We start from the raw sequence: 130,865 nt of genomic DNA on the forward strand, positions 1-130,865 counted from the left end.
TATTGCCTAATCAGACTCTTGTATGGTCAGAAATGGAGTGATGGAGAAGCTTCAACAGCCCTTCGTTATTATTGTCTCTATATCATTGTTTTGGCTATGAACGGTTAGTAAATTTGGGCTATTATGCTTGTTAATTATGAATAGTCTTGCCTAAACATTATCCTGAAGCCTCATACTGGACATGATTGATTTTGTCTCATTCGTTTTCTTATTTCCTCAAAACCTGGCATATTTATGAAGATGCTATAATATCAATGCTGATGTGACTGAATTTTGGATGTACTTCTTGCTGTTAATTTAGTTGCTAGTGTGGGATATTTGTCCTTATATTTGGTTTTGCATCAGGGACTTCTGAAGCATTTCTTCATGCAGTTGCAACAGAGAACCAACTTAAACGCTCAAACGACTCTTTGCTTGTATTTTCATTGATATATGTAGTGATGAATGTCCTACTGATACGATCTGCTGGTGCTGTTGGTTTGATTCTTGCTAATTCTTTGAGTATCCTTATCACATTGAAGCAATTTTCCCCAGCTATAAGCATTATTTTCAGTGATTTCAATCAATCAGGTGCTGCAGGAACATTTTAAAATTGAGAAGTACTGATGTTGAGCTTTATAGAGAGAGATGAATATACTGTGTTTATGCTTTTGCACATTCTTATTACTTTTTTTATCGAACACGAGTAGTTAAGTATGCTTAGTGCGCTAACTGTAATCTCCAATCTGTGACAGAACTCTGAAATCTGTCAAAAACATATCTTTGTTGTGATATCTTGTGATCTGGAATCTCCGTTTCCATGTATGTAACACACGTCTGGATGAGATTATCACTTAAAAGATTATAGTGATTCAGTGACATTACTGTCAAGTAAGAAAATGTCTCGAGGAATTATCTTTTCAGCAATTTCTGATATAAGCTTTTACATTCTTGATTTCCGTCCTTTGAGTTGGATGTTATACCGGCTGGCCTTTTAACGAACATCCTTACAAAGATCTTCGATTTTCAAATGTGTCCATTCTGCTTACTTAACAATTAAACAGATATGGTTTTTAGGATTATCTACTCAGCAGTTTTCATCAAACAATTTTTCCAGGTATGCTTAAGCTTGTATATGTTCACATTTTGGTACTAATTTCAACTTTTCACTGAATCACAGTTCCTTGTTTTCTGCAGGAGTCTTCATTTTCTTTTTACGGCTGTTTACCTTCAGGTTGGACAATTCTGTTGCTGTCTGGTGTAGCTACTTTATTTCGGAAAAAGTATTTCTGGACCGTGAAAATTTTTGGTCATCTTTTTTGGTTCATTTTTGCTTTGGGTTCACTTTCTTCTGCATCTCAGCCTTTGTCATGTAAGTATCATCCTGCCTTGTGCTTCGATTTTCGTAATTTCATATATCTTACCAACTTATCATTGGTTCTTTACCTTATCAGCACATGCATGCTTATCGTTTATTTATTTATTAAATTATTGTTTTGTATCTCATGAGTAGCTATCGGCGTGAGAGGTCTTTTATCAACAAAATTATCCGTTTCCGCGACCACTCGGACTGAAATCAAGAAGTGCCATAACTGCATCTTGAAATTGAAGGTGGGATTATTTCCCTTGAGCTTACTTCTAATATTCCCCCTAATTTATCATCTATCGAATGAGTTGTGATGGGGTTTATGAATTTCGGTTGGTAATTATGAATTTCATTCAATTGATAAAATGCAAAGGAAACTCTTCCTAGCAAATATATAATAGTGTAACAGACGTGCCAGAAACAGAAATTGTACCTTATAAGTATACTCAATGAGAACTTCGAGAATTTTTATTCTTCTGAATGTTCAACAAGGAGAAAGCCGATGATATGTACAGCATTTACAGTGTTTTCCTCTTCAAAAGGTTCAATCTCTTTTGGAGTTATTGTTTTTTACTGACATTTCTTGTTGATGTCACTGCATGTCCCCAACGTCATCCGACAATATTCGATTAGCCATGAACAAAAGAAGTGATAAATTAGAAATTTCTTTGGATAAACTATGTTTTTAGTGGTCCACTTATTCCTGTAGTTCTATTTTGGTCACCTAATTATTCTTTTTCAAAATCATACCTAACTTTATGTTTTGGTCACCCCCATTAAAAATTTAACAGTTATTGGCATGTCAATATAATATAATTAAATGTCATCATTGAAAAAATTACCATGTCAGTATTTTTGTTTACTTTTTAATGCCGGGTGATCAAGACGGAACCAAAACGTAACGTTATGTATTTTTTATATAAAAAAATTAGTCGGATGACTAAAATGGAATCGCATGAATAGGTGGGTGGGCTTAATTTTAAAATAAGTGCATAAATTATACTTAAAATTGACTTTTGTGTATAAAGATTTTTTTATTAAAAGTAAGTGTTTAATGTTTTCATCATATACTTTTAAGTACCTACCGTTAAAAAATATAGTTAAGTAACACGTGATACGTTTAGATTATTTTAATATATATATATATATATATATATATATTTAAATAATATTTTATTTAAAAAATATAAATGTGACATTTAACGTTTTTTTAACGGTAATACTAAAAAGCATAACAAAGAAAACATTAGAGTGGAACGGAAAATATATCATGCACCAATTTTTAACAAAGAAATCCATTAGCCACCAAAAGTCAAATTTGATAGACACCTGTTTTTGTTTTTGTATTAAGCTTAGGTGAGCGATTAAATACGAAGTTTATCCATATTCTTTTAGGATTTAAAAAATAGATAGTTTCACTTTGTTTGGTCTTTACATACACCTCTCAATCAGTCCTAGAAAAAAAAAGAAAGGGTATAACGGAACTGATTGTTTTCGTGCTTTGGTTTTTCCTTGAAAATTTTCCTTATAAGAATCATTGTTAAGATTTTTTCCTGTTGAATTTTGTGGTTTGTAATTACCATTTGTCTTCCAATGCAAATAGGGAAAAGGTTATAACGTTTAAGAAAAACCATTATAACCCATCATCATGGATGGGCCAAATTGGCCCCATTCTTTTAACCAAAAGAAAACTTGATATGATTATATTCGAATGCACTTTGTTTATGTTTTCAAGTATTCTACAATTGCATGATACATAACTAAAAAGATAATTTTTTAGGCTTATAACACAAAGTGGCCCCTGTACTTGTTTTTTCAAATTGGCCCTCTAACTTGGCAAGGTTGGTCAAGTTAGCCCCTCAGTTTTCAGTGAGACAAATTGGCTGCTGATCTTACAAACTGCTAACAGAGAACAGGGGTAACCAAATTTATAAAGTTCAAGAGTCATTTTGTGTTTTAAGCCCTTTTGTTCATATTACTAAAATAATGTATGTAAAGGAAAATAAGGCATATGGGGGGCACAAAGAAGGAAGTTACTATTCATATAGGAAACCCATGGGGGATGCATTGACTGTCATCCTCCAATGTCATTGTTTTAGAGACTAAAAATAGGAGCTACCTCGTTCATCCACCACCTTGTTATTTGTAATTATAGGGTTTGAAAAGCTGTGGCCAAACCAAACAAAAGGTAGGGGGAAAAGTGAGGGAAACAAATGGAAAATTGATGATGAAGAAGTAGACTGATATGAGTGCTGGTATCCAATTTCAACAACCCCAAAATAAAATCAGCCTTAAGTAGTCTAGTTGGCTTTTCATTCGCATATCTTCCAAAACAAAATGATGATGCTTCTTGATTTTTTTTCATTTTTTGTTTTGTTTTTATAGGAATATGAGGTGATTGGATTCCCCCTTCTCTCCCTAGTGTATTTCATTTCACATGCTAAAAGAAATCCCTTTTACTTCGGCATGCAGTGATGCATGAGTGCCTCAGCCACAACACTAATAATTCAAAAAAAAAAATACATTCATTGCTTATACAAATACATATATATACACATATGAAAGAGCTCATGAGAGAGTGCAAGCAACTTCACAATAACAGTGATAAATCCAGAAATATTTCTGAGAGTAGACACGTATATATTCAGTGGCGGATCCAAAAATATTTTTCAAGATAACACACATATTAACAACATAAATTTTTCTCCTATGTTATGAATCGAAGTTGACAATCGATATTTATGCATGTTTGTATTTCATTCAAGAAATGACTTTCTTTTTATATAGTTTTGATTCAAATGATATTATTATTATGTAATAACTTGTAGGGATGTGAATCCAAAAGCGTTTAAACGCATAGTTTCTTCTTTAATTTAGAGAACACCGATAATTTAAACATGTTAATATTGTAACATATTAAGATAGGTGCTAATTAGTCCTAGCTAATAGTAATGACAATAATTTACCTTCATGAGCCAATTTGACTTGCAGAGCTTTGGCATTTATATATTTGAAAAAGAAGGCTCTTGCATGTGGTTTCTAATTTGGTCAAAAAGCTTTCTGCCATTGATGATTTTAGTTGTGGAACAATGGGAAAGAAGGTGTCTAATTAGTCAAATGGATTTTCAGTGTTTTCAAGTATGGTCTGGTTTGGTATCTCCAATGAACCTGCATATAGGGAGCCACACCCACTTCAGAATTCAGCAGCTTATGTCCCTAAAATCAAGTCTTTAAAACTAAAAAGAAATCTAACCTTACCTAATCAACACACCATGAATCATGAATGGAACTATATCCCTTTCTGCAGCTTTTGATTTTGTTTGAAAGTGATGGTATGGTATTAGAAGAATTTTATTTACTCTTCTCATTGTTTCCTCGATAATATACTTAAAAGGGTCAACTATGCTTTTCATCCATCAATTTCGATAGTGTTTATGTTTTGATCATTCAACTTTAAAAGATTTTAGTTTCATCATAAAATTTCCGAATCACTCCTATTTTGATGGCTCCACCTTTAATTATCTAATGGTGTTATGATATGATTTTTTTTTTTAATTTATGAAAAGGACCCAAAACTTTGTTTTTCAATTTTTGTGAAAATACCCCTGAAATCTTACTCCCAATGTTTTAAGATTATTTATTGGATTTCCTGTGATTTTTTTAACCTGGAGCATCTTCTTCCATATCTCAACAATGGAAAGGATGAGACAAACAATATATTATGGTTTCATGTTGATCAAACGTGGTGATTGTATATTAAAGTTATTTTCTTAAGGGTTTGGTTGAATTTAGCGAGTTTTAAATATATTTTGAGAAAATCTACACCGATAAAATGATAGTACTTGACGAGACAAATTCATTGGTGTCTAGAGTATTTAGAGAAGATAACAGAGAACAACTATTTTAATGGTGGCATCACACGAGATAAAACTGTTAATAATTTTATATTAAAAAGATGATATAATGAGAAAAAAAAAGTTATGGATAATAAGTGACTTTCAGGTCAACAAAAAAAAGTGCACACCAACATAAAACAATCCTCACCACCCATGTTATTTTTTATTCAACACTTGAGTAATTAAAACAAAAATAATTCAAAAGTTGTGTAATGAAATAGAAAATTTTTAAAGTTGACCAAAATAGAAACAAAATCAAAGTTAAGTGATGAAAATGTAATTAAGCTACTTAAAATTTTCTTTAATTTAAAGGTAAACTACATAAATAGTCATTTAACTGTGGTGGGAGTTTTAATTTGACCATTGGTCTATTAATTTTTCAATCATGTCAATTAACTATTTAAATAATATCAATCAAGTCATTTTCGTTAATAATTAATAAAAATATTGACATGACAATTAAGTAAATCTGTATAATTATATATTTGGTCATCGTCATTACACCAATAAAAATAAATGAAACAATAAATATAGAAAGAAAGGGGGAATTGAACCCAGGACAATGGATTGTTAGTGAAATACGTAAATAATAAAGATCAAATTTATAATCATATAAATTTATTTAATTATCACGTTAACATTTACGGTACCATTTAGTGACTTAATTGATACTATGTAAATAATTGAAATAGTTGACAAAATTTTTAATTCAACAATCATATCTTATAATTAAGTGATTATTCAAATAATTTGCCCTGAGTTTAAACTTTAAATTAAAAGTGTACTCAAACAAACTCGGAATCATTATGAAACTATTAAGTTGTCTAGTCTTAACTAGTCTTAACTCGTCACTCATATACTATCAAAATAAGTGGCGGTGCCCTCTCAAACATATCTTCATACTAAAGACCTTTTTTTTGTCTATTTACTTATTTATTTTTATTTTTGAAGGAAAAAGGGTAAATTATGTGTTTAGTTCCTAAACTAAAAGTTGTCATTTTAGTACTTAAACTTTCATTTTTTTCAAAATCATTCTTAGCGTTTAGTTTTTGTTTCATTTTAGTACCTCGCCGTTAAAAACTAAACATGTTTAGTACCTAAACTATCAATTTTGGTCTGTTTTGTTAACTAAACTTTCAAAAAAATAAAAATTTAGTGTTAAGTTTTTAACGGTGGCACTAAAATGAAACAAAAACTATACATTAGGTATAATTTTGAAAAATTAAAAGTTCAGATACTAAAACATACAAAAACTAATAGTTTAGATACTTAACACATAGTTTACCCAAAAAAAACAAATGAGAGAGAACATGAGATGTAATGATATCCATGGGACACTTGCACCAGTACCGTTTCAAATTCCTCTTTGATGCATCTCTTAGGTCTTAAAGATACATCCCCACCACTCCATTGTGTTTCATCTTTTCATTATAATTTTTTAGGATCACATGCCTTGTTTTAACTCCCTAATTAACACCCATTTCTTTAGTTACGTTCTTCCATTAATTACATGTGGCCCATTTTCCTTTCTCAAAATTTTGTTTCACAAATCAATTTATTTAAGTGGTTAAAAGAATTGTTATTGTCCTATAGGTCACGAGTTCGAACACCAGCGACTGTAGCAAGTTGATTGATCGTTCATTATCAAATAGTTGATAATATTAATTGATAGTATTTAAAATATATATTATTTGTAATCACCTTCAGTTTAATAAAAAAAAATCTCTCTGATTCTGTCTAATTTGATACAAAGTTCACAACAACCACCACTAAGGAAGTAAACTAAACAAGGAATGGAGGGTATGCCCTCCAATTTGTTTTAGTTTAATGGAGATTTAAATCCTTATAAATTTAAATGACAGATAAATTAAGTTTTATTCTTTTAATTTAAATTTAAATATTTAATAAATTTTTATACTTTTTAAGTTCAATAATTTGATTAATAAAATTAAAATTTAAAGTTATTAGTCTACCGAATTTTAACTTGATTGACATGATTATTATTGTAACAATTAGAATGATGTGAATTCTAGCATACTTAAATGGGTATCATCTTTTTTATTTATGAGTAGGACAACATTTGTATAGTTCGTATATGTTGTATTTTAAAATTAGGGATGAACATGGGATCCGAATCCAATGTATTCTAATCTGATCGGGTCGGGTTTTTAAAAAAATGGGTAAGGGTCGAGTTTTTTTAAAGGTGATGTTATGGTTGGGTCGGATTTAGGTTTAGGGTAAAAAATATCCGACACGGTCCCCAAAAAAATATAATTTTACCTTATATATTTAGGGATAATTACAATAATATCCCTCTATATATTATTTTTTTCCAATTAAATCCCTATTTTTATTGAATAAAAATAATATTTTATATTATTTCGGGTCGGATCGAGTCAAGTGTCGGGTGTAAAATTTTCGGGTAAGATCATGTGTGTTGACCGAAATCCGACCCAAACTCAACCCTTGCCCGTCCCTATACAAAACACCTCGAAACCACAAGTGAAGCAAATTTGTATGAATACATCATTTTACAAATTATATATGTAAAAAAATTATATCAACCCTATATTTAATATTTAATGAACTAATGGTACATATAAATCTTAAAAAAAAATAGTAAAATCACTGTATTTGATAAAAAAAAAATCAATCACTTGTGTTAATGGAGACGTTTGAGCTAAATTAAGGGAGTGATTAAGTCTAATTATTAGGAAAGTGTAGAGGGGGGGAGGTCTCACTCTCACATGCTAATGTTTTTCACTTAGCTTCAAACACTCATAATTTTGTTGTCCACTTAGGGATACGTGAAATATATTGTAATTATGTTGGATTTGGAAAATAAAAAAGGAACCTAATCCATCCAATCCTACCAGCGGATTGCTGTGAATTTCAAGTCAATTGCTAAAGATAGGTGCTAAAGCCACTGTGTTTTTCGGTATTATTATTATTATTATTATTAAAAGAAAAAGGAGGAATAGGGGGCAGGGGGTCCTTACTTTTTGGTCACACACTCTTATTTTGTAGAGGAATTTCAATTCTTTCATCATTCTCTTGTGGAACCCTCTTGCCTTGTACAGTATGCACCCACTTAGAAGAGAACAAAAATCGACTTAAAATTTAAAAAAATGATTTTTTAAAATAAAATACATGTTAGATAATAAAAGGGTATGATTATTATTTTTATTTAAAATTTACTTAGTGAATAGATCTCAATGGGGTATGTGACTTTTTTTCAGTAGATAAATGGATATTTTTGAAACTATAAAGAATTGAATGTATTTTACACCAAACCTTGAGGATGCCTTTTAACCTTATATTATTTATTTTAAGAATTATTTAATTTTTTAAATCGTAATAATGTGCACAAATCAATCAACCTTAATAATTAAAGGGATAATTCTTATCGTTAGAGATCTCAGATTTGAATACCAATCTATGTAAACATAGTATTTGAACGCATTTATTATCAAAAGGTCTAGAATCTAGAACAAATATTATCTTTTATTCATCTTAATTTAATAAAAAAATTGATGTAATTTAGGTATTATTTTTTGACCCATTATTTTAGGCATTAATATATAAATAAATGTATGACATTAATATTATGTATTTTTAATATAATTCATTTTAAAGTAAATTTTATGGCTGCCAATAGAAGAAATACTTTTAAATATCAAAGTGAGAATAAAGATATAGTTTACAATGACGTATATCTTATAATACAGCTGACCGTAAAACATATTTTGAAGATTCAAATGCTAAATTCCTTCAGAAAAGCTCTCGGAGCTTGGGCTGTACAAGTTGCAGGAAGAGGGGGAATGAGTAAAGTAAATTGCTGGAATTAAATTTAAAACTTCCAAATATTCGTACATATATTTGTGATTACGTAGTGAGTTGAGTATATAAAATAATTTCTATTAAGAGTGAGTAAAATTTAACTCGACTTGATTTTTAATTTTGATTTATTTAAGTCAACATGAATTATCAATTCGGTTTTTGAGTTCGAGTCAATTTAAAATTTTAAAATTTCAAATTACCCGAAAAACTAAAAATTTGATTAAGTATTTTGTTAAAAAATAAAAAATTTGACTAAGTGTTTTGTTAATTTTACGATTTAGTTTCTATTTTCATTATTTTTTTCAATTTCTCATTTATTTTAAGTTCATTTTTTACCAAATTTTAACCATATGCTCTTAAATCATCCCATAATACATATGTGCTTTCAATTTCTCTTTTTTGATAATAATTTTTTTAATTTAATCTCTCTTTTTTTATAATTTTCTTATTTCTTCAATTCATTCTCTATTTTAATTCATTTTTTTACCAAATTTGAACTACATGTTCTTAAACCTTCGTAGAATACATTTGTACTTTCAATTCCTCTTTGTGATAACAATATTTTATTTTAAAATTTAGTCCCTCAATTTTTTATAATTTTCTTATTTCTTCAATTCATCCATTATTTTAAGTCCGTTTTTTCACAAAACTTGTACCATATGCTCATATACCACAATAATATACCTATGTAAATTCAATTCTTACTTTTTCTTACTAAAAACATTCTTTTTTATTTAGTCCTTTAACTTTGTATTTTACTCAATTTGATATTTTGGCTACAATTGTTTGCAAATATTTTCTTCTCATCAATTCCTTGACTCCTTTGTACTCTCATCAATATTTTTACCTCAAAATAATTTCTTTAAAATATAATATTATGAATATATTTTATAATTTTAGATTACATTTGATATATTAAATAATACTATATGGTTATAGCACTATAATGTGAAAAGATTATAATATATATATGGTTATGGAAAATAAAAAAATTGAAACAAATCTTTTCCAAAATACTATAAATAATTATAATGATATTAGTATAGAAACTCGAATAACTCGAATCGAATTTCTTAAACTCGAATCAACTCGAAAAAATTTCAAGTTAAGTTCAAGTTACAAAATACGACTCACTCAAATAATTCAAAAAAATTTAACTCGACTCAATTGAATGCTCACCCCTAATAGAAATATGGTAGAGTATTATTTCTTTAACGTTTTGACATATGCATTTATTTTCATTTAAAAATTTTATTGTATTGACTAATTGAATGATATTAATGTACAACGTGAGTAATTATATATAATACATACCCCTAAAAAATAAAATTTATTGTAATACGTAGTATTAGTTAAAACTTATGCAAGTTCATATATGGTAAGAAAATCAACCACTAGATAAATAACATCAAACATTTGAAATTTAGAGATGAAATTCATCTAGATTTTAATTTTAGTAAGAAACAAATGACAATAGAATCATATTTTACTAAGTTGTTATGGTTATATTTGTAATTTTATAGAATTATTAAGTTATAATATTGAAGGGATCATAAATTTGTATAAGGGTCTTCTAGAATATTATCATCTTATTAATTTATCAAAATTATTAATTTAGACCTTGAGCCCAAGTTAGAATCGATAAAATTTATTATTTTAGAGATATTATTAATTTATAGATGTTCTACTATAATTATATTGTTTCATGATAATTTATAAATAAATTTTAATTTTATAACTTTTACTTTTTTTAGAAGACTTTATTATATTTATTTAATTTTATAAAAAATTAGTAGAATTAGAATTTTGAAGTTTAAGATAATAAAAGGAAATGTATAAAATAAAATTTATGTAGAATGTACGAGTTCATGTTTATATAAATAAAAGTTAGGTTAAATTTGAGGTGAAATAATAGTAATATATAGATTAATTTTTTTACAATATAATTTTTATTTTTGGTATTTTATTTTTTTATATTTTTATATTTAAAATTTATTTTTTATTTATAATCTCTTGAAATTTAAAAATGTCAGTTTGGTCATTGAATTCAACAAAAAATTCACTTGTTATGTTATCTGTCATGTCACTAATTATGATGAACTATCACATTAATATCGTGAAGTATCGCATCATTATCATAATGATCAACTATTAATTAAATGATCACATTAATATTTTTTCCTAAATTCAAAGATCGCATTAAATGCAAAAATAATTCAAGAACAATATTTATTTTTTTAATTACATGACCTCATGTACCTTTTTGTAAAGTATAAATTATGAAATCTCATAACTAGAGTTATATGTATATAGGTGCTTGCCAATTTATAGGGTGATGAGTGAACAGCAAGTCAGCAACAATTAATGGAAACGAAAAGAAGATAATAGATATTAATGGGCAGACGAAATTATAAAATAAATGTCCAAATTATAGTGTTTTTCACGAATAAGTATCTAAACTATTTTTTGAATGATTTCAGTATCTAACGTTACAAATATTAGCACTTTAGTTGTCAAGACATTCAACGGTATTAATTTTCTCCGTTAAGTGACACGTGTTATAATTTGATAATTTTTTAAAAAATATATTCAAAATTAAAATTATATTAAAGAAACACATAAATTTCAAAATAATCTCAAAACTTTGAAAATCTTAATTTCAACCTCTAAATCTACGTCGGTCGCCACCTTTTGCTATCACAATCAAAACCCTAATAAAATCGTGACCGATCAAAGGCAAATCAACATTTTATATCCTGCGAGATCCCACGCGATTCCGGTGGTCAATCGCCGGTAACTACAACGGCTTATGACTAGGAGGATCGCATAGACTACGCTGGCGATGATGCTCGTGGCCGGAAAGGGCGACGATGGCGAGCTAGGGTTAGGATATAGGTGTGTGGTGCTTTTTTATAATTTAAGAGAACTGATTTTTTTTTTATAAATTTAATAATATTTAAAAAATAAATTTCAAAATTACCAGATTGTGACATGTTCACTTAACGGAGGAAAATTAACGTCTTTGACGGCCCGTCACATAAAGTGGTAATGTAATACCCCAAATATCGGGTCAATGATCAAAATGTATGAACTTTAAAATTTAGTAGTTTAATTGGAATAAGTGATAAGTTTATGATTAATGTTTGGAAATTTTGTATTAGGATTTATTTGTAAAGAAGGAAGAGAGGAAGGGCAAGATGGTCTTTTTCAGCAAATGGATTTTATATCCATATTATATTAGGATATTTTAAGAGGATAAGGGAGAGAAAATAATTATCTGGATACTTACCCCATTTTCCTTCTTCTTCTTGGTTCATGACTTCCTGGATTAAGGTGACTTATTTCAAGCTAATGATTTTCTTAATTTTATGGGTTGTATTAAAGCTTTAGGTGGTAGGATTAAGGAAACTTGAAAAATGAAGAAAAACTAAGTTACTAAGGAGATAATAGGGAATTAATAAGATGGGTTTTGAAGTGGAAGTTTGTAAATTGGTTGATAAATAGATTCTAAAGGTAGAATTGACTTGTCAAAGTCCTAGTTAAGAGATTTGAAGTGTCTGGAATGAAGTAGAACATGTTTAATAAAATGACATGAATTTTAGTTTTAAGAATTATATTGGGAAATTGGATATTATAAGGGGAGTAGTGGATATAAGTTGTCTAGTATGAGTATTAATGGGTTTGAGAAGTTTATTAGAGCAAAGAGAAAGGAAAATAGGTAATTATGGGTTAAAATTTGTAATGGACGAGATGAAATCTGGGCAAGGGTATCGGTACTATAAGAACAGTATCGATACTTAAAGGCTAAATCAAGTATAAATCGAGGATCAGTATCGGTACTAATTAAAGGGGTATCGATACTGAAAGGGGAGTGTCGATACCAAGAGTAAGGTATCGATACCATTTTTAAGCTGAGATTCCAGTATGTTGAAATGGTATCATTACCAAAGGGAGGTATCAATACCCTAGAAGGGAAGTATCGGTACTGTAGTGGGAGTACCGATACTACTAAGCATGAAATGAGAAATTAAGGGTTTCTTTCAGCATAAGTTATTATGATTTGATATAAGTGATTTGAATTCCGATATTTATTTTCGATTTTTTTGTGTAGACGTTGAACAAAATCAACTCTCAGTCAGCTCGACATTATAAGTTTGATCAAAAGTGTTAAAGACTTCGTTTAGGACTTCAGTGGGGCAAATGTGGGTGCAACTAAATTATTTTATATTGGATTTGAGGACGGCTTGCGACAAGCCAACTTTAAAGTTTTCTATCGAAAATTATTTTCAATTCTTTTATGCAATATTTTATGATGTTTTATTCAAGTATATTTTAAAAGTAAGTTCTATTGTTAATTGTGTTTGAATGTAAACATGTGACATGTGAATACTAAATGCCCTACGTCTAAGTGATATACGAGAATGTGCTATATGCAAATAAGGTACACTTTAAATGGTGAAACTTAAAATAATAATAAGTTAAAACCCAAGGTGTATATGTGAGAAATAGGGGTATAGTTGGCATACCAATAGTCGAGGGTTCTACGCGGTCATTCGGGACAATCTATGTGGTCCTTCAGGACATATTTCTACGCAGTCCTTCGGGACAAATTCTACGTGGCACTTCGGTGCAAATTATATGAGTTGTGGTGACAGCATTTGTGCACAACCTTAGTGTACTCAGATATCTTGAATTCTCAGTGTTATACATTGGGCTAGAAGAATAAAAGGGTGTAAGCTGATTAATGAATGATTTGATGTAAGTTATTAGAATTTGTATTTTACTTCAAGTATGATAAGATTTATATGGATCAATGAAAAAGGTTTTTGAAATGTTTTATTTTACATGCCTTATTGCCTCACTAAGTCAATAACTTAGCGTGTGAATGTTCCACACATATGTTCAAAGTGATAGGAAAAGTGAAGATTAGGAGAGGGCATCATAAGTTAATAAGATCATATCATAACCATTTAAAATAGTAGGTTTTTATGAGTTTTATACTTTTTGTTGGGATGTATCACTATATTTAAAAGGGAATGCTTTGATTATTTTTTTTGTAAATGTACATTTAATGTGTTTATGTAAATGATGAATTATATATTTCCAGTTGAGTTTGAAGTTTATACACTTTATTTTGTATTAAAATGTTTTATTATCAAAAAGGAAATTTAAATTTTGACTATTTGTTAAAGGTAAATGATTTGAAAAGTCAATGTGGTACCTCAGATTCGTATTCAGATTGGATACAAGTTGTGTAACATCCTCAATACCGAGTTAGTGACTAAATTAAAATATTTTAGAATTTGTTGATCAAAGTAGATAAATTGAATAGTTCGGGGACTTATATTGTAAATTTTGTATATGATTAAATATCAAAGAAGGAAAAAATGGAAGGGCAAAATGGTCATTTGATAGTAAGATAATCAATTTGAGAAGGGTTATAACTTTATACGTAGGAGATGAGGGGGAAGGAAAAGCTTTCTAGAGTTCTCTTCTTCTTCTTTTTCCTTCTTACTTGAAGCCATTGAAAAAGGTGAGTTGTTTGTTAGTTGATTATTTCTTGAATTTAAGTTTGATTTATGTTCTTTGGGTAATACTTAAGCTTAAAGAAAGCTTAAGTTATATTAAAATCAAAAGATAAGGGAGTTATAAAGGATTAAATTAAAGAGTGGAATAAGTGAAATTTTTGTAGATAGAGAGTAATTAGATTTCAAGACCAAATTTGACTTGTCATCAACCTAATTAATAAGTATGAAGTGTTAGAATTAGAATTAGAACATGTTGAAAATTGAGTATGATTCTTAAATTTCATGTAGAGGTAGAACTTTGAAGGAAAAGATGTGATAAATGAGCACAAATGAGTTTAAGTGAGTGTATTTGAGTTAAGAATATGAAAAGGTATGAAACATGAAGTGTTTGAGCTAAAATGAGTGGATTTTTGGGCTTAAAAAGGAAAATATGGGCTATGGGTATCAATACCTATTCATCAGGTACCGATACTTCAAGAGTAAAAATAACAAATGCATTCAAATGATATCGATACTTGGGAAGAACAGTATCGATACCCAGGGTACCGATACCTTAAGGAATATATCGATACTATCTTTGAACGAGAATTACAAAATGCAATATGGGTATCGATATCTAGGCATGATATCGATACCAAAGTTAGGGAATGTATCGATACCCTATAGGGGATACTGATACTACTTTAAATAGAAAATAAAATTTAGCATTTCCTTCAGTTTAAGAAATGAGAAATTAGATTATGCTATTTAGAATACTGGTATGTATAAATGTATGATTATGTAGACATTGAATGTAAGCAAGATCGAGAACAATCACCGAATTAGGATTCGATCCAAAGAAGGAAATCATAGAGGTGGATTTGGGAACTAAGTAAGGCCAAGTTAATTGCATACTATAGATATAGTTCAAAGGAATTAAGACTTGTGATAAGTCTATTTCTATGTTAGTATTCATAACATAGTAGTATGAACCTGCATACATGATAATCATTATAAATACATGCATACTTTATATATATATATGCATATGATTTGATGAATGAGATATAATCTTTATGCACATATTCAAATAACATATGTTATGAGATATGAGATTGACAATGATATGTGCATGTGATATGTGATAGAGAAAAGACATATGTAATTATAAAAGATGACATTAATGTATGAATATATGAAGTATAACAATAATGCCCATGTTATATGATGCGAGAGCTATAGGTATAGTTGGTATGCCAAGAGTCGATGGTTTCATAGGTCTTTTGGAACATATTTCACATGTCACTCAGTTGACCCTTATACGAGCTGTGGTGACAGCATATGTGCATAACCTCAATGTATACATTAAGTTCTCAGTAATGTACATGGGCTAATAAGAGATATCAAATGTATTTACATTAGTATATGTTACCATATCGTTAATGTTTATATTGTATCATATGTGTAACATGATTAAATTATGCTATGATTGTAATTGAGTAATTAGTTTGCATGTTCATATTTATAGGAAATACATTATTATATTTTATGCCTCACTAAGTCTATGACTTAACGTGTAAGCGTTTTTACACGTAGGTTCAGAGGAGCAAGAGGATCAAGATTAAGAATTGCAGAGCAGCATATCTCCACTTAAAGAACAGATCAGAAGTAAATTCATAGTATGTATTTTGTTGGGTCAAAAGTGTTGGCATGTAGAAAAGTGTAATTTACGCATGCTCTGATCAATTTTGTAATGTTTTGAACTTAATTATGTTAATATATTTTTTATGTTAATAAAAGCTTTAAATTTCATATAGTTTTTATAAATGTACATGCTTTGAAAAGTCAATGTGACACTTCAGATTCGTATTCGAGTCGGTACGGGTTGGGTGTGTTACATTTAATGGTATCAGATCTAAGGTTTAGCCGATTCTCGGTATAAACTAGAGTCTAGAGTGCCTTAAATTGTGTACATGCTAACATGATAGTAAAAACTTCTGATATGATAAGAGTAATAAGTATGTTGTTATGCTAATAGAGATATTTTGGTTATATCTTATTAGATGTCCGGACAAGATAGCTCCCGAAGTGAAGCGGGAGATGATAGATTAGCTGAGAGTAGTAATTCACCTGCCCTGGCTAGGCAAGGTGAAGAACAGGAACCTTCTAAAGTGCTTGTGCAAGACCAAGACGTCTTTTTCAGGATGTTGGACGCAATCTTGACGCGTTTTCAACCTCATGCCTCCTCAACTGAGAGGATGAATGTAGCAAAGGAGTTGAAATGGTTAGGAGCTCCTGAGTTTAAGGGGGAAACGAAGAAGGTCATGTTGCTGCGGACCTTTGTCTTAACGACGTAAAGATCATGCTAGATGGAATTCATTGTTCTCATGTGGAAAAGTTAGATGGAGTAGTCTCCTTGCTTCGTGGGCAAGCAAGAATCTGGTGGATGAATGTCACTATGAGGATGACAAGTGACCAATTAACATGATATTTGTTTTTAGAAGAGTTTAACCACAAATATATAGGAGATAAGTTCATCAAGAAAATGAAGCAAAAATTCTTGAGCCTGAAGCAGATGAACCGCACTGTGTATGAATACGAGTGCGAGTTTAACAAGTTAAGTTATTTTTCAGCTGAGTTGATTCCAATAGAGAAAGATCCGTGTGAATGGTTTGTAGAGGGCTTGCGCCCGAATTGAAAGTGATATTAATTATATTGAACTTGTCCTCGTTCCAAGAGGTAGTTTGGGGAGCAGAAAGCTCAATCTTCTAAAAGAACTGGGGCTTTGTCGAGTTCTGCATCACTAAAGAGAGACAAAGAGTCTGGTTTCTGATCTCAAGCACAGTCAGAGCCGATGTCATCCTCCGCTAGAGAACCAAATTAGATAAGAGCTAGACAGACTCAATCTGTAGGGTCTGGTGTTGGGCGAGCACAGCAAGGTCAAATTAGACAATGTCAGCTTTGTGGAAGAAGACATAATGGAATGTGTAGAGTGGTCATTGGAGCTTGTTTTCGATGTGGAGAAACATGGCATTATATGAAGGATTGTCCGTTGAGGGCCAAAGAGCCTATACAGTTGGAGCGATCTGCTTCGATGTCTCAGAGAGGACGGGGAAGAGGTAGAGGAAGAAATCAGACCAAATCTTCTACTCAACAGGAAATACGTTCTATTGTCGAGTATATAATCTCAAGACCAATGAAGACTGTGAGGATCCAAAGATAATAGTAGATATCTTTCTATTGTATAATAAATGTGTTATGATATTAATTGATCTGGGCTTGCATATTCATATATGAGTAGTAAATTGGTGAGAGAATTGAGAATTCAATTAGAAGTTATTTGTAGTGATATTGTAGTGACAAATCGATTAAGGCACAGTGCTCGGGTAAATAAGATATGTTGAGGGTGTCCCATTCTGATTCATGGAATTGAATTCCCTGTTAATATGATAGAATTACTCTTCGAGGGATTTGAAGTAATATTGGAAATAAACCAGTTATATAGCTATTATACAAATGTCGATTGTAGATTGAAAAGGGTAAAGCTCATCAGTTCAGACGAATTGGAAATTATAGTGTTAGAGGATCACTATCGTTCTGAAGTAGAGTAGTTTTTTTGTTTCATTAACAAAATAAAGTAGAGGAAATGGATGTTATTAGGAGAATATTAAAAGATCAAGTGATGGGATATTGTTTTGGAAGAGTTTAAGAATATGTACATCCGTGATCAGTTTATAAGATAAAGGTAAATGAAATGTTTGAATTTGAACCAAGGAAATTGTATTATGGATGAGTAAGAATGAAAGTTTGATAAGTTAAGGAAATGGAGGATGAGTTATTTTAACTGGAAATAATATATATGGATGGTTTGACGAAGGTTTACGTTTTTGATTGAAAGAACTGAGTTGAATAACAAAGTAATGTGATAGTGAATGTATTAAATTTAAAGGATTTGTATGTTTAACGGAAGTTAAGGATTGACAGAAAAGTTTAAGATGATAAAAAGGGATAAGTATGGTGTGATTTGAATACGGTTTTTTTTAAAGAATAAGGTTTTTGCAAATAATATTAACTATCAAAGTTATGAAAATGTGATGAAGAGTGTTGGTTAAGGATAAGTTTAAGTGATATGATAGGAATATAAGAGTATAAGGGAAAAGATATGATCTATGATATAGAGAGATATTGATTTGTGAAGGAATAAATATATAAGGGAATTTAAAAGAACAAATATGACAAGGGTCATATGGAAGTGTAGATTATAAGTTTGATATAGAAGTAAGGAAAATGGTGTAAAGTGTTGTGGAAAGATTGTTTGATTTCAAAAAGTGTATGTTTTAATCATCCATATTGGAAGAAATATAGTAATGAAAGTCAAGTGCATGATAACACGAGAGATTAATTGAAGAGGTAATATGTGAAATTGAAGAGGTAATCATCTATTAGTGTAGTAAAAATTCGAGGACGGATTTTCTTAAAGGAGGGGAGATTTGTAACATCCTCAATACCGGGTTAGTGACTAAATTGAAATATTTCAGAATTTGTTGATCAAAGTAGATAAATTAAATAGTTCGGGGACTTATATTGTAAATTTTGTATAAGATTAAATATCAAAGAAGGGAAAAAAGAAGAAGGGTAAAATGGTCATTTGATAGTAAGATAATTAATTTGAGAGGGGTTATAAAAATACACGTGGGAGATGAGTGAGGAATGAAAAAATTTCTAGAGTTCTCTTCTTACGTGAAGCCATTGGAAAATGTGAGTTGTTTGTTAGTTGATTATTTTTTGAATTTAAGCTTGATTTATGTTCTTTGGGTAATACTTAAGCTTAAGGAAAGCTTAAGTTATATTAAAAATCAAAAGATAAGGGAGTTATGAAGGATTAAAGAAAAGAGGGGAATAAGTGAAATCTTTGTAGAGATGGAGTAATTAGATTTCAAGACCAAATTTGACTTGTCATCAACCTAATTAAGAAGTATGAAGTGTTAGAATTGAAATTAGAACATGTTGAAAATTGAGTATGATTCTTAAATTCCATGTAGAGGATAGAACTTTGAAGGAAAAAATGTGTTAAATGAGTACAAATGGGTTTAAGTTAGTGTATTTGAGTTAAGAATATGAAAGGATATGAAACATGAAGTGTTTGAGCTAAAATGAGTGGATTTTCGGGCTTAAAAAGGAAAATCTTGGCTATGGGTATCGGTACGTATTCATCAGGTACCGATACTTCAAGAGTAAAAATAACAAAGGCATTCAAAGAGTATCGATACCTGGGAAGAACAGTATCGATATCCAGGGTACTGATACCTTAAGGAATGAATCGATGCCATCTTTGAACGGGAATTACAGAATGCAATATGGGTATCGATACCTAGGCATGGTATAGATACCACAGTTAGGGAATGTATCGATACCCTATAGGGGTACCGATACCACTTTAAATAGAAAATGAAATTTAGCCTTTCCTTTAGTTTAAGAAATGAGAAATTAGAGTATGTTATTTGGAATACTGATATGTATAAATATATGATTATGTAGACATCGAATGTAAGCAAGATCCGGAACGATCACCGAATTAGGATTCGATTCAAAGAAGGAAATCATAGAGGTAGATTTGGGAACTAAGTAAGGCCAAGGTAAGTGCATACTATAGATATAGTTCAAAGGAATTAAGACTTGTGATAAGTTTATTCCTCTGTTAGTATTCATAACATAGTAGTATGAACCTGCATACATGATAATCATTATAAATATATATATACTTTATATATATGTGCATATTATTTGATGAATGAGATATAATCTTTATGAACATATTCAAATAACATATGTTATGGGATAAGAGATTGACAATGATATGTACATGTGATATGTGATAGAGAAAAGACATATGTGATTATAAAAGATGACATGAATATATGAATATATGAAGTATAACAATAATACCCATATTATATGATGCGAGAGCTATAGGTATAGTTGGCATGCCAAGAGTCGAGGGTCATAGGTCCTTCAGGACATATTCATAGGTCCTTCGAAATATTTCACATGCTACTCAGTGGACCCTTATATGAGCTGTGGTGACAGCATATGTGCACAACCTCAATGTACTCGCATACCTTAAGTTCTCAGTAATGTACATGGGCCAATAAGAGATATCAAATGTATTTACATGAGTATATGTTACCATATCGTTATTGTTTATATTGTATCATATGTGTGACATGATTAAATTTTTCTGTGATTGTAATTGAGTAATTAGTTTGCATGTTCATATTTATAGGAAATACATTATTATATTTTATGCCTCACTAAGTCTATGACTTAGCGTATAAGAGTTTTTACACGTAAGTTCAGAGGAGCAAGAGGATCAAGTTTAAGAATTGCAGAGTAGCATATCTCCACTCAAAGAACAGATCAGAAGTAAATTCACAGTATGTATTTTGTTGTGTCAAAAGTGTTGGCATGTAGAACAGTATAATTTACGCATGCTCTGATCAATTTTGTAATGTTTTGAACTTAATTATGTAAATATAATTTTTTGTTAAAAAAAACTTTAAATTTCATATAGTTTTCATAAATGTACATGCTTTGAAAAGTCAATGTGATACTTCGGATTCGTATCCGGGTCGGTTACGGGTTGGGGGTGTTACAGGTAACGTTTGTAACTCTAGACACCATGATAATTCAAAAAATAGTTTAGACACCTATTCATGAAAAACGTTATAGTTTGACCACTTATCTTATATTTAAGCCTAATGGGTGCGTAGTCTAAATGTTAAATTGTTATCAAGGTAGTGCGTCGCTCTATAAATGAGATGATTTGAGTTTGAATATTATTAAGTTTGATTCGATATAAGATTATTGAAATTGAGTTTGACTTGATTCAAAAACTCGCGAACTTAAAATTGATAAGTTAAATTTGAAGTAGAAATACAAAAACTAAAATTCAACTCAAGCTAAAAAAAAGCTTAAACTCAAAATATTATCAAACCTAGCTTAATTCAAGCTCAAACTCGAATCTGAACTTTAAGTATATAAAAATATAGGATGATCATAAGAGATAGTATCTGTTCAAAAAATCCTTTAGACAATGAATGCTCATATACTCATACAAATATCATGCTTGAACCCAAAATTTATAATAACCATCATTTCAATCATTAAGATTATTTGATTCATTTAACTATTCCGTTAAAATTGGTTAAATATAAGGGGTATGTTTTTCAAATTTTCTGTATTATAATCGAGACCTCTCCCCTAGTTTCGCTCCTGGAATTGTTAGGGCGTAATTGAGACGACAACCGTGGCGCATTGGCAGGCAAAAAAGCAAGGCATTCCATGCCATGCCGAAGACCTCTTCATCATGCCATTGCCATCATGCCCTTCACGCCGAACCTCTGCGCATGACAAGCACGTAATACAGCCCGTCCCAATGGCACAAATGTCATTTGCCATCCATCCACAGCCTTTACCTTTCTACGAATGATGAAGGGTATGAGGGGGACAAAGTGGAAAAGAGTTTTGGACCCCCACCATTCCCTGGCGTGCCCTGCCCAGCAATTTTTTTAAAAATTTTATATAGAAGTATTAAAAATAAATTTGATTATAAATTTAAATTATAAAAATAAGTTCTAATGACTATTTTGTAACCATTTAAAAATGTTAATAATTATTTTATATTTTAATAACTTCAATACTAAAAAAAATACTTTTAACATAACATAGTGATCATTTATTTATTCTACTCTAGTGGTATTTTTGTACTTTAGACTTACCATTTGACCATTTCTTTGCGTCGGGATTCCAAGCAATATTCATTATTATTAGTTGTTTATATTGGTTTAAATCGTCATCAAATCTTTTTTTGAAGAGCAACGAAGTTTTATTAACGAGACGAGACACTTGATCTTATACTACACCTTTACAAAACATTACTCAAATTATATAATGATAATAAATTATACAAGGCGTGGAGCAATAAAAGACGAAGCATTTGGGTGGAGATAGAAAAGCTACGTAAGTGACGGATCGAAAAATAATTTTTAGGGTGAATACATATAATAATAATGAAAAAAATTTCGTATATGGTAGACACAAATAAAATTTTCGTATGTGATTTGTGCAAAGAAGGAAATATGATATAGACGGCGACTTCTCCTATGTACACATTCGTATTCATTTATTTAGTTTAATTTTATTTTGTTGTGTATTGGGTGGATTTTTTTATAATTTAATTTTAAAATTTTGGGTTATGTTGTATACGAAACATTCTGTTGGGAAAGAAGGTGAGATGCTGGCTTTGTTTTTGGGATGACGAAAGCTTTGCTTTTTTGCTTTCGCTTTTGCTTTTGCTTGCCTTGTAGTTCTCGATACTGTGGGTCTGTCGTTCTCGTTTTCCCTCTGTGTGTGTTGCTAAATCTAATGTAATATAATGTTTTCTTTCGGTTTTGTTTTCACCTGCTTCGTATTAAATTGTTTCATCTTTTTAATTTTGATTTTTCAGTTTCGCTACATAAAATTTACACACATTCCGTTACAGTTAAAATTAATGTGTTTCATGGAAGAGACAAATTTCCACTTTTACAAATTCTAAACCGTATACACGTACATGTTGGTGTTATTCCTATGATGTTTTGTTTTATTAATGTAATGGCGATTAATCGTGATAGTAAATTTTTTTTTTAGAGATTCTCAATCATTTTATAATGAACGTTTAAATATTCTACAGTTATTATGGAAAACCTAGCCCAAGATGATCGCTCCACAAAGAAAGCACGCCGACTTGATGAAGAACCACCAGATACAGGTGGCGATGCTCCACACAGTATGGATGTCGAAGTGGCCAGCAATACGAATCCAATTATCTCACCCGCTCCAATCTCTTACCGCGACACTCTCATTAAAGACAACCCTAAAGAACCATTGATCGATGATGAAATTTTAGACGAGGAAGATGTCGAAGTCTTTGAGGATGATGTAGTCTGTGGTGTCGTCGATGGTTTAATCTCCATCGATTTCTCTGATCGGGTCCAAGCCATTGCCAATAAAAGTTTTGATTAGACCGTTGTGGTGAAGCTACTTGGGAGGCGTATTGGCTACATAACTCTTCGAAATAAACTTTATGATCTATGGAAGCTGTCTCAACCCTTTTGTCTCATGGACATAGAAAACGACTATTTCCTCGTTTCACTACGAATACGCTTAGATTTCTTGACTGCCCTCTCCGATGGTCCATGGACAATCTTTGGACATTACCTAACCGTTGAACCATGGTCGCCGGATTTTACCTCCTCACAATTGTTCTCTAGCAGAATTGTGGCGTGGATTCGCCTTCCGGGATTACCAGTAACCCTCTATAAATATAGCCTTATTACTAAAATTGGTGAATGCATTGGAAAGGTTGTTAAAATTGACTATCAAACGGAAACTGGTCGTCGAGGATGATTTGCAAGAATGGCGATGAGTGTGGACTTGAAAAAACCGCTAACCTCAAAGCTCTTTATCAATGGGCACGTTCAGATAGTTGAATACGAATCACTGCCTACAATCTGCTTCTCGTGTGGTCGATATAAACATGTGAAAGATATATGCCTAGATAAAATTATTATCGACCAACAAGATTCAAATGACCCAAAGGAACAAATAAGCGAACCATAATTGCCGACTACCAAGTAAAGCTCTGAACCATATGGACCATGGATGGTTGTTGAACGAAGGCAACAAAAAAACACTAAAAACCTCCAGCGGATAAAGAACAAAATCTGGAGAACAATGGTTCGTGATTTAACCCTCTATGAATCAACCGATGATGTTACTACTGCTGCGTTTGAAAATCAAGCTACATATACCAACTAAGCTACTTATGCTCCAAATAATGATCATACTCCTCATGGCCCGAATACCTCTCATGCTACTCATGCTCTTTCTTCAGCTAATCACGTACAATCAAGCAAAAGCAACTCCAGCGGTCAACATGCTGCTAAAAACAAGATGACCACTCTTGCCCGTAAACCACTAATGATCCCCAAGATCACTGCTAGATCCTCGAAAGGAAGCCAGGGTCAGTCTAGCCACCAATCCCGCCAAAGTAATGTTGAACCACGTGTTTCCATATTAAACAGGTCGAAACATTCGACCATCGTACTAGCAGAGAATACTAATCCAAACATTATCGATGGCGTGAATTTGCAAGCCATGCACAGAACCACCCAACACAAATCCATACCACGAGAACCACCTGATACAAACCAAGCTCAATCGAGTGAAGCATTTTCTAAAAGAACAGAAGCCGATCCTACTAGTCCTGCTCAACGAGACTGTGCCATGCAGAATACTTGCACTGACAGGTAAACGGTTCCCATGCTAGAATGATTTGGTTTTCTATACTCATCTTTCTTTATGAATGTTAAAATAATATGTTGGAATGTCCAGGGATGTGGTCACCCACATTTTCTCACGGCTTTTCGACACTATTTGCGTGAATTTAAACCAGATTTAGTAGCAATTCTTGAACCCCGGATAAGTGGGTGCAGAACCGATGCTTTTATCGCCGCTATTGGTTTCGATCGCTCTCACCGCATTGAAGCTTCAGGTTTTTCAGGAGGCATATGGTTATGCTGGCACGAAAAAATCCATATAGACATACTCCCAACTACTTCCAGTTTATCCACTGTCGTATATCTACCTCCCATGGCAAGTTCTCGACTTTGGAAACCATTATATATACCAGCTCGAATATAACAAAGAGAAAACAACTATGGCCTCACCTTCGATCCTTCGTTGTAAATATTACCTCCCCTTAGGTCATGTTGGGAGATTTTAATTCCACGCTCATTGCTTTTGATCGGATAAATGGTGCAACTTCTACTCGACCTTGCAAAAATTTCTAGGATTTTGTTTATGATTTTGGCAACCGTGACATGGGATTCCAAGGTCCTGAATTCACGTGGAATAGGGGTCTCTCTTATGCTCGTCTTAACAGGGCTTTATGTAATAGCAAATGGGACGAATTGTATCCTGAAACAGTCGTACATCATCTTCATCGCATGCGGTCTGATCACGGACCAATTCTCCTTTGTGTTGGCAGCTCTACAACTAACATTCACCCAACTCAATTCAGATATTTCTCTGGCTGGTTGCAGTATGACGATTTCAACTGAATGGTGGAGGATAACTGGGTAAACTCTGAATCTCTTTCAGACACTATCACCCATTTTACTAATGCAGCTGATACATGGAATAAAATGATGTTTGGTTATATTGGCACAAAAAAGAAGATAGTTATGGCAAGACTTCGAGGAATACACAAAAGCCTTAATAGACATCATTCGACTTTCCTTATCAATCTTGAAGCCAAACTCCTCACCGAGTTAGAGTAGCTCCTAGACCAAGAGGAAATTCTATGGAAACAACGCTCGATATTAAATTGGGCTACCCAAGGTGACCGAAATACAAAATACTTCCATAGAAGTGATTTGCAGCGAAAGTAGAAAAACTAAATCTTGGCCCTAAAACTTCCTCCAAGTGATTAGTGCTTTGACACGAATAAACTTAAGGAAGAAGCGATTCATTTTTTCAGAAATATTTATGCATACGCTGAGGAAGTGGTAGGGAATTTTCCCATTTCAAGTTACTTCCCGGATATTCCGACTCAGTTAAAGGATTTCATGTCTATTGAGCCCGAAGATAAGGAAATCTATGAAGTTCTGAATGATATATCTCCCTTAAAAGCACAGGCCATGATGGCCTCCATGCAGAATTTTTCCAACAACAGTGGAATTTATAAAGTAACGACGGCTTGAATGTTGGATAACAAGCTTAAATCCATGCATTTAACTTGAACCTGGCTTTTCCTCTCCACTAATTTAATTAAAACACCTAATTAGGATAACGTGAGTTATATACAAAAAGATATATTATAACGTTTTGTGAAGTTTGAGTTTAAAAGATACATACAAATCATTCAATATTATGCTTAGATATGATATATAAATACTGAAGAGAGTGAAGTTTGAGTTTAAAATATTACATACAAATCGTACAATATTATGCTTAGATATATTATATAAATATTGAAGAGAGTGAAGTTGGATGGGGTGTTGTAAAAAAAATCCAGATTAAAGTGAAAATAAATAATATAATAGTAAAATAAATGGAAGGTGGGGATATTGCCCGAATCATGACTGTGCTCCTAATTTTAATAAATGCTTTATCGACATTAATGATACAAAGTAAATATCGTTATCATGGAAACAAGCTTTATCAAAGTCAAACTCAGTTCAAACAAATAAAAAATGTATATTCAGTAATATACTTCGTATGAACGTATTTACATTAGTAAATACAAAATTATAAGCAACCATGATAATAATTAGTAGTGTTTGTTACTACCTACTACTAGTAAAAGAGCCACGGGTATACCTTTGCCGATCATATTTGATGAGGTACGTAAATACTCTTTTAATTTAATTAATTAATTTTATGAATAGAAATGAATTTAAATAGTTTAATTAAATAATACACTAAAGAATATTGTGCAGAAATATTTCTTTTTAAATATAACAATGTATATATATATGGAACACATCGCGTAAGCATCAACTATATGTAATATCAAGTGGACTTACAAATATTAAGGGTATGCTTGTTTGGGGATAACCAATTACGGAATTAGTTTTTTTCTGAAATCCATTGTTTGTTTCACATAATTCGTTTTTTGAAAAATATTTTCTGTGTTTGTTTCACGTAATTTATTTTCTGAAAAATATTTTTCAGTGTTTGGTTGGAGGAAAATTGGTTGGTCAACGTAAAATATTTTTCTGATCAACATATTATATTTTTAATATTATAATAAAGTAATCTAATATTATAATAATATAAGATATATTTTATTTATAATATATAATAAATTATTAATAAAATTTATATTCATTAATTCATAGAAAATATATTAAATTATTAATAATATAATATTATTTATATATTTAATATATAATAATCTAATAATATTTTAATAATATATTTAAAATATACTAATTAATATTTTTAAAATATAATAACACTATTACTTTAATAAATAATTAATATAATTTTTAATATTTTATTTCAATAAATATACCAATAATAATATTTTTATTAATAAAATTATAAAAATAATATTTAATAATAAATAAAGTATTTTAATATTTTAAAAAATAATAATATTAAGTTTTATGATAAATAATATTATTTATAGTATTTAATATTTATAATAAATAATTTTTAAAAAAAATCATCAACTAGTGGAAAAAAGGTTTAAACAACATCTTTAAAACATCGTAAAACGTTTTACAGATGTTTTTCAGAAAAATATAATTCATTTTACGAAAAATATTTTCCGAAAAACATTTTCCAAAAATATAATTCATTTTTCGGAATTCAATTTTCAATAATTTATTTTTCAAAATTCAATTTCCTAAAAGCCAATACCTTCAAAATTGGGACTTTGGGTTTTGTTTGTTTTTGTTATAGTATTATTCATTTATGGATAGAAGGAATATTTGAATATAATATCAAGAGGTACGAGAGAGAGAATAAAAAACAGGGTTTTGTTTTGAAATACTAACAAACTAAGGATATGGTGGGAAAATGAAAGGAGTGTCTTTTCTTGGATCCTGTGGGAGACATTGCTTACTGTAACAGAAAAATATAGAATTGTATGGCCAAAGGTAAAGGCAACAAGGGAATGATGAAAAAGTGGTAGCAAAAGAAAAAGATTATTGTATATTACAAGGAAGTCTCGATTTGTATTCTGTATATATTTTCTTTGCTGTTACCAACCGAGCAAAAGAGAACGAAACCATAATGATGAAACCTCCCATGCAAACAGCAGCCTGAGAAACCATGAATCTCTCTCCATCTAACCCTCTTCCCCCCTTAAATCTACCTTCTGTAAACACCGAGCTTCTCTAAACCGGCCAGTTTTGTTGACATAAACCATGAAGAGACCTCCATTTCTTCTATCCCTGATCACATTTTTCTGGGGTTCGTCTCTGTTGGTGTTCTCTGCTTCTTCGCCGCCTCTCCCGTTGATTTCGCTTTTGTCGTTGAAATCATCCCTCAAAGACCCTCTGTCAAGTTTCAGGGACTGGGACCCTACGCCTGCGTTTTCCAAGCCTGGTTTTGAAGACCCAGTTTGGTGTTCATGGTCTGGTGTCAAGTGCAATCCCAAAACAGCTAAAGTCACGTCTCTGGATCTCTCACATCGGAATCTTTCTGGTTTTGTTCCACCGGAAATCAGATATTTGAGGAGTTTGGTAAACTTGAATCTGAGTGGAAATTACTTTGATGGTCCTCTCCAACGAGCCATTTTTGAACTCGAACAACTTAGAACTCTTGATATCAGCCATAACTACTTCAACTCAACGTTCCCGCCTGGGGTTTCCAAACTTAGGTTCTTGAGGATCTTCAATGGATATAGCAACAATTTCGAGGGTCCATTACCGATAGAGTTCGTACGGTTACGGTTCTTGGAACAGCTCAATCTCGGTGGAAGCTACTTTGAAGGTGAAATACCAGCTATTTATGGAAGGTTTACCAGGTTGAAGTTGCTTGACCTGGCTGGAAATGCACTGGAAGGGACTTTACCACGTCAACTCGGATTCTTGACTCAGCTTGAACGGATAGAGATTGGCTACAATGCTTTTACAGGCACCATACCAGTAGAGTTTGCACTGTTATCGAATCTCAAGTACTTGGATATCTCAAATTGTACACTTTCAGGTCCGCTCCCGAAAGACCTTGGCAATTTAATTAAGCTGGAAGTTTTGTACCTTTTCAAGAACAGCTTCACGGGTGAAATCCCGGTAAGTTACACAAACTTGAAAGCTCTCAGGGTTCTTGATTTATCCGACAATCAACTCAGTGGCGCGATTCCGGAAGGTATATCTACCTTATCGGAGCTAACGTGGTTGAACTTGTTGAGCAACAACTTTTCTGGTACAATTCCGGAAGGAATCGGCGAGTTACCGAATCTCAGCACTTTATTTCTCTGGAACAACAACCTTAGCGGCATTCTCCCTCAGAAGCTGGGTTCAAATGGGAACTTGCTGTCACTTGATGTCTCGTCGAACTCTCTCACTGGTCCAATCCCTCCAAATCTTTGTTATGGAAACAAGCTTTTCAAACTCATCCTGTTTAACAACATGTTCACGCGTGAGCTACCTGGAAGCCTTGTAAACTGCACGTCGCTGTCAAGATTCCGAATCCAAAACAATCTTCTCAACGGTACCATCCCTTACGGTTTCGGACTCTTGAAGAACCTCACGTTCGTGGACGTGAGTAAGAACAACTTTACCGGCGAGGTTCCCAAGGATCTTGGCTATGCACCGACGTTACAGTTCCTTAACATCTCCGAGAACTCTTTCAGTGCAGCGTTGCCGAGCAACATTTGGGGTGCACCAAGCTTGCAGATATTCTCAGCTAGTTCGGCCAAGCTGACAGGCGAAATCCCGGATTTTATCGGCTGTAGAAACGTGTACAAAATCGAGCTCCAAGGTAATTATCTAAACGGAAGCATCCCCTGGGACATTGATCATTGTGAAAAGCTTTTGTCTTTGAATTTAAGCAGAAATTTTTTTACGGGAATAATTCCATGGGAAATATCGACGCTTCCTTCAATAACTGCTGTTGATCTTTCGCATAATTTGCTCACTGGAACTATCCCTTCAAACTTTGAAAACTGTAGCACTTTGGAAAATTTCGATGTATCCTATAACTTGCTAACCGGTCCAATCCCATCGTCCGGTCCGGTTTTCACCAACTTACACCCTTCCTCGTTTTCCGGCAACAACGGCCTTTGCGGCAGAATTTTAGGGAGACCGTGCCCGGCAGAGGCGATGGATACAGGTGACACGGAAGTTCGTAACAAGCAGCAGCAGCAGCCAAAGAAAACGGCAGGAGCTATCATTTGGATTATGGCGGCCGCTTTTGGGATTGGTTTGTTTGTTCTCGTAGCCGGTACTCGGTGTTTCCACGCGAATTACAGTCGCCGGTTCAAGGACGATCGTGAGATCGGACCGTGGAAATTGACCGCCTTCCAGCGGTTGAATTTCACCGCCGATGATGTACTGGAGTGCCTGTCGATGACGGATAAGATCATAGGGATGGGGGCCACGGGAACGGTATACAAAGCGGAGATGCCAGGGGGCGAGATCATAGCGGTGAAGAAGTTGTGGGGTAAGAATAAAGAGACCATCCGACGGCGGAAAGGTGTGTTGGCGGAGGTTGACGTGCTGGGGAACGTCAGGCACCGTAACATAGTGAGATTGTTAGGGTGCTGCAGCAACAGGGAGTGCACGATGCTGCTCTACGAGTACATGCCCAACGGCAACTTGGACGACTTACTGCATGCCAAGAACAAAGGGGAGAACTTGGTGGCTGATTGGGTGACTAGGTACAAAATTGCCCTCGGCGTTGCTCAAGGCATTTGTTATCTTCACCACGACTGTGATCCGGTGATCGTCCACCGCGATCTCAAGCCAAGTAATATTTTATTGGACGGTGAGATGGAGGCCAGAGTGGCGGATTTCGGGGTTGCCAAGTTGATCCAGAGCGATGAGTCCATGTCTGTCATTGCCGGCTCCTATGGCTACATTGCTCCAGGTGCGTTCTTTAGTTCAGTTCATTTTAGTCCAGGATAATTCATTATTGCTATCCTGCGCTTAATATTTGGCGCACGCTAATCATTAAAAGGTTCCCCGTATATGAAATTTGTTTGTTAGTTTGGCAGACTTCTTTTATACTTGCATGTCCACTAAAAACGTGGAATAAGGTCGATTTGTTTAGCTTAAAATGTGTATAATTGGTCTACTTTGATAAAATATTATATCTTTTTAAATAAGATTAGATATTTAAATTTTAATATTTTAAATGAAATAAATTAAATTAAAAAAAATATATTGATAATAGATTTTATGACATTTGATCCGTATTAATTAATAAATTAGATGTAGAGGATTAAAAAAGCTAAGAATTTATCATTGACCTCCTAATGATTTGACAACTTAATGTAGTTTAGTGATCTCATTAGTTACAACACTGGAATTAAAGTTGACATTGACACACTTGTCATGTTCTTCAGTGGGGGTAGTACACTTATTACTCTTATTCCTTTTTTCGGGTCCAAAAGTGAAGCATTAATCTCACTTTTCCTTTGCTGATATCTTCATTGTATCTTCATTGTGTCTTCCCATGATTTGCTTTCTCTTTGTTGTTCACTGTACACTTGCTTTTACAAATTCAAGAACAAAAAAACAAGTGTTTTTAGATTTGTTCTGGAAAAACCCTTACATCGTCAGCTTTCGGTTTGAGGATGGCGCACTATCGCGCGTGAATACTCTGTGCTTTTTCTTCTTTGCATTTCTTAGCATTACTTTTTTGACTTTTAGCATTGGTTTGGATTTTTGTGGCTTACGATGATCATGTTCGTTTCTCGAGAAAAGCATTAACCCTTGTATTTTTTTACAGAATATGCTTATACTCTTCAGGTCGATGAAAAGAGTGATATCTACAGCTTCGGGGTGGTGTTAAATGGAGATTTTAAGTGGAAAAAGATCGGTGGATTCGGAATTCGGCGATGGGAACAGCATTGTGGATTGGGTGAGGGCTAAAATCAAGAGCACAATCGGGATTACCGACATTTTGGATAAAAATGCAGGAGCCTCATGTGCGTCGGTGAGGGAAGAAATGATGCAGATGCTTAGAATCGCATTGCTGTGCACCAGCCGGAACCCGGCGGACCGGCCGTCAATGAGGGATGTTGTGATGATGCTGCAAGAAGCCAAGCCCAAGAGAAAACTACCGGAGAGTGCGGTAGTTAATGGAGGCAATGTGGTTCGCGTTGGTGCTGCCGATGGGGCTGACGATTCTTTAGCGCAAAAGGCTACAGTTGAATGTTAATATTGATTACTTTTACGGGTCTTTTTTCCCCCTCTTATTTTTAAAATGGTGGGCAATTGGTATAGGAGAAGTGATTTTTCTTTTTCTTTTTGTAATGGAATTTTCAGGTGTTCTTGGTTTAGTTTCTCTGGTGTCGTATTTGGGTTAGTATTATTATGACATTTCTATTGCAGCTTAAGTATATATTTGAAGTGTGCTAATGATGTTCACCACTAACAAGGACCCATATCATAGTTCAAAGGATAAGTTACCGGACAACAATGTGAATTGGCATCAACTTTCAAGAAAATAATTTATTAGAAAGCTAATCATAATAAATTTTGGATAAACTACATGTTTAATACCTAAACTATTGTTTTTATTCTGTTTTTGTACCTAAGAGAGGGGATGGAGAGTTTACTCCTAATAGACATTAAATTCACAACCCAAAGGAGAGAATATGTCAAACGATAACTTTTAACCAATTACTGTGAAGATTATTGAATGGATTACAAACTTAATAATTTTTGTATGAATTGTAATTATGGTGACAAAAATTGATTAGGAAACCTAGTAAATCCCCAAAGAAAAATGGTAGACAGGAGGACAATGGACAGCAAACTTAACACGCACGAAAAATGGAACACTAGCACACAAATCATTTTCACATTGCTAAGGGAAGCCAAGCTATAGTGACGGATCTAGAGATTAAAAAAACAAGGATCTAAAATTTTAATACATTTGTTTTTGGAAAAATGAGTATGCAGATTTCTTTATTTTTTTTTCTTTTCCCTCCTCAAATTAAACTAAATTTAGTAGTTTTTCTAAAATAATAGGTATGCAGTTGATCCCTATAAGGACTGAAAATATCCACCCCTCCCGAGTGGAGATGGGCATGGGTTGAGTTTGGGTTAAACCGATCCAACCTGAAAATTTTATATCATTCATCCGATCCGACCAGACTTGAAAAGTACATACCTTCCACCCGACCCAAAACCGACTAGACTTTTTGAGATAAAATCCAACCCGATTCGAAATAATAAATAATATTATTTTTATTCAATAAAAACAATTATTTAATTAAAAATATATAGAAGAGTATTATTGTAATTATTTCTAAATATATAAGATAAAATTATATTTTGTGGGGTCTGATCTAATCGAATATTTTTCATCCTAATTCCAAATCCATCCGACACGAACATTACCTTTAAAAAGAAAAAACCTCCCAAGCATGCATGCGGAAACCGATCAAAGAGAAATGAAAACTAAAGAAACCAAAGACTACTCTGACTAAACTAAACTACGAACAAACTGAAACCAAACTAAACTAAAATGACCACCACATTTTAAAGAATATTGAGTGAAATATCATTTATTTATTTTCTTTCAAGCGGTGGTACTTAATGGAATTTTTCCACCGTAAGAATTACCGTTAAAATAGTAAGAAACACGAGAGAAAATAGGCAAGCAAAGAATAGCAATAGAAATGTGTCATGGTATTGATATATTATTTAAGTCTTCGTTAATATAAGTCTCCAATTTAAATCAGATAACTTTTTTTTATATAGGATGACTACATAATAGTATCTATTTATAATTTTTTAGTCATTGACAATATACATACACATTGTAAACACAATTGTTCATACCTAAGATCTTTAAGAAAAATAATATTCCGTTTAACCACTAAAATCTTTAGATAAATTCTTAAATTTGACTAAGAATTACCGTTAAAATAGTAAGAAACACGAGAGAAAATAGGCAAGCAAAGAATAGCAATAGAAATGTGTCATGGTATTGATATATTTTAAGTCTTCGTTAATAAGTCTCCAATTTAATCAGATAACTTTTTTTATATAGGATACTACATAATAGTATCTATTTAAATTTTTTAGTCATTGACAATATACATCACATTGTAAACACAATTGTTCATACCTAAGATCTTTAATTTGACAATTTATTTCTTTATTTTATACATATTTAAAACAATGACAGATCTATAAGTTTAAGAATGAGGTTCAAAATTTTAACTTTTTTTAAATAATAAGTATGAATTTTCCCTCTTTTTCTTAACACATTAGACTAATTTTAATATTTTTTTAAATAGTAGGATGCACTTGACTGCTATAGGACTTAGTGTATATGTCCTTCATGATTTAGAGAGAGAGAAAGAGAGCGAGTAATTATGCATATTTTTCTTTATAAGCTGATTCAAGCCCATTATTGTTAAAAAAGTTAGGGCTCAATTGCTAGCCCACCTTCAACTAAACCGACATAAAAGATGAAGTACCCAACAATTCTACATTGAGGTTTTTTTGGCCCATTAGGGCATGCATCAACTTTTTTGGCCCAATAAGGTACTTTAAAAATTATTTTGGGATCTACGATATTTCTACAGTGTATGGAGAACTTATTACTTTGAGATGACGAGTTTTAAGATATATTATTTTTATATTACAAGCAGGAGATGAAGAAAAAGCTTCAATATTTTAGATCGAAGCTAGATAATAAGAAGGTAAAAATAATGTGCTAAAATTTGGGTGCAGGCATTTTCTACTTTTTGATATTTATTTACTTCCTTTATTTGTTTAAGTGGTGTTATCCCACATTCATTAAGTTTTCAGTTTTCTTTGGTTTTATATTCACGTTGGTCTATTCACTTATCATCAATTGGTTTTAGGGTTGGATGCTTAACATGGTATTAGAGCTTAGACGTGTTCTGTTATTCTTGCTTAGTCTTATACAAGGTCAATTACATGTATGCCCTTGTTGAACTTAGTTACATGTAGTAGGGAGTGTTAATAGGCGTGTCTCACACCTATTAAGTATTTAGTTTTTTTTTTGGTCTTATATTCAAGTTCGGCTCCACCATCTATTATCAAGTTCGGCTCCACCATCTATTAAGTATTTTCATTGAATGTTTTTATGTTTGAGTAAATTAAATTATTTATTTATTGTTGTGTCCTGTCATATCAGTGTCCTTAGTTTTTAGAAAATATTATATTCAAATTATGTTTGTATTGCTGCTACTTTTTATGACCTTTTTATAGTTATGTAGAAGATATATCTATAGCTTAAAATAAATTAAATCTCAGTTTTTATAGTTTCCCAACTTTTGTACATAATGTCCATCTCTAAAAGTAAAATTGTACAATTTTCACTGACTCTGTGTGCCTTAATTCCTAGCATATTCTCTTGGGTGTAATACTTACTGATGGCAAGAATTCCCTTCATCTTCCCAAATCATATCTTTTAATCTTTCTCTTTGTTGTCTGTATCTATTTTCGTGTTCATATATGCTACCATGCCCTATGTTTCATGCTTCATTTCTGTGTTATGCAGAAAAGGCGCCTGGATGTGGAGCGTGATTTCATGGTTAAGAGAATGAAGTTGGAGGATGCACAGAAGTTGCGTGCTGTTGATGCTAGTGAAGAAATTTCGGTTAATTCCATCATTGACTTGGCTTACAAAACCTTGCTTTTATACTTATTCTAGTCAGTTATTAACCTTTTCTAATGATATCTTCATCATTGAATCATCTTTAGGATGCTAAATTGTTGATCAAGAAGAAGGAGGTGTTAGTTTTTGGCAAAAATTGGCCAAATCCCACATTGGAAATGAACAAAGGATGGAAAAATTCTTAGCCTATAAATAGAACATTTCCCTTTAATTAAACGTATGTCAATCACCAAAATACAAGTGGTGTACTAGAAAGCTATTAGCTATACTAGTAGAGAATTTAAAGGGAAATTCTCTTAGGGTGTACTTTAGTTTTTGGGCATGTGTGAGAGTTAAATATTTTGTAGTGTGGTTGTAATAATTTTCCACATAGTAAATATTTTTTCTCTTGGTTGTCTTTTGACAACGCTTGTGGTTTTTCTCCATTTGGGAGTTTTCCACGTTAAATTATTGTGTTTTTCTCTCTTTAATTTTTCAAATATTTTTGTTAATGTTGTGATCTAAAGGGATTGTTGGATTACAAGGGGTCTATTTTCTCAACAATTGGTATCGGAGTCAATGGTTTGGTAAAAGATAAACTTCAAGGCGGGGTAAGAATTTCTTTAAAATTCTTAGTATGCTGCTCTGTGGTTGCGGCTTTGTCCGATCTTCTACATCAGAAAAGATTTTTTAGAAATTGTTGTGGTCCAGCTGGAGGTCCTTTAAATACGTTATTGTTTTATTGAGTGTGGTATTGTGTAAGTAAGTGCAGCCAAAGAAAGTTTTGTCACAAAGGCTATAATCGCATAAGGAGGTTGGGACTTAAGCGGTACCATTTGTGTCCCCCTAATCTTTCCTGGAAACTTTCTTAGTGCATTTTGTAGACACAATTGTTCACTCATTATTCACGTGTGAGATCACTGGAGCATTGTTGAGCAAAAATGAGTTTCAGATTTGATATTGAGAAATTTGATGGGAGAATTAATTTTGGGTTGTGGCAAGTACAAGTCAAGGATATACTAATCCAGTCTGGATTGTATAAGGCCTTAAAGGGAAAGCCAACTTCTTTGTCTGAAGGAAAGGAACCAGATAAACCTAGTGACAGCAGTGGAGACAAGGGAAAATCCAAGATGAGTGAAGAAGAATGGGAGGAGTTAGACATGAGAGCAGCAAGTCAGATTCGTCTCTGTCTAGCAAAAAATGTTCTTGCTAATGTTGCTAGATGGTCATCAACAAATGAGCTTTGGGAAAAGCTTGAGGAAATGTACCAAGCTAAAAGTCTTTCAAATAGGTTATATTTGAAGGAGAAATTTCACAAATTGCAAATGGAAGAAGGTACAAATTATGACCACCTAGTGCACTCAATGGGATTGTTTCTGAACTGGAATCTATTGGAGTGGAGATTGATGATGAAGATAAAGCATTGAGACTTATTGGTCTCTTCCATCTTCCTATGAGCACATGCAAACCGTTTTAATGTACGGGAAAGAGAATGTGAATTTTTCAGAAGTGACAAGTAAGCTGATTTCGGAAGAAAGAAGGCTGAAAAATGGAGAGAACAAATCTTCTGAAAGTGGAGCATTATCGGTTTGTGGAAATAGGAAGAAGTATAAAGGCTCCAAAAAGAAAATTATCTGCTGGGGATGTGGGCAACCTGGACATCTAAAGAAGGATTGCAAAAACGGTGGAGCTAATTCGGCTAATGGCTCCAAAAGTGATGCTACTAATGTAGTCGTCTTTGAAAATGAAGACGATGAATTTGTTTTTTAAAGTAAGATATATATCCTCATGGCATGATAGCTACCAATTGAGTTGCCATGGAAAATGATGTATGAAAAGCTAGCATGTCCACATTTACACATGGGCATTGGTTGACAGTTGATGCAAGGTGTGTGGTGGAATTGATGTCGATGGCTAATGAACTTCCTAGAAAGTCAACATTGGAAGTTGCACCATAACTTATTAGCAGTTTTTCGACATGAACTGGTCGAGGTAAAAATTCTTGGAGTTAGTGAATTCCAAGTGTGTATACTCTTATGGTAGAGTATGACAATTCTTGTTTTTAGAATTGTGACTATCATAGATGATGGTGTTATTGAGGTAGTTGTTGTTTTTATGGTGAAGAATTGTATGGAATTTTTGCCAAGGTGGAGATTTGTTAGTTTTTGGCAAAAATTGGCCAAATCCCACATTGGAAATGAACAAAGGATGAAAAAATTCTTAGCCTATAAATAGAACATTTCCCTTTGGTTAAACGTATGTCAATCACCAAAATACAAGTGGTGTACTAGAAAGTTATTAGCTATACTAGTAGAGAATTTAAAGGGAAATTCTCTTGGGGTGTACTTTAGTTTTTGGGCATGTGTGAGAGTTAAATATTTTGTAGTGTGGTTGTAATAATTTTCCACATAGTAAATATTTTTTCTCTTGGTTGTCTTTTGACAACGCTTGTGGTTTTTCTCCATTTGGGAGTTTTCCACGTTAAATTATTGTGTTTTTCTCTCTTTAATTTTTCAAGTATTTTTGTTAATGTTGTGATCTAAAGGGATTGTTGGATTACAAGGGTCTATTTTCTCAATAGGAGGCATTGCTAGAAACACTTAAAGAGAGGATTAATGCAGCAGAAGAAAAGGCCAGAACTCTTTAAGTTATCATTCGAAGATTTTGGGCGTATTTTTTTTAGTAAACTATATTTAATGTTTAGTTCAATTCTGCATGTGGCTTTACTTTAATTTGATTTACCCCCTATGCGTATCATAGAATCAACAAAAGGGGAGGTTGAAGCTTTTCAGAAAGCAGAGGAGGAACTAAATGAGATAGAGAAAGAGAGAAATAATGCAGAAGCGGTTCACTTCTTGCTCCATTAACTTTTTATTCATATACTTCTGCAACTATGGTGTGGAAACATGAATTCAGAAATTGAAGTTTCTGTTTCAGAATAGGGTCCACTACGAAAATGTTATGAAAGAAAAGGTTCTTCCTCAAATCAAGGAGGCAGAGACTGAATATATGGAACTAGAAAAGAATCGTAAGGTTGATATTTATGCCTTTCTAGATATAGTAACCAATAATTTGAATTGCCTTTATCATTTGTAGCCCATGTTATAATTTTGCAACATTGCAGGAGAGCTATAGAAAGGCTTCTGTCATTTGTCCTGAGAGTGAAATTGAAGCTTTAGAAGACTTGGATGGATGCTCAACCGAGCAACTAGATGCCAAACTGAAGAGACTGAGTCAGAGACTTATGCATGAGAGCAATCGGTATGCGGTGGTTAATTTTCGATGTTTCACTTCAAAAATATCCCAATATCTGCTTGTAGTTGGATTCCATGTTAACTTTTGATTTTTTGTAGATATTCAGAATCGATTGATGATCTTAGGATGTTGTATCTGGAGAAAGAGCGTAGAATTTTAAGAAAATTGCATACTTATAAAGCCTTTTGAGAAATATTAGATGTAAGTTGCACTGTTGTTCAATTTGTCTTGAATTGGACATTTGGTTTCTATTATATGAGGTAGCTAACCATGTTCCAACTGGATTTTGAGAAAGTGCATTGAAAGAGATTAAGGTCAAGAATAACCTTAATAGAGTTCTTTATTTTGTAATCTCAACTAATATTTTCTAATATATGGAATTCTGGATTGTCATTTCTCCTTATTGTGATTTCTGAAAGAAATGATCGGTGCCTTACTACAAGGCTTTTTTTAAGGTTGCCAGAAGTTTCTTAGCTTTTTCCTTTTTCTGCTTAGGTTGTTGTATTGCAGGCTTGCCAAAATACTCTTGATTTGCGTAGGAAAAAATTTCAACGTAATGCGGCGCTTCTAAGACGCGTGTTGACATGGCAGTATGAATCATGCTTGTGGCTATTATTAATTTTCTTTCATTATGATTATTAATTTTATTATTTCTTGTTGGATACAATTAGATTTAATGGCCATTTGGGGAAGAAAGGTATCAGCGGACACATTAATGTTAATTATGACGAAAAGACACTTTCAGTAGAGGTAAGCTATCTGAATTCTAGTTGTTCTTTTGCGAGTACTTTCATTAGGCTACTTATATATTTCGCCTGGTCACTATGCCCATTTAAAGTCCTAAGCTGTCTACTCAGCATTTTACAATGGGTTTCCTGGTTCCATTTGGTTTGACAGGTTAAAATGCCTCAAGACGCATCAAGAAACACTGTTCCTGATACAAGGGGACTTTTAAGGTTTTTAAATTTTCCCGTCCTATATACTCTTTAGAATTTGGTTTTGTGGCTTTCAGTGTCATCGCTACAGAAATTATCTACATGTGGCTTCATGGCTATTGTTTAATCCAAATAAATGCTCTCTTTTTTAAAACTTTTTACTCCAAATCATCTATAATTTAAGAGGTTATAGAAGAGTCCGAAATTTTTATAATTGGTTAATGTTGAACTCCAATACTATTCTGATGATTTGTTAACTAGGAGGGGAGCGCTCCTTCTCAACATTATGCTTTGCGTTGGCTCTTCATGATATGACTGAAGCCCCATTTCGAGGTATGGATGAGTTTGACGTGTTCATGGTAAGTGCTTTTTTCCCATTGGGACTAAGGTAAATACTATTGTCCGTCGAGAAACAGTAACTCGTAGACTGAGCAGTTCTGTTTGTAATATTTTCCTCCATGATGCAGTTAGCCGAAAAATCAGCCTGGACACCTGAGTTGACTTTGCATTGGCTCAAGGATCCCAATGGATATTTATCACACCGCATGATATCAGGTTATTGTTTATACTTATATATGCTTGTCCATTTTTTCCTCTCTCCATGCCCCAACCCCCCTTTATTTTTCCAATCCGTCTTTCTGTATAATTCGTAGAACATAACTATGTTGAGTTATTAGGCCAGACTCAGTCGGCCATAATATGAAGAGGTTCATATGGGGGTCTTAACTCTTTTAATTTATGAGAAAAAACAATGAATGTAGATAATGTGAAAAAAATGTAAAATATGGAGGGGATAGGGAGGTGATCATGTGCAATTATGTTGATATTGAAGATAGAAAAATGGTGAGTAACAAATAGGAATTATTTTATTGTTGGTACAGCATGGAGAGAGGATAAAGAAACAGCAGATGGCAGCTCCCCGCTCTTAATTGTTGCAGTAAGGCAACAATTAATGGCGGCTTCATGAATTTATCTGTGTTGTGTAAGATTAATTATGTAACGCGGATGTTCGGCGTTTACTCCGGCTGACAGATAAGTAGATTTAATGAACTGGACAATCTTGACCGTTAATATGTAGGTAGGGTTTCCCCTTGGACACCTAAAGTTTAATTGGCCAGTCCTGGAACAACTTGGCCCCTATTTTGGAAATATTATCTTCTTCTTTGGTTTTCTATTATTCCTTTCGTTTTTGTTGATCCTTGCTACTTTTTATACCTTTTTATTTCAATTTCCAATGTATTGACATACGTGTAAAACCATTTGTCTTTTGGGAATGCTGACGTGTCATATAGACTGTCAATGTTTACTTTTATTCGGGTTAGAAGGTAAAACTAAAATATTGTTTTTTTTTAAAAAAAAGTTCTAAATTCTATAGAAGTTATGAAGTTGTTCAATTTTTATTTATGATTGTCTTAATTAACAGAGAACCGTTAATTTCTACTGATGTGGACGCTAACTATTTCTACCTAAAATAACTTTGTTGATGTGTCGACAGGGTGACATGACAATAACAAAAGAAAAAGTGAACAATTATAAAGATCAACCTAAAACTAATCCCCTTCATCGTGATAACCCCCTTCATCGAGGAAGTTAAGGGATTTTGAATGTTTTTCCCTTCGTTTTTATTTTGTTTTTGAATTCGAAAATGTTGAGTTAATCGATTGATGTAATTGACCAAGAGGGGGTGAATTGTCAATTAAAATTTTGGTTGAAGCTTTTGCAGAAAATTGAAAAGATTTACACAACGATTTAGAGTGGTTCGACTTTCTCAACCAAAGTCTACGTCCACTACCTTAGCTATCCACACTAAAGATTTTCCAACAAATTCACTAATTTGTTCTTTCTTTTGAGGCCAAAGAGATAATCTTACAACACCCTCAAGAATATACCCAAATTCTTGAGAACACTCTTTCTAAAAAAAAGATTACAAATTTGCAAACTTACAAGGAAATCCTCACAAGGTAGATTGTTTGCACAATTCTAGAACAGAGAAAAGAACACTAAAAAATGAATACAATTGAGTACAAGTAGTGTTCTTGAAAGCAAAATGAATATTGAATGAAAATTAGGCTTGAAATGCTCAAACTTGAGGTTTGATGCTTTCTCTTTGATTCTCTCTTGATTCTTGTTTTTTGTGTTTTCTTGTTATTGATCAATGGCTTCTAAGCTTGTTTAAATACACCTTCAAATGATTCTGAACGTTGGAGATGATTAGTGGAGTCAATAGAGCCGTTTAAGTGTGAAAACAATTAATAAAATCAATTGGGAGCGTCAGTGCATCGATGCATACCCAATGTGCATCGGTGCATCAAGTGTAAAATTCAAATATTTTGACTGTTGGGACCCTTAGTGCATCGGTGCACTAAAAGTGCATCGATGCATGAAATGCATTCGATGTTTCAAAATAGCTAGAGTGCATCGATGCATCAAATGCATTCGATGTTTTCATAAAAATCTGAGTGCATCGATGCATAGTATGTGCATCGATGCATGAAATGCATTCGATGTTCAATTTATTCCATGGTGCATCGATGCATGGATTGGTGCATCGGTGCATCACTTTGAAAAATTGATTTTAGGCTTGATTTTGGTTCAAAATACTTTGTGAAAATTGTTTCAAAAATATATTAAGTATAAAACACAATTTTACACATTTAGTAAGGTTTGAAATTGATCTTGAAGACTTGAAGTAATAATTTGATATTCGAGTAATTAAATCGAATATACTTTAGAAAATCATTTATAAAATCTTAAAATTCATTTATACTTAGTTTGTTATATCGAAACATCAAAATGTTTTCAACAATCTCCCCTTTTTTGATATAACAAAACATGTGTGTAATTTTAAGATTTTCTTTGAAAATAAATTTTAAAAAATTAAGTTTGAAATTACTCCCCCTTACTTTAACACTTCTCCCCTTTAAAACATTTTAACACTTTAACATTTCTCCCCCTTTTTGTTAAATCAAAAAGACTTAAAAATTGATTTAAACAAGGTTTTGAAAAACATAGCCAATTGATATATATATATATATATAGCTTAAGCTGCTAAGATCAAAGATCAAAAGAGAGATTATCCATTAGTTTCATAATCAAATGTGAAATGACATAATTGGTCATAATAAACTAATATGATGCAAAAATTAAGAAACATTAAGCTCAAAATAATAAAGTTAAAATCAAACCAAATATATGTAAATATTAAGTTCAAAAATCCATAAAACAACAAATAAATTCAAAACATCCAACAACCATCAAATTTAAACATCCAGAAACATCAAAATCAATCCAAGTTTGAAAATCTAAGAAAACATAACAAAGAAACAAATTCACTCCATCAAAGGATCGGGAGGAGGAGGATAATGAGCTCGAACTTCAAGAGTGAGAGCGTCCATACGTTCACGCATCTCCCGCTGAAACTCAGTAATCTGAGACTCCATGGAGGTAAACCTCAGATCAAACGACTCCAAGAAAGATCAAAAATAGGATGGCGTTTGATCTTCTTGTCGTGCTGGTTTCGATGCAGGCTCATCGTCTGGTACATGATCGTCGATATCTTGCATAAGTTGTTGAAACTCGGGATCATCATCAACAGCCGGTGCCGGAGAAGGAGGAGCACGAGAAGTGCTAGGAGCAGCTCGTGAAGAACTAGCTCCCGGGGTTTGCTTACCGGGTCGAAAAACCCAAAGACCGGTTTCCTCGTCTTGTTTCCAATCAGCTTTCTTCAATGAGGTGAGATTGATTTGATTTTGGAGATGGATAGGATTTTCGAGAGAGATGTTTAGACCGAGTTTGATAAAAAGGTTACTAAGAAGACATCCATAAATCAATGTTCGACATGTTTTGAAGGAACAATGTTTATGATGTCTACTAGTTGACTAAATATAATGCGGGGGAGATTTATTTTGATCTTATTCTTAATACAGTTCATCAACCATAAATCCCTAGTACGAAGAGTGGAGTACCTACCTCCGGATGGTCTAAACCACCAAGAGATCATCAAATGGAGAAAACGATCGTGATGAGATCGTAAAGTACTAACACTAGAGTTTGGAACATAGGGATATTCCACATTTTCATTCTCATTATATAACCCATCATCATCTAACCCAAATCGGAAAGCTATAGTCTCGGGGTCAATATTAATATATTGGCCTAAAAGATATTATCTAATGGCTATAGCCCCACATTGAGTTTGGTTTTGAATGCATACCGCATTGGAGTAGAAGATGCAGACTAATTGTTGATGGACGATAGGTTTGAGATGAAACAATTTATCAAACTTCCAAGTTTTAAGAATCGGAAGGTATTCGAAGTCAATATCAATCATGGCTTGAAGAGAAGGAATACGCTCTTCCCGGATTCTATAGGATTGGAAAGAATTTTTGTACCTAGAGTACAATTCGTCTCTACGAAATTCAGGCATATCAAAACAGGATCCTATTAGACTATTAGGTGGAGGAGGAACGGGATTTGGAGGTTGGTTTGAACGAGAACGACTCAATGACGTTCTAGGGCGTTTGGGATTAGACATGGTTTAGGAATCGGAAAAAGGAATATAACCTACAAATTGAAACACATGTATGCAATTTAATCAATCCCAAAACTCAATTGAGTCCTCAATAATTCAAGGTTCTCTAAATCAAATCCTAATGGGCAAGGTTTTGAAAACTATTTGAACATAATTTTTGAAAAATCATAATATGTATATGAAAACAACATAATTAAATCAAAAACATCAAATTTAAAAATTAAATTCAGATTTTCGAATAATTTTTGTCTTCTTCGAAAATTCAAAAATTTATTGAAAATTTGTGAGTTTTTGATGAAATTAATTGTAAAATCTAGTTTGTAATCATCAAACAATCAATGCCCGATATAATGTTCATCCTAGAACTAATTAAAACTAGTCCTAAGATTAAGATTCAATAAAATAGGGGTTTTTAGAAAAATACCTTGAAATTTTCGGATTTTGTGAGAATGAGAAGTTATGTTGCACGATTTGATGATAAAAGCAGGATAAGGAGTTGAAAAGCTCGAAGATGTCGATAAAAAAACCAAGGATTTGGAGCAATTTTGATAGTAAGGAGAGAGAGAGGAGCGGCAGCCAAGAAAGAGTTTTAAGAGTGTTTTGAGAAAAAGAGGAAGAAATAGGGTTTTTATCCAAAAACCCGATGGATGCATCTATGCATGGCCTTGTACATCGATGCACATTCAAGGCGTGCATCGGTGCACCTTCATGGTGTATCAATGCACATTCAAAGGGATGCATCGATGCATGAAGCACAAAAATGACAAAAATCCATTTTAAACACTCAAAAATGCTAAATTAATTAGCTCTAGTGGTATTGGCAACTCATATATTGAAAATCAATCATGTTCAATCAATCAAATTAATCCTTAAACAACATTTGAACATAAAATTAATTTTCACCAAAGAACATAAACTCCCCCTAACTAATAGTAATAAATGCAATAAAAAATTACTATTATAAGCATTTTTCATTTATTCTTAAAAATGTTAAAATTATTTTAAACACTAAGTGATGATAGGTCATTTAAACCTAATTCTTTCCTAAGTGTCCAAAATCTTTCTTTGTCTAAAGGTTTTGTAAAGATATCCGCTAATTGGTGCAAAGTATCAACAAATTCTAGAACTACATCTTCCTTAGCGACATGGTCTCTAATGAAGTGATGTCTAATTTCAATATGCTAAGTTCTAGAGTGTTGGATGAGATTTTTAGTGAGACAAATAACACTAGTATTGTCACACTTGATAGGAATGGTACCTATTTCAATTCTATAATCAAAAAGTTATTGTTTCATCCATAAAACTTGTGCACAACAACTACCAGCTGAAATGTATTCCGCTTCAGTGGTAGATAATGCAACACAATTTTGTTTATTTGAAACCCAAGAAATCAGCATATTTTCAAGGAATTGGCAAGTACCAGAGGTGTTTTTCCTATCTAATTTGCATCCTCAATAATCCGCATCAGAGAAGGCATGCAAGCTAAAGCTAGAGTCTCTAGGATACCAAAGTCCTAAACTAGAAGTGTCCTTAAGGTATCTAAAGATCCTCTTAACAACTAGTAAATGTGATTCCTGAGGGCATGATTGAAATCTAGCACATAAGCAAATACTAAACATAATGTTCGGTCTATTTGCAGTTAGATAAAGCAAAGAACCAATCATTGACCTATATAATTTAACATCCACACATTTACCTCCTTCATCTATGTCAAGCTTTGTTGATGAGCTCATTGGAGTTTCATGCGGTTTCCCATTTTCCAGTCCGAATTTCTTGAGCATGTCTTTGACGTACTTAGCTTGATTGATGAAGATGCCATCTTTTCTTTGCTTGATTTGGAGTCCCAAGAAAAATGAGAGCTCCCCAATCATGCTCATCTCGAATTCACTTTGCATTAGCATTGGAAATTATTGGCAAAGAACATCATTAGTAGAACCAAATATTATATCATCAACATAAATTTGAACTCCTAATAAATCTTTACCTTTATTCTTTAAAAACAATGTAGTGTCAACCTTCACTTTTGAAAAACCTTTTTCAATTAAAAAGTTTGACAATCTTTCATACCAAGCTCTAGGAGCTTGTTTTAAACCATAAAGCGCTTTTGTCAATTTAAGAACATGATTTGGAAATTTTAAATCTTCAAAACATAGAGGTTGTTCCACATACACTTCTTCCTTTATAAAACCATTTAAAAATACACTTTTAACATCCATTTGGTATAATTTAAATTCATGAAAACATGCAAAGGCTAATAACATTCTAATTACTTCCATCCTAGCTACGGGAACATATATTTCATCATAGTCTATGCCCTCTTCTTGAGTATACCCTTGAGCAACAAGTCTAGCCTTGTTTCTCACTATATTACCATTTTCATCAAGCTTATTCCTAAATACCCATCTAGTACCTACAATAGATTTATTACTAGGCCTTTCAACTAATGTATATACTTTACTTCTCTCAAATTGATTTATCTCTTCTTGCATAGCCATAATCCAATGTTCATCATTTAATGCTTCTTTAATATTCTTAGGCTCTATGTATGAGATAAATGCAACATAATTACAAATATTTCTAAGAGAAGATCGAGTTGTTACCCCTTTGGATGGATCACCTATAATCTCACCATCGTTGACATAGTTGTATTCCCTTGGGAAAGATACTTCCCTTTCTTCAATGGTTAGATTCTCGAGAGGATCTTGAGTTTCCTCATCTTTCATTTCTTCCTTTGATGATGGTTCTCCAACGTCATGTCCAACGTCATTTGTATTTATAACACCTACATCATCATTCAAGCAAGAATCCTTCCTCGGAAGGAGATTATCATAAAAAACAACATGTATAGACTCTTCTACAACCAAAGTTCTTTTATTAAATACTCGATAAGCTTTAGAATTTAAGGAATATCCCAGAAAAATTCCTTTATCACTTTTAGCATCAAATTTGCCAAGATTGTCTTTACCGTTGTTTAAAACAAAACATTTACATCCAAAAGGATGAAAATAGCTAATGCTAGGCTTTTTATTTTTAAAAAGTTCATATGGAGTTTTCTTTAAAATAGGCCTAATCATTACTAGATTAATAACATAACAAGCGGTATTTGTGGCCTCCGCCTAAAAATATTTTGGCAAATTGTTTTCACAAAGCATGGTTCTAGTAATTTCTTCTAAAGTTCGATTTTTCCTCTCAACAACTCTATTTTGTTGAGAGGTTCTATGTGCTGAAAAATTATGGCTAATGCCATTTGAATTACAAAATTCAGTAAATCCAAGATTTTCAAATCCAGTTCCATGATCACTCCTAACACTAGTTATAGAGTAACCTTTTTTGTTTTGGATTACTTTTGAAAACGTGATGAATTTTTCTAATGCTTCATCTTTAGTACTTAAGAATAGAACCCAAGTATATCTAGAATAGTCATCTACCAAGACAAATGCATATTGTTTTCCACCCAAGCTAGTAGTTCTAGATGGCCCAAAAAGATCTAAGTGGATTAATTGTAATACTCTACTAGTTGATACATCGTTAATGAATTTAAAAGAAACTCGATTTTGTTTTCCTTTAGCACAAGCATCACAGATTTTATCATTATCAAATTTTAGTTTAGGCAACCCTCGAACTAAATCACCTTGAATTAGCCGTTGCAAAACGCTCATACTAACATGTTCTAGTCTCCTATGCCATAACCAACTATCATGCTCATCCTTAGCAACTAGGCATAAATTAGTCATATCAATAGAGTCTAAATGCACCATGTAAATATTTTATATTCTATGACCAACAAGCATAATCCGATTAGATGTAATGTCAATGACTTTACAACCATTAGTTTCAAACATGACATTGAATCCCTTATCACATAATTGACTAAACCCATTCACATAAAAAAACATTTTTAATTTGTATGGAAGATGTATTACCTATTGTACCTATACCTTCAATGTGACCTTTTGAATTATCACCAAAAGTCAATTCTCCTCCATTTTTGGCGTTAAGCTCTATGAACCGGCTTTTGTCCCCGGTCATGTGTCTTGAGCATCCACTATCAAGGTACCATGAGTTTGAATTTGTTTCCCGTGCCTTGTAGCAATGCTCCTTTTCCTACAAACATAGATTAATTTCTAATTTTTGGTACCCAAATTCTTTTGGGTCCATATTCATTAGTTTCCAAAATCCTAGTCCCCTTAGGTATCCATTTGTGTAGGATATTCTTATCTTTAGTAGTAATGAGTCTTTTAGGAAACCATATACTTCTGATGATTTTTCCATCAGAGGTTCTTTGGGGACCTCTATGATTATAGTTTTTAAAACTTTTTCTAAAAAAGTTGAATTTTGAATTTTCTCCATTTTCAAAACGTTTTGTTCCAACTTTATCAAAAGAAGCTTTAAGATCATCAATTTTCTTTTGATGATCATCATTGACCTTTGAAAGTAATTTTGAAAATCCGAATTTTTCTTTTCAAACTCTTCTAGTTTGATTTGCAAATCTTTGATTTTACTTTCAAAATCATTGTTGGTCTTGGATATGAGCTTATTTTCATTTTTCAATTTTGAGACATCATTTTTATATTTTAAAAACAATTTCTCATAATATGAAGCCAACCCATTATATTCCTCTAATAACTCATCATAAGATAAATCATCTAATTCAGATGAGTTAGAGTTTACCTTAGAATCTTCCCCGAATGCCATCAAGCACAAGTTTGATACTTCTTGTTCCTCTTTATCGGAACCTTCTTCATCGCTCCATGTAGCCACATGAGCCTTGTGCTTATTCTTTGATTGACCATTTCTCTTCAATTGTGGGAAATCATATTTGACATGCCCCGGCTTTTTTGCATTCATAGTAAATGATAGGGTCCTTCTCTTTTGGTTCATTTTTGAGGCATTCATTTCGTTTGAATTTTCTTTATCCGTAAGGTCTCATCATTTTTCTGAACCATTTGGCAAACAATACCATTTCCTCGTCATCGTCATCTTCATCCGAATCACTCTCATCTTTTGTGGATTTGAGAGCAACTCCAATGTTTTTCTTCTTCTCCTTCTCCTTTGGTGTCTCATCAATCTTATCGAGGTCCACATCATCTTCAAGCATCATTTTATGAGTGAGGAGGGAACCAATTAGCTCTTCAAGAGTTAAGGGTTTTAGGTTTTTAGCATCGATGATTGTCGTCTTCTTGGATTGCCACGATTTTAGAAGTGAGTAAACTAACTTCCTCACAAGCTTTTCATTTGGAATGATTTCTCCATATGATTTGAGACCATTGACAATCGTTGAGAATTTATCCGTCATAGCTTTGATATCTTCATTTGATTTCATCCTGAAATTTTTATAGCTATGTGTTAGAAGACTAATTTTAGATTTTTTTACCTCGTCGGTGCCTTCATGAGTGACTTGTAGTTTATCCCATATTTATTTGGCAGTTGTAAAAGATGAAACTCTTCCATATTCATCTGGTCCAAGAGCACAAAATATGATATGGATGGCTTTGGAGTTGAGCTGGAACATTCTTGTCTCTCATTCACTCCACAATCTTGGATGGGTGAGAGGCTTGATATATCCGTATTCTATAGTATTCCATGCTCCCATGTCACTTGCTTGAATGAAATACATCATCCTATTCTTCAAATAAGCATAGTTAGCTCTATCGAAGAAAGGAGGCTTGTTGACGGGCATCGGATCGAAACCGGAGTTGATATTTGAAGTAGAGGCCATTGATGACTTGATAATCGATGTAACTATTCCCGAATCGACTCAAGAGGCGATTAAACCTTCAAATGAGTAAGGCTCTAATACCAATTGTTGAGTTAATCGATCGATGGAATTGGAAAATATGGGGTGAATTGGTAATTAAAATTTTGGTGGAAGTTTTTGCAGAAAATTGAAAAGATTTGCACAGCGATTTAGAGTGGTTCGACTTTCTCAACCAAAGTCTACGTCCACTACCTTAGCTATCCACACTAAGGATTTTCTAATAAATTCACTAATTTGTTCTTTCTTTTGAGGCCAAAGAGATAACCTTACAACACCCTTAAGAATATACCCCAATTCTTGATAACACTCTTTCTCTAAAAAAAGATTAATGTAGAAATCAGAGTAATTCTCTAAAATTTCTTATTCTTTTCAATAGGACAGATTACATATTTATATACAAATAATCTCTATAAAGTATGAAACTCTAAGAAAGGAAAAATACTAATCCTAGGAGATATGATCCCTTAAAATAAGAGATATAAATATTTACAGAATCCCTTAATTAAAGGATATTTATATAATCATATATTTCTATAATTCCTACACTCCCCCTCAAGCTGGAGAATATACATTGTATAATCCCAGCTTTAATAGGAATTTATTGAAAACATGCTTTGACAAAACCTTCGTAAGAATGTCTGCAACTTGTTCTTCTGAAGAAATGTATGAAAGTGTGGTAGTCTTTTTGTTAACTTGATCAGCAATAAAATGCCTATCAATCTCAACATGCTTTGTCCGATCATGTTGAACTAGGTTCTTGGCAATTTGAATAGCAGATTGATTATCACACAAAACTTCAAAGTGATCCTTTTGATTAGTGACAAGTTCTTTCAGTAGTTTAAGTAGCCAAATTCCTTTGCATATTCCCAATGCTAGTGCTCTGAATTCAACTTTAGCACTACTTCTTGAAACGACAGATTGTTTCTTACTTCTCCAAGTTGTAAGGTTTCTACAAACAAAGGTGTAATAGCCACTGGTGGATCTCCTTTCAGTAAGGTCTCCGGCCCAACTAGAATCTGTAAAGATCTTAACAGTTCTGTCTTGTGTCTTCTTAAACATTAAACCGTGTCCTGGAGTTTTCTTCAAGTACTTGAGAATTCTATTTGCTGCTCCCATATGCTCTTCAGTAGGATTAGTCATGTGTTGACTTATCACATTTACAGGAAATGCTATATCTGGCCTTGTCAAGGATAAATCAATTAGTTTCCCAACTAATCTTTGAAATTTCTCTTTGTCTACTAATGACCCATCTTCTTTGTTAAATTTCAAGCTTGCCTCCATTGGTGTATCATTCGGCTTACAACCAAGAAAACCAGTTTCTTTGAGTAAATCAAGTACATATTTTCTTTGGTTGATCACAAGTCCTTCTTTTGACCTTGTCACCACCATTCCTAGGAAATACCTTAGCTTTCCCAAGTCCTTGGTTTCGAATTCCTTATTTAACAACTTCTTCAAATTGTAAATCTCTTCTTCATCATCTCCGGTAAGAATTATGTCATCCACGTACACAATAAGGATAGCTTTCTTATTTGTAGAAGTTACCTTGATGAAAAGAGTGTGATCGGCGAGGGATTGCTTGTAGCCGTTTTTTAGGATAACTTTAGTGAACCTCTCGAACCAAGCTCTGGGTGATTGTTTTAACCCGTATAGAGACTTGTTGAGCTTGCACACCTTGTTACTTCCTTCAACAGACTTTAAGCCAGATGGCAACTTCATATAGATTTCTTCTTCTAGCTTGCCATTAAGAAAAACGTTTTTTACATCAAGCTGGTGTAATTTCCAATCGCAATTTACAGCCAAACTTAGGAGTACTCGAACAGTATTCAGCTTCGCCACAGGTGCAAAAGTTTATGTGAAATCTATCCCATATGTTTGTGTAAAGCCTCTGGCCACTAGTCTCGTTTTGTATCGTTGGATGCTACCATTTGAGTTATACTTTATAGTAAAAATCCATTTACAGCCAACAACCTTTTTTCCTTGAGGAATGTCCGTAACAGATCTAACTGTTGTGAGCAATTACCATTAGAATATAAAAGAGACACGAAAAGGAAACATTTGCCTATTAAACATAGCTGCCTGTTTCATTTAGATAATTTTTATTTTCTGAACATTTTAATATTTATTTATTTAGATAATTTTTAAAATAAAAAATCTAAAGATTAAAACCCCTATATAATTAAGATATATACATTATTTTTAGAAAAAAATACATTTACAAAACTTCTTACAAGCATATCATTAAATGTATTTGTATAATATAATCTATTTGGTGTATTTTCATAAAGCGTAAAGTAGTACCAAAAAAGCTTATAGCAGAGAAGATAACAATTTTTCTAAATCATAAATAAAAACAAAAAGAGAAGAAGGAAGTTTAAGATTCAAAAAACTCCCGACCCCACCGCTTCAAGAAATCCGTTGGGCAGGCAGTGCAGTCTTGGCTTTTGACTCTTCAGGCTGAAGTGGAACGCAGATCGTCTCTCTCTATCCTCAAACCACCCCAAAAATATATAAAATCTCAAATCATTTCACGGGATTTCAAAACCTACCCCTTTTTTGCAGGAAATGATGGGGATGGTATTTCGGTGAAGTAGGCAAAACGAGTTAGATTTAGTGGCAAAGAAGAAGAAGGCATTGACTGAAACGATGTCGGCTTTGAAGGAGAATGTGGATTCGCCGTTGAAGAAGAAGAAGCCGAGATGGTCAGACGTTTGGCTCAGAAACACCAAGCCTTTGAAGCATGTGGTCTTCACTATGCCCCTTCAGTCTTTATCTTCAAAAGACCCCAAATCGCAAGCCCTAATCCCCAATTTCGCCAACATTGACCGAACCCTGCTCTTGTCCGACGAGCTCCTCTTGGATATCCTCTCAAGGCTTCCCCGTCCGCAACGGAATCCTAACTCCCTCGTCTGCAAGCGGTGGCTCAATCTCCAAGGCCGCCTTGTACGGTCCTTGAAGATCCTGGATTGGGATTTTCTCGAATCAGGTCGGTTGTTCACGAGGTTCCCCAACTTAACCCACGTGGATTTGCTCAACGGCTGTTTCTTTTCGCCGCGAGATTCTGGGATTCTGTTAACTCATAGGCTGGTTTCGATGAGAATGAGTTCTGGCTTTTGTCCGAATTGCAAGTTCTTGCAAGAGAATATGTTGCCTGTCGAAGTTGTTGACAAAGGGCTGCAAGCACTTGCCAGTGGCTGTCCAAATCTTCGAAGACTCATGGTTATAAATGCCAGTGAGTTTGGTTTGTTAACAGTGGCCGAAGAGTGTTTGACTTTGCAAGAACTGGAGTTACACAAGTGTAACGACAATGTCTTACGCGGGATTGCGGCCTGTGCGAATTTGCAGATCTTGAAACTCGTTGCAAACGTTGATGGACTCTATACCTCGATTGTTACCGACATTGGATTAACTATCTTAGCTCAAGGATGCAAAAGGTTGGTTAAGCTTGAGCTTAATGGATGTGAAGGGAGTTTTGATGGGATTAAAGCAATCGGGCAATGCTGTTTAATGCTTGAAGAATTGACCATTTGTGATCATAAAATGGATGATGGATGGTTGGCTGGGTTGTCTTATTGTGAGAACTTGAAGACTTTGAAGTTGTTGTCTTGTAAGAGGATTGATTGGAGTCCAGGTCGGGACGAGTATTTGGGGTTTTGCCGGGCCCTTGAGCGGTTGCATTTGCAGAAGTGTCAATTGCGGAGTAAAAAGAGTGTGGGAGCACTGTTTAGAGTATGTGAAACAGTGAGAGAGATTGTTATTCAGGACTGCTGGGGATTGGATAATGATATGTTCAGGTTTGCAAGTGTTTGCAGGTATCGGATTGCATTTACTTTGTTCTTTACGACTTCCTTTGCATATTTTTTGTCTCATTTTGTGTATTCATGGAATATAGAGTTGGTCAGGGAATCATTTAGTTTCGATATTTCACTTCTGGAATTCTTTTGTGCCCATTGACATGGCCCGAAAGACGGAAAGGAAAAGGGTTGTTTCGTGTGGCAACGATGAACCATTTGTTGATTGTTCGAGTAATATGTTGCCTATAATGCACGGGTTATCGATTAAATACGGGTCATTGGGCTGGACTGGATAAATGCAATCATATGTTTTGCAAATGCTTCTTTTACCATTCGGGTAAATACCCTGTTTTTTGCTTACAATTTACAGGGTAACTGGTTATTGAAATGTATGAGAAGGCTTGTTTAGATTCATAGCTGAAATACGTGATTATAGTTCTTGTTAGGTAGCTATATGATGAGCATCGATCAATTTACCATCACATTGATGGTAAAGTTGGTTCTTTGTCAGAGGAGATTAAAGTTGACATATCTGAAATGCGTTTGATCGAGTGTTCTACAGTAGTTGGTTTATTTTGTCACAGGAGAGTAAAATTGTTATCTTTAGAAGGATGCTCGTTGTTGACGACTGAAGGTCTGGAAGCAGTGATTCTCTCCTGGCATGACCTCGAGAGTCTTACAGTGGTATCATGCGAGAACGTAAAGGAAAGTGACATAACTCCCGCACTTGCAACCTTGTTTGCTATTCTTAAAGAGTTGAGGTGGAGACCGGATGCGAAATCACTGCTCGTATCGAGCCTTGTAGGAACCGGCATGGGAAAGAGAGGTGGTAGGTTCTTCAAGAGGACATGAGGTGCAGAATTTCACTGCTGAATGCTCTGATGTTCCTTTAGTTCTAACTTATTTTGTAATATAAATAGTTTCTCTGAGACCAATAAGCAAGTATAAACTAGCTAAGCAGACAAACAGAGGGTCTCCTCGTCTGAGTGTCAAATGTTGAGGTACTCTTTCTTACGGAAAACACCTAATTTATCTGCATTCTCGAATTTTAATCTGTACTTTGTAAAGAGCAGTGAATTTTTATTTTTATCTTTCCTTTATTTTTACCTTTAATCCTTCCTATTTTATGTTACCCTACAGTTTGTAGGGTAGAACCGATAAAGTAAAAAATCGGGTCGAATGGAAATGTTTAGATGAATGGTTTATGATAAAAATTATTTGGGTAAATTGTGTTAATAATCTCTTTTGTTTTCAGTCTGACCGATTATGGTCATCAGTTTTTTTTTAATTAAGTGCGTTGGGTCTTTTACCTTATTGGTCCATTCGGTAGGTTCTTCGACCGATAATTTCTGTTAACTCATCTATGGAAATTTGAGTTGACAATTAAAATAAAATTAAAAAAAACCACATTGCTTTCTTCTTCTTCCCCTTCTTAAACCCATAACAATAAAAAAAATATAACAAAAACAACACCGTCTAGTTTTCTTTAATCGGGTGGACCAATAGTTTACCAACCGTCACCTCAACTTCCTATTCCTCCACTCTTTTTTCTCTGCTCTTCACGTCCCATGCAATCCTAACTTTTATCCATTCAAACTCAAAAGCTCTTTCCGCCATTGTTAAAGACCTCAGCATCAAACTGTTAGGAATAAAGAGTAGACGTTAACAGTGAATTTTGGGTTGTTAGTTGTTGCCTATTCCATATCATCATCAATCTCAACACGATATGTCATCAAACTGTTAATGAACAGAAACTGGAAACTTTATTATCTATACATTTTGATCCTTGGTCCTTTCTCACAACAGCGCTTAATTTCCTTGGGATTAGTCTAACCTTCTCAACAGGTACTTGACTTGGACTTCCTTTGTCAATGGCATGATCCACTCGCTGGATTAGTTGGCCACCAAGCTTGGGTTTATTTTGTAAGTTGGGCAGTCATCGTCTTTGCAGATTTCAACCGGTACTTTCTGTCCGTAAGTTCTGATTTTCATTTCCGCTCGTATCTTGACCGATTCTTCGACCTTGGGGTATGTCAGCAAATTCATCAGCCCATCTCTATCCTGTTCTTGATGGCAGCTTGATAAGTTTCTGGAGAATCCTGGAATTTGCATTCTGCTACAAATGTCCCGTAATGAATCCTCTTCGAAAGAGCCTGCAAACACATGGTGTCACAAATTGCAGTAGATCCACAGTTTCCGTCATCTTTGGGGTTCATATTGATCCACAGTTCCTGCAAACAATGGGTCTGATAATTCATCCTGGAAGAATGGATGCTCGTCCGGGGCTATTGTATCTGCCAACCTGGGCATGAAGCTTTTCGGTTTCGAGTCATGGAAACCTTCCATGGAGAAGGAATCAGGGTCATATGTAGTCCCATTTTGACAGTATTCTCTCCAGAAGGCTAAAGATTATGCTGTCCTCTTGTCGGATTAACGAGTACCTTACGGCCTCCAGTGTCAAGTTCTCGCTCACATCCACCCTTTGCGTTGTTACCATTCCAATAGATTTGGAGGAAGCATGAACATATTGGATTGCTTTCTTCGACGATCTTGCAGGGAATTGGAGCTTGAAGATTGGACTCCGGTTTTTGAAGTTGAAGCAACACTGGGTCTTGAAAACTTGGTTGCTCCATTAACAGCAAATGAAGGTGGAGAAGAAGCACACAGCCAGGGATTCAAATAACGGTATTGCGGCCACTATATCACGGTCGTGTCAGCATGCGTAACTGCTACCACGGAAAAGAGATAACTTAAGAAACCAAGTACTGTTATTTAAAAAACCAGTACCAAAATCGATCAAACCGAAAACAAAACGGACTATTGGCATAATTTATCCAAATTATTTTACTTCAAATAGTAAAAATAATTTAAAAGCATACATTATTAATTATTTTTATTTACTGATGAAATTATTTTTTTAATAATATTTATGAGAAAATCTTGAATTTTTACCAAATATGTCGTAAAATCATAAAATATAAGTCTAAAAAAATAAAAATTCAAAATTAATATGAAAAATTCGAGAATCGAATTAAAGTATTCTAATATGATAAATAAAGAAACGATTGTATGAAAATTTCTAGTCCCTATTCTATTAACACCGGAGGTTTCGTCGCTTCAATTATTTGCTATAATTTATAACGTAATTATTAAAAATTGATAAACATTGGCAATTGTTATTATCAGAATAGTGACGTGGATTTTTCATTTTATCAATTAATATTAATAATATTGTTATAAATTAACCGTTAATACAAGGATCTATAATAACATTATAAAAGTATACTCCATAAATTAATTTGGGGTGATTAAAGCTTAAATTTAAACAGGATAAGAGGACTAAAACTATAATTAAACCTTATTCATCGTAGGGATTAAATCCACCACTGGTACTTAGTTATTGTGAAGAAATATTATGTTTGTTAAAGAAGAAACAAAATAATAATAATAATTTCTACATTAATTTAAATAGAAACAGTTGATATTTGTTAATTAACGAATTTGGACTTTTTGGCAGTTTTGACTTTAATTTAAAAAGAAAAATAATAAAGAGAAAAAAAAAAACCAAGAAGGGACAAAGAATCAGAGAAGCTGAGTGATGAGATGGCAAAGGCGCGGAAGATACCCATGAAAGAGACAGTAGCAGAATTTTAACGCGAGGGAAAGGGCATTCGAAGCTCTGAAGCCTTGAAACCCAAGGGAAAAAGAGAAAAAAAATGAGAGAATGTGAGAAGGCGATGAACAACAACAACAAGGGCAAGGAAATTGCAGTGCGAACAAGAGTTGAGATCAATCAAAGTGACGCAGGTATACGAGGACAAGATTACGAGATCTAACCCAGCCGGAAAATTCAGTCCTCGTAACGTTTCATCTAAATATGATTTCGTCAAGGTTCTCTCTCCCTCTCTTCTCGGAATTCCATTTAAACTAATCGTTTTTTATTTATATCCACCGATTTTAATATGTTTTTTTTTTTTCATTTCCTGGCGTTGTAGGTGAAGGTCTGGTTGGGTGAAAATGCCGATCATTATTATGTTTTATCCAGGTTTCTGCTTAGCAGAATGTTAACGGTCACGAAGGTACACATTCCATTTTTCGGATTTGTTTTTTAGATATACTTTTTTTCTTAGTATATGCTAACTTGAATTGCTTAGTGTTTTCTCTATATTATATATATTTAAAGCTATGGCATTTCTGTTTCAGATTCCGAATCATGTCGCTGTTAAAATCGCTCTTGAGCTCAAGAAGCTGCTTATAGACAACAACCTTTTAGATATGTATGATTCCCTTCTCTTTCTATTTTAGTTTTAGTTTCATGATTTTTATCTAGTATTTTTTTATTAATGTTCTGTTCATTGAATTTTCCCGCAGCTCGCAATACGATTTAGAGGCTAATCTTTTTAAGGTATTCTTCATAAAATTTGTGAATTTTCCCTTCGATGAAAAGTAGAGGGTATTCAGACTTTTGGAGATCAAATGTACTTTTGTGGAAAGTTTCTAATCGAATTCTGTGTGCAGCTAATGCAGCTGGCGAGGTTATGGGTTAGCCTATGTAAACCGGTACAAGATGATGACCAGGTCAGTTCAGTTGGCTTTTCAAGTTCTCTATATGGTGCCAAACATTATTATAAGGCTGACTCTAGAATCATTTTTCTAAAATTTTGAACTTATTTATCACATGTTTAGTATCATCTAACCTTAGCCTCCTCTAGAAGGTGAGATAATTGTGGTTGCTTGTTCTGTATAACAACAGTTTTTCTCCTTTGAGAGTAAATATCTATTTTATTATGCTAGAGAGCACTGGTTTGTAGGAGTAGGTTCAATCTATGTTTTCACCCTAATATAATGAACATAAAGACACAAGTAATATTGGAATAGTTTCAATTTTGATTGTGCATGCAACATTTTCATCGATTCATAAGTTGCTACTGACTTGAAGACACTAGTAATATTGGAATCAGGGTTTCAAATCACGGTCGCGGTCACGTTTTTTGTTATTTCGGATTTACCGTGATTGCGGCCGTCGCGGGTAACTCGGACAGCGGCGAAACCGCTATATCGCGGACGAAATCGTGGTCGCGGACCTTTTTTGAAACCCTGATTGGAATAGTTTCAATTTTGATTGTGCATGCAACATTTTCATTGATTCATAAGTTGCTACTGACTTTATGTAGGAGGGCAAAACAAAATAAGGAACTTCTGAGTGTCAGCATTTCACTAGTAACTGTTTTTCTTGTTTCTAACTTTCAGATTTCACCATCAGAGAGTTCCTTTGGTAATTCTTGTTTGTGGAACTGCCTGTGTTGGGAAGTCTACAATAGCTACACTACTTGCGCAAAGGCTAAACTTGCTGTTGAAAACATTTTGATGTTTCGATATAACAAATTAAGTATAAATGAATTTTAAGATTTTACAAATGATTTTCTAAAGTATATTCGATTTAATTACTCGAATATCAAATTATTACTCAAGTCTTCAAGATCAATTTTCAAATCTTACTAAATTTGTAAATTGTGTTTTATACTTAATATATTTTTGAAACAATTTTCACAAAGTATTTTGAACCAAAATCAAACCTAAAATCAATTTTTCAAAGTGATGCATCGATGCACCACAGAATAAATTGAACATCGAATGTTCATGCATCGATGCACATGCATCGATGCACATACTATGCATCGATGCACTCAGAGTTTTATGAAAACATCGAATGCATTTGATGCATCGATGCACCAGCCATGCATCAATGCACTCAGGCTATTTTGAAACATCGAATGCATTTTATGCATCGATGCACTCTTAGTGCACCGATGTACTAAGGGTCCAACGGTCAAAATATTTGAATTTTACACTTGATGCACTGATGCACCTTGGGTATGCATCGATGCACTGACGCTCCCAACTGATTTAATTAATTGTTTTCACACTTAAACAACTCTATTGACTCCACTAATCATCCCCAACGATCAGAATCATTTGAAGGAGTATTTAAACAAACTTAGAAATCATTGATGAAAAACAAGAAAACACAAGAAACAAGAATCAAGAGAGAATCAAAGAGAAAACATCAAACCTCAAGTTTGAGCATTTCAAGCCTATTTTTCATTCAATATTTATTTTGCTTTCAAGAACACTACTTGTACTCAATTGTATTCTTTTTAGTGTTTTTCTTTGTTCTAGAATTGCAAACAATCTACCTTGTGAGTATTTCCTTGTAAGTTTGCAAATTTGTAATATTCTCTTTGAGAAAGAGTGTTCTCAAGAATTGGGGCATATTCTTGAGGGAGTTGTAAGGTTATTTCTTTGGGCTCAAAAGAAGGAACAAATGAGTGAATTTGTTGGAAAATCCTTAGTGTGGATAGTTTAGTGGACGTAGACTTTGGTTGAGAAAGTTGAACCACTCTAAATCGCTGTGCAAATCTTTTCAATTTTCTGCAAAAGCTTTTACCAAAATTTTAATTGCCAATTCACCTCCTCTTGACCAATTCCATCGATCGATTAACTCGCGAGAGATCTGAAGACTTTGGTTCTTCATATCTTCTGAATTGTCTTGATTCTCTTTCCCCATAGTCTTCAGTTTCTTTCCTCACGATGTATTTCAAATGGCTTGGAAGAGCTCTCTATTTACAGTGCTTGATGATGTGACATAAGATAATTCTAAAAGAACTTAACCTTGTTAACTTTACCTTAAATTAGTTCAGTTTTTTTAGAGATAAAAGATTATGGCGCATGATCCTTGAAATTTGATTGGCCAAAGCATGGCTTTGTTTTGAAGTCATTTTAATTTAATTTAGAGATAAATTGGATGGCTCATAGATGAGTTTTGATTGTTTGAATGTCACAGACCGAAACGAGAGAAAATAGAAATTGGGGAAGAAAAGAAGAGATGGGATAGAAGGGAGAATATGATTCAATATTTTCATAAATCATCACCATTACAGAGTACTTTATTATACTCAACTCCATAACGTTCATATGGTATATTAACCAGTCAAAAACAAGAAAATAAAATGGAATAATAAACTAGGACGTTTCTTCCGGGTAAGGTGCTATGCAAAACCATCCAATTCCTTAGCCATCTTTGTCACCGTTCCCCTCAGCAGCATCCAGAACCTCTGAAATGTTTTCATCATCTTCCTGGGGCATTTTAGTTGGATTGTATGGTATTGGACTTATGTCCAGCATTGGGCTTGTTGTAGCTCATGGGTTGTCTACGTTTTTACCTTGATTTCCAAAGGACTGATAAATCTTCAACTAATTTAATTAGCAACTCATAACAGAATTTAATTGGAAATAAAATTAAAAGAAAAATTGGAAGAACATGTACCACATTGTATTTGGTTGAAAATGTTCTTCTACGCTATGTCTATTAGGAAGCAGATTGTCCTACTCTTAACAGATTGTATGGTGCTTAATACGCACATATATATTATTTTAATGCTTGCTTCTCTTATTTTTTTCAGTGCACCATTAGCATCTACTCCTGTATGGGCACGGTATGGGCACGGAATTTTAGTTTCTCCGAGTTAATTACTGAATTTTGCCGTGAATGCAGGATAGTTCGCAAAGGTAGTTTCTGAAATTTCCATTTAGTTATTATGATTTCCCCCCTCTTTCTATTAGTGTAAAAACGGGAGATTGCCTGGAGACATGTCATAAATTTTCCTTCTTTCTAGATTTGTTATTGTATTCTAAGGTATGTTCATCACTAACTTGTGTTTGGTTCCGAGGGTTGAATGGAGATCTAAAAAAGGCAATGAAAGATGGAAAGCCAATTATAATCGAGGTATTGTTGACACTATATTGCTGATTCTTTCTTTTTGTGACATCCTTGTTAGAGAGCACATTCAGTGGTGATACCACTTCACCGTTATGAGCTCAAGAATTAATATGTGATATATGCATGCCTATACGGTGAACGTTTTTGAGTGTTTGTGGTTCATATTAATTATTTCTTTCCCTTTTTTAATTTATTAAACTACTGTGGTTCTATGTCAGAAACAAAATCAAACAGTTTAAAGTGGTTGTATAACGTTGCTGGGAAATAGATTTTTTGGTGTTGTCTGTTTGTGTAGCATTCGTTAAGAGTGGTGTGGACATGAATTCTGAGTTTGCACATTAAAATAAGCATGGGCACTAGCAGATTACGGGCTTCTTTTCCATGAATGAGTATATTTTACTCATGAACACATTCAGTACTTGTTTTTTCTGTTGTATTTTCAGCTAATTTTTTAATCAAATCTGAGCTTCAACCCTAATAATTCTGTTTACTTTTTATTATTATTGTGGTCCGTGAATTCTTGAATGTAACAATTAAAATAAAAAGATCTAGTGATAATGGTTTCTTGTGGAGTACTGTATGTCTTTGAACGTACATGCATGCATTTATTTGTGGAATGTGCGGACTGCCTTCAGATCTGTTCATTGTTTCACTGCAAACCTTGAAGAAAGTTCTAATCTGCTTTAGTTCATTATATGGCATTTTCCCTCACTGGTCATTGAATGAAATTGGAAAGCATTGGCATGTTCTGCAGTTTGATGTGTCACTGAGTTAGCGAGTTCCTTCTTTCTTATGACAATAACAGAGAATACACTTGGATCCTAGCATTTATTTAATCAGTGATGAGCTAAAAACACCAACCTCTGTGCATGGACCAGCCCCGCTGTCCATGGCATCAGACGATAAATCTGCAGTGCAAATGGAAAATAATTTAACTACTACTTCTCAAAGCAACACAGAAAATGGCCATGACCATCTTGTGCATGTGGCTGAAGACGTGTCAGTTGACAAGGTGAACAAAGTCTCAGAATCTTTAAAGTCGATCACTCTAGCAACTGCTTCTGGTGGTAAAGGTGGATTTCTACTGTAAATTCTTTGTATTTGGTATGGCATTGCATGACATTTTAAGCATATTGTATGTGTCAGTTTTAGAGGCTATGTGAAGGTGCAATTTGACTATTTATTGACAGTGGTTGTCTTTGTGCAGGTGAAACTGTTAAGGTACCAGAAGGAAATGGAAATACTGCTAGCAAAGAAAAATCTGGCCCTAAACCAATAGTAATACCATAGTTCTGAAGATGTCTGAATTTGATCACAAGGTATGGTTACTTCTCATTTTACTTTTCCTATATTCAGCTTTAACTAGTAAAGCACAAAAGCTTATAGATGCGCATGTGTTAAATTTCTTTTAGTAAATAATGTGGCTCAAATGGCTAAACTGAGAAAATGGAGGAGATATCAATTAATATTCACATGAAGCAAAAATCCAACGCCAGTTATGGTTCTGATTCACTTTCTAAATCTCTCTCTTCTGATATAACCTGTACTATTAGAAACTTTATTTGTACAGAGAGGAAAACACCTTGTTAAGGATTTTGAATTCTCAAGAGTATAGATGGTTCATTTAGTGAATTGTGGAGATTAATTGGAAGATTCCATTTTGTGGATAAGCTATTCCAAATGAAAATTTATAAACAGATGGGTCTGTTTGACTGCTATTCTTGATAGTATGAAGGTGTCATTTGTTAAAAGATTTAATCAGGTTCTTGTATGGTTATTCAAGATATTATGAAGGTGTTTTTCTTTAACTGGGACTGTATTTCTCCTGCTTCCTCGTATGATCTCTTTTCTCAATCTTGCATGATTTCCTAAATTCAAATCAACATCTATATGCAGACATCACTAGAGGAGAGAATCGCTACTCATACATTAGGTGGTAAATGTCCAGTCCAGGTATTAAGAACAATTATTGTTTCTTGTTCCATCACTAACTGCATTGCTTTTTTAAGGTCAAATAATTATTGTCTTGGCAGAAAGATAACTCCATTTGACAAAAAGCTTTGTGGGGCATTGCTTGCTATCATGGAGAATCTTTAATTAGACATCTAGGTTGATTTGTTGTTTTCTTTCTCCTGGAATATTAATAGTCGTTCTCTAACAAAGGGCTAGTCTTAAGTACGGTTTGTACTTATACAGTTTGATTCAAGGAATAACCCTCGACTTGTGTGGAAAATGGATGTTGGAAATTTGGTTGGAAACAATCAAATTCATGCACTTCCTTCCCTTGAATTTGCTGTTAATACTAATAGTTTCAGAGTATAATCTTTGTGTAGATTTGTTGAAGCTTTACTTTTTGCTTGCCTAGAATATTGTGACATCCCAAGAACATATGTAAGTTGTCTTGTACAGTTGCTGGGAGTTTTTTACTCCTTTTATTTCACTCCGAGTGCAATCACTTGAATTTTTATACTTCGTGAAACTTGTTCATAACTCTCATAAGCTAGAGAAATGTGATTTGGTCTATGTTCTTTTAACTCTTCATTTTTTGAAGTACACTGCTTGAAACCTATGATCGAAAGATTTCGTGAAGATGACCCTCCAAAGACACAGAAAACCTTAGAGAATATTTAAATGTCCATTTAGAAAAAAATAATTGTATAACATAAATTTTGAAACTTTTGTCAAGTTGGGACCATTTGAAAAGGCATTCTAAGGCGTGAAATGACACCTTCTAACCATGTCCATATCTGCAAAACTTCTGCTTCATTTTTTGTGGTCAAAAGTGGGCGTGTTGATAACTTGATATCTTGAATTTTCCTTTTGATTACTGTCGATTCCTTTTCTTCTACATTGCTGTTTGTCATTGTTTATTTCTTTGATCAACTATTTACTTGATCAAGTTTTTTGTTTTAACCTCATTTGTTATTTTTTCCCCTTTTACAGGATACAGAGAGTCTAATAACGAACTTCAAGACTATCCAAAACTATCTTTGCTCTTTCAAGTCACAGGTATGCCATTTCAGATCTGTTTATTGGTTGTTAATTGTTATAATGAAACATTTGTTCCCATCCTCTTGTTTTGTTGACTTTGTTCAATTATTTTTATACTAAAACTTAATACGTAGCAAATCTATTGCAATATAATCATATGGAAGTATCTTAGATTTGATGTTGTAAATTGTGAATAAAAATAAAATAGAGAAAAGAATGACTATTGAAGGAGGAGAAAATAAAAGGAGAAAAATAGGAGAAATAGGTTGCTCTTAGTTTCAGAAAATAAAGGTCATTTTCGTTTTTATTTTCTTAAAACTTGTGGTAGTGTATCCTGACTCAATTTTTTGTCTCACAAAATGGCAATTGATCATTGTGTTTTGTTCTTTCATGAAGCATTAGATTGGAGACAATATACAATGCTGTTTGATTATCAGATATCAACTTCATGAGACTAATAGTTTCATATATATAATTCCTTAAGCAATTGTCTCAGCCAGATAAGTTCACAAGTAATCGGGCCATAACTCAATATTTTGTTTCTGCACTTGACATTGCTACAACATCTTACTTTTTACTCTTCCAAGATATTAGATTTCTCCCAAAGATAACATAATATCCTGAAGTAGACTATCTATTTAAGGGAGATCCTGCCCAATTAGCATCTGGGCAACCAACAATTTGTTTATCTCCTTTATCTTTGTAAAAGCAGAAAAGGAGAGAATAATGATTCTTGTGTATTTTATTCATCAATTGTATGGGTATATAATCAAGTATAAAGCTCCTATAATAGGTAACGTAATATCCTACATTAATTACAATATTTCATTCCTAAGATTTAGCCTGCAAATCTGTAGCATTCCTTCTCAAGTTGGAGCATACATATTAATCATGTGAACTTGTTAGAAAATCAATTTGGACCCTGTTAAGAATCTTTGTTAAAATATATCCTAGTCCAATTTTCACATAGTTGGCAGTAATCAAATCTTGTTGGATCTTTTCGCAAACAATCAACCTCTAAGTTTTTTACCATTCATGAAAGATAGGATTAAACGCAATATTGGGTGCAGCTTGATTATCACACTATGGCTTTTACAGGTACTGAAACCTTAATTCCTACTTCATTGAGCTTATATACCCATATGATTTCACAGACAAACTTGGTCAGAGGTTTGTATTCAGTTTCTGTACTTGATCGTGGGATCACATTTTGATTCTTACTCTTCCATGAAATCAAGTTTCCCCTAATAAAAGCATAATATCTTGAATTATATTTCTCACCTTTTTTGCATCATGCTCAATCCAAATTTGAAAAACATTCGGTTCTAGTATGATCATGATTGTTATATAGAATTTCGTGTCTAGAATTCTACTGTTTTTCAATGATCAACAGTTGGTGATGAAAACGTATATTGGCTCAGCACATGCACTTGATAAGCAATATCAAGACATGTCACAGTAAAATAAGTCACCTTTCCTATATCAAGACATCTCTCAGGATCTGCAAATATTTCACCTTTTTTGGCTAATTGTAAATTGAAAACCATTAACTTACTACATGTTCATTGTATGCTTATTCTTCATGTTTCTTGGATTGCCCCATCCTTTTAGGTATTTTAAATTTTCGGTATGGTATTTTAAATTTTCTATTCCCACTTGTTTTAATTTAGGAGGTGTAGTTGACTCAGCTCTCTAAATAACGTTGGAGTTATTTGAACTTTAATTGTTGAACTTTCTGGATTTTTTCATTTCCTACGTCTTTGTCTTTTGGAACAGGGTTTAACGGTTGTAAATGTATCAGCGACAACATTTTCTCAGACATTAGATTGGCTACACGGATATCTTCTTCAGGTATACTTGTTATCTAACTTATAGTAAAAGCCAGAATTGCTGTGTCATCTAACAGCTCCTGGAAAACATGTATGATTTTCCAAGTTGCAGCCAGACATCATTGGACTACTAGTACTTAATTATGTCATTTAGCTCAATATTTAAAGGACTTTTTCAGTTGGGAACAGTGCTGTCATGGTGTTTGCCTAGGCACTACGCCTTAGTGCCGTAGAATAAAAGCACCTCAAACATTTTCAGATGAGGCATATATTTGATAAGTCGCAACCTGGTGCACCTAGGCACACTTTTGGATGAGGCATATTTGTTATCTGTCACTTTTTCTCCTGAAGGCATGAGCCACTAGGATTTCAAGGGGTATATGCATAATCATTTAAACAGAGCAGGCTAGAATGTAGTGTTATTAGCTGACCCTTTTATCAGTGTCGGGGGAGGAAATGCCAAGCCTAAAATGATTTGGAATTTCATGCACCGCTTAGATATGGAAGATACATCTTAAAGTGTGTCAAGATATAACTATCTTGTTAACCGGAATGTTTTTAATCAAACTGCGGTTTGTTTATCAGCTGTAGCTGTACAGCTGATTTTTATATGCGTGTTTGTGCGCGCGCGTATATTATATGTCACGGTCTAGGCCCAAATACGCATGTTGTATTCTGGTTGAGCTATTTTATATGATCATAAGCTGCAGCTTCTCTGTTTTTCTTTGGTTAATGATCTTTCCAGAGCTGGGATGAAGGAATGAAATATTATGGATGCGATTAAGCAAGCTGCTTTAACTTTTTGAGCTCCAATGTCAGAAGTGGTATCGAGGCAAAGCCTAGTGCAAATACTTGAGTGGAATCTTGGAAAATGGATCATCACACAGCAAATTCACTGCAGACCAAACCAAACCCTCAATCATTCTCCTGTTCTGGTAAAGCCTTTATTGCACTTAACACAACAATGTTTTTCTTTTTCTTTATGGATCAACTCAAAACTGAACTAGTCTGCCCAGATGATTGTCATCCTAATATATAAAGAATAAATATTTCTCGTGATTGTATAATTTGCTTAAATCGCGCCTTCATTTCTTCTTTTGGGTTTTAGACCATCGGCGGAAGGATGAATCAACCTTCCATGTTTCATCCATCCCTTCTGAACCACCCTTAAGATAACGGTGACCCACAGTACTTCCCTTGGCATGTTTTGGTCCTCAATTTAAGCATTTCTGAAGGCTCTTAACCGTAGTGGTGAATAAAACTCCAACTCGGAAATTTTAATTTTTTTTATTCTATTCAACTTGACTTAACAAAATTAAAATAGAGTTTGAGTTATAAAATAGGGCCGAAATAACTTAAATTTTAATAATTAATGAATTGATTTTCAAATTCAAGTCGAGTCCCTCAACTATATATATATATGAACAAATATACATATTTGTATATTGTATGTGATTATAGAAAGTTGTTTAAATTGAAATTAAATTATATTATAACAATATAAATATTTACAATTAAATTTAAACAATAATTCAAGTAAGTTAACTTAAATTTCATAAATTAGTTAACTCGAAAATTTTCAAATAAATTAAGTTTCAAAACAGGATTTCTTAACTTGATTAATTCAAACTTCTTTTAGTTGACTCGATAAAATATTCATCCTTACTTAGGCATACATCTTTTGTGGTATAGGAATGCCGGTATGACAAAGTATCGCATCGGCAAACCGACCAATGTCTCATTCCCATTCAACAGTTCTCAAAAGAAACAAGTAAATATTCTACTTTTTCAGCACTAAATAGTAATTGAAGTGGTTGAAATTTCTACGTACAAAATTTGTGGAACAAACAAGCTCCCTCCTCTTTGTTTTCTCAGTGAACATTTCTCTACAACCAATATCTTGGCAATTAAACACACAAGGTATAAAGAAAATTAATAAACATGTAACTAAGAAAGACCTAAAAATTTCCACTTTGGTCTTATTTCTTCTTCTTTTTTCCGTCAACTCGCGATATTGGTACCATTCTAATCCAGCCTTACCTACTGGTATTACATAATATGACTGTCGGATAGAGCAAAATCGTAAATGATAATTTGAGAAAATAACAATGAAGATAAATGAGACACAAATTTTACGTGGAAAACCCCTAAATAATATAGGCAAAAAATCACGGGCAAAAGTAGAAAAATTTCAGTATGAGAAAATATGAATTACAATTTCTCTTGATTTAACAAGGAGAAAACAATGACAATTATCTCTTGTTAAAAAGAAGAAAACAACTCTCAAGAAAACTCTTTAATTTCTCCAGTAATGGAAGAAAATTGGAATGATTTGGGATGGTTTTGAAGCTAAAATGACTAGGGTATTTATAGTTGAAGCTTAGGGATAAATATTATAAATAGCCTAAAAGTTTAGGGACTAATTGGGTAATTCTTCGCTTGCCAATTTTCAACCAAAATTTGTCATAAATCTTGAATTTTAGCACTGCACCATTTGGTGCATTAATGTACCGAAAATTCTTTGACTTTTAACAATCTCCCACTTGAAGATTTGATTGGATCTACCTTGTACCATTCATGTTGGTTACGTCTCTAACATGCCACAAGAGGATTGGCACCACGTAAATTTATCAGCATTTACAACCTTTGTCATGAAATCTGCTATATTGTCTTTGATATGGATTTTTTGCATATCTACCGTCTCTTCTTCCACATTTTCACTAATGAAATGGCACTGAACTCGTATGTGTTTTGTCATTGAATAAAATATTAGATTCCTTGCTAGATGCAAGGCGCTCTAACTGTCACAAAACAAAGAGACATACTCTTGATTATGCCCGAGCTCCTCCAATAGTATTTTCAACCAAATTGCTTGTTTATTATCTTATGTAGCTGCTACATATTCTACATCTGTTGTTGACATAACCACAATTGACTGCAGTTTTGAGACCCAACTTACAATTCCACCAGTAATTTTGAACACATATTGTAGTAGATTTGATTTTATCTAAATCTCCTGCATAGTCAGAATTGACATACCCACTGATAAGCAAGCTTGATCCTCCGTAACATAATGCAACATTTGAGGTCCCTTTGATGTATCTCAGGATCCTCTTCACTGCATTCCAATGCTCTTTGCTTGGATTCATCATGTACCGACAAACCACTCTCACTGCTTGTGCAATGTTTGGTCTTGTGCATATCATAGAGAACATTAAACATCCCATTTTGTTGATGCATACGATACTCGAGACATCTCTATCCTCTCTTCTTCACTGCTAGGACTCATACTAGAGGATAATTTAAAGTTAATATGAAGAGGGGTGGAAATTGGATTACAATATTGCATATTGAATCGTGACAAGATTTTCTTCAAGTAATTCTTTTGTGAAAGCCAAATCTTCCTATTACTTCTGTCTTGGTGAATTTGCATCCCTAGAATCTTATTTACTGGTCCCAAGTCCTTCATTTCAAATTCCATAACCAGTTGTGCCTTCAAATCTTCAATATGATCTTTGTTGGGGCTTGCAACCAACATGTCATCCACATACAATAAGAATATAACAAAATTGTTATCATCAAACCTCTTGAGATAATCACAAGGGTTTACATTAAGTTTGTTGTATCCAAGACACATAATTAATGAATCAAATCTCTTATACCAACACCTTGGTGCATGCTATAGACCGTATAGAGATTTGTCCAACCTGTAAACCAAGTTCTTCTTTTCTTTTTCTTCAAATCCTTCATGCTGGAGCATGTAAATCTCTTCTTCAAGATCTCCATGAAGAAAAGTTGTTTTAACATCTAGTTGCTCTAGATGTAAGTTTAATGTAGCACACATTGCCAAGACTACTTGAACTGTTATTAGTCAAACCACATGAAAAAAGATTTCATTGAAATGAATATCTTCTTTTTGAGCATATCTTTTGACCATCGGTCTTGCACGATACCTCTCCACTTGATCGTCACAATTTCGCTTGATTTTGAATACATATTTGTTATTAATTGGCTTCATTCATTGTGGTAGTGACATAAGGTCCCATGTATTCTTTTTATGAAGGGCTTCAATTTCTTCTTGCATTGTCGTCATCCTCTGTGAAGCATCTGAGCCGTTTATTGACTCTTGGAATGTTGATAACTCACTGTCCTTTATTAAAAGGTAGTATGTAATATTACCCTATATAACATAATCTGAGTGCCAATTGGGATGTCTTTTCACCCTATCTGATTGACGAGTTGTTGGAGCTTCAGAACTCTCTCGTTCTTGTTTATCATATGATGGTTCTGGTTCAGAAGAATCTCCTTGTTCAAACTCCTTTTCCACATATATTTGTGTAGTCTCTGACTTTTCAGTGCTATCATCATCTTCTTTTCTTTGTAGCTTATCTTCTACAAAGATAACATCCATATTGATAATCACTTTACGGGTAGTGGGATCCCACAAGTGATACCCTTTTACTCTATCAGCATACTCCAAGAATTTGTATTTCCTGGATTTTGGATACAACTTTGAAATTTCTTAGGTGTTGTACATCATGTACACAATACTTATAAATACACGGAGGTTTGAATAATCAATTGGTTTACCAATCTACATCTCTATTGGTGTCTTCAGCTTTATTGCAATTGATGAAGCCCGATTCACCAAATAACAGGCGGTGTTGACTACTTCTGCCAAAAATGATTTTGCTAGGCCTCCAGCCCTCAACATTGTTCTTGTTCTTTCCAACAAGGTTTTGTTCATCCGCTCTGCCACTCTATTTTGTTGAGGAGCGTTTGCCACTATGAACTGTCTTTTGATGCATTCTTTCATACAAAAGTATCAAATTCTTTACTTTCATTATTTGTTCTGAAACACTTGATTTTTTTTTCCAAAATCAAGTTCCACCCTCGCTTTAAAGGCTTTGAAAGTTGAAAACACATCTGACTTATTCTTAGTAGGATACACCCATGTCTCCTAGAGTAGTCATCAATAAATGAGACAAAGTACTTTACTCCGCCTAGGATTATAATCGGTGCTTGCCATACATCAAAATAAACCAATTCTAGAAAGCTCTTGCCTATAGAATTTGATGTGTTGAATTTTAACCGATGTTGCTTACTTGTAATACCCTAAACATCGGGTCAGTGACTAAAGTGTAAGAATTTAAAATTTAATTGTTTAATTTTGATAAATTGAAATATTCAAGGATTGATTTGGGAATTTTTGTTTAGGATATATTATCAAATATCGAAAGATGAAGGGAAAAATGGTCTTTTGTCATGAAATAAATTTAAAATTCATTTTTAAGGTTATTTAAGCATGTGAGGAAAATGGGAAAAGGAAAAGAAAAGCCTAGAAGCTTTCTTCCTCTTCTCTTCTTCATGTCTACCATATACTTCCATTGCTAAGGTGAGTTAATTGAAGTTGGTTGTTTCTTGAATTTTTAAATTGGTTTTGAGTCTTTGGGTTGTATGAAGCTTAAGAAAACTTAAAGATAACTAAAAACTATGGGATTTATGAGTTAATGGTGATTTGGTAAAATGAGGTTTTAAGGGAGTTAATGAAATTTAATTAGTATTTTGATTTTAAATATATATTTGACTTTTCAAAGGGCTTAATAAGATATTTGAAGTATTAGAAAAGATTGGAAACATGTTTGAAGAATGTGTGTGATTTTTAGTTTTAAGTATTCTAGTGAAAATTTTGGATGATTAATGGAATTTAATTGATATAAGTTGGTTGTGATAAGTGTTATTGAGTTTAAGGGCATGAATGGAGTTAGAAGAATGAGATTTAGGTGAGTTTTGGGTAAAATTTGAAATGAAATAAGTGAATTATGGGCAAGGGTATCAGTACTGGAAGAACATTATCGATATTGTATGAATCGGATGAACATAATCGATACCGAAGGGGTAGTATCGATACTGGGGGTATCGATACCAATAGTAGGGTACTGATACTGTAATTGAAGAGGAAATTCCAGAATGCAATTTGAGTATTGATACTGAAGTAGGTATCGGTACCATAGAAGGGAAGTTTCAGTACTGGGTGTAGAGTATCAATAATGTTCAGCCTGAAATTTTGAATTAGGGTTTTATTTAGTTTATGTAGATGCTGATTGTTTAACGATTAATTGAGCTCCGATATTCATCTTAGTCATGTTAACGTGTAGATTCGATTGAAAACAAGTGCATAACGAATCGATGTAATATAGAGATTGAGCGAAAGTGAAAAAGATTCTCGCTTAGGGCTTAAATGAGGCAAATATGAGTGCAACTTATTTTATTTTTCGATATGAGGACTACTTGCGATGAGCCAACCTCGAAGGTTTTCGATCAAAAACAATTTGAATTATTTTATGAAATATCTTTATAATGTTTTATTTGAATCATATTTTAAAAGCACCGTTTTGATTTCGTTACTATGAGTATATGTGTTCTTTGTGAATAAATGATCATTTGAATAATGTTATGTGAAATACTATGAGTATATGTTCTATATGAGTAAATGATAAATTGAATAATGCTATGTGAAATACTATGAGTATATGTTTAATATGAGTAAATGATAAATTGAATAGTGCTATGTGAAATACTATGAGTATATGTTCTATATGAGTAAATGATAAATTGAATAATGCTATGTGAAATACTATGAGTATATGTTCTATGCGAGTAAATGATAAATTGAATAATGCTATGTGAAATATTTATATGGTTAAAGCCCAAACTATGTGCTATGAGAATTAGAGGTATAATTGGCATGCCAAGAGTCGAGGTTCTACGCGGTCTTTCGGGATAATTCTATGTGGTCATTCGGGATAATTATACGTGGCCCTTTGGGACAAATCTATGTGGCACTTCGGTGCAAATTCTACGCGGCAGTTTCAACTGCAATTACAATGCACAACCTCAAAGTACTCACATACCTTTAGTTCTCAGTGATATGCGTTGGGCTATTTAAACAAGTTAATATAAATTGAACATGGTATAACAATATATGTTATTTATATGAAATGTATATTGTTTTTCGTATTCAATGTTTCCCCTAAAATGTTTAAGTAAATGTTTTAAGGTTTTATTATGCTCATTTGTACCTCACTAAGTCAAAGACTTAGCGTGTGAGTGTTTTCACATGTAAGTTCAGAGAGGTCAATAGAGTAAGCTAGGACAGAACATTATACCTTTGAAAAAGATCTGATGAGACATATTTGAATAGTATGTGATTTTGTTATTTGAAATTTTGTTGGCATGTATTATAAATGTTTAAATTATAAATGCTCTGATATGTATTAATAAATATATTCAATATTTGTTTTCATTGTCTAATATTAGGTTTGATTTTAACTACTATTAATGAGGGCTTCACAACTCAAATAAAATTAAAAAGTCAGATTTTCATAGAGCCAAAGCGTTGAAAAGTCAATGTGACACCTCAGATTCGTATCCGGGTCGAATTCGGGTCGAGGGTGTTACAACCACCGTCAATTGTTAATGACAGGCGGCTTGATTGGCAGTAATTAAATAATTAGTTGGTCTGATTGATAAAATTAAAAGATCGATGGTAAAAATAAAATAGCTAAATGATTAAGTGGTTAATGATATAGTTTATCATATATATAATTAAGTAATAAAACATAAAAAAATATATTTTAAAAGATAATTTGCTATGAAATATTTATAATTTAGTAGATAGTGATACATATAAACCTTTTATTAAAGGGTAAATTACTTGGTAATTGAACTTTACCATCTCTCATATTTCACTTATCGTACTTTCAATTTTTTCAATTTACTCACTTAACTTTTTATATTGATTTTTTTGCCATTCTGACATTATATAATTAACGACGTTATGACATGACAACTTACATCAAAATAACATTGTTTTGAATTCTTAAAAAAATTAAATTTAAGACTAAAACTAAGTCAATTGATTAAAATACAATCATATCATAATTCCGTTAATTATTTAACAAAATAGTGATAAAAAATTCAAATTATAAAATTTAGTGAGTAAATTAGAAAAATCAAGTATGATGACTAAAAAAGAGAGAGGGTAAAGTTTAGCTACCAAATATGTAATTTACCCTTGTTTGGGTTTTAGCCAGGATTAAAAGTTAGCCTAAAAAGATAATATACTGCGCCTCTCCGTCCGCAAAACCCTAAATTTGTTTCCCTTCGATCTGCATTTAGTAGGATTCTATTTGCGGAAATATCCTGGAAGTTTTTTAATCTCCCTCACTATTTCAAATCTATGTTATGGATGCACAGCGAGCTCTGCTTGACGAACTCATGGGAACGGGTATTTGGAAATTTCGTATCTATTTGGCCCTGATATTTGCTTAATTTATTGGGTTTTATAGGATTTCATTTTCTAACCTTTTTCTTTTTTGAAAAAAAATTATAGCTCGTAATTTAACTGAGGAAGAGAAAAAGGGACACAAGGAACTTCGATGGGATGGTAAAGAGGTTTGTGCATTTTATATGGTTCGCTTTTGTCCTCACGACCTCTTCGTCAACACTCGCAGTGATCTCGGTGCGTTTTAAATTTTGAATTTCCTGTTGCTGCTTGATTCCTGTAATAATTTATTACATAATCTGAGAACGTTTTACTATATTCGATGATTCTGTTTCTTATAGTTTCTGAGACTGTTAGGTTTTTCTAAATTTCCTTTAGCTGCTTTTTATCTTAGTAGTGGTTACTGGGCTGTGTTAAGAGAATCTGAAAGTTTAATGACTGTTTTATGGTGTTCTGTTTTGGTGCATCAGGACCATGCCCTAGAGTTCATGATCAAAAGTTGAAAGAAAGGTGGGATTCAATGAGCATTCTTTTTGGATGTTTATGCTGTGCGATTTCCATTTTGTCCAAATGCATCACAGATAGCTGTTTAAATGCCTGTGATTATTCTGTTTGTTTTTTTAACCTTGCATAACCTTGCATAGCCTTGGTGATTGATTAATAGTAAACTTTTAATCAACTTTTATGAAGAATGTTATTGATCTTGTGTTTTCCTTATTAAGTTAGCTTCTTCATATGTCCATGTAGGATGGAACTTAATTATGCATTACACGCGGTATGCTAAGGTGTTGCTGGTTTTTCTTTTTGAGGTAACTAATCTAAACATTCCGATCAGATATTTACAAGGGTTATGAAGAGATAATTGAACTCTCATCATCATAGGAAGTTATTGGCAGGGGGGAAGGATGTTTTGTATTGGATCCTTTCTAAACCTATAATTTTCTTACAAAGAAATGCTTTTGGAGTTCAATTTTATTTTCCAAGGGGAAATGAAAAAAAAAGATTATGTATTCTACGGAAAATGGAGAGGTATTAGTCACAATAATTCAAATTGAGGAAGTAAATATAGAGGTAATTGATTGTGTTCCATACCATTGGTGATTAGCTCTTGAAACCTTGCTTTTTGATTTCCCTCCTACTAGTATCCACGGTTACCGTTATTTCCATCACGATCAACACCATTAGAGATAATGGGTTTTTTTTTATACCAAGTAATTGCAACCTGATCAAAAGGTGCAACCTTTTTTATATTTAAAGGTAAGAACTACCAAAAACCAGAGGTCCAATTCCCGAGGCATACCTAAGCAAGACCCCACGACTCAATAGGGGGACTCGGCAATATGCTTTTGGTTGACCTGTTCTTGTTTGAATCTCTAGGTTTCGAGTGAATATCACTCATTTCGAGCATTTAAACTAGAGAGCCCTAAACGGGATATGGTTAAAATCAAGTTACGAGTAGGGCGGTAAGGAGACGGGGGGAAGGGGGGAAGAAATGGAAAGGAAAAGCTTAGGACTTGCCTAAAGTGGAGAGAAAGCAGATATAGAAGAAGAAAGAAAAGAGACTTAAAAAGAAATTCCAGGAAAGGAAATTTTTCGAGATGATGCTCTGAGAACTCCAACCTTTATCCAACCAACTGAACCTCAATCCTACTTGATTTTAAGCTTTCGCCCCCTCGATTCAAAAAGGTACTAGGCGAGATGTAAGAGATTCAGATATTGCATTTCTTAATCCTTACCATATTTAATTAAAAGGAACTTCAAGGAGGACTACTTTCAAACTAGTTTTTCCTCGTGATTTGACTTTCCCAACTTATTACTAGCACACTCAAAGAGGGGAATAAATATGACTAAAAGCCTAAAAAATATCCACCACTTAAGGAAAAGCACTAGTCGAGGCACTGGGATACAGGGGAAAGACTCCATTCTCGACCTAAGCCGGTCTATAGCACAAGTGCTACAGTGAAAGATTTCTCCTAGATGCCTTGAAGAAAGAGCAAAAAGACTCAAGGTCCATGGCTCCAATCAAAATGGTTCTCCCCTCCCCTCTTTAAAAAAAGCCCTGATCGTCGACCACCTTTTTCCTCTAATGGTTCCTTCCGAGGTCGTCTAATTCATTAGGATATGTCCTCACTCAAAAGAAGTGGAAGGAAGATAGGGCATCCAATTATGAATCAATTCTTCCATTCATAACAACGGACCTTGATAAAAACAATGAAATCAAACTTTTTTTTGGAAGCATCTCTCTTTTTTTTTAATCAAAGATCGTAGTGTTTAAAAGACTCTTAAGGACCAGAGGCGTAGATGATCTAGAATTAAACCGATCGCCTACCAGTGGCATTAGTAATGAGACTACCACTTGTGTCTTTCTCGATAGGTAGGGTGAATGAATCCTTTAATTGACCTCGGGAACATGAAGGAGGTAGGGCATATGTCGAAAGGGACGGAACTCGTTCTGTACGGCAAAAAAAAGTAGCTATGAAAAACCCATGTATTTATTTGATGATAACTTGAAGCCGCTTCAAGTGAGTGAATCTCTAAGGTAGTTCAGTGATCTTCGGGAATGAAAGTAGTTCAATGAACCTATAAGGCAAGGCACCGTCAAGGCGATGGAAAATGACTTGAGTCATGCATTTTCAGCTGTCTAAAATAGATATGGATTCTTTCCCTCATCTCATTCCGAAGTCAAGTCAGGAGTCAAAGTTCAGAGGCACAGTACATGGATTGGAACTATCAGTCGAATGATTGGGGGCATGAGGTACGGATATAGAAAGTGTGCAGTGCAGCAGACTCATTAGCTTATTTTTAATTCTAGTAGTTCACTTCTAGGGTTCAGTGCTAGGGTTTCAACTCTGCTTTGAAGCATGAAATTCAGTCATCCAGATGCGGAACGGGTAATCAAAGTCATCTCCTTCCTTGGGTTGAGTGAATATGCACAGGTCAGTAAGATGAAGGATTGAGTGTAATTCAACTAGGGTAACAAGAATACTCATTCAAATAGAGTCTGCACCACATGGTCATCAGTAAAAATTGTGTATATTAAGGGGATTGGATTCGCTTTGCCTTTGTTCAAATGCTTCATCTAGTTGATTGAGAAACTGTCGACCCAAAGAGCTTTGCCAAAGGGACCGAGACAGTCTCCAGCTTAGACTGAAATTGTCTCGCGAAGCAAGTGACCATTCAACTTTGATACGAGATGACTAGTGAATAAATACATAATTCCTTCAGTAGGAACTCATCAGTAGTAATAGCAGTAGCAACAGAGTATTGAGTAATTTTATCCATAGGTCCTGCGGAACGGACATTGATGGTCGGATCCCTCTAGTTGCATTTCTTTGTTGAGAGTAGCATGTCTTGTATTCCAGGTTCAATTTAGACCGATTCTAGACTCTCGTTAGCTAGACTTCGACTCCTACGGTCATCTTTAGGAATATGTTACTGCCATCTCCGGTGCATCCATCCTACAAATTAGTTCCGACTAGACCATTCCATCCAAGTGGGGAGTTCTTTACAAGCAAAAGACTGCAAAAGAGCCAGATCGCAGTTGCATCCCAGTTTTCTTAAAAAACACGATAGGGCTATCTGTTCCCGAGAAAAAAAGTCGCTCAAGCCAAAGGCGACAGCGAGGCCCCCCGCATTGCGGGGTGAGGGGGAAAACGGGTTAGTGGGTTTCCCTATTTGGAAGGTTGCTTTACATCTAGTGAATGAAGGTCACAGATCAACTGTTAGGAAAGGAAGGTTGAGAAATCACATATCAGCTGTTGTCTAGTAGATAGAATAATATCTTTCATGTCGCATATCCGTTTTTCTTTAATGGATGGAAAGAGGGGCGGAGTTACTGGAGGATGTGATGGAGGGGAAGGAATGAGAACAACCGAATTCGGCTATCTCTCCCACTCATCAAGGCATACATAAGAAGCTAAACAATTTTCAAGGGAGACCGGGTCCGCTATGCCCCTTCACCTACTAAATGATCCGTTACTAGAATGTTGCGCTTCTCAGGGCCCTCTGCGTCAGAGAAACCCCGCCGGGGCAGTCACTCGGAGTTTAAATCCAATCCATTAGGTTCAATTTATTCATAAAAGAAACGAGGGACAAGAAAACATCTTTGATTACAATTAAAAAGAACAATCTCAAATAGACCAAGATCAAATTTCGGGTCATTTCTTGGTGAACATGATCTGTCATAATCTCTTCGATCCCTTCATTTATGTGGTAGAATAAAAAGAGATTTGGTAGGAAAGTGGAAGATACTTTTTTGTATATGATAAATAAAGGGAGTGGGAAAGCAACAATGATTCTTTGGAAAAGACCGATTCTGTTTGTCTTCTAGCTTTCATTTTTTAATTCACCGTTTCGTTCCTTTATATACCTCCCCACCAATAGATAGAAACAAATGGAAATAACCGAACCACATCTACGAAATGCCAATACCATGCAGCTGCTTCAAAGCCAACGTGATGCTCTTTAGTCAGATGACCAAGATATTGGCGAATACCACGTATGATCAAGAAAAGAGTACCTATAATCACATGAAAACCACGAAAGCTAGTTGCTAAGAAAAAGGTAGAACCATAAATACTATCCGAAATAGTGAAATGTGCTTGATAATATTCCATTCCTTGAAATCCAGTGAATACTAGAGCCAGAAAAACGGTAGCGACTAAAGCATAAACTGCTCGTTTTTCCTTCCCCGCGAGTATAGCATGATGAGCCCAAGTTACGACAGCTTCGGCTGAAAGGAGAATAGGGGTATTAAGAAAAGGGATTTCCCAAGGATCTAGAACCCCAATTCCTTTTGGGGGACAAATACCTCCAATCTCTACCGTAGGTGCCAAAGAAGAATGAGAAGAAGCCCAAAAAAAGCAAAAAAGAACATAACCTCATATATGATAAACATAATAAAACCATATCGAAGTCCTAATTGTATGATTTTGGTATGATGTCCTTCCAACGTGGATTCACGTAGAACATCGCGCCACCATACGAACATGGTATATAGGATAAATATGAGGCCCAATATGAGAAGATTTGCACCCCCTTGAAATGAGTGCATGTACATCACACCTCCTACGGTGGTTGCCAAAGCTCCGAGTGAACCCGAAATTGGCCATGGACTTGGATCTACCAAATGATAAGAATGCCTCTGAGATTCAATCATAAACCACTTTGCCTCGATTGTATGTAAACCCCCTTTCACCCTCATCTCTTAAAGTGATAAAGAAGTGTTGGGGTCTAATTATCTTTCTATCTGACAGGACAAACAAATAAGAAGGGATGGTTCTTTCATTGCATTGATTCTAACTAGAAAATGATCTCTCTATTACTTTGTAAAGAGAATCGTTTGTATTACTGACGAACTACATGGGAAAATGGACCACAATAACCATCAAATCAGAGGCTAAAGCAGGGATCGACATGAACAAACAAACTTTTTTCAACCCAAGGAAATTTTCTTTCTTAACTTATCCACGAAAATGCAATACGAACAATTGATAAAATTGGGAGTGTCGATCGCGCGCTTGTAAAAGAGTAACCCAGTAGCGAAGAATCTGCTCGAGCTAACCTTTCAAGAAAGGAGAGTTCGCCGTTTCCAAATTTAAATGGAGACTATCCATTCGAAGTTCAACATATTCCAATGCCTCCCTTCTTATGGCCCTTCGGGAAAAATGAATCCCTTAAAATTTGGACTAAGCGACCCTCCGGTTCGCTGAGCAGAAGATTAAAAAGTAGGCCTTGTAGAGTCGCTTTTAACTCTAGGATAGTCAGTTCAGAAACCTCGGTGGAGAGAGCACTTTGATAGTGGCGAACATTGATAGCCTATTCGAGATGAGCTTGCACTAAGGATGTGTACTCTCCGTGGTTAAGTTGGGGGGTAATCTATCAATTAATAGATTTTCGAGGTTATCCTCGAGAACAGCTTCGCTTCCACGTGTGCATTTTGCACGCGAAAGTTGTTCAAGACTTGTGTCGCGGGTAGTCCCTCCCCAAATGGAAGTCCAGTTGGAGCTGGAGCTGGATCCTGAAATGGATTCCAGAGGGCCCTTCCATGAAGAAGAATTTCCCATCACATCCGCCGCAAACGCAATGTTATTTGCATTTGGGTTTTTGATAGAAAGATGGATATGAGGCCAAAAAGAAAAATGGAGATTGTACACCGAAAACAAGGGTTCAACACGAGAACAACAAAAAGCATCAGAATAAAATTTTTGAATTTCATAAATATCGTGGAAAACAATTTCATTTTTCTTTCATTCTTTTCATTCTCCGCTCCCCCCAAAAAAAAGAGAGACTTCTCATTGTACGAGTAGTGAAAAACGTTTACTTTTGCTGGTTGTTGACCAACGTAAGACATGGGAGAAAGAAAGCATACTCGTCAGCTATCCAATATCCAAGATTCCCCTATTTCTCACATCATAGCCTCCCCAGCGACGGGGAAGTACCCTACGAGTGCACTCGCTGGAGTTGTGTGTGTTATTCTACAATATATAGATAGATGAAGCCTCCCTCTCGAACGCTTTCGCTTGGGCTTTCCTATATGGCTTTCGACGACAATGAATCTTGTTACTCACTCGACTATGGGAACTTCAGAAGCTTTTCGATCCTCGTACGATGTGGTCGAGCTCTATTTGTTTTACTCTCCTGATGGTCGAGTCAGTTGCTTTTCCAATCCCTATCCTTGAAGTCGATACCTTTCTCTGGAGCTATCCTTCTTGATTCACATCCTCTCGCTCGTTCAGACCCCAAACTCGGATTGTGTTCTATTTGTTAACCTCGGACTTAGGTCTAGATACCTCGCACCCTCGCACGTAGCTTCATTCAGTACCTCTTCCGTTGCTTGAGCTAAAGTAGACCTCTCGCTTACAGTCGAGACTTTCAGACCTTGAGCTGGAAGATAAGGAAACGTAGTACCCTATAGAAGAACCCATCGTTGATCCAAGGTAATGAAACTCAAATCTTACGGTACCTGGACTCCTTTTCAGCCTGGAAAACTAGATTAATTGGATCCTGGTTTTCATTTAAATAGGTCTGAAGGAACTTTGCATTCCAACCTCAGCTTCCTTGCCTGCTCGCATTCCAGGAGCTCTAGCTTACCAATCTAGGATTCCTCTCGCTATCGCTCGAGCTATTTCACACCCTATTCCTTGAAGTTGAGCCTCTTCCAGACCTTGAAGTTGAGTTACTTCGTAACCTCGATAAACTGCCCGATCCTTGATGTAGAGCTTTTTTCTTCTCAGCCTGGCTTTGTTTTATCGAACTCTTACACTTGCTTTTGAAGAAGCAGTACTTTCATATTGGTTCTGGACAAACTCTATTCGAAACCTGGCAAAAGAATAGGATTTCTGTGAAAAATGATGCATCTTAATCTGACGAACCTTGCGAGTTGGTAGCATATTTATAGTGACAAACTAGGGGAATAGGTGGCATATTGAGTGATTTTCCTTGTTCATAGGTAGCATATTGAGTGAGAGGGTCAGTCTTTCGCTGACAAACCTAGTTTCGAAGAACTCCCAACAGACCCCTAGCTTTATCAAACCAGGTCTAAAAGATCCTGGAGAAACCATATGTGGAGAATGCATTTTCGGTCTCTCTTTCCTTCCGTCGAGACCTTCGGGCCTCACACCATACTCGGACAACCCACCTTACAACATCTCAGCTTTAGTGCCCTAGTGCGATTTCTGTTGAAGATGAATTCAGAGGCTAAATTACATATAGATAACCCCTTGGCTAAATTGATTTATAGTGTTCCCTCCAACTCAGATTGTCTTTCTTTGATTAGCTTTCTTATCCCGATGCTATTGTTGTCGAACAACCTTTAGCCTCAACTCGGACCTGTTAAGGAATCCCACCCTTGAGGTAACACTCCTTCAGATCCTGTGGTACAATCACTTTTCCCGACTTAGAATTAGAACGGGCTTTCCTTTCGCTAGCTACCTCGGGGTTGAGAACACTAACGTTACCTAAAGCATTAATTAAATTACCTACGCTCACGTTTTCCGATCCCCCTGGTTTAGTGCCTTTGGGACCTCGAGCTAAGGCGAGAGTAAAGGTAAAGGCAGTTTGCTTCCACCCTCGCGCATTCGATGATTCTAAAGCTCGCGCATCCGTTTAGTCATCCATTGAGTCGTAGTCTGCCATAGAGTCCGATTGTACGAGGAAACCGAAAAGAGAAAGAACGGAGTGAGGCAACGTGCGAGAGACTTCTTTCTAGATGCCAAATGAGAAGGGCCCTGCTAAACTCAATTGTTGGTGGGGCATCATATGAGGAAAGCTCAAGTGTGTCGCCAGCATGGATTGAATGTCGTCGAACTAAGATTCAGTAAGCGCTCTGTCCGAGTAACGCTTAAGTTGATAGCGGAAAGCTCAAGGGAGACTGATTTCCCATATCTCGGTAATGGGGTCTACTAAAATCAGAAGCAGATCTTGGTCCATGGATTCCCAAGTAGGTAAGAACTCCAACCTTGCTTTCTGATTTCCCTCCTACTAGTATCCACGGTTATCGTTATTGCCATCACGATCAGCACCATCAGAGATAATGGGGGCTTTTTTATACTGGGATCATTTACTTGTTTAAAATTGCATGTCTACTTTTATATCTGTTTGAATCATAGTGACATTATGGATATAACATTACCTCTCTTCCTATATTATTAATGGTATCATTCCTGGAAATCTAAATGGGTGACTGACGCACACAGGAGAGTAAATTTTTCTATATCTTTTCCCTTTGACCCGTCTCAAACCACTGCCCCTTTGAAACAATTTTCAGATATACTTTGCCTTCTGAGAACTTGTTCTTGTCTCATCTGATATGTTAAAGGATGAGATGGTATTGTTACTAGAATGAAGTAAAATTAACCAAAGCACTTTAATCTTTGGGGTGGCAGGTAATATATGGTAGTATCAGCTGAGAAAGAAAAAATATCAGCTGAGAAAAAGTTACGGTAATTCACTTTTTAGTAAGTATATTTTGGGTGCATTATGCTTTTTAAAGAAACCTGCCTCACACTTACAGCTATCTTACCACGTATGTGCTGGAAAAAATTGTGATATAAAGAGCTCCATGGTTTAAGTTATATCATTGCTACTGCTTTCATATCTGGTTCCCTTATGCTAAATTGCTGCTTGATATTTTTCCCTTGTAAGTTGCACGCGGTATCTTGCATTGTTTACAAAAATAACTTGTCTACTAGCTATTTTGCAGCCACTAACTTTGGAGGTTGAGTTGTCTGGACCAGTTCTGTTTTTTTCTGATCAATGTACATTTTTCATGTGTGATTCGTATTTTAAGCTGGTGTTTGATATTTGTGACTTTAGTTTTGAAAAGTCCTCCAGACACGATGCATATGTGCCGAAATTTGAAGCTGAACTGGCTAAGTTTTGTGAGAAATTGGTGAGTTCCATTGTCCTCACTTTTTAACTTAATATCCCTTTTGTTTTCCTGTGACAACACTTAATATTCATATATAACATAACATGCCTACACTGTCTAGGTGATGGACCTTGACAGAAGAGTTAGGCGTGGACGGGAACGCCTTGCTCAAGAGGTAGAACCAGCACCACCTGCTCCACTATCTGCAGAAAAATCTGAACAATTATCTGTCTTAGAGGAAAAATTAAAAAATCTACTGGAGCAAGTGGAGAGCCTTGGTGAATCTGGAAAGGTGGATGAAGCTGAGGCACTTATGAGAAAGGTGCGGTTAAGGTTTTCCATCATCTTTTAGTGATTGATCCACTAGTTTGAGGTATTATTCTTAATGTTTTCACATCCTGGACTGACAGCAGTTGACCCCCTTGGAAATTCTGATTGCCTCTTTAATATTTTTATTTTTTTCCATTTCACTTCTGGCTTTTAAATTTATCACAATAGGCATTTCAGGTTTTGAAGCTTGACCTTCAGTGATATTTGTTTAGGTGGAGGCACTTAATGCTGAGAAGACAGTCTTGACTCAACAACCTCAAAATGATAAAGTATTGATGCTTGCACAAGAGAAGAAAATGGCTCTATGTGAGGTTTGTGGATCTTTTCTAGTAGCTAATGATGCTGCTGAGAGGACTCAGTCCCATATTACAGGAAAGCAACATATTGGTTATGGAATGGTTCGGGATTTTATCGCCGAGTCTAAGGTAATTGTTTCTGAGGAGAATGCTTTGTGGGTGTCAGTATATTTACCCTTTTGTTGTGAATGAAGAACCTGAATGAACTTTTCAGGAAGCAAAGGAGAAAGTGAGGGAAGAGGAAAGATTAGCTAGAGAAAAGGAAGTTGAAGAACGGAGAAAGCAGAGGGAGAAGGAATACGAGAGTAGGAGCAGAAGTGATTCAGGTGATAGGGACAAATATCAGGATCGAGACAAGGATTCAGACAGATACCGAGAACGTGATTTGGATCGTGAAAGGTCTCGAGAGAGGAATGGGAGAGGTAATAGGGATGGAGAGAGGGAATGGAGGTACAAGAATGGTAGAGATGGGGGCAGAGATAGGCATCATAATCGCAGCAGGCCCCGTTCCCCTGGTAGACATAGTAACAGGAGGTCCTCGAGAAGTCCCGTTCACCGATATTAGTGCCATTCTGTACAATAGATGTTTTGGCTTTGAAAGCCAATGAGGTAGACCACTTATTTTATTTCTAGTTTATAAACGTGTGCTTTTGGAGTAGTGCTAAATTTTGTCATCATGGATGAAACTTTTTTCTTGGTAACTCACAGCTTTGTTGGGACTGTACCAACTCCTCCCTTTCATCAAAATTACTAGAGAAGAAAAGGGTTGAGGTAGGTATAACAATATTATTGTTTAACTCCTTTTATTTTGGTTGGACTAAACTTATATCATGCATCTATGGACATTGTTTTGAGTCTTATTTATCGCCGCTTCATTCTTATTTCTTTTATCCATAGTCAAGCTGCTGAGAAAGATGATCTTCCGACTTCGAGGTAATAGATCAAATTTCAGTTCACCACAATGCTTTAGTTGACATAGGCATACATTTATGCATTTTTATCTTATGGTTGCCTCCGTGGATGCTTATGTGGCTTTCTATCAATTATTATTTGAAAAGGCTTGCTGTTGTGGAATAGTACAGGGAAAATCTGAGATAACTTGTGAAGGTGCCTTTAACCATACGTGGTTTGAACCTAGAAGTAAAATTTGTCGCATTTCTTATGCCTCTAAAACCCATGCAATTGAATACTGCTCCCTTCTGTTTAGTCTATTTAATGGCTAGGCTGAGCTATTTGTTTCTTGCTTTTGTTCTTGTGATGTTCTTGTATGATTACAAATTTACAATGTGATGGATTTGTTGTTCAAATACTGAATATGAAAGTTGAAAAAGAGTTGATTTGCAATTGAATACTACTCCCTTCTGTTTAGTCTATTAAATGGCTAGGCTGAGCTATTTGGTTTCTTGCTTTTGTTCTTGTGATGTTCTTGTATGATTGCAAATTTACAATGTGATGGATTTGTTGTTTGAATACTGAATATGAAGGTTGAAAAAAAGTTGATTTGGTCCGTGAAAAGCCATTATCTTTTCTTTATTTATATTCAAAATCTAAAAAATGAGAGAATTTCGCTGCGACCTTGTCTATTAGTTTCATTGGTTACCGTAGGGGAAACCGCTAAATGTAGCAAATATTATTCAACTGCAAGAGTTCCGTCCATTGAACAATTGTTCTGTGAACAGAAGAAAATGACCATAGATTCCACTTACCAAGAAACAGGTGCAAACGGGAATCATTTCATTAGTAAAAATTAAAAAAAAAAGGCAATACGGAACGTAAAATGGGTTATTTTCAAATTTCAACGTGGTGCGAAATCTACTAATCCGACGCCGAATTTTACACACAAGGTTAGCAGTAGGAAGATCAAGCTGATTTCCATTGTCAGACTTCAACAGGTCTTTTAACTGATGTCTAGGACTTCCAAGGCAGGTTTGAAACGTTGCAAGAACCGGAGGAATTGGAATGGAGAGAGCAGAAAGCACACTACTCAAATACTCAATATCAACCGACAGCTGTTGTGCTCCACGATCTGTTATATACTGGATCCCACGTAGCTGCTCCATGTACAAGGCGGTGGCACCTTCGGCGACCTTCCCAAAAACAACACAGCCAATATGTATAATAATGGAAATGTCACTGAAGAAATAAAAAAAAAATTGAAAAAAATATTAAATGGGATAGAACGCTTACCTTGAACATCCATTCTGTTGCAAAGAACTGAGCTTCATCATTATTGGCGTCACTGTTAGAAATACCCTCAGCAAGTGGTTCCAATTGTTGAGGCAAAGTAAGAAGATATTCACCTACACTTGTCACGTAGGACTGAGGATATGCACTGAAGGTTGGTAGATGAAAAGCGCTTTGTTCCTCTGCTGCAGACCAGATTGGCACACAAGACACATCACTGAGATATTGTCGCACTTTCGATATGAGGACGTCGTACACGAGCTCATTCACTGATTCAGCAAATGCATATACCCTTTGGGATGCAAGTGGAAGTGGATGGAATCGAGGATCTTTAGACTGCACAACAAAAGTGTCAAATGGAAAATGTGAACACAAAACAAAGAAGGTTTAGATTTTATTTTCAAATACCTGATCTAAAAGGTCAAGCAGTTTCCTGGACTTGTCAGGAACGTCAACGAGCCGCACAGCTGCGACATCCAAGGCAGCTCTTCCACCCAATGGTGGCTCCTCCCTGTTTCCATCATCATTTGCGACCTGTAGCTGGTTTTGCTCCAAACTCAAACCAAATGCTGAGAGTGAAAAAATTGTGCTCAATCTAGCCAGAGTAGCTCTCAATGATGCTTCAAAGACAGAAGACCTGCTTGTTAGACAGACTGCAACTGTAAGTATCTGCAAGGCCCCTTGAACAATCGACCACTCCTCTTCGTTAGAGATCAAATCAGCTTTTCTTGAATTTTGAGCCCCTTCTTGTCCAATCCAATGTCCTTGTGGTCCACTCCACAGACAGCTCTAAGTGATTTGAGGGTGATTTGGAGGCTAGAAATGTACTGTAACATTATGTCAAGTGCAAGAATCAACTCATCTGCCTCTGAACCACCGGTGAAGCTCATGCACCTCTCCACAGCTGCCTCAAGATGTAAAATAACTTGAGGAATAGATTCTTCCATTCTTCGAACTGTTTCACTAAGTTCAATACCCTGGGCTCCCACACCACGTGAGACAGCTCCCCTTAGATCCGCCCCAGCGATCTCAGAGGAAAGGATAGCCCGCTCCATGTGTCCATACCTATAACATATCTAACTTGGTCGCTCAAAAACAGAGAATACCAAAATAAGCGCTGTAATACAAAAGACATAAAACTGCAATAATTAGAAATGATACAGACATGATAAAATGGTTGCCCACATCTTCCCCTGCTCAGAAGTGGGGAAAATTAAACCCGAATGGAACTTGAATAGGAAGAAATCACAAGGATTGTGACAAAACATAGACAGTATAAATTGTTGGTTTCATATAAACAAGCTGGGTACACAATACACAATACATAGATGTAGAAATAAGAAAGAAAAAAAAATAAAAGAGGAGCATTGCATTTTGATTATCTTTGTAATGGCTAACCTTTGTTTAAATGATTCATATGGAAAGTACACTGCCTTCAGTGTGTCCATTAAGACTCGGAGATCAGATTCTGAAAATAAGTGCTGGATATTTCTTGCAAAGATTACTGTCATATTGTGTAAATCAATCAGAGCTTCTAGATGCTTAGTCTGAATCTTACTACCCTTATGCAGATCTCCAGATAAAATGTCTAGTATACCTGAAGCCATTAACAAGGAGTGTAAGGAAAAATTAATCATGAGCTGTCCTTCAGCTAAAATCGGATAGATCAATCAACCAATGCAAATAATAACTTACGGAATATCATGAAAGTTAACTATTACCCTTAGCAAGTGCTTTCATTTCAGGAACCACCTCCCCAGTAGCAAGGTTGATGCGGGAAACAAAACTTGATCCTAGAGCAGCCATGGTCTCAGTGAGAAGCTTTGGGACAAGACTCTTATAATCATCGGGAAAAGCAAACATACACCTGTGAAGAACAGTTCAGTGAATTTTCATATTCTATTTTTTTTATTTCCACTGGAAATAAAATCTAAACATCCTCCACTGTTGCACTCAGTTGTGTTAATCCAGCTGCATCCTATTTTTGCAGATACAACCAAACAAATATTTAACCAACACTAACATGAACTTCAAAAGTAGAACACGTGAAAGGTTGGGATGAAATAATTAATGATGCTCACCTGCAGTGTCTCGTATGCAGCTTCCATTCGCAGCTTGACGATGTCAACTTTAGCAAGAGCAGATATAGACTCCGCTGATGATCCATCTTCCTGCAAATAAGAGCCAATAATTTGCAAGATCAAGGTAGAAAACTATGAAAATGATAGATAACATAATACAAAAGATACACGGAAGGCAAAGTATTGAGGACCACTTGCTTCATCTCTCATATATATATATAGTGTCTGACACCGAATAAGATAAAATCTGAAGAAAAAGAAAGGTGCGTTTCAATGGAAGCGCTTTACCCATTTTCAGAGAATCTCAGTCATGTCATAGTGTTTTCGATTATTATTTAGAGAACCTCTGCCATGTCATAGTGTTTCATCCCATCCAAAATGAAAGGTGCATTCCAGGGGAAGCGTTTTCCATTATTATTCAGAGAATCTATGCTATGTCATAGTGTTCCATCCCATCTGAAATTAAAGGCGCGTTCCAGGGGAAGCATTTTCCATTATTATTAAGAGAATCACTGCTATGTCATAGTGTTTCATCCCATCCAAAATGAAAGGCACATTCCAGGGGAAGCATTTTCCATTATTATATAGAGAATCTTTTCTATGTCATAGTGTTTCATCCTATCCAAAATGAAAGGCGCGTTCAAGGGGAAGAGTTTTCCATTATTATTTAGAGAATCTCTGCCATGTCATAGTGTTCCATCCCTTCCAAAATGAAAGGCGCGTTCTAGGGGAAGCATTTTCCATTGTTATTTAGCCCATTCGAAACGAAAGGTGCGTTCGATGGAAATCGTTTTCCATTATTGTTTAGAGAATCTATGTCATGTCATAGTGTCCCATCCCATCCAAAATGAAAGGTGCATTCGAGGGGAAGCATTTTCCATTATTATTCAGAGAATCTCTACCATGTCATAGTGTTCCATCCCATTCGAAATGAAAGGCGTGTGTTCCATTATTATATTCAGAGAGTCTACCATTTCACATAATTGACATGAATTGTTCTCTGACCCTTAATATCTTAAACTCTTCAATCTTAAAACTCTGTATCTTTGAAATCTCAAACTCTCAAACGTGTAAATTTTAAAACTTTGAAACTCTCAAACTAAGAAAATGGCTCATATTTCAGCTGTTGTTTACTATGATGGAGAAATTGGGGAAGATGAATATGAGGTTGTTTTCCGATTAGATCATTATATCCTTCTATCCTTAGGAGAAACATCACTCTTCACGATTTAATCACAAAAATCTCAAGGAATTCTTGTGTTGGAAATAGTAGAAAACTGACTACACTTTAGTACAAATTTTTTATTGAAAATTTTCCATTAACATATACATCGTTCAATCTCTCAAATGATGACGATGTTACTATGATGGTTGATGCTTTCAGTCAAAATTCGAACTCTATTACATAAATGTATGCCACTTTTGTTTATGTGCATCTAGTTTGGGGTATGTCATTTCCTCCCACTATGGATTGCCTGAACCAGTTGATCAAGTTTGACTGTCCAACTCAAACAATTTGTAACGATTTCACGTCATTAATGGCTAACCCACCCCCTGTTAGCATATCATCAAGTTCTAGGGAAAAACATTCATCTGCCACTTTTTCTGACCTCAATATAAAGATGTCTTCCAGTTCTAGGGGAAATATTCATCTGTCAACACCTTTGACCTCGATATGACAATGTCTTCCACATAACACTTAATTCATAACCCATATGGTGACATCCCTTCAAGTTCCAAAGAAAGACCTTCATCTGCGAACTTTTTTGAACTAAACATCAGAATCACAACAGAACCTTCATCTCCTCTAGAAGAACCTCTTCGTGAGCCAGGAGCAGATAATGCTGAAATTGGACTATTCCTTGAACCAGAGTCACCGCAATTCAACATGGACTCTAATGACGATGCAGATGAAGTTCCTACAAATATGGTACAATACGAACCTCCAACACACATGTATAAAGCTGACTATGATGCGATGTACGTACCATAATTTCCTGATATGCCTCATCTTAAAGACTATGAGAGGCATTCATCAGTTACTGATGGTGATTTATATAGTGGAATAGATTTCATACCTAAAGAATAAGCAATGATGGCAATTAAGAATTATAATATTCGTAATTCAGTTTAGTCTAGAGTCGACCGATCGACCATCGAAAAATATGTCTGTTATTGTGTCTAACGTGATAACGGTTGTAAGTGGATGGTTCGTGTTTCAAAGAGAAAGAAGACCAACACATGGGAACTAACAATGTAACATCCTCAATACCTGGTTAATGACTAAATTATAAAGTCTCAGAATTTGGTGGTTAAAATAAAATGAATGAATAGTATAAAGATTTACATGTAAATTATTGTGTAGGATGGAATTGAAAGGAATAAGGAATGGAAGGACAATAGAGTAATTGCAAGGAAAAATAATTAAAGAAAGGATAAGTATATATATATAAAGATACACGTGGGTGGAAGGGGAGAAAACACCCAAGGCTTCCAGAGTTCTCTTCTTCTTCTTTCTTCCTTGTGCGTGTGAATCAAAGTAAAGGTAAGATTTCTAATTATTGAGTTTCTTGTTAAATTTAAGATTGGTTTTTGATTATTAGATGATAACTAAGCTTAAGGAAAGCTTAAGTTATCTTAACATCAAAGGATGATGGAGTTAGGAGAGATTTAAGATTTGAAGTTCTTAAATGAAATCTTGGAATATGAATTAGGGGTGTTACATTTAATGGTATCAGAGCTACAGTTTAGTCGATTCTCGGCATAAATCGGAGTCTAGAGTGTCTGATAATGTATACATACCAACAAAATAGTGGAAACATCTGATCTGATGGAATAGTAAGTATGTTGTTTTGCTAATAGAACTATATGGTTGTATTTTTATAGATGTCCGGACGAGGTAGTTCTAGGAATGAAGCGGGAGATGATAGACCCGCTGAAAGCAGTAATTCACCTGCCCTGGCCAGGCAGAGTGAAGAACATACATCTTCTGGAATGCCTGTAAATGATCAAGACATATTCTTTAGAACGTTAGACGCGATATTAACGCGTTTCCAACCTCTTGTTACCTCAACACCAAAAATGAATGTTGCGAAAGAGTTGAAGGGATTAGGAGCTCCAGAGTTTAGAGGGGAAGCCGATGAAGGTCCTGTTACTGTGGACCTTTGGCTTAATGACGTGAAGGTTATACTTACGGGACTTCATTGTTCCGATACTGAGAAGTTGGATGGAGTAATTTCCTTGTTGAGAGGACAAGCAAGGATCTGGTAGACCAATGTTACATTGAGGATGTCTAATGCCCAAGTAACTTGGTCATTGTTTTTAGAAGAATTCAAGCATAAGTACATCGGAAATCAATTTGTTCGTCAAATGAAGCAAAAGTTCATGAATCTGAAGCAATGAAATCACACAGTATATGAGTACGAGTGTGAATTCAATAAGTTGAGCCGCTTTGCTGTCGAGCTAGTTCCTACGGAGAAGGATATTTGTGAGTGGTTTGTAGAGGGGTTACGTCCTCGGTTGAAGGAAATGTTAATTGTCTTGAATTTATCCTCGTTTCAAGAGGTAGTCAACCGTGCCAAGGCTCTGGAAAGAGCTCAGAACGAGAGGTTTGAAAATTCGAAAGCTCAGACAGTCAAAAGAACGGGTGCTTCTTCGAGTTTTGCACCATCAAAAAGGGCCAGAGATGCTGATTTTCAACCCCAAGTTAGATCAGAGTCAATGGAATCCTCCGCTAGAGGATCAAATCAGATGAGAGGTAGACAAACTCAGTCAGTGGGATCTGGAGCTGGGATATCTAATCAGAGTCAAGCCAGACAATGCCCACATTGTGGAAAGAATCATTCAGGGATATGTCGGATGATTTCTGGAGTCTGCTTTAGATGTGGGGAAGTTGGGCATTTTGTTCGGGATTGTCCAATGTTAACCAGTGAATCTACACAACCAGAGAGATCTATTTCTGCAGGCCAGAGAGGAAGAGGTAGAGGCAGAGGAAGAAGCCAATCGAAATCCTCTGCTCAATAGGAGATATACACTCCACTGCTCGAGTGTACAACCTCAAGACCAATGAGGATTGTAATGACCCAGATATTATAACAGGTACCTTTCTATTGTTTGATAAAGGTGTTATTGTATTGATTGATACGAGGTCTACATATTCATATATTACAAGTAAGTTAGTGTGATAATTGAACATTCCGTTAGAAACTACTAGCAATGAGGTGATAGTGACGAATCCGTTAGTACACAGTGCTCGGGTAAATATGGTGAGTCGAGGATGTCCCATACGAATTCAAGGAATTGAATTCCCTGCTAATCTGATGAAATTACCTTTCGACGAATTGGAAGTGATACTGGAATGGATTGGTTATATCGTTATTACGCTAATGTCGATTGTAGATTGAAAAGAGTAACGCTGAGAAGTCCAGAAGGGGTAGATGTGGTGGTATTTAGTGAAGGATGAAATCCACTGGCAAATGTAATTTCAGTAATGTCGGAGAAGAAGTTATTGCTACAAGGATGCCAAGGGTTCATTGCTAATGTGTTGGATGTTAGAACCAAGGAGAAAGGGATTGAATGAATTCCTATAGTCAGAGAATTTCCCGATGTATTTCCTGCAGAGTTGCCAGGTTTACCTCCGGACAGAGAGGTAGAATTCCATATTGAGATAATATCGGGAACAGCGCCCATTGCAATGGCACCATACAGGATGGCTCCAAAAGAGTTGCAAGAATTAAAGATTCAATTATAGGAGTTACTAGACAAAGGGTTTATTGGACCAAGTGTATCACTTTGGGGAGCTCCAGTTCTATTTGTTAAAAAGAAAGATGGATCAATGCGTCTTTGTATCGATTACAGACAGCTCAATAAAGTGACCATCAAGAACAAGTATCCACTTCCCCGAATTGACGATTTATTTGATCAATTAAAAGAAGCTTCAGTGTTCTCAAAAGTTGATCTACGTTCGGGTTATCATCAATTAAAGATTCAAGAGAAAGACATTTCAAGAACGGCGTTTAGAACAAGATATGGTCACTATGAGTTTATCGTGATGCCGTTTGGAGTTACGAAGCACCAGCTGCTTTTATGGATCTAATGAACATGATATTTCAACCTTATTTGGATCAGTTTGATGTGGTGTTTATTGATGATATTTTAATATATTCAAAGTCAGAAGAAGAGCATAATTCACACTTACAGATTGTTTTACAGATTTTACGAGACAAGAAGCGTTATGCTAAATTTTCTAAATGTGAATGTTGGTTAAATGAAGTGATTCCTTGGACTTGTAATTTTTTGCAGAAGGAGTTCGAGTGGATCCCCAAAAGATTAAAGCTATTCTGGAGTGGGAAGTTCCAAATAATGTATCAGAAGTTAGAAGTTTTCTGGGGTTAGCTGGTTATTATCGAAGGTTCGTTAAAAACTTTGCGATCATAGCATTACCCCTAACTAAACTATTGAAAAAGGAAGTAAAATTTTTTTGGACTCAAGAATGTCAAGAGAGTTTTGAAAAGTTAAAGAAGATTCTTACATAAGCTCCAGTGTTAGTTAACCTGAGTCTGGCAAGAACTTTATAGTGTATAGTGATGCGTATTAATGCAAGAAGGCAAAGTGGTGGCCTATGCTTCGAGATAACTAAAACCGTACGAGAAAAATTATCCAACATACGACCTAGAGATGGCAGCAGTAGTGTTTGATTTAAAGATCTGGTGTCACTACTTGTATGGTGAAAAGTGCTACTTGTATACAGATCACAAGAGCTTAAAATAATTGATGACTCAGAAAGAGTTGAATTTAAGACAAAGAAGATGGGTGGAATTTCTCAAGGGATTATGATGTTGTGATTGATTTTCATCCCGGAAAGGCAAATGTGGTAGCTGATGCCTTGAGTAGAAAAACGTTTGCAGCTTTGTGAGCTCTTGATGCTAGATTATCGTTAAGAGAAGATGGTGCAATATGTGCAGAACTGCCTGTCAAGCCAGCATGGCTAGATCGAATTAAAGAATTGCAAGCTAAAGATGGAAAGTGTTTAAAGAAGATACAACAGATAAGGAATGGAGAGGTTACGGATTATGAGATTAAGTCTGATGAGAACTTGTATTATCGAGAAAGATTGGTAATTCCGGATGATGATGAATTAAAGAATGATTTGTTAACGGAAGCTCATTGTAGTCCATTGACAATGCATCTAGGAGGGAACAAAATGTATATGGATCTCAAGAGTCGATATTGGTGGCCGGGAATGAAGAAAGACATTACGAAATTTGTATCAAAGTGTTTGACTTGTCAACAAGTCAAAGCTGAGCATCAGGTTCCGTCAGGATTGTTACAACCAATTTCAATTCCTCAATGGAAATGGGAAAATATAACGATGGATTTTGTAACGGGGTTGCCTTTAACTCCGAACAAAAAGGATTTAATCTGGGTGATCGTAGATAGATTGACTAAGTCAGCCCATTTTATTCTGGTACTAACTGATTTCTCCATGGATAAGTATTGTGGAACTGTATATTAGAGAGATTATACGTTTGCATGGTGCACCTATTTCCATAGTTTCTAATCGAGATCCTAGATTCACATCACGGTTTTGGAAGTCATTACATGGAGCATTGGGAACTCGGTTGAACTTCAGTACAACGTTTCATCCTCAAACCGATGGTCAATCCGAGCGAACTATTCAAATTCTGGAGGATATGCTAAGAGCTTGTGTCATTGAATTCAAAGGATCATGGGAAAGGTATTTACCACTTACTGAATTTGCGTACAATAATAGTTATCAGTCAAGCATCAAAATGGCTCCCTATAAAGCTCTATACGGAAGAAGATGTCGTACGCCCTTGAACTGGTATGAACTTAAAGATCGAGAAGTTATTGGTCCTGAATTGATTCAGAATACGGAAGAAAAAGTTCAAGTAATTCAAAATAATCTGAAAGCTTCAGCTGATAGACAGAAATCGTATGCTGATTTAAAAAGGAAAGAGATTGAATTTCAAGTCGGAGATAAAGTGTTCTTGAAAGTATCTCTGTGGAAGAAAGTATTGAGGTTTGGATGGAAAGGAAAGTTAAGTCCTCGATTCATTGGACCTTACGAGATTACTAAGAGAGTAGGACCAATAACATATCAGCTAATTTTGCCACCTGAAATGGAAAAGATACACAATGTCTTTCATGTCTCAATGCTTAGGAAATATCGATCTGATCCATCCCACATTGTGACTACTGAAGAAATTGAAGTTCGACCAGATTTAACTTATGAGGAAGAACCTGTTCAAATATTAGCTCACGAAGTCAAGCAACTAAGGAACAAGACTATTCCATTGGTTAAAGTCTCGTGGAGAAATAACAAAGTAGAGGAAGCAACATGGGAACGTGAAGAGGACATGAGGATTAAGTACCCCTACCTCTTTGCATAATGAAAATTCTAGGATGAATTTTCTTAAGGGGGAGAGTTGTAACATCCTCAATACCGGGTTAGTGACTAAATTATAAAGTCTTAGAATTTGGTGGTTAAAATAAAATGAATGAATAGTATAAAGATTTACATGTAAATTATTATGTAGGATGGAATTGAAAGGAATAAGGAATTGAAGGACAATAGAGTAATTGTATGGAAAATAATTAAAGAAAGGATAAGTATATATATATAAGGATACACGTGGGTGGAAGGGGAGAAAACACCCAAGGCTTCCAGAGTTCTCTTCTTCTTCTTTCTTCCTTGTGCGTGTGAACCAAAACAAAGGTAAGATTTCCGATTATTGAGTTTCTTGTTAAATTTAAGATTGGTTTTTGATTATTAGATGATAACTAAGCTTAAGGAAAGCTTAAGTTATCTTAACATCAAAGGATGATGGAGTTAGGAGAGATTTAAGATTTGAAGTTCTTAAATGAAATCTTGGAATATGAGTTAGGGGTGTTACAAACAAAATACAATAACCCCTATACATATTGTGCACAGGGGATCAACCAGGACCATAAAAACTTGGACTCCAACGTGATTTGCCAAGCCTTCATACCCTTGGTCAGAGCAAGCTCCCACATACCTATTGCAGTGCTGATTTCTGCAATACAATCTCAATATGGCTACATCGTCTCCTACAAAAAATAATGGTTCTAGCCATTTCTTCTAAAGTTCGATTTTTCCTCTCAACAACTCCATTTTGTTGAGGGGTTCTAGGTGCTGAAAAATTATGACTAATACCATTAGAATTACAAAAATTAGTAAATCCAAGATTTTCAAATTCAGTTCCATGATCACTCCTAACACTAGTTATAGAGTAACCTTTTTTGTTTTGGATTACTTTTGAAAACGTGATGAATTTTTCTAACGCTTCATCTTTAGTAATTAAGAATAGAACCCAAGTATATCTAGAATAGTCATCTATCAAGACAAATGCATATTGTTTTCCACCCAATCTAGTAGTTCTAGTTGACCCAAAAAGATCTATATGGATCAATTGTAATACTCTACTAGTTAATACATCATTAATGGATTTAAAAGAAATTCGCTTTTTTTTCCTTGCACAAGCATACAGATTTTATCATTATCAAATTAAGCTTAGGCAACCCTCGAAACTAAATTTCCTTGAATTAGTCGTTGCAAAACACTCATACTAGCATGTCCTAGTCTCCTATGTCATAACCAACTATCATGCTCATCCTTAGCAACTAGGCATAAATTAGTCATATCAATATAGTCTAAATGCACCATGTATATGTTTCCTATTCTATGACCAACAAACATAATTCGAATAGATGCAATGTCAATAACTTTACAACCATTAGTTTCAAACATTACATTGAATCTTTTATCACATAATTGACTAATACTCAAGAGATTATGCTTTAATCCATTCACATATAAAACATTTTTAATTTGTATGAAGAGGTATTACCTATAGTACCTATACATTCGATGTGACCTTTGAATTATCACCAAAAAGTCACTTCTCCTCCATTTTTGGCGTTAAGCTCTATGAACGGCTTTGTCCCCATTCATGTGTCTTGAGCATCCACTATCAAGGTACCATGAGTTTGAATTTGATTATCGTGCCTTGTGATTTTTCCATTAGAGGTTCTTTGGGGACCTCTATGATTGTAGTTTTTTAAAACTTTTTCTAACAAAGTTGGATTTTGAATTTTCTCCATTTTCAAAACGTTTTGTTCCATCTTTATCAAAAGAAGTTTTAAGATCATCAATTTTCTTTTGATGATCATCATTTAACCTTTGAAAGTAAATTTTGCAAATCCAAATTTTCTTTTCAACTCTTCTAGTTTGATTTACAAATCAATTTTCTTTTGATGATCATCATTTACCTTTGAAAGTAAATTTTGCAAATCCAAAATTTTCTTTTCAAACTCTTCTAGTTTGATTTACAAATCTTTGATTTTACTTTCAAGATCGTTGTTGTTTTGGGTATGAGTTTATTTTCATTTTTCAATTTTGAAACATCATTTTTTATATTTTACTTTCAAGATCGTTGTTGTTTTGGGTATGAGTTTATTTTCATTTTTCAATTTTGAAACATCATTTTTTATATTTTAAAAACAATTTCTCATAATCCGAAGCCAACCCATTATATTACTCTAATAGTTCATCATAAGATAAATCATCAAATTCAGATGAGTTAGAGGTTACCTTAGAATCTTCCCCGAATACCATCAAGCACAAGTTTGCTACTTCTTGTTCCTCTTCATCGGAACCCTCTTCATCTCTCCATATAGCCACATGAGCCTTGTGCTTATTTTTTGATTGACCCTTTCTCTTCAATTGTGGGCAATCATATTTAACATGCCCCAGTTTTTTGCATTCATAGCAAATGATAGGATCCTTATCTTTTGGTTCATTTTTGAGGCCTTCATTTCGTTTGAATTTTCTTCCTCGGTAAGGTCTCATCATTTTTCTGAACCGTTTTGCAAACAATGTCATTTCCTCGTCATTGTCATCTTCATCTGAATCACTCTCATCTTTTGTGGATTTGAGGGCAACTCCAATGTTTTTCTTCTTCTCCTTCTCCTTTGGTGTCTCGTCAATCTTATCGAGGTCCACCTCATCTTCAAGCATCATTTCATGAGTGAGGAGGGAACCGATTAGCTCTTCAAGAGTTAAGGACTTTAGGTTCTTAGCCTCGATGATTGCAGTCTTCTTGGATTGCCATGATTTTGGAAGTGAGTAAACTAACTTCCTCACAAGCTTTTCGTTTGGAATGATCTCTCCATATGATTTGAGGCCATTGAAAATCGTTGAGAATCTATCCCTGATAGCTTTGATATCTTCATTTGGTTTCATCCTGAAATTTTCATATCTATGTGTTAGAAGACTAATTTTATATTCTTTTACCTCGTCGGTGCCTTCACGAGTGACTTGTAGTTTATCCCATATTTCTTTGGCGGTTGTACAAGATGAAACTCTTCCATATTCATCTGGTCCAAGATCACAAAATATGATATGGATTGCTTTGGAGTTGAGCTGGAACATTCTTGTCTCTCCTTCACTCCACAATCTTGGATGAGTGAGAGGCTTGATGTATCCATCTTCTACAACATTCCATGCTCCCATGTCACTTTCTTGAATGAAATACATCATCCTATTCTTCCAATAGGCATAGTTAGCTCCATTGAATAAAGGATGCTTGTTGACGGGCATAGAATCGAGACCGGAGTCGACATTTGAAGTATAGGCCATTGATGACTTGACAATCGATGTAACTCTTCCCGAATTGACTCAAGAGGCGATTAAACCTTCAAATGAGTGAGGCTATGATACCAATTGTTGAGTTAATTGATCGACGAATATGGCCAAGAGGGGGGTGAATTGGCAAATAAAAATTTCGGTGGAAGCTATGCAGAAAATTGAAAGTAATTGCGCAACGATTTATAGTGGTTCAACTTTCTCAACTAAAGTCTACGTCCACTACCTTAGCTATCCACACTAAGGATTTTCCACAAATTCACTAATTTGTCTTTCTTTTGAGGACAAAGAGTAACCTTACAAATCCCTCAAGAATTATACCCCAAATTCTTGAGAACACTCTCTCCCAAAGAGAAGATTACAAATTTGCAAAACTTACACAAATCCTCACAAGGTAGATTGTTTGCACAATTCTAGAACAAAGAAAAAACACTCAAGAATGAATACAATTGAATACAAGTAGTATTGTTGAAAGCAAAATAAATATTGAATGAAAAATAGGCTTGAAATGCTCAAACTTGAGGTTTGATGCTTTCTCTTTGATTTTCTCTTGATTCTAGTTGCTTGTTGTTTCTTGTTTTGTTGATCAATGGATTCTAAGCTTGTTTAAATACACCTTCAAATGATTCTGAACGTTGGGGATGATTAGTGGAGTCAATAGAGCCGTTTAAGTATGAAAACAATTAATTAAAGCAGTTGGAGAGGCAGTGCATCGATGCATACCCTAGTACATCGGTGCATCAGTGTAAAATTCAATATTTTGACTATTGGACTCTCAGTGCATCGGTGCAATAAGGTGCATCGATGCATAAAATGCTGCACTAAGAGTGCATCGATGCATAAAATGCATTCGATGTTTTGAAAAAGCCTGAGTGCATCGTTGCATGGTCTTGTGCATTGTGCATCGATGCATCAAATGCACTGAGTGCATCGATGCATGGTATGTGCATCGATGCATAAAATGCATTCGATGTTTGAAAAAATAATTGGTGCATCAATGTATGGATTGGTGCATCGGTGCATCACTTTGAAAAAATGATTTTAGGCTTGATTTTGGTTCAAAATACTTTGTGAAAATTGTTTCAAAAATAGTTTAAGTATAAAACACAATTTTACACATTTAGTAAGGATTGAATTTGAACTTGAAAGACTTTGAGTAATAATTTGATATTCGATTAATTAAATCGAATATACTTAGAAAATCATTTGTAAAATCTTAAAATTCATTTAATCTTAATTTGTTATATCGAAACACAAAAATGTTTTCAACACTTCTACAGTCATGGGCATGGTATCGTATGCCCTTTTTATGTCCGATCGTGAAAAACTTAGTAGTCTTCTCATTATTATTGACGTAATTTCAATATTGAGTTCATATATAAATAATTTTTTTGAATATATAATGAAATTTTTTACACTGAATAGGTGGTCATGTATAAGGAAAGATCATCGTGATATACCAGACAAATTGGAAGAAATTCATATACTTATTGATCAAAAGGCTAGTACATATATATGTATTTAAATTTTATTTCTTACCTTTAATTATCGTTATATAATTAAAATATTATTTTGATAAGAATTGTATATATTTGTTTTAGTCTCAATGGACTCCTTATGCTACTGAAGAAATGAGGCATTGCATCTCACATCACTTGAGTGGCCCATTAGATGTATGGATAGCGGTGCTCCCTCTGATATGTTATGCTATTATCGAGTGACATCCCATTGATCACGTGCTCCTCCAATTTGGTTTCATACAATCTATTCCTGAATCACTTGGGAATCTCGACAATTTGCATAACATCGATAGACGGGGCAAAAAAGAAGTCAACTGGTTGATGAAGCACAACGAGTGGGTAATGATCTGGGAGGATCGACGTGGATGTATTCCTCGTAGGGAGCCAATTTATGTGGATCATTATTCGGTTACGGATGACTATTATTAGTGATTCAACACAAATGGGAAGTTATTCATACTTTTCGATGAAGCAGGAGGCGAGAGCATTCATCGACTTCGAGAAAAGTGTCTACCAGCACAGCATCATTGACCCCCGACTCGTAAACAGAGAGTAGGCACTTCTGGTTCATCCTTAGTTGCAACACCGAAACCATCATAGCAACCATCGTCTACACCAATTTATATTCCATAGTTGTTTCATATGCCACCACAGTCGGGTCAAATGCCACCGCAACCGATTCAGATGCCATCACCGTAGGGTTTTATGACACCTCCTGATGGATATTATAGCTTCATGCTTTTAGATCCAGTGTGGGCTTATATGTTGTTTATTTGGCGGGTGATGCATCACCACATACTCAACATATCCGACCCAGTTTTCACAGTCATCGATGTCGATGTTTTCGCAGTTTTCACAGTTTTCTTTGAGCGATGGGATTGTTAGTCATACACCTCCAGGGTCCTTATTCTATGGAGGTGCTACATCGCCATTTGTCCCTCATCGGCAAAATGTACATGCTACTGCTGATGATGACGACAATGAGAGTGAGGAGGAAGAACAACTTATACGAATAAACACTAATCGAAATAGACAACCACCGCCCTATGAAACACATTCAAGACGCAGACATTGATAGACTTGTTTAGTTTGTAATGTTTTAATTTAATTTTCTTTATTTATAAGCAAATTTAATATTTTTATTTAATTATTAACTTTTTATTTATTTTGTTTGTTAATATTTTTATTATTTAATTGTTTGAATTATATCATTTGTATTTAATGTTTCTATTTAATTGTTTTTATTATTTTTATTATTTAGTTTGTAATGTTTTTACTTAATTTTCACTTGAGTAGCTCATTACATAGTGATACTCAAATGATAATAATGCAAGTAAAATGAAAATGAAATATCACAAATTGAGATTTCAGAAACAATAATTTCATCGTCATAGCATCAATGGTTATGTAATGATAAAAGAGATTTACATTTTTTTCCTATTGTGGCCTAGGTTTCTACATTGTTCACATCTTTTATTTTCTTTGGAAGTCTCTCGAATATCCATACACAATGAATTCAAATGGATTTTGGACTACCTGACTCCTTTAATAAGGACGAATCTGGTACAATAGAAAGCCAATTCTGAACCACATCTGGTTCTTTCTCATTATCTATAGGGGAAATCAAATTTGTATACCTTAAATACTTCTGAAAGTCAGTATACGAGATCCACAAAATGGTTATAATCTTGACGGGTATAAGAGCAAGCTTCTATAACATGGGAGCATTGATACTTCAGAGCTTGAAAAAAACCCACAGTCACACCACCTATATTGTAGATTAACTTTAAACGAGTTAGCTTCAATCCCTTGAAGAGGTCGTGGCATTTCTGTGACACAAAATAATTCATGGGTTTGAGAGAAGCTTGTTACAGATATTCCATTTGAAGGAGCAATTTTTTGTAGATATGCAATTAATCTTGGGTGATAAACATGATCGTTTCGCATCCAAGTTTCAGCTTGTCCCCCGAGCTTGGAAAAAAGCACTCCCAAATAAAAATACGTCATTTTAACCAAAATTGTTACTGGTAAATGACACCCCCTTTAAGGTCGAATTGATAGCATCGACCAAGTTGGTCATCATGTGTCCATATTGATATCTATCATCATATGCATTTGTCCACATTTCTTTGTTTATGATGCTAATTTAATTATATCCTTGCTCGTTTTTTCCTCGCAAATCTTGAAGCATGAAATCAAACGTTTAAGGAAGTAGTTCGTAACCTGAGCTTCAAATGTAATACTTACTGTTAAGTTCCTATAAAAAATTAAAATGATGGAGAAATGAAATTAGGAATTATGACAAACTCATGCGTACAAGTAATTGACGTTCATCATTATTCTTGAACTTTCCATGATAGTTCGCGATAATATGTTGGATACAGTACAAATTTTGAACATAGGGTGGTTGCCACATTGGACCCAAAGACTTCATTGCTACTTTGATCTCATCTCCATGATCTGAAATGACATAATTTTTTCCCTCGTGACAATATGTAAGTGTAAGTTTTTGAGGAAAAAAACCCAAGAGTTTGTATATTCTCATTCAATAATGGAAAAATCAACTGGAAAAATGTTGTGATTATCATCTTGGACAACTGCCAATAATAGAACTTGTTTGTATTTTCCATACAAGAATGTTTTATCAATTTGGACCACGGGCTTGTAATATTTCACAACATTAATGCACTATAGGTAAGTCCAAAAAATAGGTAGAATTGGCATTGATCGTGAAGCACTCGATCATTGTGGTATGCATGACAAGTTTCGAAGTCGACTATTATCCCAAGATTCAGTCTACGCACTACCCTAAACCAACTTGGTAGTTCGTTATAAGATGAATCTCACTCACTGTGAAGTTTTTTTTAATGATATTATGCTTTATCTTCCATGTTTTCCTATAGGAAACGATTTACCCATATTGAGATTGTATAGCTAAAATTAGCACCGCAATAGCTATATAGGAGCTTTCTTTGACCATGGACATGATGGCTTGGCAGATAATGTCGGAGTCCAAGTTAGGATGGTTCTGGTTGATCTCTCTGCAACAACATGTATGAGGACATTTGTTTACTGTTAGTTCTCATATGTTATTTTTCATCTTCTTCTTCAATACACAAACCATCTAGTTGCATTCATTATCACGTTGGAGACAACAGCAAACATACTTTTCGGTTGTGGATCGATCGACTCTAGAGTGAACAGAATTATGAATGTTGTAATTATTAATTGCAATTATCGTTTCTTCTTTCAATAGAAACTCCATTTTTTATATATAACTCACCATCATTGACTGATGAGTTAAATCCGTAGTCACCAACATTAGGCATATCCGTAAATTTTGACCCATACATTGCACCATAGTCAACTTCATACATGTGTGTTGGAGATTCGGTGTGTACCGTATTTTTGGGAACTTCATCTACATCATCATCATCGGAGTTCATGACTTCCCTTTAAACTTGAAGACATCATGTCGTACGGGTTTTGAACTGAGTGTTGTGTCGCAAGCATCTCGACATTCAGGTCGAAGAATCTTGCAGTTGAATGCCTTCCCCTGGAACTTGAAGGCATCGCGTCAAATGGGTACTTAACATATTGTTGTGTTGAGGGCATCCCCATATTCAAGTCAAAGAAATTGGCAGATGGATGTCTTCTCCTTGAACTGAAAACGATGTTGCCATACGGATTGTTTGTGGAGCAACCTCGATAGAGATCATAACAAGTTATTGATGAATGCCTCATCATTGGACTTGAGGGATGGTACCAGAATGTGGGTTTCCCATTAGCGAGTTAAAATCATTACACTTTACTTGAGTTGGGTTGTCAATTTGATCAGTTTGTTGAGTCAGCCCATAGTGGGAGCATAATGACATACCACGAACCGCAGACACTTTAACAAATGTCACATACATTTTTGTATCAACGTTTGAATTTTGATTATGAGAATTAACCATAATAGCAACATCGTCATCGTTGGAGAGTTTCGAACGCTGTATAAGTTAACGAAAATACTGCGATTTAAAATTTGTATTGAAGTGAGGCTAGTCTTCTAATACTTCAAACATGAACCTTCCTTGAAATTTTAAGGATCATCTCCTCAAGTGTGATGTTTCTCTTGAAGGATATTATGACATAATGATTTGATGCGAAGACAAAGTCGATTTCATCTTCCCAAATTTCTCTATCATGGTAAACAATAGCTGAAATATGCCTCATTTTTAGAGTTTGAAAGTTTGAAATATTGAGAGTCTTATATCTACAAAAACAATAATTAAAATATGCCTAATTAAATAAATATTATATGAATTAAAATATAAACTAATGCTAATTTTTTTAAAAAAAAATTCACAATAAATTAAACACAATTTAATATTGTTACCGTGTCGGCAAAATATCTCGAGATTTGATCTCGTATTCCATTTTACAATCGCAAAAAATAATATGAGATAGTTAGTACAAAAAATTTGGTCAAATAGTTAAATATAAAATAAATATAATATAATAAAAAATAATTTTATATTCTAAGAACTATAACAAAATCTACTTAGCTTGATAGAAGGAATTGATAGTAGGAAGAATGTGAAAATAATTTTGGTGTGGTTTGATGTTTTGCATTCAATGGTATTTATAGGGGAGGGGGACGGATGAGTCGCCAAACTTTAAGGCTCGGGTGATAATAGAATACCCAATAATTCAAGGTGATCGCCGCGTGTCAGCTTTACCACGAAGGTGCGGATATTGATCCGTGCTTTGCCCACATGACGCTAGCTCAGACGAAAATCTAAGGAAGGCACATTTGGTGATCTGCGCCTTCAGTCCATATCAACAAATAGGTGTTAAATCGATAAAATTTGGTCAATGGGTGTTTGACATATAATTATTGATTCTTTGAGTAAAAAAAGCTCTTTATTTACCTTAATTAAATTCTCCTATCGGATTGATAAAATCATTTAAAAAGTTATATTGATGGATTGATTGAAAACCCCGATAACTCTGTTTTAATTAGAGTAGGTATTTTCCTTCCAATAACCGATACGTCCTAATTTAATCAATTAATGCAAAAATCCAACCGCCCCCATACTTTCACGATGAGACAGCATAACTTCAAACCAGGAAATTTCTGGGTGATTTCCTCAAGCTTCCATTTTAGTTATATATATATATATATAAAAGAGAACGTATGGAAAATGACTCACTGATTGGAGAAATTTCTAGTTCAAAACAAATCATTTCCCAGAGAAGCGGCTTTCATATACATAACAATAATGCTGCACTGTTCAGTTGTCAACACATGCATGCGCTTCGCATCCATCTTATTTATTTTATGAAAAAGATGTAGACAATTGGTGTCTTATTGAAGAAATGACATCGGCCCAAGGGGTAAACTAAAAGATGTGTTGGAGTTCACGTCATGCATCGCCATTATTGTATCATTCTATTCCGTATTGGCATTCTTGTCTAGCAGTCAAGTGTTTCACTCTATTTCGATTATCAAATTATTACTTTTTGAAAAATTGGATTTAAAGTCATATTTTAATTCTTACCGTTAAAAGATTAATGACGATATTAACATGTCATAATAAAATAATGTCTTATTATTAATGAAAAAAAATATTACGTCAATAACTTTATTTTTTAACGGTATGTGACCAAAACATAACATTAAGTATAATTAAAAAAGCAATAAATGATTAAAATGAAACCAAGATAATAATTGAACGACTAAGTATGTACTTTACCCTCTCATAGTCAGTGGCAGATGTATATGGAGACCAGGGTGGGCACGTGTCCACCCAGAAATCTGAATTTCTTTATGTTAGTTGTTCGCTTTACTGAAGGTGCCCACGCTAAAATTTTATTTGTGCCCACCCTGTACGAAATTTTTTATTAGTAACACATATGTGTCCACCCTAAAAAATATTTTTGGATCCACCACTTCTTATAGTTATAGGATTTTGTCAAAAAAATTAATAAAATTATTCATTTATTTTTTGTTAACAATAATTTTTTTTAATACTGTTCAAAAATAACTATTAATCTTTCAAATGTTTAACACTTACACTCTTAATATCTAATGTGCTCGAATTCGAATCTTCAATAATAATAATAATAATTCTTTTATTACAGAGGTCACTCGATTCGTGCAGAAAACATAAATCTAAAACTCACATAAAGGGATAATGTTTAAACTGGCCGGCTTCATTATTCTACGGGCTACGAAGCTTCTGTGCACTTTCGTTTCGCTACCATTATTTTGCAATCAGATTCGGATATGAAATACACCCGATCGATTAGTCCTTTTCAGAGCAGTTATATTAAAATTAAGAAATTCTTTTGAATCCAAAATTAACCCAACCAGCTGAAGCCAAGAAGTCAAGTATCTCAGTCTCCAGGTGTCCCTCGGATCTTCCTTCAACATTACATAATACTCATCCCACGTCATTGACATCCCAAGTCAACTAAATAGGGGAACGATTAGATTTGGTTAAATAATAGGGGAGTAAATGGGGACGTTCACTTCTTCTAAAATTTTCGAACTTGTAGGTATTTTAATTTTTCATAATTTATATTTTTTTTTATAAAATTTTATAAATTTGTCTCTCTCTAAAATTTTATAAATGTATTCTCATGGCATAGATGTTATGTGTCATATTATAAATAATCGTGTAATGTTGTAAATGATTATAAAAAAAAATAAGTAATTTTCCTGTTATAAGTTATGATGTGTTGTAGGTCGTATCTAAGAAGATGTGAACGTTGAGTTAGGGTATAATATTTTAAAATTTAGGGTTTATTTTTTATATTACGGCAAACTTATAAAATTTTGAGAATAAAATTACAAAAAATACTTAAATTATATGAGAATTTAAAATTTTTAAGAGATAACTTTTCATTTGATCAAAAGTAATTTTATTATAGTTTATGATGTATTGTAGGTCATGACTGATAAAATATAACGGTTAAATTAGGATATAATGATTAATAAGTGACGTATCGGTATAAACAAAATTATAAACAACTTAAAAGTTAGATGTTTTATATGAAATGTCAAGAGTAAGAGATTTCTTGCCCGTAAAGAAAAAATTAAATAGAATTAAATTTACCAGAAGTCAATTAAATAATTTATTATCGTTCTAGGTATAATTTTATGATTTAATTTGTGTTACCTTAATCTTGGATAAATTCATGCGTACATTAATTACAGATAATATTACTCGAATTTAGATTATCTGGGGAAATATGTCACCTTTGCCACCAAGACCAATCCTTGGATTCAAATGGATTTTATTTTTTTTATCAAATAATAGAAGTAAAGACTAAATTCTTAGAATTAAAAACACAGTGACTAAATTTTAAAATTTAGAAAAATAAAGGGACTGGAGAAAAGTTGAACCAATGGATATTGATTGGATTATACTCTGCCCGGTAGAATATTTCTCATATTGTCCTCTAGTATGCGAATATGCATTCCCGACTCCTCCACGGCTCCACCCGCCCTTTCTTATAATTCAACTCGGATAGTGAATTCACGGAAATATCCCCCCTGTTTGTTTAATAGAAATTACCCTCGCCCACATTGAGTTTGTCAGTCCATTAGTTAAGTTGTTCATATTTTATTTTTTTTCGAGATAGAAAAAAATTAAACCACGTTAAATTTTATTTTTATGCATGTCTTATTTTATATTGATATTACTTTGATTATTTTTTAGCTCTCAAATATCTTACATAATCAATAATATATGATAACATGCATAACTAAAAATTGAATTGGCGAAGTAAAGCATGTATCATGCAGCTTATCTTTCGTCAGATCATACACGCAACAACTCGTTAACATTCGACTTGTTTTTGTTCACCTTACATACTGATCGGTGGGATAATTTAGTCACCACACTGCATTTTTAGGTTATAAATGAACGGATCTCACTTTCATTTTTAATTGCGTACGTTAATTATTATTACCAGAAACAACATTATATAAGTGTATATAAGTTGGTTAGTGGCTTAGTGCCTAGTGGTGATTGCTGCCTAATGGAATAATGGATCCCTCGACCTTAATAGTTACGAAAATTACAAAAAAAGTGTTCTCGAGTGCAATTTAGTAAATTTACCCAAAATTGGAGTTATACAATAACTATGTTACAAGGGGATGAATATTATAATTGGGAACTTTTGTAGGGGCATGGTCGCCAATTCCAATCTTTAAATTATTTATTTACGTTCATTACAAGAATCCTCCCGCGGCAACAGGGAGTTGAAACCGTGATCGCGTTTCTCCTTCGTTTAACAGAGGAGAGTAACTTACAAGCGAGAGAAAGAGACGAGTTTCAATGGGGAAGGAAGTTAAGAATCTAGTGAGTCAGCCAAGTTAGAGGTAATGATTTTTCTGTTCATGCAATCTTGCTTTTTTTCTCTCTCTAAAGTTTTAATGTTTGTAAATTGTTTTTGACCTTCTTTCGACTTGTTTTTTGGAAGCAAATTTAACAAACCCAGTTTTTTTATTCCCTTTTCCTGCGCCGGTGATCTCTGTATTTCGATGTAGAATCTGTATTCGCGCATAAAAAAAGTATGTTAACTCTCGATCGTAGTTTTGTTCGCGGTTTATGTTCTGTTTCTAATATTTTCTGCAATTTTTTAGGATTCCTTTGAATTCTATTTTGTGTAGAATCATTAACTATGGGTCTACTTAAAATATGAGCTTGATTTCTATGTTGAATTTGAGACTGTTTCGTGTTTTAAAGAAATGAAAATTGGGGGTCTTTCCTTTGGAGAAGACAAGGAGTATTAATTTCTAAAGGAATGATTAATTTGATCTTTGATGTTGTTATTTTTTCTCTGGATCTTTCTTTTTATTTGATTTTGCGCGGAAAAATAAGAGATTAATTTGAGGATTGATTGATTTTTTTAAATGGAAATTTAAACATGTTTCGGACTCTGCCCTGCATTTAACGACCTATATTGGGCTATTTCTTAGTGTTGTCGCAACGAGTGATATCGCTGTTTTAGTTTAGAATGAATAAAGTTCAACTCTATTGTTTGATTATAATTTACTTCAGAATCTACAGTTGTATATGGTTATTTGTTGTTTTATTCTTTAAATTCTTTGTTGATTAAGAATTCCTTTGGAGTTCCATATCGAATTAGTTTTCCACATTGCTAATTGATTTCACAAGCCATCTTATTCTTGTTGTTTTTCAGGGGAATTCGCAGCTCTGCTTTCTCATATTTTTCCGAGGGAATCGAAGTGCATGGGTCCTCTAGGTGAATTGCCAGCTTTGAGAAATCTCAGAATGCCTTTTGGGATTCGTTTCTTCGAGCACATTAAGAGAGGGAAACTTTCCTATAAAACTCACCAAGCAATTGTCTTGATTGTAACATTTCTCGCTTACACTAGCTACCATGCCACAAGGAAAACAACCAGCATCGTCAAGAGTGCTCTCGATCCGCAGTCACCCGATGTAAGCTTAAAGTTCCCGTGGAGCATAACATACCTCAGTTCGCATGCTGAAAACAAAAGAGTTTCTTGGGTTCTAGGAGATGGTTGGGCACCATTTAACCGATCTGATGGATCAGTCTTGCTTGGTGAACTGGACGTGGCGTTCCTCGCAATATATGCTTTTGGAATGTACTTCTCTGGACATTTGGGTGATAGAATGAATTTAAGGATCTTTTTGACAGTGGGAATGATCGGAACTGGCTTGTTTACTTCACTATTTGGTGTTGGGTACTGGGCTAATATCCATAGCTTTTACTACTTCCTTATAGTGCAAATGATTGCCGGCTTATTTCAATCAACAGGGTGGCCTTCGGTTGTTGCAGTGGTCGGTAACTGGTTTGGGAAGAAAAAGCGAGGTTTAATTATGGGCATATGGAATGCTCACACGTCTGTTGGGAACATTACCGGTTCATTGATTGCTTCGGCACTATTGAGCTACGGTTGGGGTTGGTCCTTTGTTGTGCCTGGTCTGCTTATAGCTTTCATTGGCTTGTCGGTTTTCCTTTTGTTGCCCGTTAGTCCCGAATCAGTCGGAGCTGACAAAGAAGAAGATTTAGTGGATTCTCCTAGGAAGAACGAAGAGGAAGTGACAGAGCCTCTATTACGCTTAGATACTGAGATCAAGGAGAAGGCTGTAGGGTTCATCGAAGCATGGAAAATCCCCGGGGTTGCTCCTTTTGCTCTCTGCCTATTCTTTGCTAAATTGGTCGCTTACACATTCCTCTATTGGCTTCCATACTACATTTCCCATACAGGTATGCCAATATCTATTTGTGGTCTTGAAACATGTTGAATTCATTGGTTTTTAAATGTTTCTTGGTTGACTAGTTTGTTCATCACTAATTCTCCGGTCTATTCGCCGATCTTGCAGCGATCGAGGGAAAATATTTATCAAGTGAAACAGCAGGAAACTTGTCAACAATCTTTGATGTTGGAGGAGTGCTCGGAGGAATCTTAGCCGGACACATTTCTGATCGCTTAGATGCCAGAGCTATAACAGCAGCAACTTTTATGTACTGCGTGATACCAGCTCTCTACTTCTACCGTACTTACGGACACATTTCGATGGCGATGAACATAGCCCTCATGTTCATTTGCGGCATGTTTGTAAACGGCCCCTATGCTCTTATAACAACTGCCGTCTCAGCTGACCTGGGAACTCACAGTTCATTGAAGGGGAACTCAAAAGCATTGGCAACTGTGACGGCAATCATAGACGGAACAGGCTCCGTCGGTGCTGCAATCGGACCATTGCTGACTGGTTACATTTCCGCCAAGAGCTGGAGTGCGGTCTTTACGATGCTCATGGGAGCAGCTCTGGTTGCAGGGCTGTTGTTGACAAGACTAGTGGTGGCTGAGGTGGTTGCGAGGGTTTCCGAATCAAGGTCCCAAGGAAGATCCCAGTCAACATCCCAAGATGAAGAAATTGCTGTATGAATGATTTATATGTAGAAACTCCATTTATATGTATATAGTGTGTGATTGTCATAATTTTTCTTGGCACTAGTTATAATAGGGGGGAAGATCCTCTAAAACCAAGAATTATCTGGCAACTTTCCATGATCAACATGGGAAGAAAAACAAAAGGCGGGAGGAGAGCACGCTCCGTGTCTATTTGCATGTATATTTTGTACGTTGTGTATTGTTTTAATACCATAGCCATAAATTCACGGATTTAATACCATAGCCATAAATATAATATCGAATCTTATTAAATTATCAATCTAATTTTAAATTGATCATTAGAAACTTAAATTAGTTAGTTTGGCAAACTAAACTATGGATTTTTAATTTAGTTAATTTGACTTTTGTTTTTGTTATTACCCCGGTGATTAACCTAATAAGAAAAGAAGGTCTGACCTACCCGTGATGGCCCTTACTGCATTTGATTCATCTACCACTAAATTTTGCATGGGCCACTTGGATATCATAGGAAACATCGGCGGTGTATTAGCCACAAACTTGATATTGTAAACGTGGAAACCAATAATTGATAGGATACAGGTTGGGCGTTGGGTATGAATCATCAGAAAGCCACAAGAATAATATTATTACTAGGTTAAAGTAATCCTACCATTTATCTCTCCAAACCAGTTAATTAATTATTGTATTAAATTATTAGTTTTAATATTGACTAATTATTGTATTAAATTGTTAGTCTTGATAATATGTGATGGTTCATCTTCATTCTACTCGCAATTGCAATTAGTAAGATTTTATATTATGGACAAAATTTTAAGAAATTATATTAAAATTATAAGAGTATAAAATTAAAAAAATATTAGGGATAAATATTATATCATAAAAGCTTAATACAAAAATAAGTGTCTAAACTATATCTCAAATTGACTTTTTGGTGCCTAAAGATTTTTCATTAAAAATGTGTCTAACGTTTCCAACGTTACACTTTTAAGTGTTTGGCCCGTAACCGTCACTAAATGTGATTGTTATCTGACAAGTGTCATGCATACAAAATTTTAAAAAATATATTTTAAAAAAATACTTTATATTATAATTTAAGAAAAATCAATTTTTTCTTCACTGTCTTTCAATCACCATCAATCCATGGCTATCATTGTTGACACTATCAGAATCATCTCGTTGTTGCAATCAAAACTCAATCTCTCATCCACAGTGAAATTGTGTCGATTGTCATGAAAAGCATCGCGAAGGGTCGTCGGATTTTTAGGTTTTTCTCTGTTGTTTTTCAATGATTATGACGGATTCAATTGTTTGTATGTTACACGATGCCACTGTAACACTCATAATTCGTATAATTATACCTATGCAGATTATAGATGTCACCTGAATTTAAAAAAACCATCTCCACTTCAAAATTGATTTAGAATTATTTACTTTAAAATGGTAAATGATATTATGATAATATCATATCATATGCATTATGCTTCGTTATAACAAATTTAAAACTAATTATTTTTTAAAAAAAATGAATAGTGAACAGTACCGTGACTGTACAGTGAACAGTGACTGTACCGATGTACTACTACAGTACCGTGAACAGTGCATCGATGCACCAAAAATTCGAATAAAAAATGTGTATCGATGCACTGCTACAGTGCATCGATACACTGCTACAGTAATTTCTGCAAACATGCATAAAACTCATAAAAATTTAACCGTGCATCACTATACAACTATCCTTTACATAAATACGTTTAAATTCATTTGAAACATTTTTACTAAAATCTATTACATGCCGACTAAAATATAACTAGAACAATTCATTATGTCATACGGTTACTGATGAGGCGACCTTAACTGAATATCCAAATATCTCCTTACAAGTTGTATTCAACCTACGTGTGAAATAAACACACATTAAGTATTACTTAGTGAGGCATAAATAATCACGAATAACATTTCTACATACAAATTATCTTCTAATATTTACTCTCCAAGGAATCTTTAATTCCAATGAATATACTATAATTTGCATTACTGATGCCAATAACTTATTTATCAATCATTATTAGAATCCATACATTCCATAGGAAATTCATACAATTCATGTAATTTCCTTTTAATATTAGCGCTATCAGTGCTCCTTTTAATATTAGCGCTATCAGTGCTCTATCTGGAAAATCATACACTTAGTATGCTTCCCTTTTCATTTTAGAACACAAAGTGCCCTATTCGAAAATCCATATCATTAGTATGATTTCGTTACCATTTTAGCACATAATATGCCCTATATGGAAATCCATATTTTCAATATGATTTCCTTATCATTTGGAACCCTTAGTGCTTTATTGGAAAACCCATACACTCAGTATGATTCCCTTACCATTTTAGCACATAATATGCCCTATCTGGAAATCCATAATTTCAATATGATTTCCTTATCATTTAGCACACTCAGTGCTCCATATGGAAATCCATACACTCAGTATGATTTCCTTATCATTCTAGCACACAAAGTGCCATTCGGTAATCACTATACATACATTAATAGATTATGCTATTTTAACTACTATCACATGTACGTACGTAATTAAATGCACTCACCTGGTTCGCCTTGCTATTATTTCCAATACGTAATTTTGATTACTCTGCTACTTTGTCTTTGCCTTTCGTTTTGCTAGACTCGGGAGCTTGATTTCGATCTATTCAAGCATCCATTAAAGACACATTCAATATCACTTATTATTATATTTGAAATCTTTAATTTCTTAAACTAAAACAAAGGTTATTTTCATTCATTTATTTGATGTATGCATCGGTACATTTTATAGTGTATCGATGTATCCTCTCACTGGTGATCGGTACACAGCCTACGCATCGATGCACTATATGCATTCGATGTTTTCATCTTAAGGGAGTGCATCGATACACTACCTGTACATCAATACACTCAGTGCATTCGATGTTTATTTATTTAGGTGTGCATCGATGCACTACTTATGCATCGATGCACTACTTATGCATCGATGCACTACTTATGCATCGATGCATCTTGCCCAGAATTTACATTTTGAGCACAATCACCTTCATTTATCATTTTCATTTACTCATTTATGCATATTTACCATATCCTTAACCTCAAAATCTTATCTTCTACATGAGATTCAAGAATTATACCCAATTTTCTACATGTTCTAAATCCAATTCTAACACTTCATATTTCTTAATTAACTTGATGACAAGTCAAATCTACCATAAAACATCCATAAACCTTCATATTTCATCATGTCACTCAAAAACCCACTATCTTTAATCTCTAATATCTCATCAATAACTTAGTTTTAATCTCATTTAAATCTTCCTTTAGCTTTCATAGTACACAAAGCTTCAATCCCCATCAAAAATCAAAGGAAATAACCATTAAATCGAAAGCTTACCTTTGAGCTGAAGGGGAGAGTTTTCCACGACAAGAAGAGAAGAAGATGAAATGGTTGACTTCCTATTCCCCTCTTCATCTTATCTCTTATCTTAATTCCCCACTAATTGAATATTAAATTCAATTTAATCAAAATGACCAAAATATCCTTTTAATCATCATCTCTTACAAATTAGTCTAAGCTATGAATCCTATTCATCCTCGTCTTTCATTATTTAATTTAATTTAATAAATCCTCGTATTTTTAAATCTTTTCAATTTAATCATTAAATAAATTTTTGGGGCATTACAATTCTCCCCCCTTAATAAAATTCGTCCTCGAATTTTAAAGGAGTACATGAATTAAAAAGAAGTGGAAACTGTTTTTCCATATCCTCCTCCCTTTCCCAGGTAGCCTCTTCCAATTTGTGATTCTGCCAAAGCACTTTGACTAGCGGAATCTTTTTGTTACGTAATTCCTTAATTTCCTTTGCTAGAATTCGTATCGGTTCCTCCTTATAAATCAAGTCTGGTCGAATCTCTATCACCTCAGGAGTGATAATATGCGCAGGATCTGATCTATACCTTCTAAGCATTGATACATGAAAAACATTGTGGATCTTATCCATGTCCGGAGGTAAGGCCAATTGATAAGCCATGGGTCCAATCTTTTTCAATATCTCATACGGTCCAATAAATCTCGGACTCAGTTTTCCTTTTCACCCAAAACGTAATACTTTCTTCGAATGTGATACTTTCAAAAACATTTTGTCTCCCACTTGATGATCTATTTCTTTCCTTTTCAAATCTGTATAGGACTTATGTCGATCCGAAGCTATCTTTAAATTGCTCTGGATAATTTTCACTTTATCCTCCATATCTTTCATCAAATCTGGCCCAACCAGATCTCGATCTTTTAATTCAAACCAATTTAATGGTGTTCTGCATTTTCTCCCATACAGAGCTTCATATGGAGCCATCTTAATACTTGATTGATAACTATTGTTATACGCAAATTCCGCTAAAGGCAAATATTTTTCCCATGATCCCATAAACTCAATTACACATGCCCTCAGTATATCCTCTAGCATCTGAATAGCTCTCTCTGATTGCCCTTCTGTCTACGGATGAAAAGTTGTACTAAAATTCAATCGAGTACCCAATGCCCCATGTAAAGATTTCTAGAATCTTGAGGTGAACCTTGGGTCTCGATCAGACACTATCGATATCGGCACTCCGTGCAATCTAACTATTTCTTTTATATACATTTCAACATATTTATCCATCGAGTAATCTACTCGAACTGGAATGAAATGTGCTGTTTTGGTCAATCGATCTACAATTACCCATATTGAGTCATTTTTACCTGGTAATAAAGGTAACCCCAAAACAAAATCCATTGTAACTCGCTCCCACTTCCATTCAGGAATAGAAATTGGTTGTAGTAGTCCGGAAGGTACTTGATGTTCAGCTTTCACTTGTTGACATGTCAAACATTTTGTTACAAACTCGGTTACAGCTCTTTTCATACCTGGCCACCAATAATGACTCTTTAAGTCTTGATACATCTTATTTCCACCGGGATGCATCGTCAACGGATTGTAATGCACCTTGCAAAGAATTTCTTTCCTCAATTCCTCATCCTCGGGCATACAAAGTCTTCCTCGATAATATAAACATCCATTATCCCTTATTTCAAAATCTTTAATTTCCTCATTTTCAACTTGCTTCAACCTCATTAAGCATTTCTTATCTCGACCTTATAGCTCTTTAATTCGATCTAGAAATATCGACTTTAATTTTAATTCAGCAATTAAAACACCATCATCATTAAATGACACATGTGTATCTAAAGCCCTTAGAGCTGCAAAAGTCTTTCGACTAAGCGCATCTGCTACCACATTAGCCTTTCCCGGATGATATTCAATAACCAAATCATAATCCTTTAGAAGTTCACTCCATCTTCGTTGCCTTAAATTCAGCTCTTTTTGAGTCAACAAATATTTTAGACTTTTATGGTCCGTGTAAACATAACAACGCTCACCATACAAATAATGTCGCCAAATTTTTAGAGCGAAAACTACTGCAGCCAATTCTAAATCATGCGTTGGGTAATTTCACTCATGATTCTTCAATTGTCTGGAGGCATAAGCCACAACATTTCCTTCTTGCATCAGCACACAACCCAATCCATTATGTGATGCATCACTATAAACTATATACTCTTTACCCGACTCAGGTTGCACAAGCACTGGAGCTTCAGTTACAATTCTTTTTAGCATCTCAAAGCTTTTTTGGCATTTCTCTGTCCAAACAAATGGCACATCTTTTCGCAACAGTTTGGTTAGTGGCAGAGATAACATTGAAAAATTCTTCACAAATCTTCTATAATAACCAACAAGTCCCAAGAAACTCCGAACTTCTGTAATATTCTTTGGAGATTGCCAATCTACTATGGCTTGAATCTTTTTAGGATCCATTCTAATGCCTTCTACCGACACTATATGACCGAGAAAAGAAATCTCAGATAACCAAAATTCGCATTTGGACAATTTGGCATATAACTTCTTATCACGAAGTATCTGATGGACTACTCAAAGATGAGTATCATGATCTTCCTTTGATTTGGAATAAACCAAGATATCGTCTATAAACACTACTACCAATTGATCCAAAAATGGTTGAAACAATTTGTTCATTAAGTCCATAAATGATGCAGGAGTATTCGTCAATCCAAACGGCATTACCACAAATTCATAATGTCCGTACCGAGTCCGAAAAGCCGTCTTGGAGATATACTCTCTTTCAATCTTTAACTGATGATATCCCGATCTCATATCTATCTTTGAGAATACTGATGCACCTTTTAATTGATCAAACAAGTCATCAATTCTCGGAAGAGGATACTTATTCTTTATTGTCACCTTATTTAATTGACGATAGTCAATACATAACCTCATAGAACCATATTTCTTTTTCACAAATAACACAGGTGCTCCCCAAGGAGAAACACTGGGTCTGATAAATCCCTTATCCAGCAACTCCTGCAACTGTGCTTTTAATTCCTTTAACTCCGTTGGAGCCATTCTATATGGAGCCATAAAAACAGGTTCAGTACCCGGATAAACTTCTATTCTAAATTCCACTTCGCGATCTGGAGGTAAACTCGGTAAATCTTCCAGAAATACCTCTGGAAATTCCTTAACTGTAGGAATATCCTTTAACATCACTTTCGGTATTCGAGTATCTACCACATTAGCTAGAAAATCTACACAGCCTTTTGCCATCATTTTCTTAGCCGTCATGGCTGATATCACACGGAAGGGTGATTTCGCTTTTTCAGCAATCACTACCATTTCGGAGCCTTTCGCATCCTTAAAAAATAATCGCTTCTTACGACAATCCACCCATCCATGATGCAAAAACAACCAATCCATACCCATAATTATTTCAAATTCATCGAAAGGCAACTCCATTAAGTTTGCTAAGAATACAACCCCTTAAATCTTAATTGGACATTTTCTACATACTCGAGTTACCCTTGCACTATGCCCCTGAGGGTTTATTGCTATCATTTCACTATAGATTGGTTCTAAAGGAATTTCTCGAGTTTTAATCAACCTGGTACTAATATATGAGTGTGTCGAACCAGGGTCAACTAGAACAAAAACAGGATCATCGAAAAGATGAAATGTACATGTTATAATCTCCGGATCATCCGGATCATCTTTAGTCTTTATATTATATACTCGGGCCACTCCCCGAGTTTCTTGTCTCTGGCTAGCCTCAGATTGACCGCCTGATTTTCCTCTCCCTCTGCTTCTATTAGGTGCTGCCACAGATCTCTCAGATTGTACGGATTTATCACCATACTTCTTCGGGCAATTTCAAGCAAAGTGACCATATTCACCACAATTGAAAAAAGTACCAAAAAGTAACCTACATGCTCCCCCGTGTGACTTGCCATACGTCTAGCATAAAGGTTTCTCTCTATGATCTCATCCTGAGCTAACAGCATAGGAATGAGACTGTTTAGTTTTCTGTGAAGCTACAGAATAATCAGTTCTATTTGTGAATTGAGAACCTGAGCCCTTTCCCCTTTTTGCATACTGTGCAAATGAAGATGTTCCGATTCTTTTCCCCGTCGAAATACTCTGATTTGCTGCTAATGTCTCCTCTTGATCTCTTTCAATGACCTTTGCCCTGTTTATAACCTCTTGTAAACTGGACAAGTTTAAGGCCAACATCATTTCTTTCAACTTATGCCTCAAGCCCTCAATAAACCAATCCCGGCGAGCTTTTTCATTAGGTACTACCTCGGTAGCATATCGGATAAGTTTGTTGTATTCAGCTTCATACTTATGCACTGCTCGATCGCTTTGTTTCAAGTTTATAAATTTCAACAACATCGATCTCATAAACTGCTCCCCAATATACTTGTTTTTAAATTCGTCCAGAAAGAACTGCCAGTTCACTTGTTCGGGCGACGCATATATCGTCGTATTTGTCCACCATACTCGAGCTGATCCTCTGAGTAATGATACTACTCCACCCAACTTTTCATGATCGGAACACTATAGACTCTCCAACATCACCTTAACATCATTCAACCATAAGTCTGCGTCCATCGAACTCTCTCTTTCTTCTCCTTTAAATTCAGGAGCTCCCAAACTTTTTAACTACTTTGGAATTAACATCCTTGGTACTGAAGGAGCAAGGGGAGTCAGATAAGGTTGGAGTCGTGCTAGGATAGCATCTAGAGCTTGCATAAAAGCTCCAAACTCCGGAACAAGCATACCCTGAGATACATGTGCGCTTGCATTCTCCGATGGGATCGGATGTTCACTATTCTCTTCATAACTTTTGCTACCTGATCCATCTCTAATCTCTTGTCCAGCCGCTCTTCTCGAATTCGTAGAATCCGACATCTATTATAACATACATGCAAATATTACTTAAGTTACTAAGGAGAGACATCTATTATATTCTTTTTATAATCTATCAGTAACCTTGACATTTTAGTGGCATGTAAACTCCTTTTTAACTCAAAATAAATTCGGTTTAGTCCTAGATTCGGCTAAACCTGTAGCTCTGATACCAATAAATGTAACACCCATAATCCGTATAATTATACATATGCAGATTATAGATGTCACCTGAATTTAAAAAAACCATCTCCACTTCAAAAATGATTTAGAATTATTTACTTTAAAATGGAAAATGATATTATGATAATATCATATCATATGCATTACTTTACAACAGTGAATAGTGAATAGTGACTGTACCGATGTACTGCTACAGTACCGTGAATAGTGCATCGATGTGCCAAATTTCGAATCAAAAATGTGTATCGATGCACTGCTACAGTGCATCGATACACTGCTACAGTAATTTCTGCAAACATGCATAAAACTCATAAAAAATTAACCGTGCATCACTATACACCTATCCTTTACATAAATACGTTTAAATTCATTTGAAACATTTTTACTAAAATCTATTACATGCCGACTAAAATATAACTAGAACAGTTCATTATGTCAATGGTTACTGATGAGGCGACCTTGACTGAATATCCAAATATCTCCTTACAAGCTGTATTCAACCTACGCGTGAAATAAACACACGTTAAGTATTACTTAGTGAGGCTTAAATAATCACGAATAACATATCTACATACAAATTATCTTCTAATATTTACTCTCCAATGAATCTTTAATTCCAATGAATATACTATAATATGCATTACTGATGCCAATAACTCATTTATCAATCATTATTAGAATCCATACATTCCATAGGAAATTCATACGATTCATGTAATATCCTTTTAATATTAGCACTATCAATGCTCTATCTGGAAAATCATACACTTAGTATGTTTCCCTTTTCATTTTAGCACACAAAGTGCCCTACTCGAAAATCCATACCATTAGTATGATTTTGTTACTATTTTAGCACATAATATGCCCTATATGGAAATCCATATTTTCAATATGATTTCCTTATCATTTGGAACCCTTAGTGCTTTATTGGAAAACCCATACACTCAGTATGATTCCCTTACCATTTTAGCACATAATATGCCCTATCTGGAAATCCATAATTTCAATATGATTTCCTTATCATTTAGCACACTCAGTGCTCCATATGGAAATCCATACACTCAGTATGATTTCCTTATCATTCTAGCACACAAAGTGTCATTCGGTAATCATTATACATACATCAATAGATTATGCTATTTTAACTACTATCACATGTACGTACGTAATTAAATGCACTCACCTGGTTTGCCTTGCTATTATTTCCAATACGCAATTCCGATTACTCAGCTACTTTGTCTTTGCCTTTCGTTTTGCTAGACTCGGGAGCTTGATTTCGATCTATTCAAGCATCCATTAAAGACACATTCAATATCACTTATTAGTATATTTGAAATCTTTAATTTCTTAAACTAAAAGAAAGGCTATTTTCATTCATTTATTTGATGTATGCATCGGTACATTTTATAGTGTATCAATGCATCCTCTCACTGGTGCATCGGTACACAGCCTATGCATCGATGCACTATATGCATTCGATGTTTTCATCTTAAGGGAGTGCATCGATACACTACCTATGCATCGATACACTCAGTGCATTCGATGTTTATTTATTTAGGTGTGCATCGATGCACTACTTATGCATTGATGCACCTTACCCAGAATTTACATTTTGGGCACGAACTTTACTTCATTCCAGCTTAAATGCTCCATATTTCAACCCTTTTCATACCCTTAACTCAAATACCTTCATTTAAACTCATTTATGCACATTTACCACATCCTTAACCTCAAAATCTTATCTTCTACATAAGATTCAAGAATCATACCCAATTTTCTACATGTTCTAAATCCAATTCTAACACTTCATATTTCTTAATTAACTTGATGACAAGTCAAATATACCATAAAACATCCATAAACCTTCATGTTTCATCATGTCACTCAAAAAACCATGATCTTTAATCTCTAATATCTCATCAATAACTTAGTTTTAATCTCATTTAAACCTTCCTTTAGCTTCCATAGTACACAAAGCTTCAATCCCCATCAAAAATCAAAGGAAATAACCATTGAATCGAAAACTTACCTTTGAGCTGAAGGGGAGAGTTTTCCACAGCAAGAAGAGAAGAAGATGAAAGGGTTGACTTCCTATTCCCCTCTTCATCTTATCTCTTATCCTAATTCCCCACTAATTGAATATTAAATTCAATTTAATCAAAATGACCAAAATATCCTTTTAATCATCATCTCTTACAATTTAGTCTAAGCTATGAATCCTATTCATCCTCGTCTTTCATTATTTAATTTAATAAATCCTCGTATTTTTAAATCTTTTCAATTTAATCCTTAAATAAATTTTTGGGGCATTACAACCACCATTGAGTTTCTCGCCTCGGTACAAACAAAACCCAACCAAAGGAACCCTTCGTCGTCAAAGGTGGGGGATAAGATGGAGAGGGGACGGCGTGGGGGTTTTGGTTTTTTTTAAATAAAATATAATGGTATGCACATAAAAGTGTAACGAAGAAAATATTAGATACCTATTTTTAATGAAAAATTTTCTAGGCACCAAAAAATAATTTGGAGTATAGTTTAGATACTTATTTTTATATTAAGTCTATCATAAATTAAAAAAAATATCTAAATTATATGAGAATTTAAAATTTTTTAATAAGTGAAATTGTCTCCAAAATCAAGGATAAACCTAAAATTTTAAGTTACATATGTAAACTTAATAAATTATATTAAAATTTTAAGGAATAAAAATTAAATTGTTAATAAAAATATAAAAAGTAATTAAATTATATTTAAATTAAAAAAATGTGACCACTTCCCAACAATTTTTGGGTATATCCCTGCCCAGCACTCTATATCTATCCATATTTTAGTAATAGATTATTAAGAACTTTTTCTTTGTCTTTTGTTTTTGGTACGACGCAGTTATAAATTCGGCCCACTAGTATGGGACCTGCCTGCCATTAGCCCCATGAACATCAAGGCCTAAAAGGAAAATTAGTCCTAGACATAGGATTTAAGAGTAGACATTAGGGCAAAATGGCCTAAAAAAACTGTAACCTTTTCCAATGGATTCATATTTTGTTCAAGTCCAATCTAAAATCAAAGCAGCAAAAAATAAAACCAAAACAGAAAACTCAGCTGGCCTTTCATCTTCTTCCTTCACCGGCTTCAAAACATTTCACGAACAGAGAAGAAGAAACAAACAAAACAGAATAGAGCCAAAGCACGATCCAAACAAAACGCAACAGCTACGGTGGGACGATCCCTCGACTATCCTCTGCTACTTGGACCTCCACGCAGCGCGGCCCCTCCTCAACCCAGAAGCAATCCTCCATTCCAAGACCAATGTCGGTCGCCAGAATGTGCACAACTTTATTCGCCGATCTTAGTGTATAGGTAAACTTACATGCAAGCAACTGATCAGCTCTCATTTTTGCTTCCCATATCAGTGATAAATTGTTATTTATTAGTTTGTTTATTTGAAATTTTTGTTAAAACCATAAAAAATACTTCAAAATATTTAATTTTATATGTATATAATTATTAATAATTTTTTGATTACTAAAATATATTTATCTACAATTTATTTATTATTATTAAATGAACATATGTGCTTGTGAATTTGTTTATTTAATATCTATGAACAAATTTGTTTAATATGCTTTAACGTTAAACCAACAAATAAGAATGTACGTAATTTTTTTTTTAAAATAGCACAAATACAACTACAAAATCGAAACTAAAAAAAAAGAGTTAACTATAAAGATGTTAATTTATGTTTGTGTTTTGTCAAATTTTAATCATTGATTTTAAATAAAAGTTATGATCACTTTATTTTTATTTAATTAAAATGTGTTCACCCCAAATTAATTGCCGCTAATGGTAGTTAAATATTTTGATATATTCACACATTTGATCCTAGTCATACTTTTAATAATTTAAAATAAATTTAATCCTCTAATCGAATGATGTCACATGTTATGTCATGTGTCACCATTTGATTAGAAGACTAACTTTATTTTAATTTAATATATTTATTTCTACCAATCAAAGAGTGAGATGAAAGAAAACAAAGAAAAGCAAATTGGGACAAAAAAGGTTCAAATCTTATCACTTAGGAAACTAAACATGTATCCGACCATTAAGCCAAGACTATTGATTGGTCTAAAGTAGACAACATGGTGTATATATTTTATAACTTAGTGTATAAATACTTAAATTCATAATATTTTATATATATTAAATTAAAAATTTTATATTAACTTATTAAGTATATTTTATTATTAACTCAATTTAAAAGTATTTATTTTTATTTTCATTTAAAAATATATATTTTATGTTAAAATTTATTTAAAAGTATGACTAAATTGAAAGAATAAGTAAATAACAAGGACCAAATGTGATTATACCAACTATCACAACACATATTCTGTTAATTGTTAACGACAGTTAACCCATGATGACTATATATTAATTAAATAAAAAACGATCATAGCTTAATTAAATAAAAACGAAATTGATCATATATTATATTTTTTTAAATCAATGACCAATAGTAGATAAAATACAAACAAAATTAATCATAAAATAAATGAGCAACAATCATAACATTAAAAGCATAGAATAGAAGCAATACATCTGCATATCCTAAAAAATAACCATTAGATGAAAGGGGCAGTCCCTTCCCAATGAAAACATATGATATGAATACTCCCAACTTGAAAGCTACACTTTAAAGGATCTCCTTCAAATTCAATTAAAGCGAAGTCTAGAGGGAAGGATTAAAGGAAATTCAAAGCTATTGAGGAAGTCAAATCCTCAGCCCCAGTTTGCAAATTGAAAAGTATGATCTAACTAACTTAAATACCATTCAAAAGAAAAAGCGAGGAAATTTCATATGAAAACTCACGTTCAACCATGCAAAGTCTGCCATTACTTTGAAGTCAAGTTAATGGTGAATCGTCACTTTCTGGAGATATTAGAAAAGAACAAATGCCTAACGAATAAGTCCTGTTTTATTCATTCCTCAACAACGAACAAATCCAAATTCAATGTAGTCACAAAAACATACAGTGAAAATAGGATTCCAACTGCAAGTTGTAATCAAATCCAAATTTGGGGGAGGTTTGGTTAAAGACAAAAGTGGGCCCCCTTTAGGAGATGATTGTAACACCCTCATCCCGTACCCGACCCAGATACGAGTCCGGGGTGTCATATTGACTTTTCAAATTTTGACTATAGACAAAATTCAAAGAAAATTTAAAACTTCCATTAAAATAAAAGTGGTTTATCTACATAAATTGACCAAAATAATCAAAATCGATCAGAGCATATTTAACTAAATCACTTAGTACATGCCAACTATATTCAAATTAACCAAACACATTAAATCATCTATTTTCTGATCTGAAATTTTGTATGGGAGATGCTGACATGTTTTGCTCTTCTTCGCTTCTGTAACCTACGTGTGAAACAATCACACGCTAAGTCTATGACTTAGTGGGGCAAATAAACATATAATGTAAACTATAACTTGTAATCATGCATGAACTATTACTGCTATCACTCATACCCTTATTCATGTAACAAATCCCTATAACACATATGTAATATATCATTACATGTAAGAACATATATACACATATACTCATCTTTTCCATCATTAACCCCATTTCATTATCAATATCATTATTATTTATTTCACTTCGTATATATCCTCTTATACCTAGCATTTTAACCAACATTTGACTCATTTAATCATACAATCCACATATCATCATATAAATCATATAATACAATTCATAGCACAAAAGCATACAAGTCACATGTAATATGTTTGTTATTATTTCTTTATTAGCCCATGTACACATGTGAGAACTATAGATATGTGAGTCTATAGAGGTTGTGCACAAATGCTGTCACCACAGCTCATATAAATACACCGAAGTGTCACGTAGAAATGCACCATAGTGCCACGTAGAATTGCACCGAAGTGCAATGTAGGAATGCACCGTAGTGCCATATAATGTCCATAAGGACCACATAGAAATTCCTTAAGAATCATATACATATACAAAGGACCAAGTATGTGTCTTAAAGACCTCATAAATGTTCCAAAGAATACGTTTATGTCCCGAAGGACCGCGTAAACCCTCGCCTCTTGGCATGTCAACTATACCCTAGTTCTCATGACACATAACATGGGCATTATCATTTATGTCATTTCATATTCACACATTCATAACACTTATCTCTTATAGCATGTCTGATCTCTTATAATCATGTAATCACATAGCTCATGTCATTTCTTGTGAAATCATACATATCATGTAAGACATATCAGACATGTTCACACAAATCACTTCCATATAATTCACATGATTTATTATCTCGTAGATCATATTACATTTTCATACAATTTCACAAATCATTGTCATATATGGATATCACATTCAACATTTACTATTATACATGATTCGTGACCTTATAACTTATTTCACATATTCATACAGCTCATAAGGTTCACATATAGTTACATATTTTGTTTCCATATAACCCATATCATATAAATTCACACCTCATAACATATAATATGAACAAAGCATATACACATAATACAAACTTAATCATGCTTTTATTCATGCAAATATATAAAATATTGGAAAAAGACTTATCACAAGTCTAATTTTCATATAATAATATGCACAATCTAATAATATGCACTCACCTTGGTCTCACTAAGTTCCAATCCACTTTTATGATTTCCTCTCTTTCGATCGAATCTTAACTTGATAATCGTTCTGAAACTTGTTCATGTTCGATATCTACATAATCATACATTGATACATATCAGTATCTAGTTGATATACTATAATCTATCATTTCTTAGACCAAAATAAATGTTTATTTCAATTTCCCCTTGAATTGCATCGATGCATTCTACAGCGTATCGATGCATCCCTTAACATGTGCATCGATGCACTCTTTAGGCATCGATGCATTAATTGCATTTGATGTTTCCATTTTTAAGGGGTGCATCGATGCACTTCCTGTGCATCGATACACACTGAATAATTTTTGGAAATTTACCCTTGATGCATCGGTACAGGTTGAATGTGTACCGATGCACACTAGCCCAGAAATCCAATTTATGCCCGAAAATCCACTCTTTTCAGCTTAATTACTTCATAAATCCTCCCATTTCTTATTCTTAACTTATATACTCATATTCAAAATCATTTTTATTCAATAATCACATCTTTAACATCAAAAATCCTATTCTCCATATGTAATTCAAGAATCATACTCAATTTCTAACATGTTCCAAATCCAATTTTATTACTTCATATCTCTTAATTAGATTGATGACAAGTCAAATTTAACTTCCAATTCTAGTTAAGAACTCTATTCCAAGATTTCATCCAAGAACCTCAAATCTTTAATTCATCCTAACTCCATCATACTTTGATTTTAAGATAACGTAAGATTTCCTTAAGCTTAGTTATCATCTAATAATCAAAACCCAATCTTAAATTTAACCAAAAATTCAATAATCAGAAAACTCACCTTTGGCTATTGGTTTTTACGCGTGAAGGAAAAAGAAAGATGACGAGAATTCTGGAAACCACTTTGTTTCCTCTTCCCTTCGACGTGTTTAATATATAATCATATTTAAATATTTTCCTTTCAAATGACCCTTTTGCCCTTCAATTCACCTTATAATTACTAACATCTTTTAGGCATTATTTCAAAATAAATCATTGAACTATTTCATTCTTCTACTTTAGTCACCAAATTCTGAAACTTTACAATTTAGTCCCTACCCGGTATTACGGATGTTACAAATCTCCACTCTTTTTTAAGAAAACTCATCCTCGAATTTTCACTGAACATCTTGATAAAAACATATCTTCTAATGTTCTCATGTTGTCTCCCACGGAAGCTGCTCTCAACCTGACGTTGAGGGCATCCTACTATCATACCTCCCCCTTACCCCATTACATATGGGAAAAAGGGTCAGTTAATTTTTTTTCTAATGTTCTCATGTTTCTTCATTTACTTAATCTTTCTTGTCATCATCAGAAAACTTACTTTTCAATCCTTTAGCTTTTCAATTACCTTTTTCCTTTATACATTCATATCATGTCACTTATCATTTAAACAACAACTAGTAACTTCAATCCATTTTCATCACTCAACATCATAAATCCATCTCTAACTACCTTATAATAATAACCAAATTCGTTCTCCATTATCATTTAACCAAGAACATGACCTTAAATCTTCTTTAAATATAATTCAACATACACTTTAAAGAATCTTTTCACATCACCTTGCACACTTTTCTTACTTTTATATCAAAATTATCATCTACACTTCCATATAACCTTTATCGTATTTGATCCTTTAACTCAATCCCTTTCATTTCTTTATTTCATTATTCCTTTATTTATTCCTTATACACAAATCATATCTTTCCTTTCATATTCACACACTCTTGTCTTATCATCTATTCTCATCTCTATATACCAATCTTTATTGCATCCTTATAACTTTGATAATCCACTTCTTATACAGAACTTCATTCTTTATCATTTATTATACTTGTATTTTCCTTTCTTAAATTTCCATGCAAATACTTATCTCATTTTCTACATCATAGCTATCTGATCAGAATACACAACTATATTCATATTTACATCATAATCAATTAACTCGCTTTATCTTTTCCTCCAATCTTATAACTCTATCACCTTTACTCTGATAGTTAATCAATAACATCTATTCAATTTAGGGCACAAGCCCTAGTCAACCAATCATATACATTCTTTCCAATCGAAATTATCTCAAAATTAGTTTACTTATCTTATCAATTTCACCTCTATTCTCATACATCCTGTAATTTCCGTTGTTCAAACTCAACATTTCATATTTGGTTATCATATCCTGAAAATATCTTATAATCTTATACTTCCAGTACATTCCCATCACATATTCTTGTAAGCCAACACTAACTTTTTCCTTCTAGAATGCAAAACAGTATCTACATCACTTGATCCATTTAAAAGACTTCTTATTCTTCACTTTGTATAATTTCTAGCAAAACTCTGAAGTCATTCCTCCAATTTGATCTTTTAACTTGGAATACAACCAATTCTAACCAAGTTTGTAGTTGAAAATCATAATCTCTATCTCTCTTCGATAGTGTTGGTTTATGAAATACTAGTTCCTTTAATCATTCTGAGTTCTCTCCAGAACCTTAACACAATAACCACTTTTTGAAAAGGGAACCATTTCAACACCTATAGCACTCCTTTTAATCTAGGCACCAGCCCTCTACACATCACTTGCATGCATCATTTTCATTTAAATTAGCTTCACAACCTTTCATTCTACTCATCAAACTGTACTCTTGTCTATACACATTACAATTTCCCTCTGTATCAAACTCATAAACTCTGGCTTCATATACCTTATACACTTTTCACTGATGCACTTATGCTTGAACTTTTTTTTTTGCAATTCTAAACCCAATCATTTGATCTCCTAACGTCCTTATGGTGACACTTGTTCACCATATTCTATCTTATTCACTTATAACAAAACTTCTCCATATCACTTTTTCTATTCGAAACAGTGAAAACCTTTTATCACTATTCAGATATGATTTCAATTTTCTGAAATCAACCTTTAATCTTATAAGACACTTTCTGAGGTTTCTGCTATTCATCTTGCCTGGCCAGGGCAGGTGAATTGCTATCACCATCAGATTTGTCAGCTATCGATTTACTTTACTTTGACAATTTCTATAATCAATTTCTACTATATCATACAAGTCTTATTCTATTAGCAAGACAACATACTCCTTACACTATCAGATCAGA

At 34.3% G+C, this 130,865-nt stretch overlaps 7 protein-coding genes and 3 pseudogenes across 12 annotated transcripts in view; 7 read left to right on the forward strand and 3 right to left on the reverse strand.

The window, feature by feature from the left end:
* Window positions 1–1,813, forward strand: part of LOC120174311 (protein RFT1 homolog) — a 6,370-nt gene extending 4,557 nt beyond the window's left edge. The window contains 6 exon segments of the mRNA XM_039181209.1: window positions 1–103; window positions 346–501; window positions 1,044–1,096; window positions 1,177–1,246; window positions 1,249–1,351; window positions 1,493–1,813. The exon segment at window positions 1–103 is cut by the window's left edge and continues 35 nt beyond it. Coding sequence (XP_039037140.1) covers window positions 1–103; window positions 346–501; window positions 1,044–1,096; window positions 1,177–1,246; window positions 1,249–1,351; window positions 1,493–1,553 — 546 coding nt within the window. The 3' untranslated portion in view covers window positions 1,554–1,813.
* Window positions 1,814–28,392: 26,579 nt separating this feature from the next.
* On the forward strand, window positions 28,393–36,507 carry LOC120174307 (leucine-rich repeat receptor-like protein kinase TDR). The gene is given in 5 exon segments (XM_039181207.1): window positions 28,393–31,232; window positions 32,097–32,158; window positions 32,160–32,554; window positions 32,603–32,619; window positions 36,497–36,507. Coding segments are annotated over 3 exon segments (3,096 nt in total). The 5' UTR covers window positions 28,393–28,567; the 3' UTR covers window positions 32,529–32,554; window positions 32,603–32,619; window positions 36,497–36,507.
* LOC120174265 lies at window positions 36,016–41,070 on the forward strand (annotated as a pseudogene).
* Window positions 41,071–41,814: 744 nt separating this feature from the next.
* LOC120174267 lies at window positions 41,815–61,636 on the forward strand. The gene is made up of 8 exons (XM_039181171.1): window positions 41,815–41,825; window positions 57,921–58,112; window positions 58,217–58,300; window positions 58,425–58,498; window positions 58,593–58,626; window positions 58,740–58,799; window positions 59,472–59,573; window positions 61,595–61,636. Exons 3-8 carry the CDS (start codon window positions 58,283–58,285, stop codon window positions 61,634–61,636), a joined length of 330 nt encoding a protein of 109 aa, XP_039037102.1. The 5' UTR covers window positions 41,815–41,825; window positions 57,921–58,112; window positions 58,217–58,282.
* Window positions 53,002–55,259, forward strand: LOC120174306 (F-box protein At5g07670-like). Its single transcript, XM_039181206.1, has 2 exons — window positions 53,002–54,239; window positions 54,806–55,259. Exons 1-2 carry the CDS (start codon window positions 53,074–53,076, stop codon window positions 55,071–55,073), a joined length of 1,434 nt encoding a protein of 477 aa, XP_039037137.1. The 5' UTR covers window positions 53,002–53,073; the 3' UTR covers window positions 55,074–55,259.
* On the reverse strand, window positions 56,037–57,850 carry LOC120174266 (annotated as a pseudogene).
* Window positions 61,637–74,945: 13,309 nt separating the features above from the next.
* On the forward strand, window positions 74,946–86,161 carry LOC120174299 (luc7-like protein 3). 6 transcript variants are annotated; one of them, XR_005521161.1, is made up of 9 exons: window positions 74,952–75,111; window positions 75,217–75,345; window positions 75,579–75,618; window positions 84,424–84,499; window positions 84,600–84,800; window positions 85,021–85,233; window positions 85,319–85,713; window positions 85,813–85,875; window positions 86,002–86,161. XR_005521161.1 is itself a non-coding variant. In XM_039181198.1 (8 exons), exons 1-8 carry the CDS (start codon window positions 75,069–75,071, stop codon window positions 85,667–85,669), a joined length of 1,023 nt encoding a protein of 340 aa, XP_039037129.1. In that variant the 5' UTR covers window positions 74,946–75,068; the 3' UTR covers window positions 85,670–86,161. The 6 variants fall into 6 exon arrangements, 4 of the variants coding, with proteins under 4 accessions (XP_039037129.1, XP_039037128.1, XP_039037127.1 ...); XM_039181198.1 differs by having other exon boundaries at window positions 74,946–75,111; window positions 85,319–85,484; window positions 85,515–86,161; XM_039181197.1 differs by having other exon boundaries at window positions 85,813–86,161.
* LOC120174301 (cytochrome c oxidase subunit 3) lies at window positions 79,188–80,369 on the reverse strand. Its single transcript, XM_039181200.1, is given in 2 exon segments — window positions 79,188–79,972; window positions 79,975–80,369. Coding segments are annotated over 2 exon segments (840 nt in total). The 5' UTR covers window positions 80,312–80,369; the 3' UTR covers window positions 79,188–79,469.
* A 571-nt stretch (window positions 86,162–86,732) lies between the features above and the next one.
* On the reverse strand, window positions 86,733–89,518 carry LOC120174284 (annotated as a pseudogene).
* Window positions 89,519–110,777: 21,259 nt separating this feature from the next.
* Window positions 110,778–112,665, forward strand: LOC120174319 (putative glycerol-3-phosphate transporter 1). Its single transcript, XM_039181214.1, has 2 exons — window positions 110,778–111,830; window positions 111,947–112,665. Exons 1-2 carry the CDS (start codon window positions 110,828–110,830, stop codon window positions 112,510–112,512), a joined length of 1,569 nt encoding a protein of 522 aa, XP_039037145.1. The 5' UTR covers window positions 110,778–110,827; the 3' UTR covers window positions 112,513–112,665.
* Window positions 112,666–130,865: the final 18,200 nt, after the last annotated feature.

The sequence above is a fragment of the Hibiscus syriacus genome, unplaced genomic scaffold, assembly GCF_006381635.1.
Source record: "Hibiscus syriacus cultivar Baekdansim isolate YM2019G1 unplaced genomic scaffold, ASM638163v2 tig00112044_pilon, whole genome shotgun sequence".
Classification (NCBI taxonomy): Eukaryota; Viridiplantae; Streptophyta; class Magnoliopsida; order Malvales; family Malvaceae; genus Hibiscus; species Hibiscus syriacus.

Excerpts from the sequence above, each read along its gene's own strand:
- LOC120174299 (XM_039181197.1), top strand. The coding sequence starts at position 75,069 with ATGGATGCACAGCGAGCTCTGCTTGACGAACTCATGGGAACGG. Across the intron at positions 75,112-75,216 it reads TGACGAACTCATGGGAACGG|CTCGTAATTTAACTGAGGAA; the intron begins GTATTTGGAAAT and ends AAAAAATTATAG. Across the intron at positions 85,234-85,318 it reads ATTTTATCGCCGAGTCTAAG|GAAGCAAAGGAGAAAGTGAG; the intron begins GTAATTGTTTCT and ends TGAACTTTTCAG.
- LOC120174319 (XM_039181214.1), top strand. The coding sequence starts at position 110,828 with ATGGGTCCTCTAGGTGAATTGCCAGCTTTGAGAAATCTCAGAATGCCT. Across the intron at positions 111,831-111,946 it reads ATACTACATTTCCCATACAG|CGATCGAGGGAAAATATTTA; the intron begins GTATGCCAATAT and ends CCGATCTTGCAG.
- LOC120174306 (XM_039181206.1), top strand. The coding sequence starts at position 53,074 with ATGTCGGCTTTGAAGGAGAATGTGGATTCGCCGTTGAAGAAGAAGAAG. Across the intron at positions 54,240-54,805 it reads AGGTTTGCAAGTGTTTGCAG|GAGAGTAAAATTGTTATCTT; the intron begins GTATCGGATTGC and ends ATTTTGTCACAG.
- LOC120174267 (XM_039181171.1), top strand. Across the intron at positions 58,627-58,739 it reads TAGAGGCTAATCTTTTTAAG|CTAATGCAGCTGGCGAGGTT; the intron begins GTATTCTTCATA and ends TTCTGTGTGCAG. Across the intron at positions 59,574-61,594 it reads GCGCAAAGGCTAAACTTGCT|GAAGCAGATTGTCCTACTCT; the intron begins GTTGAAAACATT and ends TATGTCTATTAG.